The following is a 121,458-nucleotide window of genomic DNA, read 5'->3' on the forward strand; positions in this document are numbered from 1 at the left end:
GGGGAATCCTCAGAGCTTCTCTTCTTCCCCCTGCAGCACCACAGCTTCCAGTCACACCTGCGACTCCGCTGTTGGTTCTGGGCTGTCCCCATGGCTGGATTGGCTACAATGGGATCTGCTACTACTTCTCACGGGATTACAGCACGTGGGAGCAGGGCCAGGAACGGTGCTCCGAGCTCAATGCCTCCCTGGCCATTGCCAAGGATGAGGAGGCCATGGTGAGTGAGGGGCTGCGGGCGGTGTGGGGTGGCTGAGGGCAGCCTGGGGGCGCTCCTGGGCCGGGCTCGGTGCTCGCAGGGCCGGGGCTGCAGCCCTGGGCCGGGGCCTTGCAGGGAAGGAGCCCCGGCGTGCGGGGGCAGCCCCGGGCCCGTGTCCCCCCGAGGGGCCGGGGCAGCTCCCACTCCTCTCTCCTGGGCAGGATTTGCTCTTCCGCCTCCGCGGGAACGGCGATTTCTGGCTCGGGCTGCGCAGACGGGGCGAGCGCCTGCACTGGGGGGACGGCAGCAGCTACAGCTCCCGGTGAGTGCCGGGGAGCCGGGCAGGGCCTGCGGGCACAGGGGCACAAGGGCTTCCCCTGGCAGCCAGCGCTGCCTCTGCTCCTCCCTGCAGGGCTCCTGTCCTCGGCAATTCCCAGTGTGTGTACCTGGCTGACAGGAGATTGATGGGTGACAACTGCTCCAGTGAGCGGCCGTATGTCTGCAGCAAGGCCCAAGCTCCCCTGTGACAGGGGCTGCACAAAGAACCTTCTCCACACTGGGCAGTGCCAGCTTCACCTCTGAGCCCAGCACAGCGCTGTCCTTCCTCAGCTGCGCCCTGTGCCTTGCACTTCCTCTCAGGGTCACCTCAGTGCCTCTTCATCCCCAGTGCCAGCGCTGGGCTGGGGCTGCAAAGGAAAAGTCTCTGCAATCCATCCTGCCACCGATGCTGCCTGCAGTGAGTGCATTGCCCGCATTATATGTGGGATACTGTTTTTAAGAAATTGTTCTTTATCAATTACAAAGTTATTATTGTATAAATTCTTGCATGTGGCTGGCCCCATGTAATTTTGAAGTCTGTTTTAGGTGACAGATGTATCTCCACTGGTCTAAATACATGTACACTGGTACATGTCTGTTTTACCTTTCTCTTGGTGTAATGTAATATTATATATCTTGTTTTAAAGCTTTAATGTACATATGTTCTCTTAAGTTTTGTGTTGAATTTAATTTTAGGTTATGACTAAATTGTTAAATACAAACTATGCTATGCAAGGTTCTTTTTTTAAAGAAAGGGCTTTCACTGAGATAGCAGCCACAGGACATCTCAATCTTTCAGAGAAAAAGAATTCATTGTTCATTATGAACTTCTTGCTGTCTCGAAGGCACTGTCAGGATTCAGAGGAAGAAGCTGAAGATGACCAGAGGGAATCCTGTGTTTGAATGGAATTTATGCATCATGTATGAGTTGTATGACTATGCTACAGGCTATTGTTTTTAAGGGTTAATCCTTTGTTAACAGGTGTCCTTTTTCAGACTCGTGCTGCCCAGAAAAAGGTACCCAGTCATGCCTGAGTCTTTGTGTTTGTCATGTCATATTGTTCTAATTCAAGTTGTCCAAATTGTTATTACTGTAATTGTATTACTGTTTTTATAACCATGTTATCATGATTAAACTTTTAAAAGTTTTAAAAACAAGTGATTTTTCACAAATACTGACTTGCAAAACAAAAGTTAGTACATAAATGCAAAAGCCAATACCTATATTTGTTATTTCTAACATTGTACAACAAGCTCAAATGGGAAATCCAAATCACCCTGGGCTCCCAGAAATCATCACAAACTGTCCTGAAGGTGACACTTCTGGACTGTCCTTGGAAGATGTAAGAAACAACCCTCACTTTTAAGATCTTAAAGGTTTTTTTAACCTTAAAAAAAATACAACAGACGAAATAAGGAAAAATTAAGGCTCTGGGGGTGCTTTGGAACACAAGCAGCCCTGTGCCCATTTACAAAATGGATGCTCTGCCTTTTATATCCTCAGCCCCTCCCAGAGTTTTGTCAGTCAGCTCCTTCTCTGCCTTCCACAGGTGGAGATCACTTCCTCACACCTTGACTGGAGCTCAGGTGTTGTCCTGTGGCCCCTCCTGGTAATGAGCCGGCCCTCCCCAAATGCCCTGGGAACTGAGGCTGCTGCAAGGGGGAGGGAAAGGGGACTGTGGGGAGATACATAACAGTAGCAGCACTAATCATCTACCAAACTTCTCTTAATGTACGTGTAATATCTGTCTCTTAATTGTGAGACCCAACACCTACATCATTCATCTATAACAAAGCACACTTTTCCATTCCTATGAGCTTTCAGCTCAAACAATTAACTCTCATTTTCAACTGAGATAATCAACTCTTCACAAGAAAAAAAAATTAATGATTTATACTTGTATTTGTTGATGTGGGCAAGGAGAGTGGGAACAGAAGGAAAAAAATCTCAGCTTTTCTTTGCCACACTTATTTGGAATGGACAAAATGGGATGACTAAGGTCTGATGTGCCTTTTTTACTCCCATCTACCGTGCCCATGTCGCTGCTACTCATAGCAGGTGGCTCTTAGTGGTGAGTACAGAGCCCAACTCAGTCTTGCCTTCTGGTCCCTGTTTTTTTAAAAGACAGCTGAGCAGTGACAGAGGCCTGGGGTGCCTTTCTTGCCCCCACCTTGCCATGCCTATGGGATTGCTGCCCACAGCAGAGCTATGGAATCTTCTCGGTGTTGAACACAGCGGCCAACCTGGTCTTGCCCTCTATTTCTTGTTTCACTCTGCTTGTTGGTCCTTAGGGAACTGCCCCAACACCTCTGATGGTTCCCTGTGTACTTCCCCTCAACAGATGCTTGTGATTTTCATCTATTAAACAGGACAACTACATCAATAAATGATAAAGTTCAAACTCCCTGCCCAAAATGTTAGTTAAACAATCTTCAAGCTGGTGGAAGCTTGACTCCACTTTTCAGATATCTTCAGTCTTTGGTTCTCTCTCACCTGCTCTGCATGTTACAGTCTATTCTTTGGGTTCTCTCACCAGCCTTTAATTCTGTTGCCTTGAGTCCCTCTCGCTCTGGGGTTGGCACAGCCCATTCAGCTCTCAGGTAGAAGGATCCTTCCAAGCCAAAGGGATTTCTGAAGCAGTCCCAGCCTGCAGCACCTGGGTGCCTTCAGGCCATCCATCCAAAAGGAAAAGTGGCTTCTGGACCCTGAGAGAGCCCAGTGATCTGTAGGAAGGATGTAGAAAATGACAGAAACTTCATGGTGAATTTCTCCCCGGCAACTGCGATTTCTGACCAAATTAGGAACCAGGAGAAAACTCTTTCCTGTCATTGAGATGTCTCCATAACATTACCAAGAGGGACTTCTCTCCCTAAATGAACTGAAGAAAGACTATTTTAGAGGTAGTAAACTAAGTGGAAATTTTCGGTTTTGTTTCTTTACATTGTCAGTGTCAAAGAAAACGTTGTGGGAGGAGGAGAAGTTTTAGAAGTTTTCTACAAGGTTTGCTTTAATTCTTGCTATTTTTTTTAATTACTATTAATAAAATTTTCTTTATACCGTTTTAAAGCTTTAAGCCTGCTTTAACTTTGTCCTAACCTTATCTCACAGTAGGCAATGAGTGCACTAGTGATTGATCAGCACCAAAACCACTGCACAGTGCACTGTAAGACTTGGGTTTTTCTGGGAGAGGAGGGAGGATCAGAATCTTACCAAAGCTTTGCCAACTTTGTGTCCTCTCACAGAGAATAAAATGAAAGTGACTACGCTGTTATAAATGAGGTCCCTATATGTCTAATTTAATAAACCACAAAATTAGAATTTAGCACCAATTTTAATCAAGCAGCAATTTTATATAAATTATATAGTCAAATATAATCAAGCATATATAAAATAATTTGGCAGTGGTTCGGATAAAACATAAGCAAAACCAATTGATCAGGGTACAGGGAGGGTTTTTCTCGTCCTGCCTCACGTACAAAAGGCAAAAGGATCCAAACACAACTTATATACTGTATGCTAACACATACTTGTAATTTCCTGTAAATCCTTTCCTCTTTTTGGTTATTGAAATCTATGTCACTGCACTGCACAGTGCATGCTCCGCCTGTTGCTGAGGGGTCTTTTGGCTTTTCGGGGTTCTCTTCAGAGGAAGGCTCACTGTCTTCCTCGCTGCCCTCTGAATAACCTGGCAGGTTGGGCTTGTGCATTAAGCTTTTTGCTATATAAGTCACCATTACGTTCCATCTACGCGTTATTATTTCATAGATAAGACTGGTATTTCAGATTCCATACTTGGAATCGTCCCAGCTTTGCTCATCCCAAGACCAATTCTGTTTTAGGATATTGTTTATCTCAATAGTCCATCCTGTATCCTACTTTCTCATGAACATCTGAAAACATCTGTTTCATGACAGTAATAACATATCCTTTTCCTCTATTACTTTTTAACAAATATTTTCTAAAATATTGATATGGTTACAATTGTTAGCACGAACCATATTCATTTAGCACAACTTCTCCCATTTTCTCTTTTGATCATATTGATTCATGCTTTCTATTAAAAGACTGAATCTCAGTATCATCTACATCCCCAAAAATCCAGGTTTTCACATTCCCTCATTTCTCTTTTTGATTAAATTTAATATGTGGTATTTCCACTTACATAACACAGGAGATAAAAAATAGTCTAGGCAACAATTCCAATAATGAGTCCAGCTAGTTTAAGCCACCAGATTTCCCCAAAGGGGTTCCAACTTTTAACAGGTACAATTAGCTTCTTTGATCAACACTTTTCCATATTTTTTTTTGTTTCAGACAGCATTTTAATGTGTTATATTTTTCACAAACTCCTCCTTTTTCAGCCATTAGATAGTCCAAGGCCAGTCTGCTCTGATAGACTGTTAATAGCAGGTGCATGCTTTGTTGGGTAGCTGTTTTGTTACAACCAACCTCAATTACCTTTTGCAGTCTTATCAAATGATATAACTTATTGTTTGGAGTTCTATATCCTCCAGATCTGTTTTGAGCCCAAATAGCCAGATCATAAAAGTTTATGATCCTTTCTGTGTGCCATTCATTTTCACTCCATTTACAGCTGCCCCTAATCAAAAGGTTTAGGTTTGCCTTGTTATTGCCCATGGCTTTATCAAGTGGGGCTTTCTCCAGTGGATTTCCCTTGGACCAGGGCAGGGTGCAGGAGGAGGGTTGGATAACTCCTAACCTACAGGTCCCTTTCCATCTCTGGGGTAACTGATTGCATGCTCGCTGTCCACAAATCCAATATAGCCCATCAGGGGCCTTCCATGTTCTACTTATATTGTCTGGTTGATTCCAGTTGGGATCTGTATTTTCTATGGAATGGTAAGGGCCAGCTACAGAACTATTATACCAGCACAGATTAATTTGACTGTCCCACTTGCAATCATTTCTCTTTGTTGTTCTCCAATACCCATTGGTTTTGTTTGGCCACGAGGTCATCATTCTATTATCTGAATTTACAATTAAGGTAGATTCACAGGGGGCATGTCCCACCCCTTTGGTATAGTTCTTTCCTTCTCAAGTTACACAAACTGCTCCAATTACCTGGTGACTGAAAGTCCACCCTTCAGGCCATTTTATTTTCTCAGAAATTTGGGTATATTTCCCTTTTCAAAAGTGTTCTGGAGCTAGACGTTCGCCCTTCCATGGCCATCTTTCAGCCGTCTGAGTTCCCCCATAAATCCAATCTTGATAAATCCAACTCAGTTGTGATTTTTTTCATTAAGTCTACAAAAAGATTTCTACATGAGGTTGGCATGTCCCAGTCACTGTCTTGCTGCCTTCATTGGTTATACAACACCCTTGGATTTTTCCCTTTATTCTTACCTTGCTGGTTTTGTTCTGAATTTCCCCACTCTTCTCTTTTTGGGAAATAAAGGAATTCTCCCTCTGTGGGGCAGTCTGGGCATAAAGGCGTCCATTGGCCCAATCTGAGATTAACTCCCCCCCAATAGGCTCAGCCATTTCTGTGGCAAGTTTGTAAACTTGTCTGGTTGTAACATTGGGACTGTCCCCTATGAGTTGGTAGCATTTATTGCAGGGGTTGCAGATGCACAGGGTACCAGGATCCATGTCAGGAGCAGGTACCTCAGGAGTCTGGACTCTCCACCTCTCTCACGGCCCCTTGGGCTGCAGCCAAGGGCTGAGATTGTCTTCTCGGGAGCAGAGTTTGTGTCCTGGAACCTCATTGCTGGTACCATTTCTGCTGAGCCAATCTCCACTCTTACCCCTTGGATACAGTGACTATAGCACAGGATACTATTGCTGTGTGCATCCCTCAATACAATGATTATAGCACAGGATACTATTGCTGTGTGCACGCCTCAGATACAGTGATTATAGCACAGGATACTATTGCTGTGTGCATCCCTCAATACAATGATTATAGCACAGGATACTATTGCTGTGTGCACGCCTCAGATACAGTGATTATAGCACAGGATACTATTTCTGTGTAGCCCGCCTGGGTGCAAGGATGATGGCACAGGATCCTTACAGTCTGGAGGCACTGTCCTATCGCTTTCCCTGGGTTAACTGACAGCTCTTTTTAATCAAGTAAAAGGGGCATCGGAGATGTGCCAACCACAGGTAATGTTTTAACACTCTTTTCTATAAAATAAATACTAAAATTATTTAGTTAAGCAATAAAAAAAATTCTTACAAGATCTGACTGTTTGCTTTGCACTCTGAAGTTGGGGATAATTACTAAATAATCTTTGCCACCTGTAAACACACCTGCAATGCCCATCTATCTGTAGCAGAAACAAATCTATGGTGTGACTCATAGATTTCCTTCCCCCAACAGCTATCAGTGATAACACAACTATCTATCACAGAATGGCACACTTCTCTCTTGCCTGTTCATAGGCTATTACAGCTAAAACTTGTTGGTCTCTGTCTTCTATTATTTGAACAGCTCCATGAAATGTTCTATCTCTATTACTTAAAGGTGTTCCTATGAAATCACTGAAAAGGCATGCTATTGTAAGCTGGTCACGTAAGCGATTTAAGCAGGTTAAACAAAGCAGTTGATTTCCCCCTTCTTCTATTTTGATTTCCTTCCCCCACGAGTTAAACTGTACAGACAATACAAGCCCACGGGGCACAGCCTAGGCCATGCCCAGCACACATCCAGTGCTCTGTTTTTTTCTGAACCTCTGTTGCTGGCATTAGTCCCTGATCCCAGTGTCTCAGGAGACATTGAATTGATTCTTCGTGACGTTGTTTGGCCTCCAAATACAGTGGGGTTACTCAACCCAATGATTCCAGAATTGATGGCAAGCTGGTGTTTGAGCAAAGGTTAAAATTTCATCTAAAAAATTACCAAGTTTTTCATCTGTAGTCAAGCTGTTTCTATGTTCCAACTGAGCTCACTACTGTTTGACTTATCAGCGTGTTTATGCTCCAGACACAGCTCTGATGGTGGATAACCTCTGCCACAATGTTTATACAACCTCTCCTTACAATAGTCACATTCAAGTAACAAGTGTAAGCAAGTAGTTACAAGCTTACAATCAGTAGTGTGTATAAAAAAAAAAATTCTGGTTGACATAAACTATACTTTTTAGCCAGCCTTTGGTACACATTGCACATTTTCCCTCTGCTGCAACACAATTACTTTGATAAACAAAACAAATAACACATATCAAACACTCACACACTTACTTTGGCCAAACTACATAAAACATACATTCATTCCTGTAAAAACTTTTACCCCAAATTATTTGGCTTTATAATTTCAAATTGTAATCCAAATCTTGGAATAATATGCTTCAACAAAATTTTGGCTACTGTTTGAGCTGGAGCCCAAGCTGCAGTGAATGCTTTTACCCACTGAGTGAAAGTGGGTAAATTAATATATATTTCCACCTGCCCACTCTGGGTAATTGGTAAAATCAATCTGGATCCTTTTGAATGGCCTGTATACTCTATAGCAGCCCCCAGAAGGATGAGTCCTCAACACTTTTTGTTCACTTTTTAACATGTGAAACATCCCTGAGTAATTTGTTTTCTGATTTCCAATATTCCTATATATCCATAAAATTTATAAAATGATCACAAAGTGCTTGTCCTTGTGAGGACGGATTCTTCATTTTATCCAGGGCTCTTTTTGTGTTTCAGTCCTCATTAAATAGAGCCCATGACACCCCTACGCCTCCTGAAACCTCTTTTTCTCCTACTTCCTTTTCGTGCAAATTTTCCACAGGTGTCCCTTCTCATGGCAATAGAAACAGGTGGGTCTCGGGTCATTAGGGGTAGAATTTAGATTACCCTGATGTCTCAATGCTTTTGTGAACCCTTCTGCATTTTCCGCACTGTTTTAAAATGTTCTCTCTCTCTACTCCTTCCCCTTCCCCTGTGCTTCACCCTCATATGTTGAGAGTTTTTCGCAGATTGAGGAGTTCTTGCTAGACAGTGGCCACATTCAGCCCATGCACAATCCAGCCTGCCTTTACTAATGGACAATGGACACACTCACAAACAATGAATAATGGACATACTCAGAAATGGGGTCGGTATATCCTTGAAAAAGATACAAGAAGAAGAGTCATCAGGGCTCAGTGAGTTTGTCAGCAAGTTTGGCAAAGTAAGAAAAAAGTGAGTCATGGGTGGGCCAGATGACCCCAGCAAGATGTGTGAAAAATTAGATGATCCAATCAGCATTCTAATTTAGGCGCGTGAACAGCTAGGATTAACCAATCGTGTATTAGCGTGGATAGTAGAGATGTATTATACATATAGTCATTTTAGGGATAATAAATTTTGGTGCACTGGATCATATTGGTTACGGTGTGATGTCCCTGAACCTCCGCACCCTGCATTTCTGGTGGAGAACGTGGGCAGGCCCAATGCTGTAGCACTAAAGGGACTCGAGGTTGGCAATTTGGCTGCTGTGCAGAGGATCAGAGCCAACCCTCGAGGAGCGGAGAAGCCGTCGAAAGTATCCTCACTGCCCTGGGGAGAGGAAAAGGTTACTGGAGCTCCAGTCGTAGATGACTTGAATCTCACCCTGATCAAAGTGAGCGGCCGGGGAGGAGATGGGGTCTGAACATGAAAGGGAAGGTGTTCAGAAACTCCTCCAACATATCCTCTCCAAGCGAGAACTAAAGTATGATGCTTCCAATTTGAAGAGACTATTGCAATGGGCTTGGGACCATAATCTCATAGCAGGAGCACAGGTTCCTTTTGTGATTTCGACATGGGAAATTGTGGGGTGGATGTTGTGGGATTGCATTGCATCCGGCGGGAATGAGGCAAATACGCTACCGTGTGGAAAACAATCATTGAGGTGTCACAAGGCTTAAAGGCAGAGAGGAAAGCTGCTGCTGCGGCTTGTGCGGCCCTTGCCTCTGAGTCAGAAGAGCCTCAGGCATTTCCAGGAATTTCAGTTCAGCAACTGTTTTCTACCACCTTAGATATTCCCTCACGCAGCCCACAACCCCTCAGCTCAGAATCGAGCATGACACCGACTGCTCCTCCAGCTCAGAGTGGGAATGAGGAAGCTGCTGCCTCCTTGTGGGGGTCAGCCTGCAGACCAAAGGACAGTCGTAAGTGGAGTGAAAAACCTTCTTTGGGGGGATCAGTCTGCAGAACAAAGGACAGTTGTACTCAGAGTGAAGAAACTGTTGATAACATAATTTAGAAACTAAATATACTGTAAGTGAAAAGGATAAAGAAGGAGGTGTTATTATGAATATTATTTCTATCAAAGAGGATTTAAAATCTTTAGTGGACAATTTGCAAAAATTGGTAATTCAACAAAAGGATTCAGTTGTCCCCAAAAGAGACTCTTCTTTTGAGAAAATAGGCTTGCCAGTGATAGTAGATTCAGACAGACAACCAGGAAAGTGGTTACCACCCTCTCAGTTTGTCTCTGAGACAGCATTTGAGCCGGTTAAACAAAATACTCCCTCTCATGCTATAAAAAATGTGGAATTAGAGTCGGAATGTGACCCTGAAATAGAAGCAGCTCAGAAATGAAAGTGGAAGGGAGTTATTACAGAAGCTGTTGTAGAAGGGACTTTTCTCTCAAACGACGTAGAGGCATTTCCTGTAGTGGTTAACACTGCAGGTATAGTTTGGGAACCTTTCGATTGGAAGATTTTAGAAAGGTTAAGAGCTGTAATTTCACAATTTGGTTTAAAATCCCAACTTGCACAGTCACTTCTGCAGTATATTTTTACATCTAACACATTAATTCCCACTGATGTGTATACCCTAATACGACTTATAATGCCACCCCATCAGCAGGCGATGTTTCATAAAAGCTGAGAGGTAAAGTGTGCTCAGGAAGCAGCAAGACCTAGAGTGCAGGGGGATCCTCTGTATGGTTTAACAGCACAACAGTTACTTGGCCAAGGGCCCTGGGCTACTGCCACTGCCCAGGCTAGGAGCATTGATCAAGTCTTACAGATGAGCCAACAACTGGCATATAATGCTATCCTTGCACTTGCAGATGGGCTACACACTAAGTCTTTTACACAGATTTGCCAAGGAATGAATGAGGACTCTGATAAATTTGTAGACAGATTGCATGAAGCTATCTATGATCATCCTGATTTGGATTCAGACACAAAGGTACAATTGTTTAATATGTTTGCTTTTGACAATGCTAATGATAAAATTCGGCAGATTTTGGGAATATTAAAGAAGGGAGATGATGTTTCAGACATGCTGGAACTTATGGCTAGAACTACAGAGAGAGAAAAAGCAGCCTATGTAGCTGCTGCAGTCCAGGATGCAGTAAAACCACTGTTTTCTAAACTGTAAAAGAGCTGAAGGAAAGAACATTAAGTGCTTTGGATGTGGTAAAATCAGACATGTTGGGAGTCAGTGTCACTCTGCAACTATGAAAAAAAAAAAAATTCTTCTATCTGCAAGAAAGAAACCACAATACTAAAGAATGTCGGTTCCAGGGAAACGGGTCTCGGAACGCCTTCTCTCCAGGTGTCACAAAACAAGTACAGAGAGCTGCCTGGAGAGCTCAGCCTCCCACGGAGGAGGAGATGGACTTTACTCACTCAGATCGTCAACTGCTGGAAGCGCTGGAGTGGATGTGGAAACCGCAGCGGACGTGACCGTCACGGGCTCTGCTGTGCACCTGATAGATGCCAATGTAAAAGGACCCTGGGGGAATGGGCTTAATGCTTTTCTGTGAGGGAGATCATCTGCCAGTAAAAAGGGATTGGATGTAATTCCTGAGGTTATTGACGCAGACTATCAAGGGGGTGTTAAAATTATGGTTAGAACATTTTTCCCTCCTGTATCTATTCCCAAAGGTTCACGAATTGTTCAGCTTGTTCCTTTTAAGTCTTGTGTCCCCTGTACAGGCTACAAGGAACGGGGAACAGGAAACTTTGGTTCCACAGGTAGACCAGAAGTATATTGGGCCACAGACATCACAAGAGGTAAACCAGACAAACAGGCAACCCTGACACATCCTAATGGTGATTCTATTACAAAGAAACTCATAATTGACACTGGAGCAGATGTAGCCATCATTTCAAACACAATATGGCCTGAAAATTGGGCATTGGTAGATCCTGCTTTAGGCATTGCCAGTATTGGAGGGACTCAGGCAACTCAGATGAGCAGGGAAGCAATTACTTTTACTTTCCCAGATGGAGTGAATGTATCTACAAGGCCTTATGTCATGCAAATGCCTGGTACTTTACTAGGTTTGCTTGGTAGGGATCTGTTAGGCCAGTTCAAAGCTACCATTGTCACACAGCCTTGTAAGGATCACATTGCCACAAAGGTTGCTACATTGCATGCACACAGTCTGATTGAGGATGTTCCAGTACAATTGATGATCATCAGTCAGAGCAAGGAGAGTGACAGTTATGCCAAGCATCCTTTTGCCTTGATTTATCAATGGGTTAAAACTCGGGCTAATCCTTTAGTTATTTTGGAATGGGTATTTTTACCTGTAAAACAATCTAAATCTATTATCACTAAACTGGAACTTTTTGCTCATTTGATTATGAAGGGCAGAGAGGGAATATTGGAAATCTGGGGACATGACCCATATGCAATTGTAGCACCATTGGCTAACTGGTATCTTGAATGGGGAATTAGGCATTCTATTCCTTTTCAGAAAGCTTTGGCTGGCTATGATGGTAAAGTTCACAATACTTATCCACGGTATCGGGTGTTATCTTTATTGGAGCATCAGCGTCTGAAGGACAAACCCTGGAGATCTGACTGTCCAATGTCTGGGCAGACAGTATTTACAGATGCAGGTAAAACGTCAAAAATGGCTGCCTGCACTCAGCAACAAGACAAAGTGTGGAAAAAGCATGTCATTTTTGGAGAGGTAAAAGATACATTGCAGACATTAGAATTGATAGCTGTTGTTTGGGCTTTTGAAAACTGGAATACCGTGGCCATTAACATTGTTTCCGATTCCGTTTATGTAGTTGGCTGTGTCCAAGGCCTTGAAAGAGCAGTACTTAAGGAAGTGAGTAATGAGCATTTGTATTCCCTTTTAAGCCAATTGCTTAGAAACCTAAATCAACGATGGCAGGAACACTTTATTACTCATGTTGATAGTCATCAAGCTCTCCCTGGTCTGTCTGAAGGAAACGCTCGAGCTGATCGGTTGGTAGCCACTGTCTGGCCAATGCCAAACTCTGATAAATTTCAGCAAGCTGAAACTTCCCATGCATTTCTTCATCAATCTGCAAAAATGTTAGTTTAAACAAGTTGGTATTCCCCTTACTGATGCTTCTGGTATTGTGCGATCCTGTCCTGATTGTCAACGAGATGGCATTGGTTTAGGTATGGTGTTAACCCTAGGGGTATTCAACCCTTGCAATTATGGTAAATGGATGTAATTCATGTAGCAGAATTTGGTCAGAAAAAGTTTGTACATGTTTGCATTGGTACCTATTCTTGTGTTATATGGGCTACTCCCTTCACAGGTGAGACAGCACATCATGTTGAGAAACATTTGTACAATTGCTTTGCCGTATTAGGTATCCACTTAGAAATAAGACTGACAATGGCCTTGCTTACTCTTCCTTAAGATTCAAACATTTCTGTAATTTATGAAGTATTCAACATAACACTGGTATTCCTCACAATCCTACTGGCCAGGCAATTATTGAGCGTGCCCATCAGACATTCAAGGGCATGCTGCAAAAAATAAAAGGGGGAACTACAGGGTTATTCCCTGAGGAAAAAACAGCTAAAGCCATTTTTGCACTATAATTACCTCAGAACAACAGGAGATAGGGATGATCCACCTATTCTTGTGCATCATGCTCTCACACGTAATCCAAGTGAGGAACTGGCTAATGGTATTCCAGTCATGTTCAAAACTCCAGAAACAGGGGTGTGGGAAGGACCAGCGACAGTAAAATTAAGAGGAAGAGGTTCTATGTGCTTACTTACAGATAAAGGCATTTGTTGGATTCCAGCCATGTGGGTGAAGCCCTATCTGAAACCATCGTCACCAACCCATGCTGTGCCCAGAGGCGGAGAATCGGCAAAAGCACCGATTCCAGACAGCCCTGAATCCGATTCTTCAACACCTGACAGCAGAACAATGGTGGGAATATCTACCAAGTTTGCTGGAGTATGGTAAGGAAGCACAAGTAACTCCACATTGGCTTAATACACGCGGGTTAGATATACACAGACTTCTTTTACCTTCACTTTCATCACAAGTTGTAAATCAGATAGAAAATACTTGTTATCTGCATGGTTGTGCATGTAAGCCATGGCTTCATGTTCATTGTATAAAGTGTAACCTAAAAACTTGGCGACAAGTTCATCAAGAACATAATTTAGCAGTGGTTTGAGGGAAAAAAGCAAAAATTTAGGCCTATTAACCTAATATGCAGTAACTGCTCTTACACACTTAACACCACTACCCCAAGAGCAGCATTGGCTGAATTTTTAGGGCATAACTCAGGAGGATGTCAGAGTTTTCTCCAGGATGTATCTTTGATAGAAGTATATGAGCAAAGATTGTTCCTGTGGGTGCAGTTTAATCTTGCTTTAATTGTTATAGTAAACCAAATTGTACTAGAGAGGAAGATAATAGCTACTGAATGTGGAGTAGGAATAGCAATACCACAAAGACACCACTTTAGAGATTTTGAGTGGTAATAGGCTAAAGCAGTTTGGTCAAAGTGCAGCTGTGATTGATGACAATGTCAACAATGGCAGCAGTCTGGCAAATATTGACAATGTTACTCAGTGCAGTGATAAAGGAAACGCAGGGAGTATACAACACAGAGCAGCGAGATAACACGTGGGTTACATGAGCTAACAGAACAAGGCAAGAATCTTTCTGCTTATCTCCAGCTACACCTTCTGATCCATTTCACACCTATTTAATTGGAATTCCCTTAGACTCAATGGAAGGATTTGAAAATTGGACCAGAGCTCAAATTTATGGCATCTTAAGTAAGGCCTGGTCAAATTGGTGTTCTAATCAAAATGCGATGAACACAGAAACTTGGTGTGAAAAACAAAACAATCCCTAGAAATCCTTTAGGACCTCAGGCATTTACAATCACTCAAGGTTTAAATTCTACAAGTCAGGAACCACAGGAATTGGATATTTTGGGATCAGTGCCAGGAAATTATCATTTGTTTCTTTGAGTACTACAAGGGTAAAGAGCTGATTAGGGAGAAGTCAGAAAAACCTGGAGATGATAGCACTTGGATATCTCCTATTTCTTCTTGATATTACAATACCACAGCATACTGTGCCAATTGGACATGGTCTGTGTCCCTAAAACAAAAATCAGCAAGGATGTTACCTCCTGGAGTTTTTCTCATTTGTGGAGATAGAGCTTAGCCTGCGATTCCTCAGAAAGCATGAGGAGGACCGTGCTATTTTTTATTTTATATTTTCAGGAAATTGACACTGTTTGCCCCTAGCATTCAACAGATGCTTCACATCAGGCACAAATTCCAACATCCAAAACATAGTGTGCATCTATTAGGCTCAGACTGTAAGGATAATGTAGAATTGGGGAACAGGCCTTTGGTTATACTGGCATCACTTTTTATACCAGGAGTAGCTTCATCACAGGTCCTTACACAATTCAAACTATTGGCTTGTTGGACAGGAAAACAGATTAACATTACATCTGCAATACTGAATGAGCTCACCACTGATGCAGGTAGCATATGCCACACAGTGTTACAGGATAGGGCTGCTCTAGACATTTTGTTGCTAGCACAAGGAGATGGGTGTGAAGATTTTGAAGGGATTCGTGTTGCACGAATCTCTCTGACCACTCTGAATCTATTCACAAGCAGCTGTCATTGCTTAAGGAAAATATGAAAAGGCTCACAGTAGAGAATTCTTTTAATGAGTGGCTAAAATCCTGGGGAATAACAGGCTGGCTGAAGGACTTTGTAAGTTTTGGTATTATGATACTTTGTATTCTTTTTCAATTCTGCTTGTAGTGCCTTGCTTACTACACTGTGTAGAAAAAATAATTGACCGTGCTTTTAAAATAGTCTGTCTTGTGCAAGAACAAAACTGGGAAACTGTTGAGAGTTTTTTGCAGATTGAGGAGTTCTGGCTAGACAGTGGCCATATTCAGCCGATGCACAATCCAACCTGCTTGTTCTAAATGGACAATGGACACGTTCACAAACAATGAATAATGGACATATTCAGAAATGGGGTCGGTATATCCTTGAAAAAGATACAAGAAGAGTCATCACGACTCAGCAAGTTTGTCAGCAAGCTTCAGAAAGTAAGAAAAAAGTGAGCGATGGGTGGGCCAGATGACTACAGCAAAACAGGTGAAAAATTAGATGATCCAATCAGCATTCTATTTTAGACGTGTGAACAACCAGGATTAACAAATCATGTATTAGCTAGAGACGCATGGACAGTAGAGATTTATTATAAATAGAATCTTTTTAGAGACAATAAATTTGGCTTCACTGGATCATATTGGTTATGGTGTGATGTCCCTGAACCTCCACACCCCGCACTCATACAAATACAATCTTTGCACATAAACAGTTCCTGTACTTTTTCTACAACTTTCTGAAGCTCTTCCTCTAAATTTTCCAAGTCATCTACTATGCTCATCACATCTCCCCAAGATCTATTATTGGGGTTCATTTCTAAAAGCTAATGCAAACCTCTTAGAAATGTTGCAACAGTTAAAATTCACTACCATCCCCAGGGGAATGTCCCAGAGAATTGCTCCCCACGCTGTTCAGAAATCCCCTTGTTTCTGAATAACCCTGCGAGCCTCCCTCCTGAGCACTCGCTCCCAGGTACAAGATGCCACCACTCTTGCCCTCGTTTCTGGCTAGTAAATAACCAGGAGTTCCAGGCACCTGGGAAATCCTCACTCACTCTTCTCACTCGTGGTTTAATCCCCTCTAATACTTGCTCATCTCTTGTCAGCCACTTGCTCCTGCCTGATTCCACTCACCCTGACAAGCTCCTGCCTCTCACTCTTTCTGGCTTCAGTCCCCACAATCCTCCTTTCTCACTTACTAAGCCCTTTTTTTATTCCTTTTGATAAAATTAAACCACACTCACCCACCCTTTATACATGCATGGCACAGCTGGGTCAGCTCATCTGCTCACCCCCTTCTCACAGGAATTACAAAGCCTGGTCAAAACCCTTAACACAACAAAACTGTCGCTTCCTTCCTTAGCCAGGAGGGCAGAACTGCAACCCTCGGTGGTGCCCACTTGCTCTGTGATGAGGTCACATCTCAAACACTCACACAGACACTCAAACACAGGTCCCCACTCGCTCTGTGATGAGGTCACATCTCAACCACATAAACATACAAATGCAGATGCCCACCTGCTCTGTGACTAGGTCACATCTCAAACACACAAACACACAAACAGAGGTCCCCACTCTCTCTGTGACGAGGTCACATCTCAAACACTCACACAAACACACAAAGGGAGGTGCCCACCTGTGTTACAGGGCTTGCAAGGCTTTTTCAGGGTGAAGAGAGAGACGAGAATGTTGACCTCATGTTCAGAAGGCTTGATTTATTAGTCTATGATATATATTACATTATAACTATACTAAAAGGAAATAGAGAGAAAGTTCTCAGAATGCTAGCTAAGCTAAGAATAGAAAAGGAATGAATAACAAAGTTCTGTGTGCAGGCAGAAAGCAAGAACAGCTCTGCCGTGAGTGGTCAGTAAATCCTAACATCCACCGGAGACCAATCATGGATCCACCTGTTGCATTCCACAGCAGCAGATAATCATTGTTTACACTTTGTTGCTGAGGCCACAGCTTCTCAGAAAGGGGAAAAATCCTAAAGAAAGGATTTTTCACAAAAGATGTCTGTGACACACCTGCTCTGTGACTAGCTCAGTCTTGAATACTCACACAAGCACACAGAGGTCCCCACTCACTCTGTGACTAGGTCACATCTCAAACTCTCACACAAACACACAAAAACACACAAATAGAGGTGCCCACCTGCTCTGTGACTAGGTCACATCTCAAACTCTCCCACAAACACACAAACACCTCTCCTTAGCGGGCTGTTCCCCTTGCAGGACTGTGACTACCGCGGCCCTTGGAGTGTGAGGTCACGTCACAAGCACCCCACACATACACACAAACACAAATGCAAGCACATATTGAAGTGAAGGGGAGAACGACCATCCTGGTAATGCATCGAACTCCAACTTTATTGATCAATCCATCACCTTAAATAACAGTGCTAACGAACGCCATGAATATTCTGTAACCCAGATTCGTGATAGGCTAACAAAGAAACTTCTAACCACTCCCTTTGTTTTAGAATACCTACAATTGTTTGTTAAAAACAGAAACCAAAACAGAAACCAGAAACTAAAACAGAAACCAGTGTTCCCAAAACTTTTACATCTGTTCTCAGGATGGCAGGCCTTCCCAGAGACGGTGTTCTGCTTGTTATGGGAAGACAATCTGAGAACTCCATTGTTTATAGAATGATGCCTGAGAGAGTCTAATTGTTTATACAAATCAGAAGGCTGAGAACTGTTAGAAACTGCTTTACTTTTCCCTTATACTTTTCTCTCAATTGTATGTCTCATGGCCTTTTCTTTAAGTCATTCTCCGACATTTCGCCTGTTTTTTTCTTTTTTAAGAAAGGAGGTTAGTTTGCAGGTTTTTTCTATTATCTTACTATTTTTTGAATGCAACAAGGTAAGATAATGGTGAAGTTTTTCCTCATAGAAACTCTTGTGGAGGAGGCATTACCAGATGTCAAGAGAAGTGCAGACCCCTCTCTGCCAGGGCTCAGCTGCACCAAAGGCCTGAGGATAAACAGGACACTCAGTGTCAGAAATGTGATCCTGCGGAGAAGGATCAGAACCAGTGCTCAGAGGTGGAATAATGATAACTTGCTTAAATAACAAGATCCACCCTGCGCCTGGGCTGGTATTCCATTCCAGGCCCTATCTTCACAAATTAAAAATATCCCTGTGGGTAATTTCCTAGGCGTCATAATAGTAGAGCCTTTACACTGGTTATAAAGCTGTTTAGACACTATTTCCAGGTTTAGAGATGAATCCAGAGTAGCCCATATCTGTTTATGCTGACTCATCCTTTGGAAATTAGAGTAATCAAAGCTGAACTGCAATTATTTAATGCTTGATTGGGATCTCTTCTTATAGGGCCTACAACAGAATGTTGTGTTAAAGGCACCGGTTTTCTACATCTTATTGAGGCTATATATGATGTACTTTGAGCTTTAACCCCTTTTCAAAATACACTGTACCTCCCACTGATAATAAGCTAAGATTTTTGCTCATGAGATTTATAAAGGTCTGAAGCTGAAGCAGTGTTTAGCCCTGTCTCATTCCGTAGTGCCTGCTCCCAATTATGTTCCCAGATGTGCCTATAATTACAGGTGTGGCACCATAAATGAAAAAGTAACAACTGATCACAACCCCCACAACACAGTGCAACCCAAGCAGCACAATTTGGGCTGTGACATTCAAGACAGTCCTCTTTTGCCAGTCCTCGTATATGTAAAGATGATAATGATTCAATAATGTCAATCAGTTCTCTGGTCGTGTTAAGGCCTTATCAGGCATTGCACAACAGGTGGTAATTGGACTAAGAAAAGAAAGCTGTTAACTGTTTTCATTCATGCAACCTGGAGAGACGTAAACAAGCCTGAAAATGATTCTTTCTGTCCTTGAAGTTATCACATCCACCTTTTTTCATGGGTCTCTCAGAAAGGTTCAAAGTCAGTTTTCAGTCTGTAATCCTTTAGTCATTTGGCTCAAATGGCATCAACTGGGAGATTCTCAGTCCTTTGTTAATTTGGAGTGGTGAAAAGATAGTATGCATTTAAGGCACTTAAAATATTTAACTTAACAGACTTATTTGCAAATCATGTAAAATCACTTAAATCTAATTCAAACTTAACAGAATCTAACTTAACTTACTTAATAATACTTAACAAAATTTAATTTTCTTTAAATCTCACACAACTCAAACCTATATATAATTTAAACTTAGCAGACCTCGAACCCAACCGAAAACAAACTCAACAAACTTAACCTTAACATTTAATGGCACTTAATTGATAACTTAACTTAAACTACTTAATAACAGATAAAACCTACTATAGAAATAAAATATAGCATTTACTATAACTTACTTACAGGCCTGATTCTAAAATATTAAGCTAAAATAACTTTCTTCACTTGTTTGCTATAGCATTTTTATACTTAAATACACTTAAACACAATTCATTTAAGGTGCACCTGTGAAAAAATTCTTTTGAATTCAGTGTTTGCTTTTACATCTATCACATCTAAACAAAGCTTAAAGAATACAAAAAACACACTCATTACATCTCACTCATACAATCATTCCAACACATCTTAACATTTTTAAATTTTTCAAAACACAGCTTTAAAGTCTAATGTTCCACCGGCCCAGCCATCCGGGCTTCTGATGTTCAAAGTCTCTGGTAATACAGATGTTTCCAAGACAGCATAACCAATGCCGAGCCAAATCGACCGAAATTTGACTCTCGCATTCATTTACTCTGATTTCTGCTTTACAGTCTGTGCTGGGGAGAACAAAAGATCTCTCTAACTTAGGTGAAAAACATCCTGACAGCAATAGTCCTTGGTGTCGCTTGTTTAGTTTCACTAGTCTTTTAATTGCAATAGGAATCTTTTCTTTTGTTGACAAGAGTCACAGTTATTACGGCTGTTAGATCTCAAACTGTAGCTTTTGCCGGCTGTGGGGGGAGGGAGAAACGCTCCCGCTCGAAAAAGCACTCTGAAGTCGGAATCCGCTAAGGAGTGTGTAACTAGCCCTGAAAATGGATGGCGCTGGACACTCATCAGAGCCCAGAAAAGATGTTGGTCGATCTAAACAGCAGGACGAAAACTATCAATGCACAGCATGATTGCTCCTCCATCACCTGCTCTCTGATGTCCAGTTACTGTTCCCAAGCAGCAACTGGCCGCCCGTGGACATCTGGCCCCCAGTTCACACATGAGGGCGATGCGGCTCCGGTCGCTCCCACCGCGGCGCTCTTTGTTCACTTCCGGCGCGGCTCTCGGGGTGGCGCGGCTTGGTTTCTGCGGCGGCGGCTCCGTTCTCAGGGCGGCGCGGCCGCTCCCGCGCGGCGGCTCCTGCGGCGGCAGCTTTTGATCTTCCCGCCGCTGCCTCCGGCGCGCCCGTGCCGAGTTCGGAGTAGCACAGCACTGCAATTCTACCATAAATCACCGAATTCACACATTACCGTTAATCCGTAAACCATATGGAAAATTCCTTTACCGTAACTATAAGTCCAAAGTCCTGTTAAATCCTTCTACTAATTCATATCTGCTCTGCATTGCGGGTCACTCCCTTCGCGGCGGTTCAGCTTCGCCCGTGGTGGCTCCCTGTGGTGTCGGGTTGAAGGCAGGAAAAGGTACCGATGATGCAGCGATGACTTCTGTTGGTGCTTGGCATTCCCGGCGCAAGCGGCCCGTGCCTTCGCATGGACAGCATTTCGTGCGTCCCTCTTTATTTGATGCTGCAAACGCAGCGGACGTTTGAAGGGGTGCAAAAGCGGCTAACACCTGACTCTGAGAGGACCTTGCCTGTTCTTGCAAACCTATTCCTATCTGTTTAAATACATCTACCACAAAAGCTTCAAATGTCTCATCTTTGCCTTGCTTAATTCCCATATACACTGGTATCCCTCCTGGTTCCTTCACCATATCTATCGCGAGTCTGACTAACCGCATTGCCTCCCGGCACTTTTCTTGACCTATTAAAGCTTGTGCATCAGTACGAAGAAAAGGTCCCAGCCCCATGAGCTCATTTATAGTGATACCATGCAAGGGGTCACCCGACTGTCTCTGAACTACCACACACTCACTAACAAGTATCCGCCAATGATCATTAAACAGCAATTGTTGATGGTGGGTAAAGATTAATTTAACTATGCCAAGACAATCATTAACGAGGAGGATACTGGTGTTAAAAATATAATCGAGCATTTGCTTAGCTGGTTCACTCTTAAAGCCAAACTGACTAACAGTAGCTCGCAACTGAGATAACAGCTTCCAGTCAAGAGCGTTAATTGCGGCTTGAAAACCTCCTCCAGGCTGGGGGTTAAAGACAACCGGACAAGCCAGTTCTCGAGCCGAACTTATCAGCTCTTGATCTCCCCTGTCAATTGCATCTTTGGCCAGGGCAGCCCACGCGTCCCGTCTTTCCCTCGCAATCGCCGCCACCAAGTCGTTTTCAGACCCAGGGACCGGCTGATTGCTTGTCGGGAACGGAGTACACGTATCTGGCCCCAGCTGCTGAGACGCAGCAGGTACGGGAGAGTCAGAAGTGCTCTGTGTAGCCTGCGGCAAAGCAGACAACAAGGCACCCCGCGGAGCTTGGCTGGTTAGGGGGGGCTGCGAAGCGGGTACTAAAGCAGTCTGCGTAGCCTGGTTTGTAGGCTGGCTCGTAGCCGGGCTTGTAGCCTGGCCCGTTAAGGGGGGCTGCGCGGCGGGCAGCGAGGCGGTCTGCGCCTGGCTCATAGTGTGACTCATAGCCTGGCTTTCCGAGGGAGGCGGTGAAGCAGGTAATAAAACTGTCCGCATCGCGGGGCCAAGAGGAATTCCCGCGTTCTTATCAAATTCCCTATCTTGATCGCATTCTTTGTTACGATCGTAAGCGGCAGTAGCCTGGTGAGCAGCCCTTTTTTCAGCTTGAATCCGCAACAGTTCGGTGTTAACGACCCGCCATAATTTACCCCACTTCTTAGCAGTTTTATCATCATCTAACGTAGCCTGCCACAATAAATCACCAAATCTACGCCACTCCAACAATTCGTGAACTGTGTGAGGATTTATAAAGATCCCCCTTTCTAGGCCATAAACTAAAAGGCCTGGTAACTCTTTCTGTAAATCTATTCCCTTAATTTGCCGTTTTTGCAAAAGGGTAATAAAAAGTTCATATGCGGCTTGCCTTTCCATACCTATGTGCGCACGTTGCAGCTCTTCAAATCAAGGTCGCGGCCGCATGTATCGGACGAGCCTATCTGTATAGTCGCTCGCAGCGCGGCGCGGGCCGGCGGGTTACCCTCCGCTTTGTCTTCCGCGCTTCTTCGCCGTCCCGGCTGCAGTTTCGATCTTACGGAACCCGAACCTGGCTTCACTTCGCGTGGCGTTCGCTTCCCCGTGGTGTTCGCTATCACGGTCGGAGGTCACCATATATTGAAGTGAAGGGGAGAACGACCATCCTGGTAATGCATCGAACTCCGACTTTATTGATCAATCAATCACCTTAAATAACAGTGCTAACGAACGCCATGAATATTCTGTAATCCAATGTCATGATAGGCTAACAGAGAAACTTCTAACCACTCCCTTTGTTTTAGAATACCTACAATTGTTTATCAAAAACGGAAACCAAAAACAGAAACCAGAAGCTAAAACAGAAACCAGTGTTCCCAAAACTTCTGCATCTGTTCTCAGGATGGCAGGCCTTCCCAGAGACGGTGTTCTACTTGTTATGGGAAGACAATCTGAGAACTCCATTGTTTATAGAATGATGCCTGAGAGAGTCTAATTGTTTATACAAATCAGAAGGCTGAGAACTGTTAGAAACTGCTTTTATTTTTCCCCTATACTTTTCTCTCAATTGTATGTCTCATGGCCTTTTCTTTAAGTCATTCTCCGACAGAATAACAGGCTGGCTGAAGGACTTAGTAAAGTTTGGTATTATGATATTTTATATTCTTTTTTCAATTCTGCTTATAGCACCTTGCTCACTACACTGTGTAGAGAAAATAATTGACCGTGCTTTTAAATCAGTCTGGCTTGTGCAAGAACAAAACTGGGAAACTGTTGAGAGTTTTTTGCAGATTGAGGAGTTCTGGCTAGACAGTGGCCATATTCAGCCAATGCACAATCCAGCCTGCTTGTACTAATGGACAATGGACACATTCACAAACAATGAAAAATGGACATATTCAGAAATGGGGTCGGTATATCCTTGAAAAAGATGCAAGAAGAAGAGTCATCAGGACTCAGCAAGTTTGTCAGCAAGCTTGGGAAATTAAGGAAAAAGTGGATCATGGGTGGGCCAGACGACCACAGCAAGACACGAGAAAAATTAGATGCTCCAATCAGCATTCTATTTTAGATGTGTGAACAGCTAGGATTAATCAATCGTGTATTAGCTAGAGATGCGTGGACAGTAGAGATTTATTATAAATAGAGTCTTTTTAGGGATAATGAATTTGGCTTCACTGGATCATATTGGTTATGGTGTGATGTCCCTGAACCTCCACACCCTGCACTCATACACATTGAATCTTTGCACACAAACAGTTCCTGCACTTTTTCTACAACTTTCTGTAGCTCTTGTTCTCAATTTACCAAGACATTTAATATGCTCATCACGTCTCCCCAAGATATAGTACTGGGGTTCATTTCTAAAAGCTAATGCAAACCTCTTAAAAATGCTGCAACCGTTAAAACTTCACTACCATCCCCAGGGGACTGTCCCGGAGAATTGCTCCCCACCCTGTTCAGAAATCCCCTTGTTTCTGGGTAACCCTGCAAGCCTCCCTCCTGAGCACTCGCTCCCAGGTACAAGATGCCACCTCTCTTGCCCTCGTTTCTGGCAGGTAAATAACCAGGAGTTCCAGGCACCTGGGAAATCCTCACTCACTCTTTTCACTCGTGGTTTAATCCCCTCTAATACTTGCTCATGTCTTGTCACCCACTTGCTCCTGCCTGATTCCACTCACCATGACAAGCTCCTGCCTCTCACTCTTTCTGGCTTCAGTCCCCACAATCCTCCTTTCTCACTTACTAAGCCCTTTTTTTATTACTATTGCTAAAATTAAACCACACTCACCCACCCTTTATACACGCACGGCACAGCTGGGTCAGCTCATCTGCTCACCCCCTTCTCACAGGAATTACAAAGCCTGGCCAAAACCCTTAACACAACAAAACTGTCGCTTCCTTCCTTAGCCAGGAGGGCAGAACTGTGACCCTTGGCGGTGCTCTGTGATGAGGTCACATCTCAAACACTCACACAAAGACACAAATACAGGTCCCCACTTGCTCTGGGATGAGGTCACGTCTCAACCACACAAACATACAAATGCAGGTGCCCACCTGCTCTGTGACTAGGTCACATCTCAAACACTCAAACACACAAACACAGATCCCCACTCTCTCTGTGACTAGGTCACATTTCAAACACTCACACAAACACACAAACACCTCTCCTTAGCCGGCTGAGCCCCTTGCAGGACTGCGATTACTGCAGCCCTCGGAGTGTGAGATCACATCATAAGCACCCCACACATACACACAAATACAAATGCAAGCACACACCTGCCTTCACCCCACCTTGGGATACTCACAGTTGCCTTTTCTCGCAAGGATTTTTGTGCACACAGAAGTTTTATGGGTGCTCTCACCTTTAGCTGGCACTCTTAAGGCAGCCCCTTTGAGGCTTCCTACCACTAGCTTCTTTTGCTTATGCTTTATCAAAACTGGAATTCCTTCTCCAAGGAAGTCTGGTCTGACCTCAGAACCACCTAAAAACTGGTGTGGAGCTCCTTCCCAAGGCTAGCTGTCCTTCCCAGGGCTGGAGTTCCTGGGTTGTGGCACCAAATTGTTATGAATGAAGTCCCTATATGTCTGATTTAATAAACCACAAAATAAAATTTAGCACCAATTTTAATTGAGCAGCAATTTTATATAAAATTATACAATTAAAAATAATCAAGCAGATGCAAAAAATAATTTGGCAGTGGTTTGGATAAAGCATAAGTGAAATCAATCGGGGTACGGGGAGGCCTTTTCTCACCCTGCCTCACATACAAAAGGCAAAAGGATCCAAACACAACTTATATACTGTATGCTAACACATATTCAGCAATATTTTCCTGTAAATCCCCTCCTATTTTCGACTCTCTAAATCTATGTCACTGCACTGCACAGTGCATGCTCCGCCTGTTGCTGAGGGGTCTTTTGGCTTTTCGGGGGTCTCTTCAGAGGAAGGCTCACTGTCTTCCTCACTGTCCTCTGAATAACCTGGAGTGTTGGGCATGTGCATTAACCTTTGTGTTATGTAAGTAAGCATTATGCTCGAACTAAGCTGTATTATTTTACCCGTAAGACTGGTATTGCAGATTCCATATTTGGAATCGTCCCAACTTTGCTCATCCCGAGACTGATTCTGTTTTAGGATATTGCTTATCTCAATACTCCATTCTATATCCTACGTTCTCATGAACATCTGAGAACATCTTTCCTGACACTAATTGCACATCCATACGATCTCCTCTCCTGGCGGCGGCCAGGGAGCTCCTCGCCGCTTTCCCCGCACGCTGAATGGGCCAAAGCGGCGTCTCCCGTTTCCTCGCTGTGGATAAATGCGGTGACAGCAGCAGCCGTGCCCGCTGTGTCTGCCCGGGAGCGGAGCGGCGGCGGCACCGGAGCCCGGCGAGGCGGCGGCGGAGCTCGGAGGCGGCTCCAGCCCGGGTGGGACCGCGGTCGGTGCTGCCCCAGCTCGGGGCTCGCTGCGGGCGGAGGGGCCGCGGTGAGGGCCGGGGGGTTCTGGCGAGAAAGGACCTTCTCCACCCTGGGCAGTGCCAGCTCCACCTCTGAGCCCAGCACAGCGCTGTCCTTCCTCAGCTGCGCCCTGTGCCTTGCACTTCCTCTCAGGGTCACCTCAGTGCCTCTGCATGCCCAGTGCCAGCGCTGAGCTGGGGCTGCAAAGGAAAAGTCTCTGCAATCCATCCTGGCACCGATGCTGCCTGCAGTGAGTGCATTGCCTTCATGACACAATAAACTCCAATGGGAAATCCGAATCTCCCTCGGCTCCGGGAAATCATCACAAAGTGGCCGGAACGTGGCACTATTGGACTGTCTTTGGAAGAGGAGGAAGAACCGCTGACGCGTGCTGAGCAGGAATCCCACTTTTGGCTTCAGGCACCTGACTTTGAACAAGGGTCTCTCAGCTGCTGACTCTTGGTCTGTGTCGCCTTTGGAGGAAGACGGTCGGAGCTGCTGCTTGGGGAAGGGAATTCGGTGCCACCGCCACAACCCAGCCCAGAGCTGCTTCTCCTGCTGTGGGGCTGTGGGCTGAGCCTGTGCTGGTGAGAGCAGCCCCTGCACGGGCCCCTCAGTGTCACCCCTCAGTGCCGCAGGGCCCTGTCCCCCCTGCTCGGGTGCCCGGGACCCTGAGCTCGCCTCTCCCTGCCCTGCTCACACCCGGCTGCCGCTGCCGCGCCCCCGCTGCCCCTCGGGCGCTGCTCCGAGCTTTGGCTGCTCCGGAGCTGCGAGGAACGGATTTGTACAGAATCTTTAAAAATTGATAGAAAGTTCACACGGTCATGTATATCTGTATGCAAATATTGAGATCAGGTATGTTGACTTAGGAAAGCTATGGACTAGATATGATATTATCGTCTGGTTGAATTCAAAATTCAGAATTGTAAAATACAATTCTGAAGAATTGTAAAATAATTGTAAAATAATTCAGAATTGTAAAATAAAATTCAGAAGTTGTAAAATACAATCAGTTTATATAAAAGAGTATATATTTAAATGAGGCTTGAGAAAAAGAGCAGATATTTTAGAGAATTAGAACCATAAAAGATGCATTGTAATAGGACTATGCAATGTAAAAATAGAGGTGATTTTTGTTAGAAGCAATATGGTAGCATTTTGTAGTAAAAGCTTATAGCTTGAAAAGCATATGTAAGGTGTTGTAATTAAGAAAAAAGGTAGCTTTTAAGAAAATAAAGTTGAGGCTTATATTTCTTATGTTTCATTCTTTATTAAGACTAATAATAAAATCTTTTAAAACACTTCTCATTTACCCCGACTTTATAGAAACTAAAAAAAACAAGAAAACAGTACTTCCATTAGAATAAGAACAAAAACTCAACGATATTTTAAGCAGTAAAAAAACCTCAAAGTACTTTTTGTTCAGTGCTACTACAAAGAAACAAGACCCTAAAGAATTAGTTCTTCTGCAAAAAAACCAAAAAACAGACAAGACTTTTACCTACATCATGAGCTCAAGTCAAACAGAAACCAATATTATCTGCTATTACACAAAATCAAGCAAGCTTTAAAAAACATAAACCAGCACAAAATATCCAAGCAACCCAAAGACGTTCATAAAAGCCTGAAAGATCCTTAAAGATCTAATTTTTATAATATTCCAAAACAAAACCTAAAAATTTACTATCTCAAGTTCAAAAGCAATTTCCAACTATAAATAATACTTCTGTGTTCACCCTCCCTCTGAGACCCAGTTAAACTCAAACTGTACAACACTTTTACCGTAAATCAAAACCATATTACCACAAATGTATTCCCCCCGTACAAATGAGGTAATAATCAACTTATTTAAGCAAATTGCAAAGTTTTCCCCTTCCCCGCTCTTGTGCGCAGCCCCTGCGCGTCCCCAGCCGTGTCTCCGAGCCCTCCCTCCCTCCAGCCCTGCCCGGAGGCCCCGCAAGCCCGAGCGGAGCCGCGCTGCCCCCGGCGCTGCCCCGCAGCCCCCGCCGCTCTCCCGGCTCAGCCCCCGCTGCCATCCCCGGCCCGCCCGGGATCTCCCAGCCCTGCCCGGCCGGCAGCGAGGGCAGCTCTGCCCGGCTCAAGGAGCGAGGCTGCTCCGCCAGCGCTGCACAAACCCGAGCTCTGGCTGCGGGAAAGAGAGCAACGAGAGAAAAACCCGCGATTGGCAAACTCCTCCATGGGGAAATGGAGCAGGGCACGGACTCTGGGTCAGAGGAAGAGTTTAACCCGTTCCATCCCAGCCCCGTGAACACACAACGGGAACTGACGGATTGGGCTGAGATCAGACCTAAACTCGTGCAAGAGAAAGATTTTCATTCACCATACAGAAAACTCCTTGCTGTGCCAGTTCGATATAAGAAAAATAATGCTAATCCTCGGTGGGAGCCTATAGCACATGAGGATATTGAGAAGTTAAGAAAAGCTTTTAAAGACAACAGCTTAAACTCCCAGTCTTTTAATAATGCAGTGAGAAGTAGATATGATTCTAATCTCCTCACATCTTCAGACTGCTGTAACATTTCATCTGTAATTTTAACACACTCACAGTATATTCTGTGGGACTTGGAACAGCAAAAGCATCTTCACAGATCAGTGGAGAGCTCTGCTAGAAATCCTAATGCCCAACTAACAATCAGTCAAATAGCCAGAGATCCTCCAAACCATAAAGCTGAAGACCAAGCCGAATCCCCTTCTAGAGCAGGAACAAGAGATATTAGAAATGCAGCCAGAAAGACTCTTTTAACTGTACAACCGCAAGAACCCCTGAAAATGCCGATTCTCTGATTCAACAAGCCACAGCTCAACCTTCTCTTGCCATTTTAGATCGCTTGGCACAACAGTTCAAAAGCAGTGTCCCAAGGAAACAGCACATCCTCATGGAATTAAAGCCTTGCCTTTACTGATACAAACAATAAATGTAAAAGGGTTCTTTTACCACACCAGCCACCAACAGGGCCACGAATGCTCCCAGCTTGTGGCGAGCTCAGCACTCCACAGCACATCGTGACCATACAAGCTCCCGCACTGGGGGAACAACTTACAAAGTCCCGAGATCTGCTGGGAAATAAATTCCAAAGAGTTATTGAGGCTCAAGGCAAAACTATTGACGAAACCCTCACTGCCGTAGAGTCCATTAAAGAGCCGTGTTTTAACTGCAAGAAAACCTAAGTAATTTTAAAAAAGGACTGTTCTGAAGCAGAGAAAAATACAAAATCACCTGATACTTACCCCCAGTACAAAAAAAGAGAGACATTATACCGATGGCTGCTGCTCCAAATTTAACATAACAGCAAAGCCTCTGTCGGGAGCTTCAACAAGAGCTCACAGCGCCACCGTGTCACAAAACAAAGAACGGCGGCTCCATCGCAAACAAACTTAGAGCCGATGCAATTTGTAAAATCATCAGAAATCTCCCGAGCAACCCCGAATTATTACCCCCAGGGGCACGATGCAAACTAACAACTTCTACATTAACATACCTCTAAACAAACTTTTGTCATCCATTTATGCCCACAGGGTTTACTATACTACACAATAGAGAGAAGATATTATAATTCTAAGCAGAGAGGAAAACATAATTCTGAGATTTTCAGTGTTCCCAACTACTATTTCAGTACACAGTAACCAAGAGGTGACAGCTTTAGCTCTTGCTTACAGCACTCCAGCAGTAATTCAACCCAAACCACTCAGAGCTATCACTGCTGCATTGCCAGGGACTGTAACTGAGCAAGACATCCATGGAGAGCCTGTGCTTTTAACTAAGCCAACTGTGCACCAAGGAACAGCCCCGAGAGCTGTAGCCCACAGCTGATGGCCTTTGGGTGGGAGGTGTCCCCAGTGAGCAGCCACAGCCCCCTGGCAGCCTGAGCCAGGGCAGGGGAACAGTGAATGTCACAGCTGTGCTGGGCACTGGCACAGAGGGCACTGCAATTCCTGCTGTGCTTCAGCCCGGCCATTGCAACCTGGCAGTGCCCATGGGGGCTCTCCCAAGAGCCAAAACAGTCACACTGAGTGTGCACAGTGAGCTCATGGGGACGGCCACCAGTGCTGAGGGTGAGCCAAGGATCACCCGGCCCCTCGTGGGGCACAAACCCATCCCAGCAGAGAAGGGAGACTCGCTGGCCCAGGGCAGAACAGAAACAGAAGGGAGTTTTTAATGAGAGCCACAGCAGCACCGACCACTCCAAAGTTATCGTCAAAAACTAACAACCCTGTCTAAGGGAGTCAGGAGCCGCCAGCAGGGAAAAAACTAAATGCCATTAAAAAATTAATAAATGAACAATTACCAAAGAATCACATCGAACCCAGAAATGGCCCTTAGACTTCTCCAGTGTTTGTCATAGACAATAAAATATCTGATTCCTGGAAATTACTCCAATCTCCTGCTGTTGAACGCTTCCCTAGGCACTTGCTGAGATGAAAAACACCCAGGAAGCTTTCCCTTTCTTGAGATTGGAATGGTTTCTGCAAGTCCTTGAGGTATGGGTTTGCACAGTGGGCGTTTAACCATGATGGTTGAAACCCCACTGTGCAAATGAAGGTTTTCCCCTTCTTCCCCCCACTCCGTGCTCTGTCCTCTCCCTTATTTTGTCATCTCAACAACTGCTAAGGAAACCTTTTTCATCTTGTCAATTGGCAATGCAACTGCTCTTTAATTCATTTTTAAAATAGATTTTAAAGTCAGGCTCTGTCCATGTGATTAATTTGGCTTTTGGATGAAGTTGCTGGTGCTTAACAAGCTCTGTGCTGCTTTAAAGCCTTTCTGCAAGGCTCAAAGAATGCCCCTGGCAGGGAGTGCAGGAGCGTTGTGCACTCCTTGTTTAGAAATGGAGTGCATCAAACCAGGTTCCTTTAAAAGCCATTTTAAGTGAAATTAAGGCCCTGGAATTCCTTTGGGCAATGGTCCATTTAGGATAGAGCCACAGTGCCAGGAGCTGTTTGTCTGATGGTCAGTTCATGCTCTGGTCAGTGCAGGGCAGCCCCTCAAGAAATGCATGAGCCAAAGCCAGCAAGGAGAGGAAAAGAGCCGAGCTGAGCTGAGAGAGCTGGAGAGATGAAATGGCACAGATGTGCCTGGAGCACGGCCCTCCCCAGCAGCTTTGCTTCCAGTTCAGTGTTCAAAAAGCTGAAAGCTGATGCTCAGGACTTTGGGATCTGGCTTGGAACTGCAGAGGGGATGAGCTCCCTTACTGGAACCCAGGCACTGGAGTGCCACAAGCCTGCAGCCACATTGCTTCTCCTTCGGCTAGAATTAAATATTCTTTTAGTTATAGTGTTTTATTAAGTATTCATAGAGATGCTAGAATTGAAAGAAGAGAACAGGAATAGGCTGGAGCACCACTGGCACAGTAATTCATATTTCACTTTTCCTCTTTTCCCTATTAAAATATATGTACATAACACGAACTTTTAAACTCTGTGGTTTGGGACAAACACTCTTTTTTCCCTTTCTTTGGAAGAGATATGCAAGTCCTGAGACCCTGTGCCAATGCTCCCGGCATTTTATTTATGTTTTCACAATTAAACAAGGGGCAGATAAGATTGACAAGGAAGATACAACTCCGGAGCTCCCTGGGCAGTAGCCTCCAGACTCTTTGAGTGATGCCAAGAGCAGTAGGGTGTGAAGGCTGCTCTCCAGTCTGAGATTAATCCATAATAACCTGCTCACTGACATCAAAGTCACTGCTTAGAAGCCACTTATTTCCCGAGGTGCAAGAGCTGGAGTGTTTGACAAAGCCTGGGTAGAATGATGAAGAATATTCCTGTCAGATTTCTGCTTCTCTCCTTGTGCCAGCAAGAGGAACCCATCCTCGTTAAGGGTTTTGTTCCTGTGTGACAGTGTGTAGTTCAGAGCTAAAGCCGTGCCCAGCAGCGTTCATTATTCAATCTGCACTGCCCCCTCAGCCGTGTGAGCTCTGAGCAGGGCGCTGGGCAGTGGGGCCGAGCCAATTTCGGGCAGTCGGGCTCGGAGCTTGAAGGGTTTGGAGTCAAGAGCGGAGGCTGAGCTCCATCTGTGGTCAGAGAGGGGAGACACCTTCGTGTGCAGGGAACGCTTTCCCAGCCGGGTTTGCTCTCCTGACAGCTCCAGTCTCGCCTCTGCAAGAGCAGAGCACGCTGTGCCCCCAGGGCTTTGCCGCTGGCAGCACTGGGAGGGATCCTGGGAACACTGGGAGGGAACTGGGAGCACAGGGAATGCCAGGAGGGAGCTGGGAGGGAGAGTGGGAGCAGCGGGAGTGAGCAGGAAGGAGCACTGGCAGGGATATCAGGAGCCCTGGGAAGGAACAGCGCTCCCAGCTCCTGCCCAGTGCCCTCCCCATCCCTGCTGGGGCTCGCCAGGAAGAGGGAAACTGGCAGGGAACTGGGAGGGAACTGCTCAGCACTGTGCAAGGGGCAGCAGCCCCAGGGGTGAGCAGTGAGGAGGGGGAAGTGCCCCCAGTCCCTCCCCAGTGCCCCCAAAACTGGGATTGAAATGGAGGGGGGAAAGCTTTTCTGTAATTGTGTTTGAACTGGGGAGTGGCAAAAGTGAAGGGAGACGACCACATCAGATTTATTGATCCAGCTTACTCACTTTTATAGTAGTGTTAATTAAGCTCATACATATTGCAAAACCTGAGCTCATCATTGGTTACAGATTACATGCCAACCCCTCCTTTGTTGCTAATACCTGTGGTTTCTTGTTGAGGCTAATACTTGTTTTTCTCATCCTGTTGTTGACTTGTTATTGACCATTCTCAAGGCCTCCATGTTTTCCACCATGTTTTTCTCATCACTTACTCAAGGACATGGTGATTACTGTTTTTAAGGAAAAAGCCTGAGAACTTGCTGCTTAAAGCTGCCTTTTACTTCTTAACCAGCTGTATATGATCATGGCCTGCGCGAGTGAGGGCGTAGGCGGCCCTAAGTCCGGCTAGCTGAAGGGGTGAAGCGGCCGACGCCCCTGCGCATCTGAGGCCAGCCCCCCTTGGCGTCCTGGCCTCGGGCTGGGCTGGATAGCGGACTTGGATTCACGCGCTGGACGAGACGAGGAAAGGAGGCGACCACTTGCTGGGGGTAAAACATCGGTTTATTGAAGAGCCCGCAGGCAGCAAAGGGGCAAACCAACAGTTGGAAAACCCACAGCAAATGGCAACAAACACGGGGGAAGGCAGAGTCTTACAGGGAAGGGGTGGAGAAGGGAGGGAAGCCCAGCTAACCAATGGGAGAACATATTGGGAGGTACATAAGAAAACTGACACAAGAACTTATCCAATAAACATAGAACAAAGGAGGGGCCCCGAGACGCCAACCAACCACAACCCCCAGAGAGAAGAATGTTCTAGAAAGCAGGGAGGAGTGGGGGGTGATTGACTGGGCTCAGGGAGGAGGAAAACTTTACTTATATGGTGGGATAAGGGAGGAGCAGTTATGTAACTTGTGAGATTGACAATTAACGGGGGCAGGGGCAACCATAGTAACATAACTGCCAAAGGCTCTGTGGCGGGAAAACTGGAGGGGGAAGAACCATCTTACAAAGAACAGGGGGGGAATAATACATAAAATGGGGGAGCAACAACAAGAAACTTAAAAACACACTACAACAATGGCCTTTTTCTATAAGCCATGTCTGAACAAAGCTCTCCACACTTCTCCTGTTTTTTTCTTTTTGCACAAGGAGGTTAGTCTGACAAGTTTTTTCTATCATTCTACTAACCATATTTTGAATACAATTAAAATTACAAAGTGAAATAAGCAAAAGCATTAAAAGCACACCTAATATCCCTATAGCATATGTCACAAGGTTCCTTAGCCACGGGCCAAGTCCCAAACATTTAAGCCATTCATCAATTCCCAGTCCTTCTTCTTTGAGATTGTGAAGTCCTTGCTGCAACTCTTTTATCTTAGCATGAATAGATACAGAGTGATCAGACAAATTCATGCAGCACATCCCTTCAAACTCTTCACACCCGTGGCCTTGTGCGAAAAGCAAAAAATCTATAGCGGCTCTATTTTGCAAAACAGCATGATTAACACTTTGTACATCTGCAGTTAACTTATCTAAAATTTGTGACGTCTTATTCAATTCACCCTTAGCCCAGCACCCTAGTTGTTTTGCTAAGTTCATAGCTTTGTTTGCAGCACCTCCTGGCAAAATAGTTGAAACCACTACTTGTTTCAGCTCACTCCAGAACCGTGAGTCTCCTATCTGACTACAGTCTAAGTCATGTAGGCTACGTCTCTGTCTACTTGCATTTTGGCTTAGTTGCATTAGTATAGATACATTGGGGTGAAATAATGACATTTTGCCCAAATAACAAGGTCCACCCTGTGGCCGGGCTGGTATACCATTCAAGGCTCTGTCCCCACAAATTAAAAATATCCCTGTGGGTAATTTCATCGGTGTCACGATATTAGTGCCTTTACATTGGCTGTAAAGTTGCTGAGACACTGTGCCCAGACTCAGAGATGAATCTAGAGTAGCCCATGTTACTCTATGCTGATTCAACTTCTGAAGATTTAAAGGATCAAAACTGAACCATCCGCCATTTGAGGTGTTTGTCATACTGGCGTTTGCACTTCCGAAAAGATCCAGTTCCTCTGGAGGAGAGTGCAAAGGAGTATTAAGTGATTGGATTAGTAAACATTGGCGGTAGCCATCACTCTGACTTGCAGTGTACCCTTGCTGCGCGGGCAATTTAATGTTTGTCATAGTACGCATGCATAGAGTTTGGTTGTCGATCAGACTGCAAAATTCCCGAGGAGACCACACTGGGAGTCCCAGCAAGCATGTTCGAAATGGGTTAGTAACGCCTCCAAGGCTGAGACAAAGCGATGATTGGTTAATTCAATTAGCAAGCGTTATCCATATATTATCTCTTGGTTGATTAAATTGTGTTACCCCTACTACTGCAGCCACCATTGCACTAAGCAGTATAACAAAAATAAGCCTCATTTCTCTGTTCTCTCTCTTGCTTTCTTTTTCTTATCAGTCTTTAACTTTACTGCTCCTGACACTTGTAGTCTCCACCCCTGTAATCTCTTAATGCAGGGATCTAATGCCTTATCAGGATCTCCTCTAATGGGTCCTACAACAGAATGCTGTGTTAAGGGCACCAACTTTCTACACCTTGCAGAGGCTATGAATGACCTACTTTGAACATTAACTCTTTTCAGAATATACTGTACCTCCCACCAATAGTAAGCCAAGATTTTCTGCTCATGAGACTCATAAAGATCTAAAGCTGAAGCTGTATTTAGCCCTGTCTGTCTCCGTAGTTCCCATTCCCAATCATGGCCCCATGTGTTTTTATGGTCACAGGTGTTACACCACAAACGCCAAAGCAATGACTGTTCCACCCAAAAGGTCCTACCACAACCCCCACAATATAGTGCGACCCAAGCGGCACAATTCGGGCTGTGGTAGTCAAGGCAGTTCTCCTCTGCCGGTCCCCTTATGTGGAAAGATGATAATGATTCGACGGTGTCAATCAGTTCCTTGGCCGTCTGGCAGCGGCATGGTATGGCCCTGTCGATCGCTTTTGAGTGTCCCTTCAGCTGTAGCAGTAGTGGTGGCAGGATCAGGGGCAGTTTCTTCTCCAGACGTTCCTTGTCCCCTTCTGTGAGGTGGTCCACCAATCGCTGCATCAAGAACAGGTTTAGTCCACTTGGCAGGTACCCACAGTGCTCCCGCAGGGGTGGAAATACAGAGATACTCCCTTCCCCACAACAGGACCTTAGCAGGATCCTTCCACAACCCTGTCTTGGGGTCCCTGTATCTTACCCATATTTCTTTTTTTCTGCTCAGCAACCTCTTGCGGCTTATAATGCAGTTCTGCCGGGGGTTGCCCTGCATCCCCAAATACACACAAGTGATCGATCACAAATAAACTTTTTAGCAATCTCGCCTGGGGGTCACTTACTCCCTCATACTTGGCTAAATACCTTTTCAAGGTACCATTTGCTCTTTCGATGATGGCTTGCCCTGTCAGGGAATTTGGGATACCTGTAAAATGCTCGATTCCCCAATTTCTTAAGAATCTCCCTATCCTCTGGCTGATATAGGCTGAACCATTATCCGTTTTAATTCTTTTTGGTGTACCCATCACTGCAAAGCAACTGTACAAATGTCGTTCGACATGTATAGCTCTTTCTCCTGTCTGAGCCGTTGCCCAGATATACTTGCTATAGGTATCAATAGACACATGTACGTATTTTAGCCTGCCAAAACTAGGGACGTGTGTGACATCCATTTGCCATAACTCGTTTGTTTGTAGGCCTCGTGGGTTTACTCCTGGGCCTAAACCACTACCCCCATTATGGTGACTAGAAATTGGGCAGGCCCTCACGATGGCTTTTGCTTCTGTGAGTGTTACCTTAAATTCTCTACTTAAGCCTTTTGCATTTTGGTGAAACATTGAGTGAGCCTCTCGTGCCAATTGGTGATTTGACAGGGGTGTGTTTTGGGTTATGGTAACCAATCTATCCGCCCTATCATTCCCTTCTCATAAACCAACATTCCATTTGTGGCTTCTAACATGAATTACGGCTTAAGCGTGCTCCCTTGATCTTGTAGCCCTCTTCAGCTGCATTAACAGTTCATACAGTCTCTGATTTTGTACCTCCTTTATGGAGGCATCTTCAATTCTTGCTACAACTCCTGCAACATACAAAGAGTCTGTAACAACATTCAAAGGTTCCTTAGGCTGTGCCATTGCCCATACCACTGCTAACAGTTCCATGGTTTGTAGGCTGTCCACTGCCTCTGCTTGCAGAATGTGATGTTTCCATACTCCCTTTTCTTGCCAAGTTATTGCAGCGGTTCTTGACTTCCTGCCAGCATCTGTAAATGCAGTAATGGCATCTGGTATAGGGGAGTTTTCTTGCTTTGGGCGAGTTATCCAGTCCCAGTTCCCCACTGAACCAGAGCTGGTCAAAGCTTGTCCGTTTCAATGGGGCAACATGCACCTACAAGAGCTTCCTGCAGTTCTTTTGAATTATTCAAATACCAATCCAAAGTGTCCTTTTACATTGGCATCCTGATGGTAGCTGGTTCCACCCCAGCCATCTGTAACATCCTTTCTCTGCCTTTCTTTACTAGATCTGCTAAGATTTCAACTTTTTGAAAAAGAGTTTTAGTTTGCTGTAGCAGAGGGGAGATCCATTCTAGTATCCGTGTCTCCCCCGTTTTCTTTTTAAATTGCGTTAGTGCTCCAAGAAGATATTGTGGACCATTCCAAATGGTCAGGTCTATGGGTAGTTCTGGATCCCTTCCATAAACGTGTCCATGTGTAACACAGTCCAAAATTTGCTGAATGACCCGCTGTTGTTTGTCAGTGATACGCACCAGGCAGGTTGGGTCAGTTCCTTTTAGCAGTGGGTGCAACTCATTTAGTAGTTTGTTGGGTATTCCCACTATTGGTTTTAACCACTGCAAATCACCCAAAAGTTTTTGAGCATCATTTAAAGTTGCCATCTTTTTTTTCAACTGCAATTTCTGAGGTTTTACGATTTGCTCTGACATGGACCATCCCAGATATTTCGAGGGGGCTGTTGTTTGAATTTTCTCAGGAGCTATCACTAAAGAATACTGTGCCAGTGTGGTCCTTATTTTCTGGATTTTTTGTTCTGTAAAAGGCACGGGCTGAGCAAACAAGACATCATCCATGTAGTGATATATGACTGTGCTCGGCCATTGTTTTCTTAATGGCTGCAATGCTGCATTAACATAAAGCTGACACAAGGTGGGGCTGTTGCGCATTCCCTGTGGAAGTACGGTCCACTCGAACCTTTGATCAGGCCCTTCCCTGTTAATCGCAGGCAATGTAAAAGCAAACCGTCGCATATCCTGTGGATGAAGGGCAATAGTGAAAAAACAATCTTTTAGGTCGATGATTAGCAGAGGCCAATCCATTGGAATCATGGCAGGATTAGGTAATCCAGGTTGTAATGCGCCCATAGGCTCCATTTGATCATTAACAGCACGCAAATCGTGGAGCAACCTGTACTTCCCAGATTTTTTCTTTATTACAAAAATTGGAGTATTCCAGGGGCTGGTAGATAACCGCAGGTGTCCCTGTTGAAATTGTTCATGCACAGCTGATGTGCATGTTGAAGACTTTCCTCTTTTAAGGGCCATTGCTTAACCCATACCGGAGTGTCAACAGTCCAGGTGATGGGAATTGGGAAAGTCCAAGCAATGGCTTTTACTCCAAAGGGTGTTCATTAGTTAAAACCACCCCCAATTGAGCCATAATGTCCCGCCCTATAAGGCATTGCACGGTAGGTGGTAACTGGACTACTGAAAAAATAGCTGTTAGCTGTTTTCCATCTATGCGAACTCGGAGAGGAGGCGAACAGCCAGCCAGGGTAAATCCTCCGACCCCGGTCACTGTAGTGGCTGCTGGCTGCAAAGGCCAGTGTTGAGGCCAACAGCTAGGACTAATGATGCTGGAATCTGCTCCAGTGTCCAGCAGACCTGAAAACGACCCTTTTTATCCTTTGAACTCTATTTCCACCCTTTTCTTGGGTCTCTCAGAAAGGTTTAAAGTCAACAAGGTAAGTCCTCCAGTAGAACCAAAACCACTTTCCCCCCTCTCTTGTCCTTTTATAGGCTGCAATCCCTTAGTCATTTGCTCAAGTGGTACCAGCTGAGCAATCCTCTGTCCCTTATTGATTTGGAGTGGGGGAAAAGGGGTATATACCATCACCATAATTTCTCACATGTAATCCACATCAATGACGCCAGGCAAAACAAATAATCCCAACATAGATGCAGATGATCTTCCAAAAAGCAACGCACCCACGGCTTTATCCTGTATGACGATAGGTCCTTGAATCCCTGTCGGGATTTTTTGCGGGTGTGGGGTCATCAACATTACATGTACGGCGGCTGCCAGGTCCATGCCGAGGCTCCCTGCTGTGGCGGGTTGGAGGCAGGAGGGAGTGCTGTTGCTGCTGCAGCGACGACTTGTGTCGGGGTGCGGTCGCTGCGGTGCGCGCTCCTGGGGAAGTTTTGCGATTTCTGTCTGCAAGAACCCGTGAGTATTCGAACGGCATTTTTGGCACCAGAGTCCTGTGGCTTGGCATTCCCGGTGCATATGATCCATGCCTCCGCATCGGTAACATTTCATGCAGTTCCCTCTATTTGCTGGTGCCAGTGCAGCTGACGCTTGAAGCGGTGCAAAAGCAGCTAACACCTGACTTTGAGAGGACTTTGCCTGTTCTTGTAAGCCTATTCCTAATTGTTTGATCGCATCTACTACAAAGGCTTGCGGTCCTGTTGGCATCAAAGCCATTCTCTCTAACGCCTCCTCTATAGTCCAATTGGCACCCAGGGTATTAAGCACACTCCTAGTAGTAGAATTACAATTTTGAAGAGTGCACTGTTTAAGTAATGCCCCCCTCATTTATTCTGGCACCCTGGCTCTTTCAATTGCAGCAGCAGCTTTATCAATAAATGCGCCGAATGATTCTTCTCTCCCTTGCTTAATTCCCATATACACGGGTACCCCTCCTGGTTCTTTTACCCTCTCTATAGCGAGCCTGACAAACCTCATAGCCTCCCAGCACTTCTCTTGCCCCAGCAAACCTTGTGCCTCAGTACGAAGAAAAGGTCCCAGGCCCATGAACTCATTAACAGTTATACCATGGAGAGGGTCTCCCTGCTGCCTCTGTACCGCCACACATTCGTTCACAAGCCGTTGCCAATGAGCATTAAATAACAACTGCTGATGTTGAGTAAAGATCAATTTAGCTATCCCACGACAATCATTCACCAAAAGAAGACTGGTATCAAAAATATAGTCTAACAGCTGTTTGGCTGGCTCACTTTTCACTCCAAATTGACTAACAGTAGACCTCAGCTGAGACAGCAATTTCCAATCAAGGGCTGTAATGGTAGCCTGCATGCCCCCTCTCTCCTGCAGATTGAATACAACAGGACAAGGCAGCTGGGTAGCAGCGCTGATAACGTCCTCATCCCCCTTTTCCATGGCTTCTCTTGCCAGTGCAGCCCAGGCTCCCCTGCGCTCCCTTGCAATAGGCTCCGCTAGGTCGTTTTCCGCCCCAGGGATCGGCTCATTGATTTTCGGGAGATGATCGGGTGGTCTCGGCCATGGCTCCTGTTGTTCAGGAGGCCTCAGAAGAGCGCTGTATAGCCTGGCTTTCTGAAGCAGAGGAGGGCGGCGAAGCAGGTAAGAAAACCGTCCTCATTGCAGGAGCTAATGGTGATCCCGTCTAATGATCGTAATCTTTATTACGCCCATGAGCAGCTGTTGCCTGTTCGGCAGCCTTTCTTTCAGCCTGATGCTGCAATAACTCATTGTGAACCACCCTCCATAATTTACCTAACTTCTTGGCAGTTTTATCGTCCTCTAAAGTAGCCTCCCATAATAAATCACTGAATTTACGCCACTCCGTTAACTCGTGAACCGTATGGGGGTTAATAAAAACTCCCCTAGCATAGCCATAAGTCAAAAGCCCTGGTAAATCCTTTTGCACATCTATTCCCTTAACCTGCCTTTTTTGTAAAAAGGCAGTAAATAAATCATATGCTGCTTGCCTTTCCATACCTAAATCATCAGCGCTGTTGCAGCTCTGCAAGGTCGCGGCAGCACGTATTCGGTCAGGCTTGCCTTTACGATTGCCTGAGGCACAGCACGTCTCAGCTTCTTTTTTCTCCCTTTTTTTTTCCTCCCCGCTTTTCTGCCGTCCTGGCTGCTTCTCAGGACTCAATTCGATTCTTCACTCCTCCGTGGTGCATCGCAGTATCACGATCGGGATTCACCATTTGACGAAAGTGAAGGGAGACGACCACATCCGATTGATGCGCATCGATCTCAGATTTATCGATCCAGCTTACACACTTTTATAGTAGTGTTAATTAAGCTCATACATATTGCAAAACCTGAGCTCATCATTGGTTACAGATTACATGCCAACCCCTCCTTTGTTGCTAATACCTGTGGTTTCTTGTTGAGGCTAATACTTGTTTTTCTCATCCTGTTGTTGACTTGTTATTGACCATTCTCAAGGCCTCCATGTTTTCCACCATGTTTTTCTCATCACTTACTCAAGGACATGGTGTTTACTGTTTTTAAGGAAAAAGCCTGAGAACTTGCTGCTTACAGCTGCCTTTTACTTAATCAGCTATATATGACCATGGCCTTTTTCTATAAGCCATGTCTGAACAAAGGTCTCCACAGGGGAGGATCCCCACTCAGCTGTGATTTGAAGGGTCTGAATTGAAGGAAAACACACCTTTTTCATCATTTTGGGTGCTTCCCTTGGTATTGCTTCCCTTAGTGGCACGTCCGTTTTCCATGATTTTCATGTTGAAACAGAAGGAGAAACCCTTTATGATGCTGTTGGAATTGAGGGAAAGAGCCCCATTGTCATCATCTTCAGGTTCAAACTGAGGGCAAACACGGCTGTCCCTGGTCTGAAAGGGCTTCCCTTGAGAGGAACCTCTTGATGTGTCACTGTAAGAGTTCCATTGAGGGGGACCCTCCATTTGAAGGGACCTTCATAGATGAAAAAGATGTGCAAAAGCCCCCAGAATGGTCTTTGTAGAGGGAAACTGAAGAGGGAAACTACATTTCCCCTCGTTATAGGAGATTAAATTGAGGCAAATCCCCTTCTGTGAGAATACCTGGGGCTGAGTCTGATTCCCACAGAGCAGGAGCAGCCTTGCCCTCAGCAGGTCACAGCCCTGTCCCATCAGGATGTGGCACAAAAGAGTCAGGAAAGACCACAGGACCTCAGCTCAGATGAGGCTTTTGACAGAGCCCAGAGATCTCATCCTGGAACTCTGAAAACACAGGAAAATCACGAGACAGCCCTGGGTGAAAGCACAGCAACCCTGCTGGAACAAGAGAAGGGACTAAAGGCTGAGCAGGCAGTGCAGGGAACGGCTGCAGACAGCCTGTTCAAAGAGATGCACCTGCAGCTGGAGAGCAAAACAGAGAGATCCCGAAGTGACACCATGTCTTGTAGATAGTCACACAAAGATATGTCAAAGTTCATGAAAAGCCAGCTATAAATAAGGTAATGGTGTCTTATGAATAATTCCTGTTATAAAAATGAGTGAATTCACATGATGGAACCAATCTATCAGCAGTGACTGTCTCAGGAATTGGAGACAATATTCTTCCAGCATTCCTGTATCCATACAATGAAACACTGAACAGCTTACAATGGATAACAGCCATAATGTAGAACAACCACCCACTCTCCTGTGTTATCTGTGGAAGATAAACCAGAAGAGATCACAATCAATGATCCTGTCAGGCAGTGCAGCACTGACACCTGTGCAATCTGTGAGAGGATCAAGGGCCCAACAAACTGTATCTTCTTCTATCCAAAGGCAGGTGTTTATCAGTGTTTCATCACAGCTGCTTCAGTGGGACCTGTCTTATCTCTAGAAGGAAATAACCACATCTTGCAGACAAACATCTTGCATATGTAGACAAACATATTTAAACAAAATTAACTTAGGGCCTAAAATTAATTGGAGTGTAGTTCAGTGTCACCTCAGTAGAATTCGAGGTTTATAGTTACACTGCTGATGCATTATAGTTACATCTTTAATACTGAATAAAAATTGATCTTAACAAAACTTGGATAGAACATGAAACGGCTTAAAGGGAAGAAGACTTAAACTTTATCTCGTCTAAATTCAGCAACACAAACCTGACAGAAATTCACATTGACATAAAAGCTTAGTAAAAAAATTAAGTCAATGGAGTAATGAAGGTGACATTACTCACATCCAACTTTGTTTAATGTTACAAACAGTAAAATCATATTCAAATAAAATGTAACTGAACTAAGAATCAATATCCTTAAAAGTTCTGGGTACTACGAAATGTAACTTATTCTGCTGCTATTAATACCAAAAGGCACTGAATATGTGAGCCAAGCATGGTTGAAATAACGGCCTGATGGATTTACTGGAGGGATTAGAAAAGTGTGACAAATAAGTTGACCCTATGTAATTAAACATTGAGAAAAACCCATGGTAGCCACAAATTTTAAGAAAACAGAAATTTACTAAAACCTTTTAAAGTGCAATTCTACCGAAAGAAACAACAACGTAGAATTTGGCAGTGTCCAAGAGATCGAGAGCTTCTCGAGACTTTATTTAGTGTAATACCATGTGGTAAATGTTATCACCATTTCTGCTAAAGAAATTCGATTGTGTTATGCTGCACATGATAATGAGGCACTACATTTACCGCTTTGAATATTTCCAGTAACAATTCTCAGAGAAATCAGAGCTCACGAAAAACACAAGACTAACTTCAAATAAGCATTTCAGCACATGTTTCCGGCATTCTAGCACACATTCCGTGAGGCTTCAGTGCCCAGGGGCAGTCAGAGCCCTTCGGCAAATGCCGGGGGTTCGCCCCGCCGCAGGGCTGGGGAGCCACGGGGCGCAGTGAGTTGGCCCGGGGCCAAGCGGAGCCGCCGGGCAAAGCCGAGCCCCGGGAGCGGGGAAAGCGCCGGCGGCAGCGAGGGCAAAGCCGAGCGGGGAGAGCCGAGCTGGGACCCGCCCGGGGCTCGGGGTGAGGCGGGGCAGCCCCGCGCCTGCCGCCACCGCAGGGGGTTTGCACTGCGCTCAGCCGGGCCAAAGGGACTCGGGTTCACATCCCGCAATCCGGGCCGGCAGCGACGGGAGGCGCCGGAACGGTGAAGGAATCGATCCCGGAGAAGGCAGCGGGAGCCCCGGGGAGAGCGGCCCGCGGGCGCGCTGTACGGGGACCACGCCTCCGAATTGCGCGCCCAGGCGGCGCTCCGAGCCGAGATTGGCTGATTTTCCGACAGTTGATTAGTTAAACGGCCAAAATCCCTCCCACCCCGATCATCCTTTAAATGCAGAAGCGGGAACTTCTAGCCTCCTTTTCGGCCGGGACTGGAGCGGCGGCGGTGGGGGGACTTGGTGCTCCGGTGGCGGAGCTCGGAGGCGGCTCCAGCCCAGGTGGGACCGCGGTCGGTGCTGCCCCAGCTCGGGGCTGGCTGCGGGCAGAGGGGGCCGCGGTGAGGGCCAGAGGGTTCTGCCGAGTTCCTGGTGCCGGCATCCCCCGTGTGCCCCCTGCGCTGGGATCGCAGCCGAGAGAGCGGCTGCTCGCGCTCTCCTCCGTGCCCGGATGGCCGGCATGGAGCCGGTGCCGCGGCAGCGATGGCTCATCGCGGCTGCTCTCGCTGGGACGGAGGCGGCTGCTCCGTGCCCGGCACCGTTCCCGCCCGTGCGGCACCGGGCTCGGGGCCGCTGCTCGGGCGGGAGGTGTCCGTGCCCGGCTCGGGGCTGGCACGGGGTGAACTTGAACCCAGTGCCTCAGAGCCCAAAGCGCTGCAGGCGCCGAGTGCGGGCACAAAGCGGCGCATGCAGCCTGCTCCGGGGCCGAGGCTTCTCGGCGCTGCGCTCTCTGAAAAACGAGATTCCTTTCCTGCAAAAAATTTGCAGACTTTAATAAAAAGACTGTAGGAGACAGAAATAAAGGCCGAGTGCTTGGTATTCGGCTAAGAGCACACCTTTGTCTTTGGAGACACCTCCTTAAATACCTTTTACCGTTACATCCACCTGTTGCATATTCAAAATATGTGATACTCATTTTTTCTGATAAAATTCTCTGCATAATCCAGGAACTATTTTACATGGTCTCTTCTTTGGGTCTGCTTTTGTAGGGCATTCATATTTCTTGGCTGCAGTTTTCGGCTGCTTCACTTTCAGTGTGTGCCTTGGTATAATTCAGACTGCACATGCTAATAGTTGGCATATAAAATAGCAGCGTCCTCATTACATGTTCAGTGGATGTTATATTGACCAAACAGTTCACTCATAACTATATCAGCTAAAACTACTAAAATGGTTTTTTTTGTTAAGAGAACAAAAAAAGCAAAGTTTTTTTAACATTATACATATAGCATTCATAATAATACTTGCAAAAAAAGATGAATATAATATACATTATAACACCTCTGTGCCGGGAGCCGCTCCGTGTGCCCAGACAGGAGCCGCAGCGGCCGTGGCGGCGCTCGGTGTGCCCGGGCTCCGAGGCGCCGGGGCAGGGAATCATGCGGGGCACAATGGTGAGCAGCCCGGGGCTGCTGCTTCTCGCCCCTCGGCAGGCGGACTCCGAGCCGCAGCTGCCCCGGGCCAGCAGCAGCCGGCAGCTCGCAGGCGCTCTCAGCGCCCGGCCCGGCACGGAGCTGGGCTGCAGCGGCTGCAGAGCCACAGGGGCCGCGGCTGCGGCCACCGCAGAGCTCCCGCAGGCTGCGCTTGTCTCCGCACCTGCTGCCGCACCTCTGGGCAGCGGCGACAGCGCAGCCACAGCTGCCACCGCCCTCCTGAGCCCCCGCACGGCCGGCACCAGCAGCGACCTCTCACCGTGTCCCTTTCAGGGTGCCATCAGCGCGGCTGCAAAGCTGTTCCCGAGGCCGAGCCCTGAAAGGATTTGTCAGCACTCCTGATGTCTCGGGAGCAAAGTGCTACTTGATCCAGGTGAAGAGATGCTGGCTGTGAGCAGAAGAGTGAATCCATGGAGTCCATGACTAGAGTTGCGAATGGGCCCCAGCATCTCCAGGAGGGACCAGCAGCCGCGGTTCCACACTTCCCTGGGGCCCAAGAAACCTCTTGCCATAAGCAGGGGGATGGCACTTGTGAGCGTGCCGTGAGTGCAGATGTGGAGAATGGATTCTGCACCAGGGATGGGAATGTGAGGGAGCCCCTGGCTCCCCAGGGCACAGCAGCAACGGGCAATGAACACAAAAAAATCTTCTCAGTATTCCTGGGTGAGTGCAGGGCCACCCCTGTGCCCTCCCGGCAGGGGCCCATGTCCCCTCCCGAGGGCAGGGCTGGCAGGTGTGTGGCTGTTTCCCGATGTCTGGAAGAGGCCTCGTGCTCTGCTGGGCCCCATCCGTGGCTGGAAGCAAGAGCCCCAGCTGCCCCCAAGGCTGTGCAGTTCTCCTGCTGCAGTCTGTGCCCACAGCTGTGTCCCTGCCTGTGGCCAGGCTCTTGGCTCTCTGGCTGCCAGCTGAGGGAGGCCCACACTGCCTCAGGGCTCCCTGCTCTGCTCCCTGGCCATGGGCTGAGCAGATTGCAGGGCCGGCTCTGCTTCTGGCAGCCAGCAGCTCTTTCCTGCTCCAGGTGAATGGTTCAGGTGCCATCCCGTGGGCACGGCGGTGCTGATTCTGCTGCTCCTGGTGCTGGTGCTGGCTTTGGGGGCGGCCTTGGCTGTGCTGGCAGGTAAGGGAGGGGCAGCAGCCTGGGCCCAGCCCCTCGGGGCAGAGCGGGCTCCCTGCTCCCTGCACAGGGGAATCCTCAGAGCTTCTCCTCTTCCCCCTGCAGCACCACAGCTTCCAGTCACACCTGCGACTCCACAGTGTGTTCTGGGTTGTCCCTTGGACTGGATTGGGCACAAGGGGGTCTGCTACCACTTGTCACGGGATTACAGCACATGGGAACGGGGTCAGGAACGGTGCTCCGAGCTCAATGCCTCCCTGGCCATTGCCCCGGACGAGGAGGCCATGGTGAGTGAGGGGCTGCGGGCTGTGTGGGGTGGCTGAGGGCAGCCTGGGGGCGCTCCTGGGCCGGGCTCGGTGCTCGCAGGGCCGGGGCTGCAGCCCTGGGCCGGGGCCTTGCAGGGAAGGAGCCCCGGCGTGCGGGGGCAGCCCCGGGCACGTGTCCCCCCGAGGGGCCGGGGCAGCTCCCACTCCTCTCTCCTGGGCAGGATTTGCTCTTCCGCCTCCGCGGGAACGGCGATTTCTGGCTCGGGCTGCGCAGACGGGGCGAGCGCCTGCACTGGGGGGACGGCAGCAGCTACAGCTCCCGGTGAGTGCCGGGGAGCCGGGCAGGGCCTGCGGGCACAGGGGCACAAGGGCTTCCCCTGGTATCTTGGTTTGGCAAGACAGGTGTCTGTTAAGAAAGGCAGGAGCCTTCCCTGAAATGGCAAATGCAAACACCCCTCCCTTTGAATTATTATAATTTTGAAATGAAAAGGCTCTCCGGCAAAGACATGGGAATAGGAATAACAGTTCTTGACTAGAAGAACTAAAAATACAAATGTAATCAAAAAGCTAAAAAGACCCCTACTTGTGTGGTGTTCCAAACCTCAGATTCTATGCAGGTAGGAAAGCTTGGCTGCTCCCTCTGGGTGGAGCATCTCACAGTGGGATGATGGAATTTTATCAGCCATGCAGCAACATTCACTTGCCCATTAACAGAATATATTTCCTGGAGGGAGGATTGATTATGGAAGAGATAAAGAAAACTGCCCATTTAACAGAAGATAACTGCTCCTCCTCTAACAGATGGGAATAAAAAACCCTGTTTCCAACCTAAGGCACCGGGTAACCAGCTCCTCCCTGCAGGGTTCCTGTCTTTGGCAATTCCGAGTGTGTGTACCTGTCTGATGAGAGATTCAGGAGTAACAACTGCTCCCATGAGCGGCCGTATGTCTGCAGCAAGGCCCAAGCTCCCCTGTAGCAGGGGCTGCACAAAGGACCTTCTCCACGCTGGGCAGTGCCAGCTTCACCTCTGAGCCCAGCACAGCGCTGTCCTTCCTCAGCTGCGCCCTGTGCCTTGCACTTCCTCTCAGGGTCACCTCAGTGCCTCTGCATCCCCAGTGCCAGCGCTGGGCTGGGGCTGCAAAGGAAAAGTCTCTGCAATCCATCCTGGCACCGATGCTGCCTGCAGTGAGTGCGGTGCCCTCATATGTGGGTAACACGGCACTCTGCTTAAAATGTTTATGGAAGTTTATTAAGGGATAAAATCCCACATTTGTTTGCTTGTCGCTTTGCACACCAAAAACTTGAACAGTGTTCTGTATGTACTGTTTCATTACGAACCTTTATGCATATTTATGACCGTTTATACATGTTGAAACATTCATTTTAGTTAACATGTTCTTTTGCTTGGTTTGAACCTTTGACTTGTCTTCGTTCCATCTTCTCAATTAAATGAATATATTTTATTTTTTGTTGTGGTTCTATATTGTATTTTCACTCCCTGATAACAAGGGTCTATACAATCTTTTTTTTTTTTGATTCTCTGGTTTCCCTTTCTATGATCTTGTCTTTTAGATAAGACAGTTCCCAAAGTTGGCAAGTCAATTTTTTTACACCATTTGCAGCATTAGTTACTTGAAAAAGTAATTTCAACATTTCACAGTCTCTATTAAGCTATGGTCTAAGATAGAATACATGACACCACTATTTATAAGAGCCATAGGGTGCATAGATAAACTGACAGATTACACTATATCAAAATCAGTAATTACAAATTGCACTGTATCAGGATTTTGTGATCAATAGTAACTCGCAACACAAAACTTAGTACATAAATGCAAAAGCCAATACCTATATTTTCTTATTTCTAATATCACACAACAAACTCGACTGGGAAATCCAAATCACTCTGGGCTTTTGGAAATCATCACAAACTGGCCTGAAGGCGAGAAATTTGGACTGTCTGTGGATGATGTGAGAAAGGACCTTCACTTTTAAAATTTTAATGGTTAATTAAACCTTAACAAAAAATACAACAACAGAATGAATAAGGAAAAATTACAGCACTGAGAATCTCTGTGACTGTCAGCCACGGGCTCGTTTACAAAGCGGATGCTCTGCCTTTTATACCCTCAGCCCCTCCCAAAGCTTTGTCAGTCAGCTCCTTCTGGAGGGAGGGAACCAGGGATCAAGTGAAGCCCAGGAAGGAGAGAACAGTGTGGAGAAGGTGCATTTTTAGGATTTGGTGTACATCTCATTCCCTTGCTCTGATTTGTTTGATAATAAATTTAATTAAATTTAATTTCCCCAGTCCAGGCCTCTTCTGCCCACAATGGGTAAGAGATCTCTGGCTGCCTTTCTTGAGAGCCCTGAGCCTTTCCTGCTGTGTTCTGTTGCCTGCCCAGGGGCAGGAGCAGAGGCTCAGAGCTGGCCGCGGGCACCTGGCCTGGCCCAGCCCAGCCCCAGAATCCCTGCCAGCATTCCCTGCACCATTACCCGGCCCCACGGCGGCTGCAGCTCCGCGGGCAGGCGGCTCCAGGAGTTCAGAGTGGGCAAAATGGGAGCGAGGGACAGGAGGCAGCTGGTGCCAGTGGGGGAAATGGCTTTGCTGCAGCTGGCAGGGAGAGGAGGAGGAGGGAGAGAGTGCTGCAAAGTAAAGGTGGGAGAAAGAGGGACAAGGTGGCGGGGATGGCCATGGGGCAGGCGGGCATTTTGCTTTCCAGTTGCGTGCGAGGAAAGGAAGAGCTGTCAAATCCATGGAACAAAAGAGGCGAGCAGTAGAAGGTGGTGGAAATCTCTGACACGTGGGATTCATTTGATCTGCCTGAATTGCAAAAGCCAACAGTCTCTGAGCACCACCAGCGTTGTGATGTGCCTTGCCCTGCCCCTGCCCTGCCTGCAGCAGCCGCCTGTTGGGACGGGCCCTGTTCTCTAAAGGAGCTGCACCCAGGGACCATTGGGGCAGTGCTCGGTATGAAATGAGGAATAGGAAAGGGTGGGAAGTGTGAAGGGAATAAAATAGAATGGTATAAGAGAAAATGATAACAGAACTGCACCAGGAATGGCCACCGACCGCTGTCACTAACAGAGCTGCACTGGGGCACGGCCACACGTTTCCGTTCCCACACGGAAATGCTGGGACTTGCCTTCTCCTCAATAACCATCAGTGACATTTCCAAGGCCAGCAGGTACACTCAGAGATGTCCAGAATCATCATTACACTGGGAAAATGGGGTTGGCATCAGCTGTGACAAACACCAGGAAGAGCACAGCAGCAGAAATAGGGATTTCCCAGCTCCCTCCCAGGGAGAACAGTATCAGCACAGGGACAGAAAATGCTGATAGAACATCCTTTCCCACTGCTCCCTGTGCTCAGCTGGAGGTAGCATCCTTTAGCTTGTGCTCTTCAGTGGGTTTACCCATGGAAATATTGCAGAGGGACGCAGAAGATTTACTAGCATGTTAAAAAGAAGCTGAAAAGCCAGGAAGGATGACATTTGGGATAGGGACACAAGCAAATTCACACATCATACAGTCAAATATGGCTGCTGTGAGTATGCAGCATGGAGGACAGCTAGATTAAACTAGAATATATTCCAAAACTATTTGGCCTTAAAACTGCAGGTAAGGTTAATAACCCTCACCAAATAAAAAAAAAAAGGAAATCTGCTCAGAACTAATTTGGATCACCCTCCCTGCAGCCACTGGGTATCACGACTCCTTTTCCCCACTAACTCCAAAGGCTTTCCTGGAAATCTCTCATTTTCTGCTTCCTCCCTGTAACAGTGCTCAAGTGACCTGTGTGATGTCTCTGAATGAACTGAGCTTTCCCTTCACAGCAGCTCTGCTCTTCACTTGCCAGCCTCGTGCCCTTGGCCATTTCCATCTGGCAGCGTTGCCCTGCTGAAGGAGAGGCTCTGTTCCAAACATGCCCCTTTGCAGCAGTGCCCCACGATGGGATGTTCTCCTGCCTGCACTAATCCCTTTGCTTCTCAGCTCCAGCTGCAGCCCACAAACCTGGCACTTGTTCAGGAGCCTTTGCCATGGCACGGCCCCACCCAGCTGATTGCCAGCCTGGCAGCACGGTGGGCACACATTCCCAGCCCTGGCCGTTGTTTCCATCCCGCTGCAAGGAGCCCAGTTGTTCCCCAGTGTTCCTGCAGGAATCCAGGCCCAGGTGTCTGTGGGGTTTGCAGGGGCTCTCTTGGGGGTACCTGGGGGTGTCTGTGGCATTGGGGAGGGGGCCTGAGCTCTGGGGGTGTCTCTGGGACTCCTGCTCTTTTCCCCTCATATTTCCCATCCTTTTTCCTCTCATGTTTCGCACCCTTTTCTCCTCACCTTTATAGAGCTTTCTTGCTTCCTAAATGCCACCTTTACACTATTTTGCAGTCTTCATTTTTTTAACTCTTCCCCCCTTTCCCTGCTGCTCTTTCCCCCTTATTTTTGCTGCCTGTTTTCCTGTTTTTTTCTGCCCTTCCCCCCCTGTTTTTTGCTGCTTTTTTTCCCCAATTTTTGCCCCTTTTTTCCCCCTCCATTTTTTTCTTCTGCCCTTTTTTTGCCACCTGTTTTTGAGACCTTCTTTTCCACCCCTTTTCTACCAAATTTTTTTCCACCTTTTTTTTTGCTGACCTTTTGTGCCTCTTTTTATCCAGCCTTTGTGGCCCCTCGATATAAATCCCTCAAAGGAATCAGTGGGGGTTTCTACCAATTTCAACCCTAAAAATAAGGCACAACAGAGATTCCTTGTCAATTTAAAGATGATGAAAATTGAAGGTTTTATCTCATTTCCAACCTATAAAATCCCATCACAAAGGGTGTTCCCTGATCTATTTCAGTAAAAAAATGGGGATTCCCCATCCATTGATAGCCCTGAAATAATGGCCAAGGCAGGGTTCCTTTCCATTGATCCCCTCAGCATTGCAGGTGAATGGGGATTCCCCCAGTTGAAACACAGACAACAAGGGAAAATTAACCAGTTAAACAACTCCAGAATACACTTGGACAGAAATCCATTGAAAGGGAACCACACACCACTTGTCTTCCCTAATTAATTCCATCAGGCTTCCTTCACTAAAAACACTCTCAGAATTAAAAGTGGAGATGCCTGGTGTGTTACCTCAAAGCAGAGGAAGAGGCAGCATGGAAATGCTTCTTCTGCCATGGCAAACTCTCCTGGGAGCACTCCCAGAGCCTTGCAGGGCTCCCCTGGGAAGCTGCTGAACAAATGGAAAGAGTTGGGATGAGCAGAGCCCCAGAGAAATCCCGGTGCCACTGATGGAAAAGTCAGATTATCCAAGCAGCAACAGCAGCTGGAGTGTCTGCAAAAGAGCAGCTTTGTTCTGAACCCAGCTTAGGAGTTCTCCTCATGCACTAAGGGAGCCCTTCCATCTATTTGGACCTTTTCTATAGCACAGGCCACACAGCAGTTCAATGGGATCATGTTCTTCAACTCAATTATGTTTTAAGGTATCTAAACTTGATCTAGCTACTCATCAGTAGAGAATTTTATGTATTTTCAGAGTAAATTACCTTCCCTGGTCAAACACCAACCCTTCCCAAGGTTCAAGTACCTCTGTTTTCCACCACTAACTGCTCATTATTCTTGTCTCAATTAAAAACCCTCTGTTAACCCCATTTTTCCACCACAGATTTGTCTGAGTCTCTCTCACCTCTCAGCAGTCCAAATTCCTTGAAATTTAGCAGAACCTTCTTCACACTTCCCAGCTCTTGCTGTCCATCTCTAATCCCTGTCCAACCTGCCAGTGCTCTCCCTGAACTGCTGACAAAGTGAATTACACAACATCAGTGCAGGACAACTCATTAATTGCTGAATGAAAATGAAATAAAGAGAAATTAAGAAGCTGATTTGGACCCAGCAGGACTGCATTGCTGGTGTTTGTGTATCAAGAATTTCTATGTTTTTTATTGCAAATTTAACTTGTTGAAACTAAAGTAGTCATATTTAGAAAAGATTTTTCATTCCACATGAAAGCAACATGCCTTCCAGCCACATTTGCACTGAAAAAACCCCAAACTGCTCAGCCTGGGCTCACATCATGCCAGCAGTAGCTGTATATCAACATTCAGCAATAATGGAATTCATTCAGAAAATGAACAATTACAAAAACACTTTTACTCCAAGAACTGAGGAAGTTATGCATATCTTCAAAAAATTCAGTAATCAAGTTGTATTTGTGTTTTTATTGAAATAAAATTAAAAAATTCTTCTGGCCCATATTTACAAATTTCATCCAATTACTCTTCCTGCAGTGTGGTATTTCCCCACCTACACCTGAAGGCAGCAGCATTTTCAGAACAAGAACTGCTCCCCAGATATTGAACCCACTCAGCAATGAGTAATAGGACATTTTAGAAATGTGGCAAATTGGATCACTGAAAGGAAAAATGGGAGAGGGGTTTTGTAATAAAAGAAAACATCATTTGAGTCATGCATTCGACATCATTTTTCAGTTTTCTGAAATTGCGCTAGCACTGGGAAAATCTCATTTCCACCCAAGACAGTGTGCAAACAGAGGCTTTTGCAGGTAAATTCACTCTGCTGAAGTGACACATAATGAACAGAATGCTCCAAATTCAAACCTTTGGCCTCTTCTCCCACATCCTGCTCGTGTGTCTGTGCTCCATCTCCCCAGCAGCCATGCCTTGTGCCAAGGCTCTCCCTGCCTTGCTCAGCTGCCAGGGAGCTCTGTGCTCTCAGGTAAATTCACCCCCAGGCTCTGTAAAATGCTCGAGGTGGGTCCTGCCAGGCCAGCCTGGGCACTGTAGGACTCGAGCAGGTTTGCCACCAGGTTCATGTCCACATCCAGGGCTGCCAGCTCAGCAGCCTCAGCTCCACAGTCAGGGCCAGCACTCTCACATGGGGCTGCTCCAACAGAACCTGCCTGCAGGGAGTACAAAGGGAAAGCTTTATCAAATTGCAGGAGCAGATTTAAGGAGAATAAAAGGGAAAATCACAGGAGAAAAGAAACAGCAACTGTGCAGCCAACAAAGTCCAGTACACTCCTGAGTCCTGACAGACAGGAATTCAGACACCAAATGCTCATGCCAGCTGAAAATCACCACTGTCCATTACCCAGATTAGGTTCCAAGAGAAGGACACAAAGTGTTGCTGAGTCCTGGCTCAGCTTCCTATGGGAGAGAACTACTACAGGAACTCACAAGTGAAGCTGCAGCTGCTTGCCCTACTACTAAAAACAGGGAAAAGATGGGAAAACTAAAACTAAGCCTTGGAAAAGATGGGCAAATTCCAAGCTTAGGTAAGTTTCAGTTTATAAAAAATGTATGATGGTGCAGGTCCAGCACACTTTGCTTGCACGTGGGAAGGTTCCAATCCCATCACTCAGAATGGCCACTTGCAGCACATTTCCTGCTTGGAAATTACTGCTGCAAATCAGAGCCCAAGGCACACTCACCCCTCTCTTGTGGCTGCTGAAACTTTTCCCAACGTTGGTCTGTGCCAGCTCACGGTCCATCTCCTCCATGTACGCCTTGAGACTGCCCACGAGCTCCTCAGGAGACACCTTCTGCTCCTGCCTTCCATTCCCACCATCCAGCTCTTCATCATCCTCATCTGAGAAACCAAACTCCTCCTCCTCATCCACATCATCAGAATCCAGCTCCTCCGAGTCTGCCCCTGCACATGATTTGGTGTCAGTACAATAGCAAAGAAATCAGAGCTGGCATTTGTTTCAAAGAAAGAAGCAATCTCACCTAAAATTCTGTCCAGGGCTTTTGTAAAAGAATCCACATCAAAGGTAACTTGGGATTCATCAGATGACCTGAAACATAAAAATATTTTTAAAGAAATAAAGCTTCTATGCTTGCCTAAGCCTGACACAGGCACAAGCCATATTGATTTCTCTCAAGCCAGGACTGAAGTTGGGACATTTGAATTTAAAAGTCCTCAGAAGTTTGAAGCCTGTGTGGATTAGACATCAAACAGTGAGTGGAAGAATTCTTGGCATAAAAAGAGAAAAATTGTGAAGACCACAAAATCCAACAGAGGGACAGAGAGAAGCTCAGCTTGCAGCACTTGAACCTGCACCAGTGCCAGCGTGGCACCAAGCTGATTTAAAGCAAGTACAGGTTCACTGCTCTGCCTTTGCTTCAGGCCCTGCTCAGCACAGCACCTTCAAACTCTGATTCTCTGCAGCACAGAACCAAGCACAGGGCTGCAGCACAGTGCAACATTCCACACCAGAGCCAAACTCCAGGTGCTACTACCATGGCAGTTCTGCTCCTTCGTGCGTGGACACTTTGGACACAAAAGCCTTCATGCTCTCAGCAACTGTTTCCAAGTCATAGTTTTGCTCCTCCTCATTTGGGGAAGGAAGGGACTCATTTCTTGTCTCCTTCAGCATCTGATCCAGAGCACCTGGTGTCATATCCAGCCAGCTGTCATCTGCAAGGACACAGCACAGATCTGTTACTCTGCACAAGCCTGCTGGCCCACAGGCCCAAACCAGCTGACTGACAGGGCTGCAACCATCCTGCAGCTCAGTTCTGCAGTTCAGCTCTTGTGCTGCTCCTGGGTCACACACAGCAAAGGAGAGAGAGGCTGAGAAGAACTGAGTGCAGATTTCTTGTCACTACTTAAAAACTCTGCTTTGCAGAGCTCAAACTCAGAGAGACCATTCTAGTCACTGAGAAGCCTTTGGCCACTCAGTGGAGGAAGAAAGGCTTACTCTAAACTGGGAGAGCCAATCCAGTGTTTAGTCTTGAGGAAGGCTGGATTTGCTCTCCCTTCACAGCTGTCAGCATTGCCCCTCTCCCCCCACAAATAACCATCTGTAATAGGAATAATTCCCCCATCCAGCTCACCATCCTCTGCAGGAAGACAAGCTGCTTCTCTCTCCAATTCCTTCACATCAATGGGGGTTGTCTGTAGTAGTGCCAGGATTTCATCACCTGGGCTCACTTCATCACAGCTGGAAGAAAAACCAAATTCAATTGACTGAAATGGATTCAATGGGATCACATGCTCTGCATTCAGGGTTTCACTTGAATTCTTCCATTTTCCTTCTGTGCAAACACATCAAAAAAGGAAATGAATCTGGGGAAGTACCAGAGCACTACACAGAGCATTGGCCAAAACAGGACACAGTCAGTCCCTGAAATTCCCAGCTGATGGCTCCAAACCCATTGGTCATGGCTCTTTTCCTTTACATTTCATTTGCCTTGGTAAATATTAAGATTGCCAGATCCCAACCAGCACAGACTAGAAACTCAAAAAAATAACAGTCAAAATATTACGGGCTGGTAAAGCCTCAGATATTTCTGTAGTGATTTCTTTTTTGGATTTGATCTTCCAGAGAAATCCACAGCCAGCTCCTTGAGCAAAGGAGACAGATTACCCTATATTCATTATTCACTGGAACTGCTTTTCAATGAAACTTTTCTACACTTTCTACAGTCAACCAAGCAAAAATTGCTTTGCAGTCACCACTTGGAATCCACTTGGAAGAGCTCAGCATTTCACAAAACCAAGATAAAAGAGTTACTCAAGCCAGAACTTCTCCCAGTGGAGCATTCCAGAGGAATTAGTACTTGTATGTCCTGGCCACAGCTCCCATGTTCAATGTGCAGGGCAGAAAAGGGTTCAGGTGTCTGTAACAAGGACTTCAAAGGACACTTACAGGATTTGTAGGGTAATGACACTCATGAATTTCAAGCAGCTCTCACCTTTCTGGCACTGCAACAGATTGCTGGAAGTGATCTTCTGCCATGTGCAACAGCTCCAGGTACTTGGCTGATCCTTCCATTTCTCCCTATTGAATGCAAGCCACAGGCATGAACCCAAACAATTCTCCCTCCCCTTCCTCCTCACAGTCAGGCTTCCTAAGGGTGACTGTTGGTCACACAGAAATGCTGAGAGAACCAGAACAACTAAAACCTCTTGGCCATGTGCACTTGGAACTCAATACAGCAAAGGGGCACTCCTGTATTTGAAGTATATTAAAGGATATTAACCTAAGAATCTCAATAAAGTTGTCCAATTTTATAACCTTCAAACAAGCAGTCCATTTATGTCCAATTTATTAACTTGAAAAAACTAGTCAAAGGCATCTTAAAAAAAAAAACCCACTGAACCTCACCAAAACTCCAAGAAGTCACAAAACCCACAGACACATAAAAATTCCACTTGCATGGGCCCAGACAGGTCTATGGTGTTATGTATGGATTTTGAAGAATATTGAATTCTAGAGGGGTGGAAATGAAATGTAAACCAGTGAAATCAGTCACACCTCACACAATCACACATGGGGGTTTTCTTCACTCAAGTGTATTTCTCCCCTTGCTTTAGATGAATTAATCAATGCCCATATCTTGCTTTTTTCCTTTTTAATTTCCAAAATAAATTCCTTTCAAAGGGGAACAATCTGCACATGTCCCCTTTAAACACATTAATTCATTTCATACAGAGATAAGGATCCAAGCTCCTTACACCAGTTCAAGGGTTAAAATGTATTTTCCCTGGAATGTTTAAAAGCCACAGACACTGAAATAATCACAGACCTTGAAATAATCCTTCTCCTTCAAGCTCCTGAGGAATCTCTCCCACAGAGGACCGCTTAACACGTTTCTCTTGGCATCAGGAGCCACTTTGCTGCTCTTGGAGCACAACATTTCAAAGCCATGGGCCTGCAGATAAAAGGTGCAACAACAAGAGGTTCTCAAGGTGGGACAGACTTTGCTCACATTTCTGTGGACAAGAAGGCAACCTCCAGACAAGGAGCCATTCCCTGCACATGCATGAGCCAAGGCCAAAATGCCCCAGGAATCATTACCAGCTTCATGCCCAGCTCGTAGGCTCTGTACTGAGGATGAGCTGGGGCGGGCAGGGTGTATCCACTGCGTCTGTCTGGAACAAACTGCTGCTGCACCAGCTGTGCATACAAACACCGAGTGAAAGTCACCTGCAACAGCCAGAGCAGAAACAAACACTCCCTGCAGCGGGACTGGGCTGGGGACAGCCAGCAAACTCCCTCCACGTCACCAGAGTGCCTTTGAAGGCACCCATATTACAGGCAGTGCCTGAGACTGCATTCAAAATACATCTTAGATAGATTTTTCTGATAAATTGCTTTTCAGGCCTTATAAAGTTTGTCCCAAATTGAAATACCCAAGTAAATACGAACTTTTGTCAGTATAAATACATTAGGAAAAACCCTCAGTATTTTGTATTCAGGTTAATAAGGTGTATTTTCAATTAAAATGACATTCAATTAAAAGATTTCAGCAACAGTTTGGAACTGCAGAATTTGACTCTAAAGCTTCTTTTCAGGAGTCTGGTGGTACAACTCTGTAACAAAATGCATCAGATACAACAGTGCTTGGACAGTGCTCATACAACACTTCATAAAAGCTTTCCCAGAGCTGTGAGAGCACAGCTGAGAAGGTGAAAAGCCTGGCAGTGAACAACTGGTTAGGAGCAACTGCTCCCGTTGGCTGGCAGGGCTGGCAAACTGCTCTGATCACACAAGGAGATCAATTTACCCAGCAGGCACTTCAGCAGAGGAACTGCTATCACAACCTCTGGATTCAGAAACAATTCTCTCAGGATCAGCCCCCTGACAGTCCAGCCACACCGATCCAGAGCAGCTCTCAATGCAAGGACCTGGACATTCACGCCTACAGGAGCACCCAGCAGGGCCGTCAGCGGCTCTGAGAGCACTTACCAGGGCCATCACTCGCTGCTCGGCAGGGAAGGTTCTGAACGGGCGCCGGCAGGCCCCCAGGTCGCCCGGCTCCCGCAGGTAGAAGGCCTGGACTGCCGCAGCCACCAGGGACGGGCGCAGCCTCAGCACGGCCGCGATCCCGGCCGGGAGGAAGCAGCGGGCTCGGTGCAGCGAGGCCTGGATCTTCTCGGGATACCTGAGCGCCAACAGAGCGTGGGAGGGCACTGCCAGTTAACCACTCCTTCTTCAGCAGGAGGCCCCTTCCCTTTAATATTTACTGGGATCATGGGTCAGATTACTCTGGAGTTCAAACCTGGCCAATCTAATGCCTAGAATGGCTGTTTCTATCATACACATTTATAGAAGTGTACATGGCTCATAAAATTGAATCCCCCACATGGGTAAGATGAGTCCCTGTGGGCTTAACCAACATACCCAGCTCTCCAGTATTCTTTGCCATATTTGCTGTCAAATCCTTGCAAAAATTAAAGCACAGCGTGGAGCACAGCTGTGACAAGCTGAAGCCCTGACAATTCTGCTGCTTCTACATTTTAGATCAAATCCTCTTGTTCTTCATGCACAGGGCCCCTAAAAGATCACGGAACTTTCAGAGTTTTCAGTCTAAGGAAGATGTGAAGGAAGAGTAACTCTTGTCATTGTCAGGGCTGGAATTACAGCAGTGAACCAGTTTCAGATCCCCACACCACAGCCTACAGGACACTGATCCCCCTCTTTCCAAGAGTGCCACAGAAAAACCTCCAGCTGCTGGTGTCTGAAAAGGAACCAACTTGATCCCATCTGCTGGGGAAACGCTGAAAGCCCAGGGAGCACAGACCCAAACCCCACAGCTGCAGAGGAGCCAAGTGCAGCCCCACGTACCCATGGAGGCGTTTATTGAGCGCAGCTCTGATGGGCTCTGCAGCCAGGAACTCCTTGGCGCGGGTGGATAACAGAGCCAGCGCCTGCGGCACCGTGGCACGGGGAGCAGAGAGGGCCCAGCCCTGCTCCCAAGGCTCCCCCGGCGCAATGATGTGCAGCTCTCCTTTGTAAAAGAACACCTGGCAGGCAGGAATGCTCCCGTCACACAGGGCAGGAGCACTCACACACAGCCATGGAACAGTTCATTGCACACACAAATGCATCTGCTTGAACACTGACAATAGAAAGGACAAATAGAGAACCAATGCAGGAAGCAGCACAGCTTTTCTAAAAAGGTTATTTGAGATGCCAGAGACCACGATCCAACCAGGAAAAATCCCTATTTGAACTGCAACAAATTTCATCAAATATACCTTGTTTCCTTAACAACAATAATATCACGTTTCTCTTCAACTAGAGAAGTGCTTCAGGAGAACCAGCACAGCCTAACTGCTTCAGAACATCCCAGGCATTAAAAAGCAGCATTTCAGGTGCTACAGGCGACCTCTGCTGGTTCCTGATCCTAAGAAAAGCCCTGAATGCAACGTTCTCAACCCCCTCACTCTGTCTGTTCCCTCAAACAAAAGGAAAGTATGAGCCTGACACTCCAGGTACACACTTGCAATCCATTTTGGTGTTGTGTTCCAGCCCTGGTAAGAATCTTGGAGTAGGGGAAAAAGAATTGAACAATTTTTTGCTATGACCAAATTAATGATCTCCATTCTAATCCACTGCCATTAGCAGCCATCCATATCCAGGGGAAGGTGTCTGCTCATTATTTCACCTGGACCAGACAAAGCACTCTGAAATTTCAGAGGCAGTCAGACCACTTGGCTAGAGGTGCAATGTTGCGGTGTGCTCCAATAGTGCAAGAGAAAACTCCAGCTGCTACAGAAAAGGCCACTGGCTCCCCCTTGCCAACTGTACACAAGTTTTACTCACCCTGTTTTCACTGTTGTCAGGATTCAGCCACTTTGGAAGAAAATCAGCTGCTTCTATCAAGAGAAACTCTCCATCGTTGTCATCAATACTGGCCAAGGAGAAATTAGAAATTCAGCAGGAAAAGCCTTGCAGAGCACAACACCACACTTCTGAATCCATGTCTGCTGGGGTTTTTTTTAATATTCATAAACTCATAGAAAGGCTTAGGTTAGAAGGGACCTTAAAGATCAACCTCTGGTTCCAACACCCTTGCCACAGCCAGGCACACCTTCCACGAGCCCAGGCTGCTCCAAGCCCCATCCAACCTGCCCTTGGACGCTTCCAACATGTCTGGGATGGGGAAACACCTCCAAGGATGGGCAATGGTAAGACAGAACCTTCAGAGCACAGGCACTGCCCCTTGGCAGCCCTCCCACTAAAGCAGCTCAGCACCACCCGCCTTACCTGGCTGCCAGCCCCGGGAACTCTCTGGTGATCTCCCGCAGCAGGTACACAATGAACCACTCATCCTCCACGTTATCCCCGAACTCCGTGGTGCCGCCCAAGTGCGCCGGGATCTCGCCTGCACGGGGCACAGACAGGAGAGGCGCCTCAGCAACGCCGTGCCCAGCAACAGATTGTCCACACGGGCTGCGGAGTCTCCCTCACTGCGGATATCCCAGACCCTGCTGACACAATCTTGTGTCCTGTGCTCGGGGATGGCCCGGCTGCAGCAGGGAGGTGGCACCAGATGCCTCACTGGGTTAACCCGTGCTGTGACACCGAGAGTCGGGGAAGCCGCCGGGTCCCCCTCACACGCTCCCGCTTCGAGCCCGCCGGGTCCCCCTCACACGCCGTCAGTTCCCGGACGCCGGATCTCCCTCACACGGCACAGTTCCCCCTCAGACGCTCCTGGTTTCAGGACGCCGGGTTCTCCTCACATCCCAGTTCCCCATCACACACTCCTGGTTTCTGGCCGCCGGGTTCCCCTCATACTCCCGCCCCCGGGTACCCCTCACACGCCCTCGGTTCCTGGCCGCCGGACTCTCCTCAAAAGATCCCGGTTCTCGGCCGCCGTGTGCCCCTCACATGGCCTCGGTTCTCCCTCACTCGTTCCCGGTTCGAACCGGCCGGGTCCCCCTCTCAGGCTCCCGGTTCCCGGCCGCCGGGTCCAGTCAAACGATCCCCGTTCCCCCTCACACGCTTCTGGTTCCCGGCCGCCAGGTTCCCCTCACACCCCCCCCCCCCCCGGTTTCCCTTCACACGCCCTTGATTCCTGGCCACCGGGTCCTCCTCACACGGCCCAGATCCCCCTCACACGCTTCTGGTTCCCGGCCGCCAGCTGTCCCCCTCAAAAGATCCCGGTCTCCGGCCGCCAGCTGTCCTTCACACTTTCCCGGTTGCCCCTCACAAGCTCCCGGTTCCCGGCCGCCGGATCCCCTTCAAACGATCCAACCCCCCCCCCCCCCCCCGCGGTTCCCTCTGAGACGCTCCTCGAGTCCGGCCGCCGGGTTCCCCTCACACTCCCTCGGTCCCCCCTCACACATCGCCGGTTTCCGGCCGCCGGGTCCTCCTCACACCACCCCCCACTCCCGCTTTCCCCTCAAACGCCGTCGGTTCCCGGCCGCCGGATTCCCCTCACAGGCTCCAGGGTTCCCTGCCACCGGATCCCCCTCACGCTCTCCCGCTCCCCGGCCGCCTCCGGGCGCTCCTCCCGCCGTGCCTCCCGGCCCTCTCCCGGCTCACCGCGGCCCGGCACGTAGCGCAGGCGGAACGGCTGCCGCTGCCACACGTAGGCGGCCAGGAGCGGAGCGAAGCGCACCAGGGCCAGCTCAGCGCAGCGCCGCAGCAGCGCCTCGCCGCCCGGGCCCGCCGCCGCCGCCGCGAACAGGCGGTAGCGCACCGCGTCCTCGGGCAGCGCCGGCCGCCGCAGCGCCTCCATCGCGCCGAGGCCCAAAGCGCTCCGCCCCCGGGGAGGAGCGGCGCGATGGCGGCGGCGGGGCGGCGGCGCTGAGGATGATATCGCGATACGCGCGGAAACCGGTGCAGCCGTGAGTGGCCGCCGCTCCCCCGGTGCCCGGCGCGGCCCCGAGCCCCAGCGCGGTCCCGGTCGCGATCCCCCTGCCCCGCTCCCGGGCCTGGCGCCCGCGCTGCCCCCAACACCGAGCAGGGCCCCGGGACGGCCCGGTCACCCCCTGTCCCCGACGGGAGATGGTTCCCGGCATTCCCGGGATATCCCGGATTCCTGAGCACCGGTCCCGGCCGGACACCGGTGGGACAGAACGCGATTAAATCCCTGTAACGGGCTCTTATCCCCTGACCCAAGAGTTGGGTCAGTTCTGACTTACTCGGCTCATTTACTCTTGTTCTATTTAATTTCATTCAATGTAATTAAACTACAGGGATAATGGCGCCATCTCTGCTTTTAGGGAGCTGTACCTCAATTCACAGCATTTTAAGGTTAAGTTTAGCTGATTTTGAAGCCAAGACCTTAAAGTCCATATTTATCCTGGAGTTAATTTTGACACTTGAAACCTAGAGTTTTGGCGAGAAGAATTAGCTTTGTAATAGTAATAAATATCTACACAGTCCTTGAGGAGCTGGAAAGAAAAGCCTATAAATCTTATCGGGAACGCCGAAAATGTTTATTCTTGTGAGGTTTGCCAAGTTCCACTTCTGTTTTTACAGACGAGGACTCCCCAAACATGCCCTGAGGCATCACCCACCGCCAGAGCCGCGGGCTCAGGTGTGCTCAGCCACACCCACGGCTGAAAACCGAGCCTCGACCTCCAGGTACTTGTGGTGGCACATCTGATCCAGCTGTTCTGGCACAGCCGGGCTTCGTTTACTGACACACTCGCTCTGTCATTGTTTATTGTGGGCTGATTTGCTTTCTCTTTGTTTTTGTTTTTGGCTCGGCGTGGGCATTTCAGGGAGTCGGGAATCCGTAAGGGATCCGATGATCATGGGGATGCACGGACTGCGAGTCAGGGTTGTGCTGACACCTCCACAGAAGACAGCTCAGTCTTCTCCTGGGGCTATGACGTGAGTAGAACATAATCATCCAAGCCAAATGGAGCGCAGAAAGACACTTCAAATACCACTGAAAAGACATGTCAGAACAAAAATGATTGGCTCTATCAAAAAGTCATGGTGCTGATTAAAGAAAGAACATCTTTTTTACTGCTTTCCGTCTTTCCATTCAAAACACATAAGGCTCATACTATTCTGTTAGTATTCTTCATTTCCACTAAAAATTTTGGAAATGCAAGTCATTTAGTGCCCGAGTGTATCTATAAATGCTGTCATTGTGGAACTGCAGGCATGGCTGGATGACTTTCAGATACTTGGTGTGAGTTTATCCAACTTCTGCATCCTTGCATGTTTCTCAAAATATGGGAAGCTCCTAAAACATTATTTTCATTTTGAAATGTTTGATTTATTCTCCTTCCACCAAAGTGTGCTGCTGCCTTCTGGGAGGTGAGATGGAGCTGTTCAGATTTACATGATCCCAGAACTGACCCAATTTTCTGTCTACATGTAACAAAGGGCCTGACCACCCCTCAGGTTCAGTGCTTCCCACCAGCCTGCACTGCTTTTTGTGTTGCTGCTGTTGGTGGACACTGGAAGCAACAAATCCTCCATTGCATTAAAATATCACTGACTTTTATCCTTCTTGTTTTCTATTCCTTTAAGCTTAATATAATGATATGGATATTTCAAAATGTTTTAATATTTTTTTCTGCTGTGTCAATGTAAGCTTTTTATGTGGCTGCCATCCATCTTAAGAGCAGGCTGCATCACCTCTGGGAGAAAATAATTTAAAGTTAAAATCTTTTTTCTGCATTCCTGCTAAGCTCTAAACAAATGGTTGTGTGTTCCAATTATATTTTAAAAGATCAATTAAAGAAACCCGTACAAATGCTATTCAGGAGGTATTTTCTTTCCTCTCCAGGAATTTGACAAAGCTGCCACACAACAAGTTCAGCAGATGTTCAGACAAATTGATGAGCTTCTGTATGAGCAGAAAGAGACAGTTCATGTTGAGGGGCTGCGGGAAGAATGCCACCAGTGGTCCTCCAGCTTTCCTCACCTCAGGTATTTTATTCAAGGGCTGGTGCTGCTGCCTTCCCTACAAGGCACACAGTTGCTTTTAAAACAGGGGACAGGGTGGGTTTGTGCAGCTATGCAGTAGCTAGAGATAAAAAGATCACTCTGGTGATGTGCCTGCCTGTCATTAATAAACATCCTCTTACCTCACACGTGGTTCCTTGACGGAGATTTGTTGCCATCTGTGACTGACTTGGCCTTAACAGAGCAGAATTCTCTTAGAAAACTGAAAGTGTCACCAGGAAAACTGCACAGCTTCCCAGGAGAGCTTTTAGGGCTTGCTGCTGTTCTTACACCCTTCAATAACTGCACTGCCAAGGTTTTCTGCTGTGTTTGTCCTTTGCTTTTGCCATGGCAGGGTGGTGGGGAAGCAGGTGGTGCCCCCCACAGATGAAGGCTATGGATGGTACTCGAGCTCCCCCTCGGGCACTTCGGCTCCCTCGGATGTAAGTTCACCACAGGAAAAGGATTCTGATGAGTAAGTACCAGCAGTGAGCCTGGCTCATGCCAGGGTGGAAGGGAAGGTTTGTTCTCTGCTTCCTAGAGTGTGCAGCCTTCCTGTTAGGCTGAGTTTTGAACACAGCACACTCTCTTTTTCCCCTTTTTAACTCAATTTAGTACACTTAGAATAGCAAGAACACATAGTTGTGCTTTTGCTGACTACAGTGAAGTGGCCAGTTAATAGAAATATCTTTGCTGCTGCTGAGTTCTTAAGAATATGTGTGTACTGTAGTTATTAAGAACTATGTGTACTGTTTTGTTATTAATCATCTGTTGAATTTGCCTAGACTTTAAAAAAATACAAAGCACTGTTAGTGCTGCTTTTATTATTTAATGTTTCAAAATGCATTCTAATCAGCTTTGGATATTTTGTCCCTGAAGTTTCAGGTTCCTTAGCAAGAATTAAAAGGTATCCAAACCAAACATTGTTGCTTTAATGAATGGTTTTTTTGGCCTCACTAGTGCTTGGCCTTAACAACCATACTTGTTTCTCAGGTATTTGAGGTGGAATAACAACTCATTTTTATTTCTGCTTTCTGAAAACTGTCACCTGTCCAGATTTAGTGTTGTGGGCAAGAAGGTGCCTCTTTTTGTTGCTCCTGCTCACAAAAAGACCAACCCTTCCAAGCGTCCCACCTTGTGCTCCTCAGAGAGGGGTGAAGGGGAAGAGGAAGTCATTCTCTCCGAAGGCATAGTGGAGGAATTCTTGGCATTTGACCACAGAGATGTGTAGGTATTGAAGATTAAAATACTGTCCTGGGGTTCCTGCAGTTAAGATACACATACTTGATTAATTGATTTAACTTTTCTCTACAGAGCTCTCAAAGGCCTGAGGTTACCTGGGCACTGGGGATTTTCCCAACCTATTTCCTATGACAATTTCTTTCACTAAATTATGTTTAGGAATTTTTTTGATAGCTTTTCACACTGTCCATTTTTGTGCTTGGTTTGAATTATTCATTCCATCCTAAGAGCTTGAGTATTTAATAATATGTGTTGAAACACCATTTATTTTTTATACTATGTCAAATTCACTGCTGTTAGTTATGCAAGAGCACTGTACTGCTTCTGTTTTGGGTGGAATTGTACCTTTCTGGATTTTTTTTTCAGCGGCATTTTTAAGAACTAGAGTGGATTTTATGCTTGTCAAGAAACAATTACAACTATATTTACCTTTTTACCCCTTTACATTATCCAGCCCTACAGTATGAACATATGACCTGGGTAAGGACTCTGGAGGGTGCTGCTAGTTCCTGACTATTTAATTTGTTTTAATAATTAAAGGCACTTATCTGCATGGACCATTAAATTAAAATGGTTATGTTTTTTGGTTTTACCATACTAGAGAGACATTGCTGCAGCAAAAAATATCACTCTCTTATCTTCAGGATTCTGTCCTGTCATTAGATATGGAGCCTAACAAAGTGATGAAGAAATATCACTGTAACAAATAATTCTGATTTTTTTATGTGAATTTGATCTCATGGGTTAATTATTGTTCATGGAGTATGATTTATAATCATTCTGTATAGGGAGACCAGGGTGGGTCAGTCATTTCTCACTGAGGTCAGTGGGAAAACTGAAAGTAAATATAGTTTCTGGTGCAGGTAATGCTTATATTTTTACAGGGAGGAGGAGTTGCATGAGAGGAAAATGGGGCTGTCCTCTGGCAGACGGAAATTGGGGTTTCCTCCTGTCTCTCCCTATTCCTGCATGAAGGATTCCGTGCTCACCTTTGTGTTTGACGATGTGTGGAGTGAAGTGCTGGTCTGCATGGAAGAATTGATCTGCAGGCACTGGGAAGGGTCAGCCTCTGGTAAGGATTCACAGTTAAGGGGCTCAAAAGGGGATTTCAGCTAATTTTGCAAAGGGATATATTTGGGAATGATCTCTTCAGTTGGAATAAAAAGGTTATTCTGCTAACAGTGTGAAACACATCTTCAAAAAACTTAGCAGAGCTTATCATCCAAGGGGACTCTCTCTAAAGAAAAAATTGGTTCATAGCACTGGCTATGAATATGCTAATATTGACAGGAATTCTGTTGCTTTGCACAGATGATGAGAAAAATATCATAGCAGTGGAAACGCTACGAGCAGATGCCAGAAGCCCTTTGCAGCTGGATCCTCTGCCAGCACTGTTACCTCGGGTGCCACACACAAAGATGCCCTCAGTGGCCTCAAATCTGGTAAGGATTTTTAACCAGCTGTTGTGTTTTGTGTGGGGATGAATCACAGTGTTACCTCAGCAGACACAGTGGTTCTGTTTAGGTAAATAACTGATTTGTACTTCGTGTGAGTGCTGGCTATCCTTTCTGACACTTTAGTCATGTTGTTACTCAGTTGGAAGTTTTAATTCCTACTTTCCTCCTTGAAACAGTATTTTATGTCTGTGTATGACGACTGTGTGGTGGCTGTTGATTCAGGATGTAGTTCTTTCCACAGTTTAATGGTGAGATTGAGGAGTGTGCGTGTGGGATCCCATTCTCACAATAATAATTAATTCATCTAGCAAGAAGGGAGAAATTTCTGCAGTTCTAAACCAGGTTTTTTCCCTCAGACACTGAATTTAACTGTATAATCTACTTTAGATGATTTGCATCTGGAGTGGTGAGCACCAAAGTGTTACCTGTTTATTCCATTTTAATTCAGCTATTTCCTTCTTATTTCTTTATCCTTTATTTCTTCCCCCTGCCTATCCCTTGTGTCCCCTTGTTGTGTGTGTAGTGCCCAAAACCCAGAGGTGGCCGCAAAAGCAAAAAGAGGAGAAAAACACCTCAAGTATGTATGGGATTCAAGCTCTGCTATTTTCTACTTGCTCTTCTTATGGTGGGTGGAATATGATGGGTTTTTTTCAGATCAGTCTGTATCTCAGAAAAGGACTTTGCAGATCTGTTCTTGAGATAAAATGTCTATATACATGAAAATTATTTTTGTATTTTCGTAAAGCTTCTGATTATAGTCATTGTTGGAAGATCAGTAAATGAACTAGTCAGTTGGAAAACTTTCTAAGCACTATCATTCAAAAAATTAAATGCTAAGATCCCCTAGCTGGAGAAATATATAACTGAGAAATAATATAACTGAGTATATATCTGGATGTCATGGAAGAAATTAATGACTTTTCTCCAAAGTGATATACAAAGTCTGTAAATATTTGTGTGTGTGTGTGTCTCTGCCAAACAGTAATTTATTTGCTTATTTTGTTTTAATTTCAGGTAAGTCTCTCTCAAGGCTCAAGTAGTAGTTCTCAGCGTAACCTGAATGGCTTGATGGTGATCCATGGGATCCAGTTACACCAAAGGAACCTGCCTGTAGTGGAGAAAACACTGTAAGAACTACAGATCACCTATAGTAAATAAAGTAGAGCACTCTCACAGTGAGAGGGATTTGACCCAAAACCTTGTAAGATAAATTCCTCTGTCAGAGAAAGCAGTTAGTTGTTAGTTATTTTCCTGCTTGGTTATTTATTTGTCCTCTGAAAATTGATGTAGTTACTGTCATAGTAGTGAGCCCCTGATTGGGGAATAATGAGTATTGACTCCATGATTGTAGAGGCTGATTAATTGCTTTATTAAACTATATCACTAAGAAACTGATCATCCTTTTGAGACAGTCCAATACAGACTGGTATTTGGTCAGTGAATCCAAGCACCATCAATAGTGTTCAGTTAAGAAACCACCCTTTGGTAAACAAACTCCATAACACATTACACATCTGCACAACAACAGGTGCAGCAAGTGAAGATAGAATTGTTTCTCATTCTTTTCTCTGAGCTTTCTCACAGCTTCTCAGGAAAATCCTATGAGAGCTGCGTCTCTCTCTGTTCAGAGGATATGTGATTACCACAAGTTCCATTAAAAATCAACACACATAATTTCTGCCCTCATATTTTATTATTAAAGTCACCTGTAGGTGAGCACTTTGCTAACAGCTGTTGTCATGCTGATTTTGGAAGTTTGCAGGCAATCCCGACATGGGAACAGACGAGAATCTTGACTCCATGTTTCAGAACGCTGATTTATTATAATATATATTATATTAAAAGTAAAAGATATATTAAAACTATACTAAAATAATAGAAGAAAGGATTTCATCAGAAGTCTTGAAAGGAAAGAAGTGGAATGATAACAAAATCTTGTGACTGACCAGCAAGTCTGAGAGAGCTGGACTGTGATTGGCCATTAATTAAAAACAACCACATGAGACCAATCACAGATGCACCTGCTGCATTCCACAGCAGCAGATGATTATTGTTTACATTTTGTTTCTGAGGCCTCTCAGCTTTTCAGGAGAAAAAATCCTGGCAAAGGGATTTTTCAGAATATATCATGGCTACAGCTGACCATGTGTCTTTTGGTGTTGTAATTTTGTTGCTGTTGTTGTTAGGGACCTGGAGGACAAGCGGCCAGGTTCGAGCTCCCTCCTCTCCACCCGGGCGTGGCCAAACCGTCCCCTGGAGCTCAGCACCTCGTCCCTGTCCCGCTGCACCAGGAGGAGGAACCCTCCCCCACGGACCCTGCACCCCATCGGGACCCCGCGCTCTGGCGATGACGTCTGCAGGCGCCTGTAGGTCCTCAAAGCAGCACCCGGGTCAGAGAGCAGCCCTGGGCAGGGAGAGGAGCTGCCCCTAAAGCACAGCTCCCCTGAGAGGGCTGAGTTCTTAAACTCAGTGTGCTGCCAGCTGCGATTCAGTGAATCACACACATTCCCATGTTCAGGTAGTTTTGCGGGTGAGCAATAGAGCTCAGTCTGTCCTCTGCAAGCAAAGTGAATGCCACCATCTCCTCCTTGGCATGGCTGTCTCTTTCTGCAGCCTATTTTCAATATAAATTTAAAATTCTGCATATTTTGGAGGTCATACTGCATGTTGTTATCCTAACCCAGACTGGACTATAAAGATGTTCAAATAGGTTATCTGACTGACCAAAGGGCTCCTAGTGAGCCCTCAACCACATCTAGAATAACTTTCTTTTATTTTGCACAATGACCTGACTGAATGGAGTCATTTATAGGGACCACAGGGTATCAGGAAACAATGCAGGATTTGATGGACCTGTCTATTTCACATGTTCTAAATTGATGTAGTTTACTTCTAGTTTTGTTGTTTGTCTATAAATTCATCCAGTTTGTTGCCTTCTTGTCACATATTGAGACTTATTCCTTGTCCCTTCATAAGTGGTGCTTTTCCTTCCAGTATTTTGTGTTTCTGTTCCCTTTCCTCAGGCTTTAGTCAATGTAAGAAATTCTGACATCTCTGCTTTATTAAAATATGTCTAGGTTTGAAAAGACAGGTGTCTAAATGAGGCAGGAGCCTCCCCTGAAATGGAAAATGTAAACCCCTCTTCTCTGAATTGCTATAAATTTTAAATTAAGGGACTCTCAGATAAAAAAATATGGGAGCAGGAAATAACAGTTCTTTAATGGGGAAGAAAATGAAAGGATAAAATAAGCAATGCAGTAAACCAAAACAACACTGACAGAGTCAGAATCCAACCTGACACCCTGTGGGTCAGGGTGTTGGCAGCAGTCCCATTGGAATTGTGGCTGCAGCCCTCCTGGAGTGTCAGAGCTGGTTCTGCTGGAGCAGTGATCCTGTAGAAGGATGTATTCTTCCTCTGAAGATCCAGTGGAAGATGAGGCAGCTGCTGTTCCTCTGGGAAATCCAGTGGAGAAGCCGTGCTGGTGTTCCAGAATCTCCAGATTATATCTAGGTAGCAATGCTTGGCTCCTCCCTCTGGGCCCACATCTCCCAATGGGATGCTGTAGCTCTTATCAGCCATGCAGTGACATTCAATAGCTGTTATCAGCAGATGTCTCTCTGGAAGGAGGAGTGATTGTGAAAGAGATAAGGAAAACTGCCCACTTAACAGAAGACAAGTGCCATACAGATGGCAAATAGAATACAATTTGCTTGACAATCCAGGACAAAATGTATTGTAAAATGTAAGTAGAGAGCATTAGGAGAGTCTTTTTTAGATGGTTTGAAGCTTTTCTAAGGTATTGTTACAGAACAGTCAATTCCAGAAGGCCAAAGAAAAGGACAACATCACACCTTTCCACCTTCCAAACATATTAACTGTGTGTTTCTCTGTTCTTACTGTGCATTCCAGCCTGACTGCACAGGAGCAGCTGACCTCACCCTCCCCACTGCTGCTGAACAGAAATCACCCCCTGCCACCCATTGCCACCACCACAGAGCATGGGAGCACCACAGGATCTCACAGGCAAACGGTAACAGGCACAAGAATCTCATTTTACTACTGGGTAATCTAAAGTTGTTATCACTGCTGGTCAAATTACCCAGCCCAGGAGTTCCAATTTATTTCTTGTTTTGTGACAGAAGGTCAAATAGATAATCAAATAGAAAAATGTTGTATCAGTTTTGAGCAACAGCATCACCCACACTTACCTGCTTAGTTCTAATGCAAATTCAATGTTTCCCTCCTCATAACTGGGTATAAAGTAATTCAATTTGAAAATTAGCTTTAATTCCTGGGTTAATTATTTTTAATGAACTGCTGCACTAAGAAAAAGCCATAACTCTGTTATTTCTCCTTGCAGAAACCTCGAGGGAACTCGAGCCGTGCTCAGAGTGTCACGGCACAAGAGGACACTCACCAGCAGCTCCAGGAGCAGCTGTTCTTACCTGATCCCTTCTCCAGGCCTAGCACAACCAGCACATCCTCGGTAAAGCATGGCTAATTACACCACATCATCCTTAATTACTGAAAAGGGTGCTTTGAGAATTAACATCAATCCATGTCCAGTCTGTTTCAATACTCTCAGTTTAATGACTCCTACTCTACTGGTACCTTCTTGTATCTAACAATGTGTTTTTATCTAAGCTTTGGCAGTTGTAATTTCAGCACAGCTTTTAAACAGCTGCTTGATTGGTTTCTGTGTATAATTTCAATATCCTGGACTCAGCAGTTATAAAATCTGCTTTGGAACAGTGCAATATCCTGAAATGGAAAGACTGCCTCTAACTGGCCCAGTGATCATTCTAAATAAGTGTTAGAAAAGTGCATTTTCTACTTCTAAAGTTGATTTGACCTTTCTTTAAAACTTTTCTTAGACCTTCACAACATGTAACTCATTACCAAATACACGTGTTTAAGTAGTTTTTAGTTGTATTATAATCTTGCTGATGGTTTTTCATGCAAACAGAACTAACTTGAGCTGTTTTTCCAGCCCCATTCCCAGCGCCGCCGTTCTTGCACTGTTATTGATTACACTAATCAATCCTGGACAAGGAGAGCATCCACAAGTTCAGGTATGCCCAGCAGTCACAGGGTTTAGTAAGACCAAACAAAGGAGGTTTTTGGGACAGGGATGCATTTCCTACAGGGGTACATTCCTACAGGTAATTTACACTTTTTCAGAGTTCCATCCATGTCTTTAATTTGCTATTATACAGATGTTATACTTGCTATGTCCTACTGTACTCCAGAGTATAGTTGAGTGCATTTTGTTGGATTTTTTTTGTTTTTATTACCACCAAATACTTAAGTAAGAAAGCTTAATGTCATCAGCCCCAGCACCTCTCATTATCCGAGTTTTCAAAGCAGTTGTCAGCTTAAACAGAAATAGTAACTTGAGGTTAACAAAGGCACTAAAACTGAAGTAACTTGTTTGTAAACGAGCAAGGAGTGGTTCCTACTGAAATTAAATATCTGCCCTCCTCCCCCCCCCCAAAAGAAAAATGCAAGATGAGTTTTATGACTGCTGTATTGACAAAACCAAATTAAATTAGCAAAGCTTTGTAGACACAAATACTCAGTGAAATATCAAGGAATGCAGTCGCTCCCTGCAACGCAGCAACTCTGCAAGCACAAGCTTTGCCCTTTTTGAAAGTTATAAATAATGCAGTTGCTAGCCATGTGTTAGACTAAAAAGAGATTTTAGTTTCAGGCTAGAGGAGGTGTATTTGATACTTAGCTGTAATTCCTTCCCAAAGTCTTGAGGCTGTGCACGATCTCTTGTTTGCCAGGTCTTCCATCCCGTGGCTCTGTGAAAGCCCACGGCCGAAGTGGATCGGGCACAAAGAGCAAACAGAGGCACTGATGTGCCATGGAGGAGCATCCACCCATCCATCCCTCTCCAGAGAGTCATGAACCACCTCTCTTTCCCAGCAAGGTCAACGTTGTTTACACAGAGTTTTCAAACACCCTTCCTTCCAGATAGTTATTTTTATATAAATCTAAGCAGCAGCTGCCAAAGATTAGAAGGGGTGCACTCAAACATTCCATTTCTGACCAGTAGAGAAAGTGATGCTCCAGTGGAAGGGTGAATACATTCCAGTGAAGCCCAGCTCCTGGGAAACCCAGCAAACACTCTCAGGCTGTGCCTGTGCTGTTTGCCATGAGGCTGGTGACAGGTTCATCTCCTTACAGGCACTGCAGGACCTGCTCATTGTTCCCTTAGGAAGGTTAATCCTTCTACAGACATAGTGATTTACATATTTTTTAAAAATGTATTTATATGATTCAATATGTTTAAAGCAATATTGTACTAGCAAAAGCAAGCACTCAGCTTTGGCAGGTGATGAATGCTGTGGCAGCTGCAGCAGGTGTGAACACAGGTGTGCAGAACCAAGGCAGCAGAGCAGGTGACCTGGCAGCTCCAAGGGCAGCACACCACTGCCTCTTGCTGAGTTACAAAAATACCTTTTACCTGTTCCTCAGTGAACAGGCATAAAGAAACTTCCTACTACAAGTAGTTTCAGACAGTACTCAAAATAAAATCTTCCTGGTGAGACATTTTATGGTAATTTCACAGAATAGCTCAGTGTCCCTTTGGAAAAATACCTGTAATTACACAAGATTTCTTCACTCCAAGGTAGAGCTCCAGAAGCCACTGATGCAATGGAGCTTTTAGGAGCTGTGTCTGCCCTGTGGACAGACCTAGCAGAGGCATTTGCTGGAGTTGGCCTTGTGGCTCCAGATAAGACAAATGAAACCATGAAGTACAGGCTTCTCAAAATAAGTGATTAATTGAAGGTCTTACTCCCAAGCAGTAAGTGCCAGACTGAAATGTAAAAACAAGCTGAGGTAACCACTGGCTCTATTTAAACAAAGTTAGGACTCTCCACAAAAAGTTGTTCCTTTCTAGTCCAATGAAAGAGCACTGTTTTCCTGTATTTTCTTATTATTCTTCAAATTACAGTTCAAAATAGAAAAAAACCCTTGTTGTTATTCTTTATGATGTGGCTCCCCTATTTCCCCACTCCAGACCAGCTAATAATTTCTCATCCATACTGAAGCTCTCAAGTGCAGTTGATCCAAACATGCTTTAATCAAAACCAGAGAACTGTGCAAATATTACTGGGTTAACCTGCCTTTGCATTTCCAGAAGTTAAAAAAAAAAAAAAGGAAAAAAAAAAAAACAGCTCTGAGCTCTATCTTAGGTTTTCAGAGAGAGAAGCTGATGCTCACCAGAGACCTCTACTCACTAAAGCACTTCAAAATATTCAAAATCCAATTTCTCTTCTGGAACGCTGTGCAGTGTGTCAGTTATGTCAGGCAAAGTGCAAATAACATCCCATTGGTATCTGTGCCATTCCTCAGGGACTGAGGGAGTTTTCTGTAGCACAAGACTCACAAAAGCAGACAAATAAACTTGAATAGACTTCTGTAAACATGATGTAGTGTTTTACAGCCTAGAGGAGTCAGTGGGTTTAAAAAATGCAGTCGCCTCCTAAGGCCATTTTTGGTTTTTGTACAGATGGCTGACACCAGGGGCTGCTCCTGGACTGTTATTTATTTATTTTGTGTTATAAAAGTAACCTTCAAGCCCTGTGTTATAAACCACAATGATATGCTCTACTTTCTCAGAATCGGGGTTAGTTTTCAGAGCAGACAAGTAAAAGGGAACAGAGAGACCATCTTCCTCTGGCTTCCCCCCAGGAGCTGCTGTTGAACTGTGAGAGCCTTCAGCTCTCAAAATGTTCACCTTGAGACTCCTATACCTTTGAAAAATGATCCTCCCTGGAAGTGTGCAGGATTTGACTGAAATCAGAAGAATCAACACAATTGGCTTGTTTTAAATAACTTTTTTAGAAAACATACAGAGAACTGAGAAAGCAAAACTCTGAAAAAAACCCCACCTTCTAGTTTATTAAATCAGCAATTTTCCAAACTATCTTTACAAAAACTACTGGAATATCTGAAAAAGACCTGTTGAGCTGATGTGCAAAGACCTTTAAAAATAGCAGGAGGTTTGTTACAGAAGAAATGTGTGAACAGCACACATGGATCTCAACTGTAGAGCACCCAAAGGGTTGGGGACAGTGGCACAGGAATGCCTTGTCTTCCTTCTTCAGCATGGATTCCATGTCATGCCTCCCACTTAGAGCCAGTCAATGCACTCAGTCTGAAACAGGGGCCTGGAAAACACCCAAAATTCTCCCAAATCCACGTTTCCACACAAAGGGGAACCTGGTATTTCAGTCTATGCTGTTCCTTCTGCCTTTCTTTTCTTGCCTGAGGTCTTCTTTTCCCCCTTCTTAGCAGTGTTGCCATACTTTGCTTCCAGATGGGAGAAGAAGTTATCCATTTCCTTTTCTCGTTCTTTGCTTCGGCGCTGGGGAGGGGAAAAGAAAACCAACCAAACTCAAAACCTTTTGGAACTTCCCAAACTGCTTATCCCATTAAAATTTGATAGCTACACAAAATCTTGGACTACATCTATTTTAAGACAAGCTACAGGAAGTTTAGTATCATCATTACAACTCCCTGTGAAACAACCTAAAACTGGAAGTTACTCCATAAGTACTCCAAATATTTAACTCTTGGAAATTTTAAAATAGACACAGGTAATAAAATCCATACTGTACTCTGATTCTAATTAAGTTAAAGCACATAGTCAACATCAAGGCCAGGTTTTAACCTCAGGAATTCAGAAGATATGCAAGGATCCAAAATCAAAGATGCTCAGGGAAAACACAATTGTAAGCCAGTTACAAAATTATGTGCAAGAAACAGAAGAAGCCTTACTTTAATCAGTGCTTGCAAGTCATTTTCTCCACCAAGGCCCAGCTCATCTAGAGTCTTTTTTGCCTCTTTAGCTTCTTTTTCTGCCTAAAAGAGCAAATAAGGTTTTTTAAGGAAGTGTTTTGCATGTTATCTGACCGTGTCTTACAGGACTTGCTGAATGCTTTTTGGGCATCTGTGTACAAATAGCTGCAGGGAAGTGCAAAGGGTTTCCAAGTCTGGCCACACATAAAGAATCAGGCAAGGGAAGCCCATTCTGGTTCCGCCATTTAGCAGAGCAGAAAGTTTTTCTGCTCTTTCACAGTGTTGCATGTGATGTTTGTCCCCACCACTGTTCCCACACCCTTTTTTTATTTTATTTTGGTAGATACTACAATAACTTAAAGGTTGCTGTGATTTGCAAATAACATGCTGCAAAGTGTCCAAAAGCATACAGGAGTCCATTTAGGCCAGAGCCAACCAAAACGTGTTTTGGTCACTTGCTTGTTTTTGTTAACTCCAGCAACTCCCAGCTTTGTAGATAAATGCAGGGACATGCTAAACTCTAACAAGACATTGTGTATCATAAGGAAATAAAGAAGTAGAAAAGCCTTTCACAATGATTTGGGTTGGGGGGTGATGACCATGGGTGACCATAAGTTAACACTAAGGTGTGTAACCCAGCAATCCTGTGACAAACATCTTGGGAACAGAGTTACTTATTTCTGCCAAAGGAAAAAGTTCTGCTAAGTAATTGCTGCAACCTACCCGCTTTCTTCTGGACATCATCTTCTGCTTTGACTCCTTTACAAAAGCCTTGTAGGATGGCACCTCCCCAGAGTCGATGGCTCGCTCGATCATCTCCCGTATCCTGGGCTCATCCGTGTAGTCCACGCACAGCACAGACTCCATGATCCGATCCATGTCGCCCTTGAAGTTCATGTACGCTGCCTTCACATCAGCCAGCTCCTCCTCCGAGTTCTTGTAGGTACTCTTGAACTCTTCGATGTCTTTCACGGTGACCTGGAGCAAAGAGGCGATGCTTTGTGACTTACAGGACTTACTCACCAGGAGGATTTAAGAGAAAACACATAAAAACAAAAAGGGGAGGTGTCTCCCAGCGCCGTCCCGCTCTCACCTTGAACAGCAGCTGCCAGTACTCCAGCCAGTCCCGCCCGTCCTGCAGCGCCTCGGCGTCCTCATCCACCATGCCCGTCTCATCGTACACTGCGCGCTGCTTCTCATCGCTCAGCACGGCGTACACCTTGCCCAGGATCTGCGGGACACGGGAGCGGCCGGGAGGTCACTCGGGGAGCGGTCACGCGGGGGTCAGGCACCCAGGGAGCACTGGGGTGGGCACTCGGGGTCGGGGCTGGTCAGCGGGGTGGGCACTCGGGGTCGGGGCTGGTCAGCGGGGTGGGCACTCGGAGTCGGGGCTGGTCAGTGGGGTGGTCATTCAGGGTCTGGGTTGGTCAGCAGGGTGGGCACTCAGGGTCGGGGCTGGTCAGTGGGGTCGGTACTCAGGGTCAGTTGCCCGGGGTTCAGCGGATCAGGGAACCGGTCCCTTCTGGAGTGGAGGGTCGGTCTCACCCGTGGCCGCCACCGCTCCTCTCCCTCCCTCTGTCTCTCCTCCCCTTTCTCCCCCGGTCTCTCCTCACCTGGAAGCGGCGTGTGGCCTCCTCCTTCTGCTCGGCCGGGACGCGGTCGGGGTGCAGGCGCAGCGAGGCTCGGTGGTAGCCGCGGCGGATGTCCTGCTCGGACGCGCCGCGCCGCACGCCCAGCACACCGTACAGGTCCGCCGTACCGAACGCGGCCTCGCACTGCTGCGACAGCGCCATCCCGCCCCGCCAGCACCGCGACCAACGCCCCACCGTCCTTCCCGCCCGCTCCGCGCCCGGGCTGCTGATCCGCGGCTGCGCCGGGCGGGAAGAGCCCGCGGGGGAAGCTGAGGGGCGGTGCCGATGCTGAGGGAAGGCGGGGGGGCGGCCATGATGAGGGCAGGCTGAGGGGAGGCACCGCTGAGGGAAGGCGGGGGGTGGCCATGTTTGGGGGAGGTTGAGGGGAGGTGCTGCTTAGGGGAAGCCGTGGTGATGCGGCGGCGCCGTTGAGGGGAAGCGGCGGCAATACGGCGGCGGCGCCGCTGAGGGGACGCGGGAGGCCGGCCATGTTGAGGGGAGGCTGAGGGGTGGCACTGCTGAGGGGAGGCGGTGTCGGTGCGGCGGCGGCCCCGCTGACGGGAAGCGGTGGTGATGCCATGGCGGCGCCGCTGAGGGGAGGCGGGGAGCCGGCCATGTTGAGGGGAGGATGAGGGGAGGCACAGCTGAAGGGAGGCGGGGGACTGGCCATGTTGAGGGCAGGCAGAGGGGAGGCACCGCTGAGGGGAGGCGGGGGGCTGGACATGTTGAGGGGAGGCTGAGGGGTGGCACTGCTGAGGGGAGGCGGTGTCGGTGCGGCGGCGGCCCCGCTGACGGGAAGCGGTGGTGATGCCATGGCGGCGCCGCTGAGGGGAGGCGGGGAGCCGGCCATGTTGAGGGGAGGATGAGGGGAGGCACAGCTGAAGGGAGGCGGGGGACTGGCCATGTTGAGGAGGGGCTGAGGGGAGGCACAGCAGAGGGGAGGCGGGGGGGAGGCACCACTGAGGGGAGGCGGGGGGCGGGCCATGTTGGAGGCAGCCCGAGCGGCGGCCCCGCTGAGGGGCGGTGGTGGCTGAGCGGCGGCCTCGCCGAGCCGGGTGGCCGCGGCCTCTGCGCCCCTTAGAGAGCTTGTGATGGCGGGGAGCTCTTTGTTTGGTAGCCTCCACGGCCTGCTGGGGTCGGTGGGATCGGGCCGGCAGCGGGGCAGGAGCGGGGCGCACCCGGCCCCTCAGGGCGCCTTGGGGGGGCCTCGCTGCCTCCGTGACGCGCTGGAGCCGCCGCCGAGCGCGGTCTCCTGCCCGCGACCGCCGCGAGTGCTTTGGCCCAGTTAGCGCCGGGAAAATCAATTTTATGATTTTATCCTCCTCGGGTTCCCACATCCCGCCGGTAAACAATCGGCTCTGCTGGCTTTTAGGAGTGGGCAGGCCCTGACACAGTGTACCCAGAGCAGCTGTGGCTGCCCCTGGTTCCCTGAAGTGTCCGAGGCCAGGCTGGACTTTGGGGCTTGGAGCGGCCTGGGACAGTGGAAGGGGGTGGAACTGGGTGGGCTTTAAGGTCCTTTCCCACCCAAACCATTCCATGAATCTTTTGTGGTTCTTTCAGGCCAGGTGAGATGCAGAAAATAAAAAGTTATTACTTTACATTTCTCGTGCTTGTTGTTTGAAATGTGGAACGGTTCGGTCCCAATACCACAGAAGGAACGAACCCCAACAGCAGCGACTTAGATTTACAGACTTCAGATGGTAACATTGTAAAACCTTAATAAAAGTATATAAACATTTAATTTAGAAATCCCCTATAAAAGCTATTTGCAATGCATCGTTTATTTATAAAGCATTATTATAATAAAGTATTATAAAAGGTGTCAAAACCAGGAGAGCTTGGCTGGTGTTTACAGACTGATGAAGTGCTTGTTTTGGAACAGCTCAGCGTAACAATTACAAATACATATTGAAATATAGTATTTTATGGAAATATATTTATTATAAATACATGTCGAAATATAGTATTATCACATATAATGAACATTATCATAATTTACTAGTGTAAATAATCACCTGCAGTGATTATTTCAGTCACTTCTGAGACAACACCCCTCTCTTACCCCATGAGCTCTTCTACTTCTTCGCGGCTTTTCCACGTTTAGTTCCAGCACTGACTGGAGCACTCACACATCAGCCTGAAGACACCACACATCGGGAATATCCGCAATTCCCTGCGGACACCGGGATTTAAACTTCCCGGCGATTCCAGCTCGGTGTGTCAGGCTTCGGGCGCCGCCCACCCGGCAACCGGCGGAGCGCTTTGAGCGGCGCACCCGGAAGTGGCGGGAGCGGGAGGTTCGGCTCGAGCATCTTCGTGATGGCGGCGGCGCCGCTGCGCGTGTGAGTGGGACGGGACGGGATGGGAACGGGGCGGGACACGGGATGAGGTGGCGGTGGGGCCGGGGCTGGACCGGACCGTGCCATGTCGGCCGCTCTTACCGTGCGGTGTCCCGCAGGCTGGCGTGTGGAGACGTGGAGGGGCGGCTGGAGGCGATCTTCGGGCGGGTCCGCGCCATCCAGGCCAAGAGCGGCCGCTTCGATGTAAGGCTCGTGGGGCTTGTGGGGGGGGAGGTGGACGTGGTGCCGTTCCCGCGGGGGTCCCGTTCCCGTCCCGGCACGGCCGAGGCCGGAGCCTGCCCGGGGTGGGGTTTCCATACCCGCGGTGCTCGGGTGGCTGTTGCTGTCCAGTCCCTCCGTGACAGCCATGCTTCTCTTTCTGCTCGGTGTGAGGAAGGGTTTGCAGCCCCCCAGCCCTCCCTGCCCGGCCCCAAACGATTGTGTGGAGCTGTGATCTGTGCACAGAAGGCGGGAGAGCGGCTGCCTGTACTTTTAAACCCCTTAGATGTTGCGTTTAACGCAGATAAACAGAGAGGAATCTCTTCAGTTCAGCAAACCAAGTGCTGCTGAAACGGTGCAAACAAAGCCTTTGTGTGCGTGTTCTGTGTGTGGTGAAATAAACTCCTGCTTTATCTGCTGTTTTTAGATGCTTTTGTGTGTCGGGAATTTCTTTGGCTCCACTTCCGAGGCAGAATGGGCCGAGTACCGCACGGGGGCCAAGAAAGGTGAGGGAGGAGGGCGGTGTCACTCTGTGTCACTGCACGGGGGCTGGCACTGTGCTGTTATAGCAGTTATACTACAGGAGGGAAAGATGGCTCTGGCTGGAACACCCCTGCCTGTAGGACTGTGCATCATTTTGGGGTTAATTTTACACGAGATGTGTGTGGAGGAGCAGGGGTTGTTCCCTTCCTGCAGCTGTGGGAGCTCCAGCTTCACTCTGCAGGAAGGTTTCTTGTGCTGCTGCTGCCAGAGGGTGCTGGGTGGGGTTCCTGGGCAGTGTGGGCTGGGAGCTGCAGTTGAAACTCACTGAGTGCACGGGGTTCTCTCCCTCAGCTCCAATCCCAACCTACGTGCTCGGTGCCAACAGCCCGGACACCCTGAGCTACTTCCCAGACGTCAGTGGCTGTGAGTTGGCTGAGAACATCACCTACCTGGGTAAGGCTGCAGGGGCTTTGGGGTCAGCCTGTGCCTGCTGGGGCTCTCAGGAACCTTCTCTCATCTTCCCACTTTAACACCTCCTTTTTTCTGGGAGTTTTCAGTGGTATTTTTTATCCTGTGGTTCAGACTGGTACAATCTCTGTAAAAAGAAAACTCTTCTTCCTTGATTTGTGATTTTTTTTTTTTTTTTTCATTTCTCTCATACTGCTCATTCTTCTGCTGAGCAGAAGGAGTAGAGGTTGCAACAGCCTGTTCTTTGAAGTAATTTGTAACAGAGCGGGATGTTACAACAGTCCTTTGAATTATTAGAAAGCACTTCTTTTGAATAATTTTCAGTTATTCTTTTGAAATAGAAATGTGTTCAATTTCACAAAAAAGTGCACAATTATCAGGGTTTGTCCCTTGCTTTATCTCACTGCATGTCAATACTTAGAAATAAGGTTGTGCAGCTAAAAGACACTTCTGTTTGTTGGTCCAGTAAAAAAAAATGAAAGAGAGTGTTCTGAAATTTTTTACATTTTTATTCTTCTGTTAAAATTATTTCAACTATGTTTTTGCATTATCTAAATTGATAGATTTCTAAATGTAATACTGCTTTTAAATAAGGATATATTTTTCTTCAGAATTGTTAATTTTCTAAATTCACAGCTCAGCAAATCAGCAGTAACTCCATTTCTGTAATAATGAATTTGTATTTATTATCTTTGGTTTAGGAGAAGTTATTCTAAACTTCTTGCATTCACCTATGTGTAAGATAATATTGTCCTTCCACTCCTGCTTTTCCTTCAATTGAACCTTCTTCTCTGTGACTCAAATATTCATTCAATTTTATTCCAGACTCTTCTACTCCAGAATTCCTTACCTTTCTATTTTTTCTCAGTTTTCTTTATTTCAGAAATTATTTGTTCAGTCAATTCCCTTATTTATTCTTCTTATAGCATGCAGAGCATGCCTGTCTAAATTCACAGCTCAGCAAATCAGCATTAGCTCCAAGCCAATTCTGCCATAATAAATTTGTATTTATTACATTTGGTTTAGGAGAAGTTATTCTAAGCTTCTTGCATTTACCTATGTGTAAGGGAATATTGTCCTTCCACTCCTGCTTTTCCTTTAGTTGAGCCTTCTTCTCTGTGACTCAAATATTCATTCAATTTTATTCCAGACTCTTCTACTCCATCATTCTTTACCTTTCTATTTTTTTCTCATTTTTCTTTATTTCAGAAATTATTTGTCCAGTCAATTCCTTTATTTATTCTTCTTATAGCAGGCCTGTCTTATTCCCAGAGCATGCCTGTCTAAATTCACAGCTCAGCAAATCAGCAGTAGCTCCAAACCAATTCAGTAATAATAAATTTGTATTTATTATCTTTGGTTTAGGAGAAATTATTCTAAACTTCTTGCATTTACCTGTGTGTAAGGGAATATTGTCCTTCCACTCCTGCTTTTCCTTTAGTTGAGCCTTCTTCTCTTTGACTCAAATATTCATTCAATTTTATTCCAGGATCTTCTACTCCCGAACTGTTTACCTTTATATTTTTTCTGAATTTTCTTTATTTCAGAAATTATTTGTTCAGTCAATTCCTTTATTTATTCTTCTTATAGCATGCCTGTCTTATTCCTAGAGCATCTGTCATATTCCCAGAGCATGCCTATCTCTGTAGGGAAGGTTTAAATGTGATTTTGCTGTGTGCTTGTACTGCAGTAGCAGAGGTAACAAGCGAAGTGTAGCAAAGCTAAAAGAAAAAAACAATTTCTTTCCAGAATTGCTACCAGGCCAAAACTATACCAAAGTAGAGGCACTTGGATGTGTGATTGCTGTGGATGAGTTTTTGGGAAGCAGGGTGGCAGGGAGGAGGGGGAGCACTGGGGTTTGTCTGTGGGCAGGCTCGGGTTTGCGCTGTGGCACCGATCGATGCCATCGCTCTGGGCACAGCGCATGAGCTGCCTGTGGGGGTGACAGCAGTGACAGCCAGTCAGCACTGCTGCTGCTGCCCTGCCCAGGGGACTGTGGCATGCTCAGGGCTGTGTGTGTGTCCCTGCAGGCCGCAGGGGTGTGTACAGTGGCTGCTCAGGGCTGCAGATCGCCTACCTGAGCGGCACTGAGGCGCAGCAGCAGCCGGAGCCCGCGCACTGCTTCAGCGCCAAGGACGTGGCTGAGCTGAAAACCTCTCTGCTGGCAACCCCAAACTTCAGGGGTGTGGACATACTGCTGACCTCCCCCTGGCCCAGAGATGTGGGCACTTTTGCCAACAGCACGGTGAGTGTTCTGTTCCTGGGGTTTCACTGAGCATTGCCTCTCTGCCTCCTCTCAAAGTTCTGGTCACCCTCTCCAAGGGCTTGAGAAAGCTGGGAGTAAAAACAGGGAGAGAAGATGTTCTGGTTCTTGAGAGAAAATTGAAAGAAGGGGGGTTTGTGAGACTTCAGGGCATTTTAGCTGTCCCTGCCACTTTTTGTTTTGGTGTTGATTTCCTTAAGTGTCAGTCAGACTCTCTCCAAGTGCTTGAGAAAGGTGGGAGTAAAAACAGGGAGAGATGTTCTGGTTCTTTAGAGAAAACTGAAAGGAGAGGGATTTGTGAGACTTCAGGGCATTTTAGCTGTCCCTGCCACTTTTTAAGTGTTTGGGTGTTTATTTCCTTAAATATCAGTTAGACCCTCTCCAAGTGCTTGAGAAAGCTGGGAGTAAAAACAGGGAGAGAAGACGTTGTGGTTCTTCAGAGAAGAAGGACTGAAAGGAGGGGGATTTCTGAGACTTCAGGGTATTTTATCTGTCCCTGCCACTTTTTAAGTGTTTTGGTGTTGATTTCCTTAAGTATCAGTCAAGTGGTCTGGTTCTTCCTCAGTCTGGATTTTGAGGGTGTTGTTTCATTTGTGTCCAGTTTTGTTGTGTTAGTGTTCCTCAGCAGAAGTGATTTTCAGATGATTTGAAACCTGTCTGCACAGCAAGGCCACACATGTGGCAAAAGAACATTTTTTACTTTCTCTCAGATTTTTCAAACATCCAAAAAGAGTTACAATCCTCAGTTTAAATGCATGAGGAACCTTCCCTTACAGCATGATAACCAACCCTGCTGCCCTTGGGGGTTGTAGAGAAAGATTTGTTGGGATGTTGTGGCTCAGAAAGAAAACTCAGATCTCAGAAGTTCCCATGTAGTTGTTCTATGTCATTCTATGTTTGACTTCCCTTGGCATGAATTTTCTGGGAATGTACTCACTGGAGTGTACAGAGAAGTATATTAAACTTGTCTTTTCCTGCTCTTGGAGAGGTTTAAATAAAGCTTGGTTTGTGTTTTGTAGGGAGAAGTAGATACCAAGAAGTGTGGCTCCAGGCTGGTAGCAGATCTAGCTGCAAGTCTCAAACCAAGGTACCATTTTGCTGCCCTGGAGAAAACCTACTATGAAAGACTTCCTTACAGGTTTGTAAAATCATGTGAAATCTCATTTCTTTTCAAGTAAGGGTTCAGTTTTTAAGGAACACAGGAGGATTGGTGTGCTGTCTGAATGTCTTCATGGCAGGCAGGGGTTCTCCCACTGTCCTTTCAATACTTTATGTGCCATTACAGCCAGGTTTTGCTTCCTTACAGGAATCACGTGGTGCTACAGGAGACCCCACAGCATGTCACCAGGTTTATTGCCCTTGCTGATGTTGGCAATGCAAGCAAGAAAAAGGTACTGACACCCTTGAATCTTCCTTCTTTTCTCAAGTACAGTAATGGGGCAGTGAGAGCAGTTAGAGGACAACATCAGGCAGCTAAAAGCTTGGCTGAAGTGGAGGTATCTGTCTCACTTGAGTAATAGATATCACTCTCCTGTTATGTCAAAGGGTAAGGGCTGCATGTGGTGTTCTGAGGCACAAATCACAAAAATAACAAACTTCTGGCATGAGGTTTTTAACCTGTCCCTCTTCTCCCCTTAAGAAAGTTAAGGAACATTGGTTGGTAGTTAAGGATGCACAGGATCCAGGCCTGGTAATAAAAAAGGCCAGAAGGAAGGCCTGGAAACAGGCAGGGGCCAAGGATGCACTGCATAAACTCCTGGGTGGGACCCTGGCACAGGGGCTGTGTTTTTCCAGTTTTTCCATGCCCTGCCTTGGCACAAACACTGATGTGCTGAGGGGTGTGGAGCTGTTCTGGGGTGTGTTAGTTCATAAATGATGGCAGGAGGTGCCTGTCCCTGATTGCCTGTGTTTGTTGCAGTACCTCTATGCCTTCAGCATCGTGCCCATGAGCTCCATGGACCCTGCAGAGCTGGTGAAGCAGCCTCAGGATGTCACTGAAAATCCCTACAGGAAACTCAGGAAGGAGGCTCCCAAGAGCAAAGCCCCTCTCTCTGCAGAGGTACTGCCCTGTGCTCCTCCCCCTGGGCCTTCTGCTTCACTTTCTGTGCTCACAGCACTGCTTGGCTTTCCCTTTGGGATATCTCTGTCCAAAACTCAGTGCTCACAACACTGCTTGGCTTTCCCTTTGGGGTATCTCTGTCCAAAACTGCTGTGGGGACAGGCTGAGGGTGTTCAGCCTGGAGAAGAGAAGGCTCCAGGGAGAACTTTTTGTGGCCTTTGACTCCTTAAAGAAGGATATAAGTAATATGGGGACAAGAGTTTTTTCCTCTTCAGCATTAAAGCCTTCTCATGGCATTTGGCTCTATGAGATAACTCAGTCAAATGTTTTCAACCTCTGGTGAGTCTGTGACTGGTTAACATCTCTAAGAAATAAAGCCATTCTTTTGGCACTGGCTGGCAGATGAAAAGATTTGAATAATCCATAAAATCTGGCAATTCTGAATGTTTAACATAAGGCTAATTAGGAGAGCATGATGATTTGGGGCAGCTCTCCCTGAAATTTTTTCCTGACTGAAGCAGGCAAAGTCTGCTGCATTACTAAAAGAACAGGTAATTCTATTCCAGGGTATTCAGAAGGCATTTCTTCCTGGAAAGGGTGCTCAGGCCTTGGCAGGGGCTGCCCAGGGAGTGCCATCCCTGGAGGTGTCCAGGGAAGGGCTGGAGGTGGCACTCAGTGCTCTGGGCTGGGGACAAGGTGGGCATCATGGGGATGGTGGGGACAACTTGGATTCCATGGGCTTGGGAGGGTTTTTCCAGCCTCAGAGATTCTGTGATATTGATGCTTTTCAAAAGTGGTTCACAGCTCTTCAGGAAAAACCAAATTCTTGTATATCCTGTCACTTTCTGTGATGCAGTTCTAACTGAACATCCTGTTCACTTTTCATTTCCTAAACAGGAAGAACCAGCCTGTCAATTTTTCTTTGACTTGAACAAGCATCAGGGAAGGAAACGTCCCTCAGATGGAAAGGAGAGAGGGGACTCCCAACCTAAGCAAGCCAAGAAACCCCGTAAGTGTGAGGATGATTTTTCCCTGAGCTCTTCCCTCGAGGCTTTGGATGAACCCCATCACTCCAAGTTGTTCCTCAAGCTGTTGTGCTGTAGGTGACAGGGCTAGAGAGCTCTGTCACTGCCAGCTGCTGGGGGGATGCAGGAGGATGAAGGGCCCCTTGTTTCCAAGGGAAGACAGGCTTCAGCAGGTGAAAGAAGAGCATAGTTTCAAAGCTCTTTGGGTCTGTGGTTAGTTGGGCTGGTGGCATTGGTTGGTTGTGGTTGGGCTGATGGCATTTACATTCTGAACCAGACACTTCCAAAAAGCTCAGCTCAGGTATCACAGTTTGGGTGTGAATCCAGGTGTTTTGGGTGTGATGGATAGGCCAGAACTGACAAGTGTGTTTGACAGCATCTGCCCTTGTCTTTACTGTGCAGTAATTTTACCTCATTTGGATTTGTTTGCTTACATTTGCTGGTGTTTTCTTATTAGTGAGCTGCAACTACTAACTCCTGGAACTACTAAACTCCTCCTTCATTAGGTTACAGCATTCCAGGAGAATGGCAGTCAGCAGGGTCTGGCTGCCACCACCTCCTTTCTTGCTGGAATGTCCCTGGCCAGAGCTGTGTCCTTCTGACACCTTCAGCACTTTATAAACTGGGAAATACCAGGTTGTCTGTGTTCTAACAAATATCCCTTCTTCTAATCCTTATTTTCTTTCCCGACAAAGCTCAGCCCACAGGGCCCTGCTGGTTCTGCCTGGCCAGCCCAGAGGTGGAGAAGCACTTGGTTGTCAGTATTGGCACACATGTAAGTACCTGCAGCATGGGCTTTGCTAGGTCAGAATCAGGCTAAGACATGGCAATACAAAATACCAATCTCCAGTTTTAAATTTAAAACAAACTTCTTTTGCAGCTGGCTTTTGGGTTTGCTTTCAGTTTCTTTGCATCTCCTTTACAAACACATAAACTCGTAAAAAGTCGATTCCAGTGCCAGAACACTTTTTGCTGTGCCAGCCCCCTGTTACCATCTGGCAGAACTTTTCCAACTGGAAGAAAGCTGGAACCTGCTTTGGCAGCAGGATGCACCAGTGCCAGAAATCTCTGGGATGGCTGGTTATGGATTTGTTCTATAGAGATGGAAAAATGGTGTCTTCAGGATGTACTTCAAAATGTTGACTTTGAAGCTCAGTCCATCATTGTTTTATGCACTTTGCTCAAAGTTACTGCTCCTGTACAGCATAATCCACTTACAGGGACAGGTATGTCCAGTGGTTTAGTTTACATTTTTAAGTGGATTTTTGTGTCAGAATAAGAAATTCCTGCCTCATTGGTGAAGTTCACTCAGCAGCTTCCCTGCACACAAGGCATTCAAAAGATACTGTTTTTTTTTTTTTTTGTCCTTTGGCAGTCTCTTTGTCTCTTTCTCATTCCTCTAGTGAAAAATAAATTAAATATAAAAATAAATTCAAATAAAATGGCTAATAAACAATCCCTAATAAGCAACACAGAAGACTCTCCTGTTCCTGAGGCTACTCAGAATGAGTAGTCAGAGTGTAAATTCCTACAGCACGGTGAGTAACTGGTGTGTGTTGTTTCACTCTAGTGCTACCTAGCCCTGGCCAAAGGGGGTTTGTCACCTGACCATGTCCTGATTTTGCCAATTGGGCACTATCAGTCAGTGGTGGACTTGTCTTCAGAGGTGCTGGAAGAAGTCACCAAGTACAAGGCTGCCCTAAAGGAATTTTTCAGGAGCAAGGGGAAGAGATATGTCCTGTTTGAAAGAAACTATAGGAGTCAGCATCTACAGCTACAGGTATGGTTTGTGTGTCACTCTGGGAAAACATAAACTTGCACTGAATATAAACTCCAGATGAACTGAAAGAGCCATTTTGGGGTTTTTTGTGGTGGTTGCTGTGTGTGGCAGCTCTGTAAGTGTATCAGAGCTGTGTCAGAACTACCACAGAGATGAGAAAGGAGAGGGCTGTGCTGACAACTTTCAAGCCTGGAGTTTTCAGCTCTCTGTCCAGCTCCTACAGGACAAAAAGTCTCATGAGTTTAAGCCTGTAGAGATGGGTGCTCGCCTGTCTTGTGTGATGAGGCTGAGCTGTACTGAGGAGCCACGAGCTCCAATGATGCACTGATGGCTTTCTGCAAATGGATTGTCTTGTCTTCTTTTATGGAAATGTCCTCCCTCTGCAGGTCATTCCTGTCCCTCTGGACCTCTGCACTTCTGAAGACATCAAGGAGGCCTTTATTACACAAGCCCAGGAGCAGCAGATTGAGCTGTTGGAAATCCCAGAGCACTCGGATCTCGCGCAAGTACGGGGCCAGATTTCACCTCTTCACTTCCCCCTGTCCTGCCCAAGCTGCTGCTCCCCTCTGAGCTCACTCTGTGGGGTGGGGTCAACCTGTTGGAGGCAGAATCTCATGGGCTTGATTGGGGGATGTGCCAGGATTCTGCTCTGGGAGAAGTTCCCATGAACAGCAGATGATTTCTCAGCTGAGAAATGGAAGCGTGGCCTAGTCCTCCAAGAATGTGTTGTACCGGGCTGGGGTGACCTCACTGAGGTTGGGAATGACCAGACCTGCCTGCTTCTCATTTAGTCACTCACAGCGGAATTAAACCTCAAAATACCATAGGTGATCCCAGCAGGAAGTGACCCACTGCTCCTTCCTCCATGGAAGGTATTGTTTGAGCTCAGACTCTGATCTCAGGCAGTTTGTGGGGTTATTTTTACAAGTTTCCTCCCAGGAGAGAGGACCGTGGCATGGGGACATCTGTGTCCCCAGCCCCTGAACTGGCTCTGCCTGTGCCCTGGTGGCCCTTCTCAGAAGGGTGATTAGGAACGAGCTGTCCAGGATGGACATTGGAAGGGGCTGTATCGGGAGGACAGTGGAAAGGGCTGCCCAGTAGGGACATTGGAAGGGGCTGCCTGGGGAGGGGACATTGGGAGGGGCTGCCTAGGAGGGACATTGGAAGGGGCTGCCCAGTAGGGACATTGGAAGGGGCTGCCTGGGGAGGACATTGGGAGGGGCTGCCCAGGAGGGACATTGGAAGGGGCTGCCTGGGGAGGTGGTGGAGTCGCCAGCCCTGGAGGTGTTTGTGGTACGGACTGGCATGGTTGTTAGTGCCACGGTGCAGTGAACGAGCTGGTGATCAGTCCTAGGTTGGACTAGATGGTGTCAGAGGTGTTTTCCAGCCGATCTGATTGTGTGGTTCCCGTGGTGCAGGTGGCTCAGCCGGGGGTGCCGTACTTCTACGTGGAGCTGGACACGGGGGAGAAGCTGTTCCACCGCATCCGCGGCCGCTTCCCGCTGCAGTTCGGCAGGTGCGTGCCCACCCCGCTCCCGAAATGACATCACTGTGCTATCACGGTGACGTCACGGTGACGTCACGGCGCTGTCGTTGCAGGGAGGTGCTGGCGAGCGAGGCGCTGCTGGCGCAGCCGCAGCGCGCGGACTGGCGGCAGTGCGCCGCCCAGCGGCCCGAGGAGGCGGCGCAGGCCCGCGCCTTCCGCCAAGCCTTCGAGCCCTTCGACTTCTCCCTCCGCGACTGAGGCGGCGCTGCCGGCGGCGGCCCCGGGCTGCGCCGGGCGGTGACGCGGCAAGAAAGGCGGAGTGCCGGAGCCAGCGGCCGAGCCATGGAGCGGGGCGGCCCCCCCGCGCCCGCCGCCGGCGAGCGGGCCCCCGCCGGGGCGGCGCTGCGCGGGCACCCGGCCGGCGGCTGCGGGCCCTGGGAGATGCGCGACCGCCTGGGCACCGGCGGCTTCGGCAACGTGTGCCTGTACCAGCACCAGGTGGGGCCGGGCCGGGCGGCGGGGAGGGCACGGCACGGCCGGGCCGCGGCGGCTGACGGCGCTGTGTCCCGCAGGACTCGGGCGACCGCGTGGCCATCAAGTCGTGCCGGCTGGAGCTCAGCGTCAAGAACAAGGACCGCTGGTGTCACGAGATCGACATCATGAAGAAGTGAGTGCGGCCGGCACGGCGGCACCGACACACAGGGACAGGGCACAGCCGGGGACTGGCCGGGAGAGGGGAGTGCGGGCAGTGAGCCCCGCACCGGCTGGGGAGATGGGACCGTGCTGTGGGCACAGCCAGGGTCAGCCCCTTTGTCACCCGGCGTGCTGTGCTGGTTGTCTCTCATCCCATGCCCCAGCTCCTGCCTTGGCCTGGCAGCTGGCGGCCCCCAAGCCCCCTGCCCTGTTGTGCTGCCTGGGCTCCTCATCTAAAATTCCTCCAATCTCACACCACCCTGTGGGTTGAGTTTTGGTGTTGTGATTTGGGAGCACCCACGTGTTCCCATACCCTGCGGTATTTTGTTTTTGATTTAGCACCCGGGGATCCTGGAATTGCTTTTCTAATGTTACGCTGCCGAATGTAAAGAATAAATTCTCCTTACACTTCTTTGTGAGGAAGTCCATGCTCTGTGCTGCCTACCCTCCCTGTCCAGCAGGTGAAACAGGGCTGGACAGCTTTGGTCTCATGGATGTGGGGGCTGCCTCTGGGTGTTTGGGTCTCACAGAACTGCTCCTGAGAGAGAAAGAGAGAGATGCTGGAGCAGGAAATCCTCTGTCCCACTGGTGGGAGCAGGGATGCTCTGATTTGTCTTCCCTGAGGATTGCAGTGACCCTGCTGTTCAGGGCTTTTCTGAGCTGCTGCTGTTGCTTTGTTACCCTCACCTGCTCACTGTGTGCCATGACATGGGGGGAAACCACTTGCAGGGAACATGGATTTGTAAGTCAAGGCTTGATGCTGTCTGGTTTGGGTGCTGAAAACAACCACTGAGTAATGAGCTGCTCTTGCATTGGTGTCCAGAGGCTCTGGAAGACGTAGTGAGAAATACTTTGCCTTCATTTCCTTCTGGATATGTCATTTATTCCCAAGAGTAGCATGTATTAGAGGCAGTCAGGAAGCAGCTGTTTGGATTCAGCTGCAGAAATTAATTTTTCCCTGTGAATATGGCTTTCACCTGCCTGGTGCAGTTACTCAGGGGGTTGTTGTGAACCTCTTGGTCAGGGGGGAGTCTGTTCCTACATACACATGCACACACACAGGGGTAATGACACTGCCAGGACTGGGCAAGAATTCACAACCTGAGTCTGGATCCCCAGCATCAAAGTCCTGTGCCTTGGCTTTGAGACATCATTTCTGCTCATCACTGCTTTGTGTGTTCCCAAGGTGTGGATTTAATGCATTTGGGTACTGGTAGGTGCCAGCTGATGAGTGAGCAAGGATTCCTGTGGGGAACAGAAGCTGTTCCTGGAGCATAAAACGTGGTTGCTGTTGTCTCGTTCTCCCAAGAGAGTTTTCATGCAGCTCTCTGTGTGCTTAGGCTGAACCATCCCAACGTGGTCAGAGCCTGTGAGGTTCCTGAGGAGATGAACTTCCTGGTGAATGACGTTCCTCTCCTGGCCATGGAGTACTGCTCAGGGGGTGACCTCCGCAAGGTAACGCCTGCTTTGCTTCCAGTAAAACCAAACAACCCAAACTGGGCCTGTCAGTGCTGCTCCTTCACCAGGGCTGCTCTGGGGACCTTCTTCTTTTGGGTATGGTGCCTTGGGAAGGCTGCCCTAGAACAGAGGCCAGACAGAGTTAAAGAATAAAGCAGGGATTTGTTAAAAGGATCTCCTCCATGGATCCACCTTGGGCAGCACAAGAGCTCAGCCAGGGCTGCACCCAAGGTGAACCAAAATGGGCACAAAACGGACACCTCTCACAGGGTCTGTCACTTTTATAAGTTCTGGAGTTCACTGTCCAATTACAGCTTTAGCTTATGAAGTCCCATCCTGTTTGTCTTTCTCTCTTCAGCCCACTTTATTTATGCTCTTGAGCCTGAGATTTGGATCATTTGTCCTTGGTGCCCAGCTAGAGCAGGAATTGTTTTGTCTCCCTGCTCTGTGCACAGAGCTCACCATCCCTTAATGTAAAGCCCATACCCACACACCAAAGCAGCACAGAATCTGAAAAATATAAAAGCTGAACCTGAGGCATCAGGTACAGGTGTGAGGAAGTTAATGCAGAGTGGGGAAAAAAACCACGTGTGGGAAACAAAGCTTGTGTTTTTGAGACCAGAGGGCAAGCCAAGGGCAGATACTCTTTTCTCCTGGTGTGTCCTTTCATGGAGCTGCTTTAGCATTAGTGCAGCTGCTGTCACCCAGCAGGTTTGGCTTTGCTGCTGTCTCCATCTGTTCAGTCTGACTGGTTGGGATTCATTTGTGTCTGGTGTTACCTTGCTCTCAGCACAGGCAATGATCCTGTTTCTGCTGGGCTGGGGCCTCCAGGGATTCTGTAGCTTTGCTATTCCTGCTGAACTCAGAACTGCCAATCTGCACACTGGCAACACTTAAAAATAAAGTTGCCTTTCAGTAGTTCCCCAGGCAGTGGCTTGGTGACCTGGTAGAGTTTGTGCTCCCTTTCCATTACAGCTAGATTCAGGAAGCAGCAATTTCTGGAAGGGTGAAGCAGCAAATCCCTGTCAGGATTTGCTTACAAATCACCTCATCTGTGTGATCAGGAAACTAATTTTTCTGTAGTTTTTGTTACTGGTGTTAAACAGCCCTGGGAGCTGGTGAATGCAGTAATCCTGTCTCATTATATGGTTTTGAGATGTTAGAAACAGTCCAAGAGACACTTTCAAGGTTAAAGTCACAGTAAAAGAAGGGGAATATATGAAAAAACATTTGGAGGTTGCAGACACAGGCACCTGGCCATGGTCCCAGAGACATCTGGCTATTGTATTATTTTGTATTATTGCAGTAAAAGTTTAGAGACTCCCTGAAGGTAGATTAGAGACCCTGGCTAAGAAATCAGCTCTACTTGCAATGCAGTGTTTGGTCACTTCATTTCTGATGAATCCTTAGCTGTGGCATAGATGCTGAACAAGTTAGGAAGCAACATGCTTCCTTCCATCTGATGTTCTGTGCTGCTTTAAAGAAAAACATAATCGTTTTTATTTCTGATTGTGTTCCTTAAATCTTTCTCTTGTTTGGCATCATTTGTGTTTCATTTAATTATTAATTTCTCCTTGTGAGTCCATCATGAGGGCTGAAGCACCTCAGTCATCTCTAAAAGTCAGAAATTGCTGAAGCTGCTTTTATTGACAGTTCATTAAGACAGTGCTGAGGGGGAGCATCCCTTGCCTGTAGCCTGCCTTTGTCTCCTACCCCTTTTCTTTCTGAATTTTCATTTTAAGTTGTTTTCTTCTTGGCCATGATTTTATTGCACAAAACCAACAATTCAGCTGGAGTGTCCTTGAGCTGTGCTGTTTGCTGGGTAGTTTCAACAGGGGATGGAAAATGTTGGGTTTTGCTGTTAATTGTTACAAGTGTGGGTCTGAACATGTTTTGCTTTTTTTGTAGTTGCTAAACAAACCAGAAAACTGCTGTGGGCTGAAGGAAAGTCAAATCCTTTCTCTACTTAGTGACATTGGTATGTAGTTAATGCGTTCTTTTTGTTTGTTTTTTGGTTTGTTTCTTTTTTAAGTGTAGTGGCATTTTCATTTTTCAGCTTACCATGAAAAAGGAACTAAAATGAACAGAGTGTTAAAAAAACCAGGCCCTTGGAAAGTACCTGATTTTTGGACATCATGGGAAGGAAGAGCTGTCTGATAAAGGGGAATGCCTGGGTTTCTCTAGGAAAAAGATTTTCCAGGAAAGCTCCTTGTTTTCTTAATTCTCTTACAGACAACCTGCATGAGAAAGTATTTCAGGTATTAGTCTGGACTTTCAGTGCTCAAGAAGGCTTCCAGCTGAATTCCTGAAATAAAAAGCAACTCTGCTTGCTTTATCCTTGTTCCCCTTCCAGAATGTTTTGGGTTTTGTTTTTTGTTTTTTTCATAATAAGTTGAGTGTCTTTGGCTTGTCTTTGCAAAGATGTGAAAATGCAGTGGAGAAGAAAGTTTGGAAGCTGTTTAATGAATGGTGGTAAATCATGGAAGGCTGGGAATTTGCCCCCCAGTATTAGGTTTTCATCAGATTTATGTTTAATTAATGTGGATTTTATTTTGAGTTAAATCAAACACATGTCTTTCAGGGTCTGGTATTCAGTATTTGCACGAGAACAGAATTATTCACAGAGATTTAAAGCCTGAAAATATTGTTCTCCAGGATGAAGGTGGGAAGGTAAGTCAGGTGGTCAGTGTGTTTTCATTGTCATTTCTGGAAGTTATCACATTGAACTGGACTGAAAACTGAACTGTGCATTTACTGAAAGCTTTAACACTGTTGCTGAAGCTTTGCCATGGACTTTCTCCAGAATTTCCACTCTGGCTTTCCTCATGAGAGTATTCTGTGCCTGTCACTGAGCAGATTTTGGGTTGTTTGGTGGTTTTTTCCCCTCAGCATTTGCTCTTCTGATGAACTGTTTAAACTGTTTGCAGATTGTTCACAAAATAATAGACCTGGGATATGCAAAGGATCTGGATCAAGGAAGTTTATGCACTTCATTTGTGGGAACATTGCAATATCTGGTAAGATTTTCTTTTTTAGTGTCACCAGCACTGGGGCAGGGCAGCTGTGGCTTGGCACTGCCAAGGGCTGAAACCTCCAAAAATGGAGATCCTGGGACCTGTCCCAAAGGTGTCTCTTCTCAGGGAGCCACACCTGGATGCAGCTTTGCCTCTGCAGAAATGCAAGGAAACACCACAGTCAAAGTGTCTTTTTATGATCGTTTTTAGGCTCCAGAACTCTTTGAGAACAAATCCTACTCAGTTACTGTTGATTACTGGAGCTTTGGGACAATGGTGTTTGAATGCATTGCAGGATTTAGACCTTTCTTACATAATCTGCAGCCATTTGCCTGGTAAGACCCTAATTCTGGAAGAGGTGCTTGGAAGTGCTAATACTTAAACCTGTCTGAAAGACTTTAACCTGCACATGGAGGTTTCTGCTTGTCTTGCTCTGCCTGGAGTGTTTGCTTGGTTCTTCAAAGGGTGGCTCTATAACAGAAAAAAATAGGAAACTTGGGTTCATGTTAGAACAAGAGAAAAGGTGAATCTTTCCAGAGGCAGAGTTTATTGGAAGGGCTCCTCTCTTTCACATGGAGATGCTCTGGGTGGATTGAAAAATGCATCTTTGTCCTGAAAGATGAGTTTGTTTTCTAAAGCTGCTGGACACTGGCCTCTTTCTGCTGTCTTCAGTTGCTCCCTTACAAAATTAACACTCCTCAGCATATACACAGAGGATTTTATTTCCCAGGCATGAAAAGATCAAGAAGAAGGACCCAAAGCACATCTTTGCCTCTGAGGAGATGAACGGGGAGGTTCGTTTCAGCACCCACCTGCCACAGCCTCACAGCCTCTGCAGGTACGTGTGTCCTCACCACAGGGGACACTTCTGGCCTTCTAAACTGAGGCCTGTTCCTCCTTTATCCAAGCTTGAGAGCTCCTCTTCCTTTCTCCAGGGTGTTTCAAGCTCCTGGCAATCTGCTGTTTGCTGTTAAGGGATAGCCTATAGTTCTTTTTTGAGTGCTTTGGGCTCTCTGGTGCCTGTTGCCCACAAAGATGGTCAGAGCACACAAGGAGAGGTCCTGCTTCAGCCTGGTGAAGGCCTCCCCTCTCTTACAGCCCTTCTGCTTTAGTTTGATTGTAGAACCCATGGAAAACTGGTTGCAGCTGATGCTGAACTGGGATCCACAGCAGAGGGGTGGAGGTTCAGATCCTGAGACCAATCGTCCCAGGTGTTTCCTGATCATGGATCACATACTGAATCTGAAGGTGAGTGGGGGCTGTAAAGGCCTTCTGAAAGCATCCCAGAGGACAGAGTGTTCAGTGGAGCAAAGCTGTAATCCTGGAATCACCCAGCTTCCAGGCTCAGGAGGAATTGTTCTTCCTGGTATCAGGAAGTGAGTGCATACACAGCATGTCCAGTGCATACTGGAAGACAAAACAACTCCTGCAATATTAATCTCTAGCTTTACATTTGGAGTAAAAGGATGACCCTGTATTACTGTTTGTTATCTTGGAAAGGGCTCACCAGGATCAAATAAGGTTTAATATTTGCTAATAACAGTTTTCCCAGACCTCCCTGTTGATGCTGTGACCTCTGGGTGTATTCATGTGCTATAGTAGCAGTTTCTGTAGTATAGCAGAGGTGCAGTTCAGTAGAACAGATTTTTCCTCTTCAAACAATTACTTGAGCTTTACTGGAGTCAGACTAGCCAAGGCAAGCCTGTGTAGAAACAGGAGGATAATTTTGTCTCAGTTCTTTTGATGTAATTAAGCTGCAGCAGGGTTTGTGAAGGGTCTTAGTGGGTTGGATTATCAATTTCTCTGACATTAAAAGTTACATGCCCAGACTTTGAGTTTTTTATGTGGGGATTTACTCCTAAGAACTGATTATTGTGATTATTAAAACCAAATTATGCTCTCATTCTGCTCTGTGCTCCATCCCAGGCTTGTGTGCCTTTGTCTTTGATATACAAGGATTTGTAATCTACTTGTCCTCTTTTTACAGATAGTACACATCCTAAACATGACCTCTGCCAAGATTGTGTCCTTCCTTTTGCATCCTGAGGAAAGCCTTCACTCCCTTCAGAATCGTATTGAGTTTGAGACTGGAATAAGCACAGGAAATCAGGAGCTGCTGTTGGAAACAGGGATTTGCCTGGACCCTAGGAAACCTGCTTCCCAGTGTGTTATTGATGGTGTGGTAAGGAGGAGTCTGTTCATGTCTTCCATGTTCTCAGAGAATTTAAAATCTTAGGGAAGATAAATGGCCTAAATCTTCTCCCACAGGAGACAGTTCGCTCTGTAAATGTAGTAACTCCAAAGATCTTTTATTGGGTAATGTAAGCAGGTGTCTGTAATTGTACACTGCCTAAATATTTAATTAATTATTAGCAGAGAGTTCTGTCTTCTGTAGGATCTATCAAAATAAGTTTTTAAAGGCACTTGGTTAGAGAGAGTGCCCACAATAATCAGTTCATGATGTACTGGGTTAGTAGGACCTGCTTGGGGTTTCTCTTGCTTATATTCCCTTCTCTTTTCCTCCCAGAGAGGCTGGGACAGCTACATGGTCTATTTGTTTGACAAAAGCAAAACTGTCTATGATGGCCCCTTTGCTTCTCGGAGTCTGTCTGACTGTGTCAACTACATTGGTGAGTGTGCTGAAAAGTGCTGTTCTCATGCTAAATGAAATGAAATCTGCTTTATAAACCCCTGTGTGTTGTCTTGAAGGGCTCTGTCTGATTCAAAGAGAGCCATGTAAGAGCCTGAAGCAGCCTAATTTGTGTCCTGATGAGAGTTTGGACTTTTAGGCTGTGTATGGAAGCTGCTTCTCTGCTTGCTGCTTCCCCTGCTTGTCTGCTGAGAGGACAGCAGTCACTGCACAACCTCTCTGAAGGTTTATTTATTATAAATCTGTATCTGTATGAATGACCCTGTGTACCTCTATGAAAGAAAAGTAGTGTCAGGGGACAGGAGATGTCTGCTGGGATACTGCATGTAAAGAAAATACTTGTGACAGTTAAGTAACTTAAGTTACTATTCAGTAACTTAATTTTCTTTAGCCTATCTCCACTGATTTTCCTCATCTTCTAGTGTCACTCAGGTTTTTCTGTGTTCTGGGCTGTTTTATTCTGGTTCTCATTGCATTTGTACTGAATCTCTTGGAGCAAAAGCATTTTACACCATGGTTATTGATACCCCAGTGTACTGACAGCTCCCATTTCTTTTTACACCATGGTTATTGGTACCCCAGTGTACTGACAGCTCCCATTTCTTTTTACACCATGGTTATTGATACTCCAGTGTACTGATAGGTCCCATTTCTTTTTACACCATGGTTATTGACACCTCAGTGTACTGATAGGTCCCATTTCTTTTTACACCATGGTTATTGATACTCCAGTGTACTGACAGCTCCCATCTCTGTCAGGGAACACACCTGCATCTTTTCCCTGTAAACATCTACATCAGGAAATCTGAGAGGAAACCTACAGAATGTTTGAAGACATTTTCAGATGAAACAGATCAGGACAGTGACCAGTATCAATGGATTAAATGGAGAAACTAAATTTGCTACCTTGCTCTTTAGAGTTTTTTTGGCCAAAACCCCCCACAGGGTTTTGCCTGCTCAGTCACAGGTTGTCACATACTGGGGAGCTGTGACCTGAAAAGCTCATCCATGCTTCAGCTCATCACCTAGAAATTGAGCAGAACTTCCCAGGCTTTCAGGCACCTGAAGCAGGAATTGGGGATGTTGTCACTGCCCTGTGTTTCTGCTGTGTTCAGTGCAGGACAGCAAAATCCAGCTGCCGATCCCGCAGCTGCGCAAGGTGTGGGCAGAAGCGGTGCACTACGTCATTGGGCTGAAGGAGGATTACAGCAGGCTCTTCCAGGGACAGAGAGCTGCCATGTGAGTTGTCACCCACTCAGAGGGAGCAGGGCTATGCCAGCACTGAGTCTGTTTGCCTGGAATCCTGCATCTTGGGGTGTTTTGGTTCCCTGAAGTTGTACACCCCTCTGCTGTTCTGTGCCTTTACATTATGAAACATATTTGGGCTGGGAGCTTATTCCACTCCACAAATTATGCTGGGTAATTCCTAACATTGATCATAACCAAAAAACACTTGAATATACTCAGAGGTTCACAGTGTGGCTGAGGTTAACAGGTGTGGGAAATGGATTTGGAGAAAATTTTCAAAGCTTAACAGAGGGCTCACATAGTATATATCTGTATGCAAACTTTGAGATAAGAAATGCTGACCTAGAAATGCCATGGAACAGGACTGGAACTAGAAACAAGTTTCAAAGGATGGCTTGTAAAAAAGACTAGATACTTAGGAGAAATAGGACTATGAAAGATGCATTGTAGTGCATCTTGAGGGGTAATTTTAGATGTTGGCTTTAAGGCATTTACAGCAAAAGCTGATAGGCCAAGAAACAGTTATAATGTAATTAGGAAATAGCTTCTGATTGTGATAGTGTGAATTATAACATCTGTATTGTCACACCCTTCACATGAGACTGAAAATGGAGTAAGTTTTTAAAACACCTCTCAGTTGCCCCATCTCTGGGTCAGAAAAGGGCATAATCTGACAGATGGGACCTCTGGAAGTCGTCCAGCCCACTCCATTCTCAAAAAGAACCACATGCAGACAGCTCTCAGATATTTCTGAGGGTGGAGACTCCACAACCTCTCTGGGCAGCTGGTGCCAGTGCTCAGTCGCCCTGAGAACAACAGAATTTCCCTTTTTTTGAAGTCCAGGTGGGCTTTCCAGCTGATGTGTGCTGTCCTATTTCCATCTGTTAGGCTCAGCCTCCTTCGGTACAACGCCAACCTGATCAAAATGAAGAACAACATGGTGTCAGCCTCCCAGCAGCTGAAAGCAAAGCTGGAATTCTTCCACCAGAGCATTCGCCTCGACCTGGAGAGATACAGTGACCAGATGGCTTATGGCATATGTAGGTAGAGGGGAATGCTTGTCTGGGTGTCTTCTGTGATCCTGGAAAGGAACTCAGCATCTTTATGGGTGTATTTTAACTAGGGGAGGTGCAGGAGAAGAGTTTGGCAGGAGGATAAAAACCAGAATGCTTTTGGAGACCTTCAGTGATAGTGAGACAGGTGATCAGCTGTTCTTCACTGAGAATAGAAAACAGGAGCATTAATAGTACTGGTGATGTAAATATTTGCTATTTATTCATTCACAGGCTGATTCATTTGGAGTTCTGACTGGGCAAGAGCTGCTGCACTTGCTGACAGTGCTAATGAGCTGCTGTGCTTGTTGTTAGGAGAAACCATTTGTCAGGATGAGAGATGGGTTTAAAAGCACCAGCTACAGTTTCATGTCCCAGAAACAAATAGTGCTGAGGAGAGAACAGCAAGATTTACATGTAGTTTGAATATATATGGCTAAAAAATGCAACCTGAGTCAAAAATGATGACTGGGCTGAAGGATGATGATGGAAAATGGAAAGACAATATGAGCTGGGTTTGGACAGTCTGTGTTCCATCAAAAGTGACAATTGTTGAGCTTAATGGTGGAGTTTGAAGACTCAGAGTTGTTTTAGGCCAGTGATTGCAAGCAGTGAAATCCTGCCTAAGGGTTTGTGTGTGAGTTAAGGTTGAACACAGAGTTGCAGCTTTGCTGTGTCTGTGATCTCTGTGTCATGGCTCCTGCTAGGAGATTCAGCATCATGTTCTTTGTGTTCAAATTACACCACATAAAGTCCAAGTCTTGCTTTATTTTTGTGTCTTAATGTCTTTTTATAAATTAACACCTCTTTTTCCTTAAGCTTCAGAGAAGATGCTCAAAGCCTGGAAGGAAATGGAAGAGAAAGCCTCTCAGTGTGCACAGGTAGGGGATGTTAAAGAAGCTGCATTATCTCTGTGTGAAGGAGATTGTGACAGGAATTTAATGTGTCAGATGTGCCACTGCTGTGTCCCTTCCCTGTCTCATATCCTGCCTGCTGTAGGAATGGGAATACCATTGCAGGTACACTAAAAAAGACACAGTGTCCTGTCACCAAGGTGTTTGAATGGATTTGGATAAAAACAACAAAAGTCATCAGGCTCAGCTCTCTGAAAGGGAAAGTGGAATGCAGAGACTTATTACTTGTTGCCCAAAAGAAATGGTGTTGCTATGGATCAGGAGTCTTCCTGGCTGGATTTGCTGCTCACAGAAATTCCCATTGCTGAAGCTGAAAACCAATCACTTGCTATGCAGAGATTTCAAAGTTGCAGGATTTCACTGAGGAGTACAGACATGAATCACTGGCCTGCTGCAAGTCAATATGCAGATTAGTTTTAAATGAGAGTCATCTATTTTTTGTTATCTAAAGAATGGATAAAAAGGTGGCTGCTTCTAGCAGAATAATTGAATTGAATTGTCTCTATCTTTTTCTAGACAAACAGGAACCTCACCCAATACTTACTTGGCAGACCATCAGAATTATGTTCTGTTAGTCCACCTGCCCTGCCCCTTTACCAGAAATGGAAAAAGTCTATACACAGGGTAGGAGGCAATCCAGAGACACAGAGAGATGATTTATGAGGAAACTGATTTTTCTCAGCCAGTGTTGGTGGTCAGAGGTTTGGTTGTAGGTGATGCCATGCGCTGAGAACAAAAACCTCAATTGTAGCAGTGCTGTGCCAAAGAGCTTTTCTGTCTCCTAAACTCTGCATGCAGTCAGCCCATTATCCAAGCAAGTGTTCTGGGGGTCCTTATATCCTTATTGCTCTCCTTGGGTGTGACCTGTGGCCACATTTCCCCTCAGGCTGAAGACATTGGCCACCTGGATGAGCAGATCATGGCCCTGCACACGGAGATCGTGGAGCTGCAGAAGAGCCCGTACGCCAGGCGCCAGGGGGAGGTCATGGAGACCCTGTAAGCCCTGGGCTCCTCATTTCCACTGCAGAAAATTGTGTTTCTGTGTCTCAGGGGGGTTTTCTGCTCTGTATCTGGTTCCCTCAGCGATTCTGAAATGCTGGCCACAAGTACAGAGTAGTGTATGGTTGATTTGAGATGATGTTGCTTGTGAAAGGAAAGATCCCACCACTTCTCTGTCACTGAACTGTGAAACCTCATCTTACAAGAGCCAGGACTAAGATAAATCTTGGTGTCAACTGGGGATTTCCTTTTGTGTTGGAGAGGAGTGACTTTCTTACTGCTGAGTGAGGAAAACTATGTGATCATTGTAAAACCCTGTTAAATATCTTCAGTATTTTCAAATCAAGGGTAAAGATCTCATGGGTACTTGGATATTTGGAAAGTTGATTTTTTTAAAAAAAGTATTAAAATAGGAAAGAGTCAAATGGTATTTCTGATCTTGAGAAGACACAGGAAGCAGTTGCTGGGCTGCTGCTGAGAGCACAAGTGCCAATTCTAAAAGAGAGGGGTTGAACAACCATTAAATCTGTTAATCAGAGCTCTTCAGAGCAACTCTGACTGTTCAGGGAGAAAATGAGAAAATGTGCCTGCTCCTGGCACGTTCCCCCCCTCCCTCTTTGCAAAGTTGCTTCTCATCCTGTGTAGTTGCAGCAGAACTGGTGCATGGGGAGGAAGTGGTGCAAAGGGGAAGCCACCTCCTGCAGCAGCAGCTCAAACTAATCAGGATTGTGTCTCCTTAAACGTTATTTTTAAGCCATTCCACCACTGCAGACCAGGATCAGGGCTGGGAAACTGCTCCTTGTTTCTGACAGACTGGGATTTAGAACAGGAAGGATTTTGTTCAAGGCTGGAAGTTTTCAGTGTGACTGGTTTTGAAATACTTGAAAGAGGTAATGTTTATTTAATGGGGAAAAGAGAAGCACAGTTGTCATTGCTTGTGATGCAGCTGTCTCTTTCCATTTACAGAATATCACTAAAATTCAGGCAAAAAATGCAGAGCAGGAACAGAACAAGAATTTATGAGGCAGTTGTGCAGTCAGAGTTTCAAAAATGAAATCAGATAAAGAAGGATGCAGGGGAAATAAAACACAGCTGAGCCATGGGAAGATTTGAAACTGAAAATAAGCTCCCTTTGGTGTACTTTTCTGAGGAGAAATTGCATAACTGGAGACAAAGAGAGACAGCTTTGGGGAAAGTGTTGGATTGCATCTCAGAGGGGGTATCCCTGTGTTCCAAAGGCCATGGCTGAGTCCCAGCTGTAGGAGAACAACAAGGATCTGAGTTCAGAAAGGCATCCCTTCACTGCAATGCTTTTTTTGAGTCACCTGGCTGGTTTTGAGACATCTGCCTGAATAATTTTCTTCTTTTTCAAGGGAACAGAGAGCCATAGACCTGTACAAGCAATTAAAAGCACGACCTCCAGGTATGGCAGGAGATGATTTAAATTTCACACTTTTACCCCATGATTAATTGTTGTGAACTGAAACCCAGGAAATGCTGTTAGGGTTTACTAACATGGTGTTTGCTGGCCCTTCCAGATCATGCGTACAGTGACAGCACAGACATGGTGAAGATCATTGTGCAGACAGTGCAGAGCCAGGACCGAGTCCTCAAGGAGCTCTTTGGCCACCTCAGGTACTTTATGCAGACAAAAAAATCCAATTTGCAGCGTTTGGAGCTTTGTAGTAGGAAAGGATAGGGGAAACCATGGAGGTCAGAGCCCAAAAAGCTCCATTCACATTTTTCATAGCATTAATTCTGCTCCTCTGTGATGAGTTTCCACATAATTTTTAAAAACATGACTGTTAGCATCCAAGAGTTCACTTTAAAATGAAGCAAATTCTTCTGTCAGTTGGAATTTGGAATTCAAATCTTCAAAGGAAAAAAAAAATTTAAAAATTCTTCAAAATTCAAAGGAAAAAAATTACTTCAAAGGAAAAGAGTAGCAGTTGAGAAGATACCACAGTGACTTGTATATTAATTTTTCAAGTATCCCAATTTTCCATTTTTCTTGAATCCCTTTAAGGTGGGGCTTTTGGTTTTGCCAGAATGTGCTGGGAAGTGACTTGGTGTTTGGTTTTTATTCCAGCAAGCTCTTGGGCTGCAAGCAGAAGATCATTGACCTGCTCCCTGAGATTGAAGTGGCTCTGAATAACATCAAGGAAGCTGACAACTCAGTGATGCAGATGCAGGGAAAGAGGCAAAGGGAGATCTGGCATTTGCTGAAAATTGCTTGTGTGAGTAGCTGTTGGGTTATTTGCACTTTTTCCAGTGCATGAGCCAGGAAGTAAACTCAGCAAGAAGGGGTAACTGCCACACCATGGTTGTATTTTGTTTTTCCTGCAGAGAAGGGCAGTCTGGGGTGGTGAAAGCAGAAGTTAAATAGGTGTTTTCCTGGTTGAAGTGTTAAAGAGTAATTTTTTTGCATTAATTACAGTGCCTGAAGCCATCTCCTGGTTCCCACATCTGTGTGTGTGTAACCAACAGTGCTCATGTGCAATCCCAAATCTTCCCTAGGTAGCATTGAAGCCTCAATTCTCCTGAATTTCTTTTTGCAGACTCAGAGCTCCTCTCGATCCCTGGTCAGCTCTAGCCTGGAAGGGACAGCTTCAACTCCAGCAGCCACTTGGCTGCCCCAGGGCTGCTCAGGGAACTCAGCTCCTCACCCTCTGTCCTCTCTGGCAGCTCCTGAAGATGGGTATGTGCTGTATTTGTGGGGTGCCTGTGGCAGGGAGGAATGAGGAATGTGACTCCATGCTCTCAGAAGGATAATTGATTATTTTATGATAGTGTATTATATTAAAGAATACAGAAAAGATACTTACAGAAGGCTAAAAAGACACAGCTTGGCCCTGATTGGCCAATAAACCAAAACAATTCACATGAAACCAATGAAACAATCTCCAAACACATTCCACATGTGAGCACAACACAGGAGAAGCAAATGAAATAAGAATTTATTTTCCTTTTTCTCTGAGGCTTCTCAGCTTTCCAGGAGAAAAATCGTGGGCAAAGGGATTTTATCAGAGAATGTGAATGTGACAGGTATGAGCTGCAGGGAGCTCAGTATCTCAGGGCTTTATCCTTCCCAGAGCAGTTCCAGGAGTTTGAGTGTCACTAATGCTCTAAAGAATCAGGGATTTGGTTGAACTCTTTATTCAGAAATCTCTGCTCTCTGTTTCTGAGCCGGTTCCAGGTGCTGCATGCCCTGCTGAAGGACTGTGCCATCCATTTATGGCATGAAATGTTGTTTTTCCTTGAGGCTGGATCTGGCTCTTAAGGCCCCTCTCCCTCAGTCCATGCTGAGCTCTCTGGAGCTTAGGGGGTTTTTCTCTTTGCTTCATTAACAATTCAAATTATATTTTATCAGTGTGAAGCCATTCCCCTTTGTCCTGCCACCTCCAGGCAGGTTTTTGTTTCACCTACCACTGCACAAACTACATAAAATTAATTGCACAAACTACCATAAAATTAAGCTGCAAATCACTTTTTTGAGCTGTTTGCTTTTGTTTTTCTTTTTATTTTTTTCTCTCCCCTCAGTGCAGCCCCTTTTGATGGGGATGTCACTTTTGGTGCTGCTTTTGTAATCCATCACCTTGGGGCTTTTTTTTCTCCTTCCTGCAGGGAGAATTTTGCTGACATGATCCGGGAGAATGTGAATTACCTGGAGCTCTTCAGCAGCATTCTGCAGGAGGTGAGGCAGGAGCAGAACAGCATGATGGTAAGTGTTGGTGCATCTGCCAGGACCTTCCCCCCCCTTCAGGGGACACCCTGGGGACATGGAGAACTCCTTGAATAGGAAAAAGGTGCTCCAAGCCCCAGCCAGCCTGGCCTTGGACACTTCAGGGATTCAGGGGCAGCCACAGCTGCTCTGGGCACCCCATGCCAGTGTGCATGGATCCATGTTTATTCCCAAAATCCCACCTCGCCCTGCCCTCTGGCAGTGGGAAGCCATTCCCTGTGTTCTGGCACCCCAGGCCCTTGGAAACAGTCTCTCTCCATGTTTCCTGTGGCCCCTTCAGGCTCTGCAAGGCCACAGTGAGGTCACTCTGAAGCTTCTCCTCTCCAGGTGAACAATCCCAGCTCCCCCAGCCTTTCCTCAGAGGAGAGAGGAGGCACTCATCCTTTGGGAAATCCCAAACTGGAGTGGACTCACAGGGCTCTGCACGGTGTTAACCCCTGGGAGCATCCTTGCTAAAGGCAATTTCTGATTTTTCATCAAACCCAGCAGCCAGACCCTGCCCTCAGTTGTTTTTGTGCTTTTCTTTGCAGAGTTTTGACTGGAGCTGGCTGAAGTAGCCCCAGGAGCCGAGGTGCTGCATCACCCAAGTGCCTTCTGTGTGCTGAGGGCCGCCTTCTCTGTGGGACGGTGTTTATTGACATCACCGTGTCACCCACCGGCTGTCCCCCAGGAAGCAGCGTGGGCCCGGCCCGTGGAGCCTCCTCAGGGCGGGGGGCGCGGGCAGGGCCGTGTTCCCCATGAATGTATAGCGCGTGTGTATATAATAAACTCTGTGCTGACACCCACCCAGGCTCTGAGGCCTGCTCGCTGCCGCGCCGCCATTTCCGGCACGCCGTTGCCTGGCAACCCGGGGGTGGGGTAACGTCATCGCCCTGCGCCGACGTGGCGCGCCCATGGTGCCGCGCGCCGGCGCGCGTGCGCGGCGGGGGTGGGAGCGCGGCCTCGGCAGCACGTGGGGAACGGGACTGGGAACGGGATAAGGGATCGGGATAAAGGTATGGGATAAAGGAACGGGACAGGGATTGGGATAACGGGACAGGTACGGGACTGGGAACGGGATAAAAGAATGGGATCGGGGTAAAGGAACGGGACAGGGATCGGGATAAAGGAACGGGACAGGGAACGGGGTTAGGCTAAAGGGACGGGATTGGGGCAGGGATCGGGATAAAGAAACGGGACAGGGAACGGGATAAAGGTATGGGATAAAGGAACGGGACAGGGAACGCAATTAAGGAACGGGATTGGGATTGGAGTAAAGGAAAGGAATCGGGGTAAAGGAACAGGATTGGGATAAAGGAATGGGACAGGTACGGGACAGGGATTGGGATAAAGGACTGGAATAAAGGAACGGGACAGGGATTGGGATAAAGAAACGGGGCAGGGATTAGGATAAACGATAGGGACAGGTGCAGGACAGGGATTGCGATGAAGGCCAGGGAGAGCTGCGAGACAGGTAGGGGGCAAGAATTGTGCTAAAGAATAGAGCCTGAGATACGGATTGGAATAGCTGTGGAGTAAGGACAGCTACGGGACAGGACGGGGTAGGGCTGGGGGCAGGTACGGGGTAGGGATAGGGGCGGGACAGGGGAGCACGGGGCCGGGCCGGGGGCAGTCCCTGTCCCTGTCCCGCCTGTGGCAGCAGCGGGTGTGTCCCGCTGACGGTGTTGCCGTGCAGGGCCCTGTCCGTGTCCGGTGTGTGTGTAACGGGTGTGTGTCCGTTGTTGCCGTGCAGGGCCCTGTCCGTGTCCGGTGTGTGTGTAACCGGTGTGTGTCCGTTGTTGCCGTGCAGGGCCCTGTCCCTGTCCGGTGTGTGTGTAACGGGTGTGTGTCCGTTGTTGCCGTGCAGGGCTCTGTCCGTGTCCGTGTCCGTGTCCGGTGTGTGTGTAACCGGTGTGTTTCCGTTGTTGCCGTGCAGGGCCGGGCCCGCGGCGCCCCCGGGCCGGGAGGGGATGCGAGCATGGCCATGGCCCAGGCCGGGGCCGCGGCCGCCGCCGCCACCGGGCTCCTGGTCTTCCTGCTCTACTCCGCCATCCACAGGGTCGAGGAGGGACACCTGGCCGTGTACTACAGGTACGGAGCCCCTCCTGGGCTGGCATCCATCCCTGGCATCCGTCCCTGGCACCCATCCCTGCCCCTGGCACTGCTCTGTCCTCTGCTCCCCTCCGGTTTCCCCCTGCGTGGGCAGCCCTGGCTGCTCCTGCTCCCTTCACCCTTGGGTCTCTGAGCTGCTTCTCCTGCCTCTCATTCCCCCTTGTCACAAACTGATTGCAGAGCTCTGGGTCTGTCCTGCCTGCTGGCATCTGCTGATTTCCCCCTGTGCCAGCAAGGGCCGTCACCTTTGTCCCAAACTGTCACCCAGCAAGAGCCGTCACCTTTGTCCCAAACTGTCACCCGGGCCAGAGCTCTCAGTGTTGGTGCCTTGGAATGTTTTCCTTGCCCTTCCCACTCAGCACGCAAAAAAATTAGAAAGTAAAAATGTTCTTTATGGAATAAAGCACAATAAATTCTGGAAAGACCCTTTATCGGATTGCTTTATCTGTAAAGACCTAGAGACTGTGCCGCCTGAGGAAAAAAATGAGTACAGAGGTTGCAGTTTTATTGTTAGCTTGTGTAGAACTGTATTTTACTTAGACAAATTTCAACTTTGTGCAGTGAGGGGGAACTGAACAAAAGCAGCCAATTTAATGTGCACACTCACAGCATCCATAGAGGAGAAGAGGAAAAACTGAGGGCTAAAGGAAAGAGCACTTTGCAAAATGTGCAGCACCTGGGGGGACTGCACAGTTCCTGGGGAGGGGGTGACACCTCTACCTGCTTTTGCTTCAAAGAGTTGACCAGGACTGCTAAGAGACCCCAAATGTCCCCCAGTTCCCTTTAACCACAATCCTGCTGGACATTAACACCCCAGAGGGGTTTTCTCTGTGCTCTGGGCGAGGGGCTATGCCAAACCCCAAACTGGCAGCATCACATCCACGGCTGGATTTTCCATGGTTACCAGCGAACTATTTAGAGGAGAAATCCGTGTTCTTGCAGCTCTGTGCAGTGTTGAAGTGCTGGGAGGGTTTAGCAGGAGCTGCCTGCTCCAAGAGTTAAAGCTTCATGCAAAGCTGCAGGAGGCAGATCTCGGGTGCACCCAGCCCTTTGCTGGGGAATTGCTGGCGAATCCAGGGCACTGATGCAACCCTCTGTGACCCCTGGCAGTTTGAGCTGGCCCTCCAAGGCAGCCCTTGCTGTTTGCCCCCTTCCTTCCTGAGGCTGTTTTCCTCCCTCTCCTCAGGGGTGGAGCGTTGCTGACCAGCCCCAGCGGCCCTGGCTACCACATCATGCTCCCCTTCATCACCACCTTCAAATCCGTGCAGGTCAGTGCCCTCTCCCTCCCCTGGGGAGCCAGGACTTGTCCTCCTGGAAGCTCTCCCCACCCACCATGTGTGTGTGTGTGTGTGGCACTGCTGGGGCTGGCAGTGTCCTGCTCAGGGGGACAGTCCGTGTTTGTGGCTGTCACTGTTTCCTGGCATTCCGGAGCAGGGAAACAGGCACAGCTACCTGTGCATCTCCCAAAAGGCAGGGGAGGAGAAGCTTTGCCTTCTGCCCACACCTGGAGCCATCACCTGAGAGGCACAGGACACAATTTTGGCTCTGTGGTGCCACTGTGGGAGTGTGGGCCTCTCTGGGAGCCAGGTTTGTGAGCGCTGCTGTGTTTGTGTTGCAGACCACGCTGCAGACTGATGAAGTGAAGAATGTGCCTTGTGGGACAAGGTATGGCTTCCACTTGGATTTCTCCTAGATGCACTCCCTGGGGTCATTTGCAGGGCTGGGACATTGGGATTTGGAAGTAAAAGCACCTGCCATAAAATTAATCCCAAATGTACACAGTGTAACAGAACAGGAGGGAACACTGGCTCTTGCTGGAGCTGCTGTTCAGCTGCTGGATGTTTGCATTTATTGTGATGTTATCTTGAATTTTTATGGGCTTCTCCCCTCAGTTACTCTGACACCCTGTTACTTGTGCAATGAGGGATATTTGCATTTGTTGTGATGTTATCTTGAATTTTTCTGGTTACTCTGACACCCCATTGCTTGTGCAGTGAGGGATGTTTGCATTTATTGTGATGTTATCTTGAATTTTTCTGGGCTTCTCCCCTCAGTTATTCTGACACCCCATTGCTTGTGCTTTGGTGTGCCCTGGTTATTTCCACTCTGGGTCTTGTGGCTGATACAGGTGCTGGCCCCAGCAATGGGCAGAAGGAAGCTGGGAGTGGGAATCCTCCTGATGGGAGGGAGTTCATTTCCAGATGAAATTCCTGCTGCATAATCAGGCTGATTCTTCTGTCAGCTGCTTGAGTTGTAACAAGCAGGAGGAGAGGGCTGGTTACAGATCCTGTTGGGTTACAGGTCTGAGTTGGGTCACAGATCCTGTTGTGTTGGTTCATCCACAAGTTAAAGTGATGACTCTTCAGGATAAAAAAAAAAAACAACTGGTGATTGTCCTTGTCTTACACATTCAGGGTCCTCAACAAAATTTCTGTTTAAAAAATTAAATCGGTGGTGGCTGGAGTGGTGGCACACAGTGACCACATGGAAGTTAAAAGGTGAATGTTAGTGGTAGTGTTAATAAAACAGAGTTAATTTTGATCAGGTTTAACCAATATTAACTTTCTTGGAGTTGTTCAGCATCAGACATCGCTGGGACTTCAATATTACCATAAAGGTCTTGTGGTTTTAATTTTAGATCCTAAAGGAGTATCTGAAGGTTTTTCAGGAGTATCTGTAAATAATGTTAGTGTTCAGTGCTGCAGCTTTCACAGAATCACAGAATGGTTTGGGTGGGAAGGGACCTTAAAGCCCATCCAGTGCCACCCCTGCCATGGGCAGGGACACCTTCCACTGTCCCAGGCTGCTCCAAGCCTGGCCTTGGGCACTGCCAGGGATCCAGGGGCAGCCACAGCTGTGCCAGGGCCTGTCCACCCTCACAACCAAGAATTTCTTCCATTTATCTCACCTAAATTTCCCTTCTGGCAGTCTCAACCCATTTCCCTTGCCCTGTCACTTCAGGGCCTTGTCTTTTTCCACCTTTTTTTGTGGTGAGATAAACAAGATCAAAATGTCAAAGGTTGAGGCCAAAGCCAGCCTCAACCATTCTGTGCTTCTGTGATTTAGGAGCTGGAAATGAAGCTCCTGTTGAATTTCAGCGTTGTGGGGTTCAGTTGTGCAATGCAGGTTGGGAAGGTGCAGGCAGTAAAAATGGGCTTTACAGCAGCAGACAGCTGGTGAAAGCAGCTCTCAGTTAATGATTGAATTCACCCTGACCAAAGGTCCCAGCAGCCCTGGCCACTGCCCAGGTGGTGCTGCAGGAGCCTTTCAGTGGCTGCATTTGGGATCCAAAGTCTGTGGCTGCTCGGTGCCCAAGCTTTGCATCCACATTTCCATGGTAAAACATGAGCTTATAAATAACAACTGGAGCACACCTGCACTGCCACTGTCCCAGTTCAAAGTCTGCTACCAGAATAGAGCCCAAACAATTTCAGGTTTTGTGTTTACATATCAAACCACCACATTTTAAGGGCTGGGTTTCTCTTTATGTTCCTGTTCCTTGTGTCCTTATCTATATCTGGAAGCTTCTGAGTGTCTGTGTGGGTGTCCCATCCCCAGTTTTTTGTCTTGTTTGTACCTGGCAGCATTCAGTGAACACATTAAATGGAGATTTTAAACCCTGAGCTGGATCCTGAATTGTGTGAGGATTTCCAGAGTCTTCCTGCTACCTGTGTCCATCTCCTGTGGCATGACCAGCAGGACTGATAAAATGCCCTTATCCCTCAGCACACCACATAAACACTTATGAATTATTGATAATAATGGAGTAACAGTGGGTAATATCCCATTTACTGTCCCAGCCTGGCTGAGCCCCTCAGCAGGGTTGCTGTGGGAGGTGGTGGCAGGGTCAGGCAGCCCTCACAGCTCTGAGGTGCCATTTCAAACCCTTCCCTGCCAGGGAGGTGATGCAGACACTCTCCTTTTCTTTCTGACATCCCTTTAAAATCAAAATGCTGCATTTGCAGCAGATCAGGGCCATCCATCACCAGTGTTTTTAGCTCATAGCTGTCCTGAAGCAGGTCTGGAGCAAGAACAGGCTGGGCTTGGGAGGCCTTTTCCAAAAGAACACAGACACAGGCAAGTTCAGGTTGTTTTTTATTTCCTGCAGAGCTGGCTTTGAGCTGCCAGAGATCAAGATCTGCAGAATAAGAAAAGGAGTTTGTTGTGGGGGATCTGTTTGAGTTAAAACATCCCAGAGGCTGAGTTTGGGAATGTGGGAGTTGCACTGCCAGGAATGAGCTGTCTCTAAACAGTTCCTGCTGAAGCTTCTGCTCTGTGATGTGCCTTTGTCCCAAGGACATCATGGCAGGAGAATTCTGGTTTAAAATTAGGCTCCCAAGAGACTTAGAGCTGCTAAAAGTTAAGGGGTTTTTTTATTCCCTGTAGAGTTTGTGCTTTTCTCTGGTGTTACAGGTACCCAGGGGTGGGCATGGCTTTCTGAAAGCCACAGCAAGAGCAGAGGCTGGGGACAAGCCCGGCCTCTGATTCCCCCTTTTACTGCCATCCTTTTTTGGGGAGAGGATTGCCTGCAGGCTGCCTCTGCTGAGGTTCTTGTGGTGTTCCTGGAGAGCTCCAGTGGATTGAAGTCTTCCATGTGCTTTGTTCCTTCCTTTCTCCTGGGCCTTGCCAAGCTCCTGCTGCAGTTAGTGATTGTGGATTAAACTCAGGGCTTTTTCTGTTTGCCATGTGTTGCTGCCCAGAAGAGCTGAGGTGTGTCTGCATTTGGTGGCAGGTGTCACCTGCTGTCCTTGCTGCCTTCCCTTCTGCTTTCCTGAGAGCTGCAGCCACGTTCCTGATCAGAAAAGCTTTCCTTTGGCTGGTTGAGTAGGAAATCAGAAATGGGAAGGAGGGTGCTTTGCAGGTTTGCTGAATTGATGCAGAGAGAAGTCTGGGATTGGCTGTTATCTCATTGCAAAATGCCCAGAATATTGTAAAATAGGGATAAAGATGCTTTTGCTTTAAATCTGTTAGAAGAGGGATGAAGATGCCTTTGCTTTAAATCTGTTAAAATAGAGATAAAGATGCCTTTGTTTTAAATCTGTTGGCTGTTAGCAGCTGCAGTGTGGCTGATGAGTCTCTTTCCCTTGCAGTGGTGGTGTTATGATCTACATTGACCGAATAGAAGTTGTGAACAAGCTGGCCCCATATGCAGGTATTTGGTATTTCCATCCTGGCTCCTGTGGCTGTGTTCACTCATCCTGGGGCAGCTCTGGCTTGGTTTGCAGGACTTGCCTTTTCCATGCCAGCAGAACTTCCCTGTCTGTTTCCATTTGCTGTTACCCTTACGGCTCCTGGTCCTGTAGTGTTGGTCCCAGGTGCTTCCAGCTCAGCTCAGAGAAAATTGCAGAGCCAAAACCCTTGTAGGAGCCTCTTGCCCTTTTATTTCACCACCCCAAAGACACAGACAGCTTGTTTTGTTCAGCAGCACAGCTTAATGCAAAACTCCAGCATTGCTGAGGCGCTGGAGGGTGAATTCCTGGTGTAATTCAGAGTCATGGAGGGGTTTGGGCTGAAAGGGACCTTAAAGCTCTGCCCATCCCAACCCCTGCTATGGCAGGGACACCTTCCACTGTCCCAGGCTGCTCCAAGCCCTGTCCAGTCTGACCTTGGACACTGCCAGGGATCCAGGGGCAGCCACAGCTGCTCTGGGCACCCTGTGTCAGGACCTGCCCACCCTCACAACCAAGAATTTATTCCATTTATCTCACCTGAATTTCCCCTCTGTCAGTCTGACCCCATTTCGCTGTGTCCTGGCACTCCAGTTCCTATTGCAGATTCCCTCTCCAGCTCCCCTGTGTCCCTTCAGGCCCTGGAAGGAGCTGTGAGGTCTCCACACACCCTTCCCTTCTCCAGGCTGAGCATTCCCAGCTCTCCCAGCCTGGATCCACAGGGGAGCTGCTCCAGATCCCTCAGCAACTCCATGGCCTCCTCTGCACCTGCTCCAACACTTCCAATGTCGTCTCATGTGCTGGGGGACAGGCCAGAACTGTGCCCAGGGTTCCAGGTGGGGCCTCAGCAGGAGCAGAGGGAGAGAATCCCCTCCCTTGGCCTGCTGGCTCCTTTTGGTGCAGGATCTGCTTGGCTTAAATAATGGGAGTTATCCTTGTTTTCCCTTTCCAGCAGTACCTGTGCATGCAGGTCCTGGTGAGGCTTTGCTATTCCCTTTGTTTATGCAGATGGTAAAACAGGACCAGGCAGTACATCCTGCCATGGCTGCTCCTTGAGGCTGTGTAATCCCAGCAGCACCTGACAGCAGGGCAGAGCAGGGCAGCTGGGGCTTTGGCTACCCTGGAAAAGCCCTGTCCCAGTGCTGCACTGCTTCCCTGACACCCTGGCAGGTGCCAGGGGTGAGCTCTGGTGTTCTCTCCCTTCCCCAGTGTACGACATCGTCAGGAATTACACCGCTGACTACGACAAGACCTTGATCTTCAACAAAATCCACCACGAGCTGAACCAGTTCTGCAGTGCCCACACCCTGCAGGAGGTGTACATTGAGCTCTTTGGTGAGTGCATCCTCTGGAATATTCCTGGAATATCTTCCAGCCAGCCCCTTGGACCCCACTGGCCCTGTGCTGGAGTTGCAGTGTAGATCCAGCTCCTTTTACATCCATCTGCCTCTTCCCCTGTAACTTCAGTGACTCAGGTGTCTCTGTCTTTCCCCATCTGCATGTGGGAATTTGATTTGAGTCTTTTCCCACCTTTTTTTCTGCATGCACAAAGCAGCCACTCTGCTCTTGTGTGTGCAGTGATGCCTGTGGCCTTCACTGTGACAGTGGATTTGTCTTGTTCTGCTTCTGGTTTTAATCCCCTGCTGAATTCTGTTGTTGAATTCACCTTTGTACTTTCACAGCTTCCTCCTGGCTGTCTCCAACAAGTGAGGGCTGGAAGGTTTTTCACAGGGAGGTAGCAATGCTTCAGGAATTAGCACAGGGCATTCTCTCCTTGGTGGACCTGTGCCCCAAACGCAAAGACAGAACAGGTTCTGTTCCTTCCTGAGTGGCTGAGCAGGGCAAAATTGCCTTATGGCAGATAAAAGGTTGTCAGAATTTTAATATTAATGTACTCCCAAGTCCAGGTGCTGAGAAGGGATAGACTTCTACCACAGGCTCTGAGCATTCTGTCTTGCTGAGATGCTGAAAGCCACTTGCACTTAGTTCAGATAACACAAATCCATCAACAGCTGAACTTTTCTAATCACCAGCACCTGAGTCTCCTTTTGGGAATGTTTTTCAGGGGGCACAGGAAGGGAAACAATGTACAGCATGTCTCAGGAAGCATCCTTATCTCACACTCTAGAGTTACCTGCTCTTCAGGGCCTGCTGGCTCTTTGCCACACAAGCTGTGGGGGAAAACATGATAAACCAACTGCTCTGTCTTTTGTCCTCCAAACACAGATCAGATAGATGAGAACTTGAAGTTGGCCCTGCAGAAAGACCTCAATGTCATGGCACCAGGTCTCACCATCCAGGTAGGTTGTGGCCTCTCAATAATGAGAGATTTTAAAAGGTGGAGAAAGACTTTTTGCCAAAGCTTGCAGTGACAGGACAAGGGACAGCAAGTTTTAAACTGAAAGATGAATGTTTTATGCTAAGAGAGGTGAGGCCCTGGCGCAGGGTGCCCAGAGAAGCTGCCCCTGGATCCCTGGAAGTGTCCAAGGCCAGCTTGGATGGGGCTTGGGGCCTCTGTCCCTGGTGGGAGTGTGGGATGGGATGGATGAGAAGAAATGGAAATGTGGGACACCTCTGGGAGAGTGACCATGCTCAGCTGTGTTCCCAGGAAGATTAGGCACAACTGTCCACAGCACTGCAGCTGGTTTTGCAAAGAGATATCTTGATTACTGATGCTGCATCCAAGTGTTTCATTCAGAGTGTGCTCCCTTTCTCTGCTCCCACAGGCCGTGCGTGTCACAAAACCCAAAATTCCAGAGGCCATCCGGAGGAACTTCGAGCTGATGTGAGTAGCTGGGCATAAAATTGCATTAATTACTTCTGGGGGTCCTGCACAGGCACAGTGCTGCTGGAAAGCTCTTCCTAGGGAGTGAGAGGTGAGCTCCAGGCAGTGCACTTGTGCCTTCTGTTTTCCATTTCCATGCTGAAATCAGGGCTCGGGGGTTTGATATCTTGCCTGTACGCTCCCCTGCAGGATCCCTGGGATGCCTTTGGGCAGAAGGAGATGCTGTTAGGTCTCAACCTTTGGTTGAGCAAGCCCAGCTCCCAGCCCACATTGCCCTGTTCCTCATCCTGAAGGCCTCAGGCTGGACTTACATCCAGATGTGGCCAGATGGAGAGGGGGATGGTCCCTCACCTGGCCTGTGTGTGTGCTCATACAGCTGCAGACAGAGCAGTCCCCGTGGCTGTGAGCAGGGAGCTGGCAGCTGGCTGGCCCCTTGTCCCCAGGGCCTCTCCTGGGATGCAGAGCTGCTCTGTCAGCAATTGGAGGGATGGGGTAGGCATTGACATGGTCAAAGAATCCAAATTTATTGTGATTTACAACTGCTTATATACTTATTCTAGGAAGGTTTGTAATATTTTGCTGCAGTGATTGTGTTAGTCGTCACGTAAACAAACTTACACATTTTAAACATCTCTTGCTTGCAGAAGTCAAAGTAAATTTCTTTTTCTGGTAAACCAGTCTGAAATTGAATCTTCTTGCAATCTTGATTTAATTCTCAAAGTTCTGTTTGCTCTTGCCAAGGCATTTTGTTTATCACATCTCTTATGCTAATAAGGTCCAAAGTACTCCCAGTTTTGTGTACCCCAGTACTGCTCCTCATTCCCTTTCCCCAGGGTAACACTTCTCCCCTTGCAGGGAGGCTGAGAAGACCAAGCTGCTGATTGCAGCCCAGAGGCAGAAGGTGGTGGAGAAGGAGGCAGAGACAGACAGGAAGAAAGCACTCATTGGTAATGTCACCAGCCCAGGCTCAGCCTCCATTCCTGCCCTCCCTGCTCAGCTGGGGCAGGACATTGTCTTCCTCACTGGCAACTCCATGAGGGAGGCTCAGCCAGGCTGCACAAGCAGCTGTTGGAACATCTGGATGAAAATCCCACAGCAGCAGAGCAGGGAGCACCTCTGTCCTGCAGCAGGCATGGAGGGAATCACTCTGCTGGAAAAGCTGCTTGGGCTTGGAGCTCCATGTCCCTGTGCTTGTAAACAGGATCTGAGCTCTGCAGACACCAGAAAACACAACACAATTGTTTTCTTCCTGTAAAGAAAGGAAGAAAACTCTGCTGCTTGGAGCACAGCCTGGCACTGAGTGGGGAGGAGGCAGCAGGGAAGTGTGGCAGAGCCTGCAGCCAGGTGCTGGGGTGAGGCTGCTGGGGCTCAAGGCCTGAGGAGCAGATTTCCCAGCTGGGCCCTTTGTGATTGCAGAGGCAGAGAAGGCTGCTCAGGTGGCCAGGATCCACTACCAGCAGAAGATCATGGAGAAGGAAACGGAGAAGCGAATTTCTGAGATTGAGGGTGAGCGCACTGCTGGGGCTGTGGCAGGTGGAGGAGCCTCAGACCTGCAGAAGCCATTGAGGGTGCAGGGCTGTGCACTGGGATGGTTCCTGCCCCGTGCATGGAGCTCTCCAGGAAGGCTGCAGGGCACATGCAAGGCCAGCCAGGCTGTCACAGGCTCTCAGCTGGTCCCCGTGGGGTGAGGGCTCAGGTGCTCAGTGTGATATGGGGCCCTTCACTTCCTAATGCTTTCTTTCCTGCTGTGTCAGATGCTGCATTCCTGGCAAGGGAGAAGGCCAAAGCTGATGCTGAGTACTACACTGCTCGGAAGCTGGCTGACTCCAACAAGGTGAGCTCTGGGGAGCTGCTCACTCACTCTGGGCAGCACTGGGAAAACACTTGATCTGACAGCTCACCCCCCATGAGGGATCTCTAGCTGAGATCCCTGTTGGGGTCTCTAGCTGGTCACAGTGACCCTGAGGAAAGTTGGAAAGTCTCTTTTCCCAGCCCGGCGCTCGAAGATAGAGTCAGGGCTCTTCATTTCTCAGTCTCAAGGTTGTTTATTGAATCTTATCTGTAAAATTCTTTCTCCTGTCCTGCTGAGTTCTGCTCAGCACAACAGTCCAGGCACTCTGCCTGCCCTCAGGGCAGTGTTAGCTTTTTTATACTAAAAACTACATGTACAGTATTTACAATTACTTCACAATACCTATCACCTATATTAGACTGTGAGCTTCTACTCTAAACCAATCTAAAAGTGCCAACATCACAGCAGAAGATGGAGGCCAAGAAGAAGAAGAAGAAGAAAGGCTGGACACACCCAGATCCCTCCATCTTGCCCCCTGAACCTTCATTCTAAAAACCCCAAAATCTACTTTTTCACCCCATGATAAATTCACTGTCATTCTACTTTATTTGTTATGGCTTGCAGATCTTCATCTAAGGTTGGGAACTTGCACCACAGGTCATAATCAAAACCACACAGGCATTTTTGGGCTCTGTGAGACCCCTGGCAGGGCTCTTGGCTGCTCAGGACAGCCAGAGGGATGTCCTGTGTCCTGACAACACCCCATGAGGGGCTGCCTGACATGAAACCTAGCACCACAGGGCACAGCAAGTTGTCTCTTAGGGTCTCTGGTGTCTGTGTGTTGCAGCTGAAGCTGACCCCTGAGTACCTGGAGCTGATGAAGTACCAGGCCATCGCTGCCAACAGCAAGCTGTACTTTGGCGACCGCATCCCCGGCGTGTTCCTGGACTCCTGTGCCTTCCAGCAGGCCAGCCTGAGGACTGCCCAGCAAAGCAGCCTTCCTGCACAGGAAAGCCCAGAGAGCCCTGGAGAAAGCCCCCTGAGAGGCGAGGAGAGCAGTGGCTGAGGGGGCACGGGGAGCCAGCCCGGTGTAGCTCAGCACGAGGCCCTGTGCCTGGGGCGGAGGCAGCCCCTGCCTGCCTGCCTGCCTGCACTTCTTGTGTCTATAGGTGGCAGCTGGGCTGATTTTCTTCTAGCAACAGATCACAAGGGCTCTGCCTCTTCTGTTTGTCCCCCTGTGAAATTGGTGCTTCCAAAGGAGGGATAATCCTGTACTAACATACCTATACTGGAATATTAAAGGACAGACAGCAGGAAAGCCTCCCGGGGTAGGTGCAGTTATTTAGCAGGAAGGAGATGTGGCTCTGAGTGCTGTGTTGCTGCACTCTGGTCATTGCTCAGCGCTCCTGGCTGAGTGAAGAGGAGGTTCCCCTCATCCTGCTGCTGAAGCTTTGCTTGGTGAAGGTTTCTGCTGATGCTGACTCGCTCTCCTCAAGGACTCCAGTGGAGTGGACTCTCCTTGGCCAGAGTGGTTTGCTGTGGAATTATGGGTTATGGGAGTAGGATCTGCACAGCCATGATATTCCTGCAGACAGCAGTGCTAGATAATGACTTGGAGGAAGCAACCTCTGAAGGGATTCTGTGACCCCTCTCTGCAAGCAAGAGAGCCTTGGGACTGACTGTGGTGCTCCCACTGGGTGGCTGAGTCTCTTTGCCTCCTAAAGCAGATTTTCAGGAGCACCTTGGAGCAGCTGGTTGGGAACAGAGCCTGGCAAGTCTTTGCTCAGATTCCAGCCTCCCTGTAAGTCATTCACCAGGGAAAGGGGGCTGCATTTCCACTGCTCTGCCGTGCTGGCAAAGTGAAGGGGAAGAGAGGAGTGAAAGGACCCTGCTGTGCAGCAGATCAGATGTTTGACACTTCAGCTGCAGAGTGGGTGAGGCATCTCTGCTCCTTCATGCAAAATCCACTGCTCCAGGGAGTGGGACCTGCTTTGTATGTCCTTGAGCAGCCATGGCAAGGAGTGTGTCCCTGTCCTCTCATCCCTGGCCAGGCTTGCTGGCAGATGGATCTCCTGTCCTGATCTGTGCTGTGATATATCCAACCCTGCTCCTGCCGTGGCAGGGTGAGGGAGAGGTGCTTGGGGAGGGGGGAATCTGCTGGGACAAACCTGCTTTCTGCTTTCCCTCCTTCCTCCCCTGCTTGTGAGGGTGTGCTTGCTTTTAGGACCTGCTCCTCCTCCTCCTCCTCCTCGTGCTCTGTGAGGATCTGGGATGCAACACCTGGGGAAGCAGCTGGGGAGAGCTGGAATGCCATCCTGCAGCTGGGAGCACCCAGCACTGCCTGCTGCATGTTCAGAGACCTCTCCCTGTGCATCCCTCCTGCTGTCCTGTCCCCTCAGAGCAGCCATGCCACCCTTGGAGGGGCTGGTGACACTCTGGGCACTTGACCTTTTGAAATCTGTCCCTGGCTCCATCTGCAGCCTCGTGGTGAGGGGAGGGATGTGTTTAACTGCTGCCATGGAGAAACATTCAACTCAAAGCAGCTTTGCCTGTGCTGGTGGTGTCCCCAGAGGAGCAGCCCTGTGTGGCTGGGCTTCAGGGGTGGCAGAGTCCCCAGTGGCACATAGACAGTCTCCTTGCTGTCCCTGCTCCTGCCCTGGCTGCCCTCGTCCATCTCTGGATTGTGTTGGCCCTGCCCTTTTAGACATAACTGGGACTTCACAGCAGTTTTGGGTGGTCTTTCTTGTTCTCTGTCTGCCTGCAAACTCCCAGCTGATGTTCTGCTCCAGGATCCCAGCTCCTCTTCCAGCCCAGCCATGGCAGGAGCTGGGCAGAGCAGAGAGGGGATGGCAGTGTGTTTCATAGTGTTTGAAATGTCTCCTGGAAATGCTGCTTGGCTTGCAGGGTCCCTTTTTTTGCTGTGGGATGGCTTTGAGGAGGCAGTGTAGTCTCATCTCTGCCCTGGCACCTCCTCAGTGTTGCAGCAGGCCCTTGGCACAGAGCTCCCTCACCCCAGCAATGCTTTGGTTGGAATTTGGGATGAGGGCTGGCTTTATAGGCTAGAAGCACTGCTGGAGGGAATGCTGGCAGGAATGTGGTCTCCACAGTTTCCTCCATGTGTTACTGGGGCTGGGCACGCTGGGCATCAGGAATGGCTGGGCAGAGGAGGTTCTGCCAGCCTGGAGTGACAAGGGCAGAGGGGCACTGCTGGCAGCAATACCCAGGCAGCTCCCAGCTCTCCTGCAGTGATCAGAGCACGATGTCCCTGCAGGGAGCAGGAAAGCCTGCCAGGCCAGGGCAGGAGGAGCAGCTTCCCTTTGGATCCGAGCCTGGCTGTGCCTCCCTGCGCCGTGGCTTTGCCTTGAGTGGCTGTCACTGGCTCGGTGTCCCTCTGTGTGCACCTCCCTCCTCCCCACATGGCCTGAGGGACCCCAGGGGATGCCCCCACGTCCCAGCTCCTGCAGCAGCATGTGTGATGCCCAGTGCCTTCTGCAGCAGCCTCCCCACCCTGCCCTGCTTCCCCAGCCCCAGCGTGTGGCCACGGCTTTGTCACCCTGGCGTGGGCTGTGCTGCCCTCTGAGCCCCAGCTGTGAGCAGGGAGGTGGCTGCAGCCAGGATTTTGGGATGGAACTGGCTTTTCTCTTTGCTCCCATGGCCTGTGTGGGCCTGTGACTAAAGGGGTCTGTCCCTGGATGCGCATCTCCTGAGGAAACACGATACATCCGGTCAGGTTTACATTCACAGTTCAGTTCTTTTGATAAAGCAGAATAAAATTATTTTGTTACCATTTTTTTGGGATGGTTTTATGTGTCCTTGGGCTGGTGGCACACAAAGTGGGGGGACCCCTCTACCTGTCCCCCTGCAGCAGCACTGCATGGTGTGGATGTCCTCAGCTGCAGTGGGTGCCACCCTGGGAGCCTGTGCTCAAAGCCAGGACAGCCAGGATGGTGCTGAGCATGAGGGGACTCCCTGCAGCATCCTGGGGCAGCCTGGCTCTGCCTGCCTGGCGAAACGTGCTGCAGTTTGGCCCCTGTGGCTCTGGCCCTGGAGTGGGGAGTTCAGCTCCACCCTTTCCCCATTCCATGATCCCCGCACAGCTCCCTGCCTGCTGCCACCCCGCTGTGCCCTCCTGCCCACACACACCCCGTGACACCTCTTCCTTCAGTCTTTATTGGTATAAAAGCCTTGAACCTAAATTATATCAAAAATGGGAGGCCTGGTTTTACAGCAAGTGGCTCAAAATGGTCACATGAGGGTCATAAATAAATGGCTGCAGTAAAACGGCTCCCAGGGAATTCCCTTTTGAACACTCAAGGAGTAACTCCAGAGATAAAGGCCCGGTGGGGAGGCCAAGCCCAGCTTGGACCTGGGTG

General features: G+C 47.4%; 6 protein-coding genes and 1 non-coding gene across 12 annotated transcripts; 5 read left to right on the plus strand and 2 right to left on the minus strand.

Annotated features, from left to right (window-relative positions):
• Positions 1-50,075: 50,075 nt before the first annotated feature.
• Positions 50,076-62,041, minus strand: LOC128944861 (protein ecdysoneless homolog). 6 transcript variants are annotated; one of them, XR_008483833.1, is made up of 16 exons: positions 61,846-62,041; positions 60,565-60,682; positions 60,121-60,208; positions 59,140-59,318; positions 58,261-58,456; positions 57,370-57,498; positions 57,098-57,223; positions 56,264-56,349; positions 55,403-55,509; positions 54,806-54,983; positions 54,293-54,360; positions 53,995-54,215; positions 53,162-53,463; positions 52,231-52,340; positions 51,678-51,777; positions 50,076-50,464 (listed from the first exon to the last, which is right to left on the minus strand). XR_008483833.1 is itself a non-coding variant. In XM_054288323.1 (13 exons), exons 1-13 carry the CDS (start codon positions 62,039-62,041, stop codon positions 53,251-53,253), a joined length of 1,905 nt encoding a protein of 634 aa, XP_054144298.1. In that variant the 3' UTR covers positions 52,990-53,250. The 6 variants fall into 6 exon arrangements, 1 of the variants encoding a protein (XP_054144298.1); XR_008483834.1 differs by lacking the exon at positions 50,076-50,464 and having other exon boundaries at positions 51,394-51,777; positions 52,231-52,337; XR_008483835.1 differs by lacking the exon at positions 50,076-50,464 and having other exon boundaries at positions 51,394-51,774.
• Positions 62,042-62,080: 39 nt separating this feature from the next.
• Positions 62,081-73,753, plus strand: FAM149B1 (family with sequence similarity 149 member B1). The gene is made up of 15 exons (XM_054288324.1): positions 62,081-62,150; positions 62,788-62,892; positions 63,033-63,144; positions 64,055-64,197; positions 64,568-64,687; positions 65,269-65,439; positions 66,339-66,526; positions 66,766-66,896; positions 67,435-67,488; positions 67,926-68,038; positions 69,098-69,277; positions 70,822-70,942; positions 71,273-71,398; positions 71,903-71,984; positions 72,702-73,753. The coding sequence occupies exons 1-15, from the start codon at positions 62,116-62,118 to the stop codon at positions 72,773-72,775; spliced, it is 1,755 nt and encodes a 584-aa protein (XP_054144299.1). The 5' UTR covers positions 62,081-62,115; the 3' UTR covers positions 72,776-73,753.
• Positions 73,754-74,084: 331 nt separating this feature from the next.
• Positions 74,085-77,557, minus strand: DNAJC9 (DnaJ heat shock protein family (Hsp40) member C9). The gene is made up of 5 exons (XM_054288327.1): positions 77,340-77,557; positions 76,820-76,957; positions 76,450-76,704; positions 75,706-75,789; positions 74,085-75,292 (listed from the first exon to the last, which is right to left on the minus strand). Exons 1-5 carry the CDS (start codon positions 77,517-77,519, stop codon positions 75,161-75,163), a joined length of 789 nt encoding a protein of 262 aa, XP_054144302.1. The 5' UTR covers positions 77,520-77,557; the 3' UTR covers positions 74,085-75,160.
• A 2,109-nt stretch (positions 77,558-79,666) lies between these two features.
• Positions 79,667-89,737, plus strand: CWF19L1 (CWF19 like cell cycle control factor 1). The gene is made up of 14 exons (XM_054288325.1): positions 79,667-79,699; positions 79,816-79,900; positions 80,343-80,421; positions 80,750-80,851; positions 82,897-83,111; positions 84,149-84,267; positions 84,436-84,520; positions 85,048-85,188; positions 86,086-86,197; positions 86,909-86,988; positions 87,784-87,993; positions 88,380-88,499; positions 89,412-89,509; positions 89,593-89,737. The coding sequence occupies exons 1-14, from the start codon at positions 79,677-79,679 to the stop codon at positions 89,735-89,737; spliced, it is 1,614 nt and encodes a 537-aa protein (XP_054144300.1). The 5' UTR covers positions 79,667-79,676.
• On the plus strand, positions 88,078-88,218 carry LOC128944961 (small nucleolar RNA SNORA12). Its single transcript, XR_008483843.1, has one exon. It is a non-coding gene; the product is annotated as a small nucleolar RNA SNORA12 (small nucleolar RNA).
• An 84-nt stretch (positions 89,738-89,821) lies between the features above and the next one.
• On the plus strand, positions 89,822-105,889 carry CHUK (component of inhibitor of nuclear factor kappa B kinase complex). The gene is made up of 21 exons (XM_054288322.1): positions 89,822-89,977; positions 90,052-90,146; positions 91,513-91,627; positions 93,539-93,608; positions 94,212-94,300; positions 94,558-94,647; positions 94,855-94,979; positions 95,375-95,482; positions 95,757-95,892; positions 96,632-96,826; positions 97,172-97,274; positions 98,410-98,533; positions 99,431-99,582; positions 100,414-100,475; positions 101,395-101,504; positions 102,881-102,930; positions 103,046-103,142; positions 103,597-103,744; positions 104,066-104,205; positions 105,132-105,228; positions 105,780-105,889. Exons 1-21 carry the CDS (start codon positions 89,822-89,824, stop codon positions 105,804-105,806), a joined length of 2,289 nt encoding a protein of 762 aa, XP_054144297.1. The 3' UTR covers positions 105,807-105,889.
• Positions 105,890-107,176: 1,287 nt separating this feature from the next.
• On the plus strand, positions 107,177-119,572 carry ERLIN1 (ER lipid raft associated 1). Its single transcript, XM_054288326.1, is given in 12 exon segments — positions 107,177-107,319; positions 108,527-108,608; positions 108,959-109,005; positions 112,431-112,492; positions 113,718-113,843; positions 114,735-114,808; positions 115,235-115,293; positions 116,149-116,240; positions 116,710-116,799; positions 117,048-117,127; positions 117,933-118,076; positions 118,078-119,572. Coding segments are annotated over 12 exon segments (1,020 nt in total). The 5' UTR covers positions 107,177-107,206; the 3' UTR covers positions 118,129-119,572.
• The last annotated feature ends 1,886 nt before the right edge of the window (positions 119,573-121,458 follow it).

This window comes from Melozone crissalis, unplaced genomic scaffold (genome assembly GCF_028551555.1).
Source record: "Melozone crissalis strain CALT ecotype California unplaced genomic scaffold, PUWL_Pcris_2 ptg000062l_1, whole genome shotgun sequence".
NCBI lineage: Eukaryota > Metazoa > Chordata > Aves > Passeriformes > Passerellidae > Melozone > Melozone crissalis.

What these genes read in the sequence shown, in the direction of transcription:
- LOC128944861 (XM_054288323.1), bottom strand. Translation starts at nt 62,041, where the DNA reads ATGGAGGCGCTGCGGCGGCCGGCGCTGCCCGAGGACGCGGTGCGCTAC. An exon ending in TTCCCGGGGCTGGCAGCCAG is followed by an intron (nt 60,209 to 60,564) that starts GTAAGGCGGGTG and finishes CTCCTTGGCCAG; the next exon opens with TATTGATGACAACGATGGAG. An exon ending in TCTGTTGCAGTGCCAGAAAG is followed by an intron (nt 55,510 to 56,263) that starts GTGAGAGCTGCT and finishes TTTTTCTTCCAG; the next exon opens with CTGTGATGAAGTGAGCCCAG.
- FAM149B1 (XM_054288324.1), top strand. Translation starts at nt 62,116, where the DNA reads ATGATATCGCGATACGCGCGGAAACCGGTGCAGCC. An exon ending in CCTCAGTGGCCTCAAATCTG is followed by an intron (nt 66,897 to 67,434) that starts GTAAGGATTTTT and finishes TTGTGTGTGTAG; the next exon opens with TGCCCAAAACCCAGAGGTGG. An exon ending in GATGACGTCTGCAGGCGCCT is followed by an intron (nt 69,278 to 70,821) that starts GTAGGTCCTCAA and finishes TGTGCATTCCAG; the next exon opens with CCTGACTGCACAGGAGCAGC.
- DNAJC9 (XM_054288327.1), bottom strand. Translation starts at nt 77,519, where the DNA reads ATGGCGCTGTCGCAGCAGTGCGAGGCCGCGTTCGGTACGGCGGACCTG. An exon ending in AGGCCACACGCCGCTTCCAG is followed by an intron (nt 76,958 to 77,339) that starts GTGAGGAGAGAC and finishes CGTGTCCCGCAG; the next exon opens with ATCCTGGGCAAGGTGTACGC. An exon ending in ACTTGCAAGCACTGATTAAA is followed by an intron (nt 75,293 to 75,705) that starts GTAAGGCTTCTT and finishes TCCCCTCCCCAG; the next exon opens with CGCCGAAGCAAAGAACGAGA.
- CWF19L1 (XM_054288325.1), top strand. Translation starts at nt 79,677, where the DNA reads ATGGCGGCGGCGCCGCTGCGCGT. An exon ending in GCACTTTTGCCAACAGCACG is followed by an intron (nt 83,112 to 84,148) that starts GTGAGTGTTCTG and finishes TGTGTTTTGTAG; the next exon opens with GGAGAAGTAGATACCAAGAA. An exon ending in GCAATGCAAGCAAGAAAAAG is followed by an intron (nt 84,521 to 85,047) that starts GTACTGACACCC and finishes TGTTTGTTGCAG; the next exon opens with TACCTCTATGCCTTCAGCAT.
- CHUK (XM_054288322.1), top strand. Translation starts at nt 89,822, where the DNA reads ATGGAGCGGGGCGGCCCCCCCGCGCCCGCCGCCGGCGAGCGGGCCCCC. An exon ending in ATCACATACTGAATCTGAAG is followed by an intron (nt 95,893 to 96,631) that starts GTGAGTGGGGGC and finishes CTCTTTTTACAG; the next exon opens with ATAGTACACATCCTAAACAT. An exon ending in GGGGAGGTCATGGAGACCCT is followed by an intron (nt 101,505 to 102,880) that starts GTAAGCCCTGGG and finishes TTCTTTTTCAAG; the next exon opens with GGAACAGAGAGCCATAGACC.